The sequence below is a fragment of the Miniopterus natalensis genome, chromosome 1 (assembly GCF_054644295.1).
Source record: "Miniopterus natalensis isolate mMinNat1 chromosome 1, mMinNat1.hap1, whole genome shotgun sequence".
Classification (NCBI taxonomy): domain Eukaryota; kingdom Metazoa; phylum Chordata; class Mammalia; order Chiroptera; family Miniopteridae; genus Miniopterus; species Miniopterus natalensis.
In genome coordinates this window covers 59,963,514-60,078,578 of record NC_142081.1, presented here as the reverse complement: position 1 = coordinate 60,078,578, position 115,065 = coordinate 59,963,514, and the positions used below count along the sequence as shown (strand labels likewise).

The 115,065-nt window shown below is 52.3% G+C and overlaps 5 protein-coding genes and 1 long non-coding RNA gene across 9 annotated transcripts; 3 read left to right on the top strand and 3 right to left on the bottom strand.

The window, feature by feature from the left end:
- The first annotated feature begins 13,914 nt into the window (after positions 1 to 13,914).
- Positions 13,915 to 25,923, top strand: LOC148094156 (uncharacterized). The gene is made up of 3 exons (XR_015714081.1): positions 13,915 to 14,231; positions 14,569 to 14,650; positions 25,860 to 25,923. It is a non-coding gene; the product is annotated as an uncharacterized LOC148094156 (long non-coding RNA).
- Positions 25,924 to 39,387: 13,464 nt separating this feature from the next.
- PAK6 (p21 (RAC1) activated kinase 6) lies at positions 39,388 to 49,349 on the top strand. 2 transcript variants are annotated; one of them, XM_016220450.2, is made up of 8 exons: positions 39,388 to 39,591; positions 40,446 to 41,099; positions 45,675 to 46,172; positions 46,296 to 46,429; positions 46,764 to 46,890; positions 47,000 to 47,125; positions 47,556 to 47,690; positions 49,076 to 49,349. In XM_016220450.2, exons 1-8 carry the CDS (start codon positions 39,388 to 39,390, stop codon positions 49,241 to 49,243), a joined length of 2,046 nt encoding a protein of 681 aa, XP_016075936.2. In that variant the 3' UTR covers positions 49,244 to 49,349. The 2 variants fall into 2 exon arrangements, with proteins under 2 accessions (XP_016075936.2, XP_087670984.1); XM_087814858.1 differs by lacking the exon at positions 47,556 to 47,690.
- Positions 49,350 to 54,589: 5,240 nt separating this feature from the next.
- ANKRD63 (ankyrin repeat domain 63) lies at positions 54,590 to 55,738 on the bottom strand. Its single transcript, XM_087814850.1, has one exon. It carries the CDS (start codon positions 55,736 to 55,738, stop codon positions 54,590 to 54,592), a length of 1,149 nt encoding a protein of 382 aa, XP_087670976.1.
- Positions 55,739 to 60,781: 5,043 nt separating this feature from the next.
- Positions 60,782 to 84,434, bottom strand: PLCB2 (phospholipase C beta 2). 3 transcript variants are annotated; one of them, XM_087814837.1, is made up of 31 exons: positions 84,312 to 84,434; positions 77,069 to 77,146; positions 76,363 to 76,431; positions 75,641 to 75,781; positions 75,438 to 75,517; positions 75,297 to 75,350; positions 75,115 to 75,190; positions 72,164 to 72,264; positions 71,864 to 72,030; positions 71,627 to 71,773; positions 71,302 to 71,459; positions 70,951 to 71,033; positions 70,627 to 70,711; positions 70,045 to 70,207; positions 69,794 to 69,915; positions 69,583 to 69,679; positions 68,480 to 68,564; positions 68,225 to 68,349; positions 67,355 to 67,509; positions 66,654 to 66,818; positions 65,994 to 66,093; positions 65,352 to 65,456; positions 65,089 to 65,183; positions 64,881 to 64,947; positions 64,258 to 64,534; positions 64,006 to 64,171; positions 63,815 to 63,891; positions 63,629 to 63,724; positions 63,047 to 63,104; positions 62,240 to 62,326; positions 60,782 to 61,872 (listed from the first exon to the last, which is right to left on the bottom strand). In XM_087814837.1, the coding sequence occupies exons 1-31, from the start codon at positions 84,393 to 84,395 to the stop codon at positions 61,669 to 61,671; spliced, it is 3,567 nt and encodes a 1,188-aa protein (XP_087670963.1). In that variant the 5' UTR covers positions 84,396 to 84,434; the 3' UTR covers positions 60,782 to 61,668. The 3 variants fall into 3 exon arrangements, with proteins under 3 accessions (XP_087670963.1, XP_087670961.1, XP_087670965.1); XM_087814835.1 differs by having other exon boundaries at positions 64,258 to 64,528; positions 64,881 to 64,950; positions 69,794 to 69,900; XM_087814839.1 differs by having other exon boundaries at positions 64,258 to 64,483; positions 64,881 to 64,950; positions 69,794 to 69,900.
- Positions 84,435 to 93,881: 9,447 nt separating this feature from the next.
- Positions 93,882 to 94,343, top strand: INAFM2 (InaF motif containing 2). The gene has a single exon (XM_087814831.1). It carries the CDS (start codon positions 93,882 to 93,884, stop codon positions 94,341 to 94,343), a length of 462 nt encoding a protein of 153 aa, XP_087670957.1.
- Positions 94,344 to 104,904: 10,561 nt separating this feature from the next.
- On the bottom strand, positions 104,905 to 110,615 carry CCDC9B (coiled-coil domain containing 9B). Its single transcript, XM_016220392.2, has 11 exons — positions 110,406 to 110,615; positions 109,539 to 109,652; positions 109,145 to 109,255; positions 108,405 to 108,560; positions 108,190 to 108,315; positions 107,328 to 107,527; positions 106,970 to 107,028; positions 106,318 to 106,371; positions 106,117 to 106,216; positions 105,529 to 105,571; positions 104,905 to 105,447 (listed from the first exon to the last, which is right to left on the bottom strand). The coding sequence occupies exons 1-11, from the start codon at positions 110,613 to 110,615 to the stop codon at positions 104,905 to 104,907; spliced, it is 1,716 nt and encodes a 571-aa protein (XP_016075878.2).
- Positions 110,616 to 115,065: the final 4,450 nt, after the last annotated feature.

Sequence of the window (115,065 nt, the reverse complement as noted above, 5' to 3'; positions counted from 1 at the left end):
TCATCCCCCAACCCCCTTGGTCTATTTATATAATCTAGTAGTGGTGTTGCTACTGAGTCTCTTGATTGTGACAGTGGCTATTAGAAAGGAAAAGAAAAGGTTTTGAATGGAGTTTAACAACCCTTTAGAAATGGGAAAAATCATCATTCTGTTAAATACAGAATGACTTGGTGGAGGCTTGAAGGAAGATTATTTGGAAGATTTGAAGAGGCAGAAGGTCAGAATAAAAAAATAACTGAAGTATGTAATAATTTGGAAGAGAATAGGTCTAGATGAAGTATTGGGCCCCCAAACAAAAGCATGAACTACACGTAGCCTTGAGGATAGGGAAGAAAATTGGTATAAAAGGAAACTGAAAATTACCTATTTAATATCTAAATATCAAAATTATCAAATATGACTCCATGCTAGTGCCTGATTTTTTTTTTTAAGCTCTAATTATCACTGTTACTGCTCTAAGATTGCTGAAAGCAGAAAATTCTAAATATATCTCAACTAAAAATATTTAAGCATATATAGTTGAAGCACTGAAACATGACTTGGATCTGAAAGATCCAAGTTGGAAATTTTTGCTCTTAACCAAAAGACAACTCTAACATTTTCATGTTTGCTTCTCATACAACTGATGATGTGAAATCACATATCTGTATCTTTTATGTAATTGAGCCCTTCAGCTCTCTGCTCTCCTCATTTTTCAATCTACTGCTTTGACCAAAGTCATTACTCTGAGGCTGGACAATAAATTTAGATTCTTTCTTAACATAAGCTTAGCTACCACCTAGTGAATTCTTCAGCGACCTTGACAACAAGGCTGACAAACCACCGCTCTATGGAGAAAGCTTTATTTCTGAGGAAAGGGAGGAGAATCTGAGGAAGCTACTTATTAGAGAACTTGCAACTGTTTTGCCCCCTCTTCCTCCATTTCCCATCCCCTTCAAGTCCAGTCCTTCTTTGTAGAGGAGAGAAAACATTACCTGACCAGTTAGGACCTATGATGTCTTAGTTTACTCTTTGCCTAAACTTAAAACCACAAAGCAGACACATTTTCATTTCTCTTATATTCTATGCTTCTTTGTCTTGGGAGAAAGAAGCCTCTGATTTTTGGCAGAAGATTCAAATGATTCTTACTTCTTGTCTCACTAAGGCAAGAATAGCATAATGATGGACCTGGAAAGAAGAAAAAAAAAAGCACCTGAAAAGACAGGATTTTCACTTTTGTTTGAAAAGAGACCATGGAATATATAGTGCCTCACCATTCACAAAGTGTGCATCCATTAATCTACCACTATGAAAGCCTGCATCCTCCTGGACGGTTGTATAGGAAACCTTCCACCCAAGCCAAAGTGCTCTAACTGATGCCAAACCTGAGTTTGGAAATAAAAAGGTTTCCTGTAACAGTAGGACTCTAGACTGTTAGTTGAGCTATTTTCTCAAGGGAGATAAGAAAGCCTTTCAGAGGTTTAGCATGAGGCTCTTTGAAATGAATCCCCTTATTGTATTTAGGCTAAAGTTTTTAAGCAAAGAAGTGCTTCTTTTCTGTTGCATCGGAAAATGAGAAATTATCCATCCAATTGCACCAGTTCTTCCTAATATGTTAAAATTTGCTTCCAATATGACTCCTAAAATTAAGACTTGTGAGGAAGATACATTTTAAAAAAACCTTTTTTTAATGTGACAAACTTCAACCTTAATGAGGTTCATGGTTCCACCAAAGATGCAAGAATAGGATAAAGGTGGAATTTCAAATCAGTATGGGGAAAGATGGATTATTTAACATCTGCTGTTGAACCAATGGATTAGAGTTTGAACTCTATCACCAGTGCCACCACTAGTTCATACAGTACTGTCACACAAATCAGAGAAAGGCCCCTTCCTCTAGTGGACTCAGTACCTCTCAGTGCACCATTGCTCGACTGACTTCAGCTCCCACTCAGCCTGGTGCAGTGAGTGAGTTGCATACCATATGCGGTGGCCTTTACCTGTTTTACTGCTTATCCACAAAACAATTTTAGATAGATCAAAAATGTTAATATAGAGAATGAAAATAGAAAATACTAGATGACTTTGTAATCTTTTATCTGTGTGATGTAAAACCAAGACATAAACAAGATTGCTGTATTAGTAAAGTAGATAAACAAAATCTAACATGGCCACCTGTCTCCCCTCAAAAGCCCCAAAAATCATAAACTCAAAGCAAGAAAAATTACTTGCAAACACATACTTGCATCATCTTTCTCTTGGATTGTCTCAAGGTCTCATATCTGTCTCTATACTTCCCCCACCCGCCACCAGTCATATATGAACCCTCCAGTGGCTTCCCATCTCACACAGCACAGCATCTAAAGACCTTATCGCAACTGACAAGACCCTACCAGGCCTGACCTCCTTATTTCCTGAACTCTTTCCTGACTCCTCTTTTCCTTCTTCACTCTACTTCAGTCTGCCCACCTCCTACCTGCTCCTCAAAAATGCCAACTAGGTTCTCTATTTACGGCCTGTTTGTTTTGCCATTTCTCCTGCCTGGGTTTTCACATGGATTACTCCCTTCTCTTCAAATATCCATTGAAGATGTCATCTCAATATCCATTTTATCAGCGGCCTTCCCTTGCCGTTCTGTACAAAATAGCATCCTCCCCCACACACTGCTATTACATTCTATCCCTCTTTATCCTGATTTTTTTTTTTTTTTGAGCCAATGGTTAAAAGGTCCACGTGCTCAAGAGCCCACGTGCTTAAAGAGCCAATGGTTAAAGGGCCCACGTGCTTACAGGGCCCATGTGCTCAAAAGGCCCTGTGTTTAAAGGGCCCACGTGCACAAGGGCCCACGTGCTTAAAGAGCCAGTGGTTAAAGGGCCCACGTGCTCAAGGGCCCACGTGCTTAAAGAGCCAATGGTTAAGGGCCCCACGTGCTCAAGGGCCCACGTGCTTAAAGAGCCAATGGTTAAGGGCCCCACGTGCACAAGGGCTCACGTGCTCAAGAGCCAATGGTTAAAGGGCCCACGTGCTTAAAGAGCCCCGTGCTTAAAAGGCCCCGTGTTTAAAGGGCCCACGTGCTTAAAGGACCCCGTGTTCAGAGGGCTGGGTGTTCAAAGGGCCCCGTGTTTAATAAAACCCCGATTTATTTTTTCTATAATACCTATCACCACCTCACGTATGTGTGTGTATATGTGTGAATGTGTGTGTATATATATGTATTGTCCTGTTTACTCTTTTCAGAATTAAATGTTATTTTCACAGGTTTATTTATTCTATCAAAATGTGTACTTTCCAAACTTGTGTTTAATTCAGCCTTACATTCATTTGAATATATATATTATATATTCCTTTTCCTGTATCCCACTACTAGAATTTAAACTCGTAAGGGCAGGGATTTACTTTTGTGTCCTGTAAAAATGCAACATAGACCTGACATTTTTACGTGGTAAATAGTTGAAAACTGCATTTGAGGATGAGGAGAAGCAAGTACTCACATATTAGTTGGAATGGAAATTTAGTACATTATTAGGTGATTTGGCAATTTTTATTATATTTAAATATTTATTTCCTTCAGTTGATAAAGTTTCCTAATACTTATCTTAAAGAAACCTTGGCACAGGTGGTCACAGATAAAGGACTCTTTGTAATCGTTGTCCTCCCTGCTTCCAAGGCTCATTGTTCCCAAAAGGATAATCAATAGGACAGGCCCTGGGAAAACAGGAGTCCTGGAACTAATGCAGAGGTGATGTCAGACCATTTTTGTAGACCGAGGGTGCCTTGGCATTGCTACAGAAGGCCAGTCTTCCTATTTGGCATGGGCCCATAGACATGGCAGAACCTGAGTTAGGCTTTGAAAGATGAGTTCCAGACATTTTCAGCTATGTTTAAAAAAAAAAAAAAGAGGGGGAAAAAGTGATTGCCTTTGGGGAGAGTGTATAGTGGTAGAGAGAGGAAAGAGTGTAGGTTTTTACATTTCTGCACATGTACATGCATTAGTTCTGTCTATAGGATAATCCATGCTAAGAAATTATGGACCATCGTTTTGTCATCTTTTCCCTTACCTACATTTTAAAAAAGAAAAAGCCTAATAAATGTTAGTTGTTTTATTTTATGGGAAATGTGGGATTCTTTATTATCCAAATATAAAAGCAAGACTAATTTGGAATTAAAATGAGAGACTGAAAATAATTTTAAATCATTGAAGATAGTATATCTAAACTTCTCTTTTCAGTATGCTAAAAATTCATATGTGTTCAAATGTTTTGTAATGTTTCTATTCAAAGAATGCTTTCCAAAATTACTATCTTCCTACTATTACAACTTCCTATGTCTGTGAAGGGACTGAATTTTATAAAACTCAACCTTTTTCCAAAACAAATATATTTTTTGGCTTTCATATAAAAACTTGAGTTTCCACAAACTGACATTGTATGACTAAGGAACAAACAGCAATAACCTTAGGCTAAACTTCTATAAACATATTCTTTTTCCATCAGAGCACACTGCTTCCAATAATCCTGCTCTTCTAGAGGCTCCTGTGGCAAACTTTTGGCTGCAAACTTTTGGCTCCTGTGGCAAATTATTGTCCCATAAATTCAGATTTCTCTCCATGAGAAATAGTCGTTGCCCAATCAAACTGCTAGTTTTCAAACCCCATGTGAGCAAAGGAGTGTGTGTTAATTTTAACTTTATATACTCTCAGAAATTAGCATATAGTTCTCAAAAGTAAGTAATGGATTAAAGTGTTGAGCAAGTGCAGCCATGAGTTTAAAAAACTTATATTAGAGCCTTGGTGAGGGGTGAAGAATCTCCTAGGCTCTAGATGTGCCTGGTATCACAATCTCACTTTCATATCTTGTGTCACTGAAGTGTATGTTTCCTTAACCTTTTGTTGTCGTTGGCTGCTGACCTTATATCGTCCTACACTTCATTGTCCTGTTTACTCTTTTCAAAATTAAATGTTATTTTTACAGGTGTACTTATTCCATCAAAATGTGTACTTTAAATTTCCCATGTGGTTTAATTCAGCCTCACATTCATTTGAAACAGTTATGTGAATCAGCATATGCTGCAGTTTCAGAGTAGTTTAATCTTACTGGCCTGGTCATGTGATACATTTTATTTAATTGCTTCACTCCTGCAATTAGCAAAGTGAGGATGGCATTTCATAAAAACAGATACTCATTAAAATCTGTGAACAAAAGGATGTGTATACATTTACTTGTGTGTGTTTTTATTTTTTTTCATCACCATTTATCCCCCATACCCTCTTCCCATTTACTTGTTTGATTTTGCATTTTTTTAAACAAAATTGAAAAAGAAATTTGGTAACACTAGAATAAAGTAATAAAAATATTGAAAAGCGTGACACATGAAGCTTCAATGAGATAGTGAAGGATGAGTGTGTGTGTGGTACAGTGAGTCAAGGAGTCCCAGTGAATCCAGCCGATCAGGCGGGCAGAAATCTGAGCTAGGCAGAGTAGACAGAAGTTAACTGGCATTGCTAGGAGAGACTTTCCAGATCAACTTCCCAGACATTTTCAGCTTTATCTGTCACTGAACAGATAACGAAGCCATTTGCTTAGAACTCACCCAGTTGGGCACATCCAATGTCCAACCATGTGGACCAGTGGTCGATATCCCGTAGTGTATAGACCACTAGGGGCAGCCCATAGCTCCTACCTGTACCATTCCCCTGCTACATTATTAGTTGCCTAGGACAAGTACATGTACATGCCTTACCTCCAACTCAGATGAGCTCTTTGAGACAAGATCTGTGTCTTTTTATACTGTTATAACTTACGTGTAGTGCCCACATTATAGGATGTCAGCTTCACAGGCCTAGGACCTCCTAGGACCATCTAGTATTGAGGTGGCTCCCTGCCTATGGTACCAGACCAAACACTAGTATGGTGGTTAACAGTGCCCTCTCTAGAAACCATAATGCCTGGGCTTGAATCCTGGCTGTGTGGCATTGAACAAAGTTACTTCTTCTCTGAGCTAATGTCTTCCTCTATAAAAGGATCACCTGCATGCCTACTTTACGGAGTATTGAGAACTAAAGCTTTTGGTACAGATACTTATAGATACTTGTACTGATTTAGTTCTAATGTCGTTTAAATGGTCTAAAGTTCTCTGGAAACCTCTCAAGTACATTGGGATCCCAGCTAGTTGATTGGAGCCTCACTGTCTTGGATTAATTTACAGTAGTGACCTTCAGGGAACCAAATATTTGTACAGTCTCAAGATCAGCCAAGTACCAAGCTATCAAAAAGATCTATCTGGTCCCCAGTCCTTTTAGTCTCGAGGTCATTTCAACCCAAAGGGAAGGAGGATGCAAGTCCCTTTTCTAGCCACCTATAGCCACGTCTCCCTCCTCCTTTCTGTCCCTCTCCCGTACCAGAGAAATGAATTTCTGGCTTGCGAGGCAGGGCCTACTCAACCCATTTAAAGCCAAGATATTTAGTCTCTTCCTGAGAATTGTAGAGCTTAGGTTTTTGGAACTATTTCTACTCTCTGCTCTGCTACATCTCTGTCCTGAGCCAATGGATAAAAGATGACCACTGCTTAAAAGGAAAAAGGAAAGGGGGAGCATAGGAAGTCCTATAAACTTGATTCAGGAACTAGAAAACCTGGGTTCATACCCTACATCTGCTCTTTACCAGCTGCTTGATCCGGGCAGGTCAGTCTGCCATGTATAAACTAGTGGTGATGGTTCCTATCCCAAAGGGCTATGAGAATTAAAAACATGATACGGTTGCCAGGCATGAAAGTCTCTTGGCTCATAGCAAGCAGAAGATTCCTGTCTGTCTCCCCAGCAGCCAGCCCAGAGCTGGGCACACGGGAGGCAGGTGGGATTGGTGTAATCCATTGAGAGATCTAAACCACAATTGAAATGCCTAATATTGTCAGGCCTCCAGCTGCCATATGTTGACTCCTCTTTTACTTAATTTAAACGTGTCCATTTACCCGCTCCAGGGCAAGAAACAATCTCTTTAAATGTGTCAAAGAAGGTTAGCCAATAAATATTTATTAAGCTCTACTGGGGCTCCAGGAAGGATATAAAGAAACATAAGGCATGCTTACTCCCTTCAGGGAGTTTATAATTTAGAAAAACAGGATATTACAGGTTAAAAACCAAAACATAGAAGAAAGTTAAAAGACATCTCAAAGTAAGTCATGACTAGGAGCCAAAGGAGTGGAGCAAGTGTGTTAGGACACTCAGCGGAAGTGAGGGCCAACTTCAGTTGGGGTGTCCTGGAAGCCATCGTGTGACAGGGATTGGAGGCGGTTTCTATTAGGTAGTTTCCACCTGCAAAAAAAATCAGAAAAACGATTCAAGATACTGTAAGGATATCTGCTATCTCACATAACAACAAGCCTGGAGTTCAGCAGCTTGGAGAACCCAGTGGTTTCCACCTTTCTGTTCTGCCATCCCCAGCATATTGGCTTTGTCCTCAGGCAGGTCCCCTTAGTACACAGATGGCTACCACAGTTCCAATCTCAACCACTTGGAGTAGCACAAGAAAACTTTCCAAAGACCGTTACAGCAAACGTCCCCTCATTTCTTGGACATATTGCCGCATGCCCTGGGTCCTAAACCAATCCCTGGCAAAAGGAGGGGAATTACCAAAATTGTTCCAAACTAATTAAGATTCATCCCTGGGACTGGTGCTGGGGGGTCCTTCCCTGAGTACACAGGAAGAAGAATGTGCATCTAAATACATTGGGTTTCTTCCAGCAAGTAAGAAGGGGAATGAGATTGCTTTAGAGAGGCAACCATAGTGTCTGCCACATAGGTGGTGTTGGGAAGGAAAAAGGATTTGGTAGCAAAATAGCATCCTGGACTCTGAAACAGACTGCCTGGGTTCTAAGCCCTGTCCTGTTAGTGACCTGAGCTAGTGAGTTATCTTCAGGAGGCCTTAGTTTCCTCATTTCTGAAATTTCTACCTAGATTGTAAATTACGTGAGGACAGCAACTTGAGCTTTGCACCTAGCAAGTACTCAATAGATATTTATTGAATGGATTCATTAATTGGATTAGTTGAGGATTTAATGAGTTAATGTATGATAAGGGCTTAGCATAGTACATAGCCTATAATATGTGCTCAAGAAAGTTAGCTTTTAGCCACAGTCATTGTAGGGACATTGAGAACCCTCTACATGTGTCCATTTGCTGCTTTGTATCACCTGTGCTGCAAGATTTATCACTAGTCCCTGCTTATTTCGGAAGCTGAGATGTGTCAAGAAGACTGCTCCTGGTGGACTGGGGCTGGGATGGCACAGGCCCATCACATCCTCTGCTGTGAGTCCAGTACCTGGGACTTTGCAGTTTGTAACTGCTCTGACCAATTTCTGAGCCGGCCCTCACATTGCTGTTAACTCCTCGGGGTCAAAACCCTGAAGTGCCCCTGGGACTAGCCCATTTCACTCTGACAAAAGGCTTTTCTCTCTCACTCTGTCTTGAGTGAAGGCCCAGTCAGTTTTCTATGCTCTGACAGAGATGGGCCAACCCCTCCCATAGAGGCTGCTCCCAGGAAAGGCTGATGTCTAGGAAAGGCCACTGCTGGGCCTGCTGCCAGCCATTGAACTGGGGATTGAGTTCCTACTCTCTCCTAAAGTCTAAAGGCCTGTCCTGTCCCACAGAGATGAAAGACAGCCAGAGGCAGCACATCCCTTTCTGCAGCTCTCACAGCCCATCAAAGCAGGTTGTGGTCAGACCCCAGCTGAGTGGCTCCCTTCAGCCATCTGTGCAGTGTCATCCAGAAACAGTTAAGCCAGAACTTCCCCAGGGAGAGCCTGCCTCAGCCACGGGGGTTACAGTGAGAGCCAGGGCCACACTCTGAGCCTCAGATTCCTCATCTGTACAAATGCGGATAACAACACTGACCTTTTGGTGATTTGAGGATTCAGTGAACTAACAGGTGGAAAGATCCCAGCCGTACTACGCTGGCACATGCCAAATACTTCATAAAAATGTTTTTCAGCTACTGCCCCCCACCTCATGAAACCAAGTATTTTCACAATTCCACACACCACTGGAAAAACCATTCCATTCCCTGTTTGCTTGAAGTATACAGTTTCTCCTGAGAGGAAACTCCTGGAAGTCAACAACAGAGTCCCTAGCTGGGGTCACTCCTAATCCTGATGACAGTCTGGTCTGTGCTCCCCTCCCTCATGCCCCTATAGCATTGTGATGGATTGGGCAATACGGGAAGGCCAAACAAAAAGGTGCCTCTCTGTCCAGCTGCTGATACTGCCCTCTTCTCTGGGTGTCTCCCCAACTGACTATGCCTCTGTCATTCTCTTCTGGCTTTCCAGGTGCCCCAGAGGCATGGGGGATGCTAAACCAGCTTCTCAGAGTATAATCCCTGTTTTCAGACAGTACTATGGCCCCTTTGCCTCCACCCCACTTCCCTACTCCTTGGTCCAGGCAGGTTCTGCAGCCCAGACTGGGCTATTGGAAGGCCCCACGTTCCCTCTAAACTTTTAGGATGAGGGCCAGCCTTGGGCCTTCTGATCAAGGCCCGAGTGGCAGTGGCCAGGCAGCAGGGCTGTTGGTAGGAACTCTTCCTAGGCTTTTCCAATTTGCTTTAGTTGAAGAAAAGAGTTCCTGGAGAAATCCCCTAATCTGCAGTCACTGTTATTCCAGGGAGCATGATAGAGAGAAGCCCCCTGCACACTACCCACACAGCTTGCCCTCCCACCAGGGCACTTCATTACCCTGGAATCCTCCCCCCCAACTCCTCCCCCACTAGATGGAAGGAGGAATAGGGCCAGAGGAGAGGGCACAGAAGGTACTCAGGGTCTCCCTATGTGAGGCCTGTAAGCATCCTTCCTACTGAGGACCCCCAGGACTTGACCTGATCGTCCTACATTTTGCTACCAACACCTCAGAGGGTGGGCATCCCACCTGCCATGCAGGAAGCCATTTGGGAAAATCTCTTGGAGGTGAGGCCCCTGCCTCTGGTCTGGCTCTCCTGGAGGCCTAGAGCTGAGGGATATTTGAGGTAAGAGCAGCCGTGAGGCAGGACACAGGCCTCCAGTGACATCTGCTCATTACTCCAAGGCTTTTCCTCTCGAGCCTGCCCTGCCCTGGTAGGAGGCAAAGGTAAGCAGAATATGTTCCTCCCTTCCTGGCCCTGAGGTGTGAGGTGTTGACAAGTGTAGGCAGGTGGAGACAGGCCCACTCAGCTATCAGAAACCTGTATAAAAGCACCCTCTATTCATGCAGCACAAGAAGGTGGATAGTGTGGAAGAATCTAAAGATCTAGAAAAATGTGGCAGTGAAGGAATTTTTCCCACATGCTAGAACCCTAGACTTTGTTTCTGAAACTTCATTCTTTGGGAAAGCCTATGAAGCATCAGTTTAGGAAAATTTTAGGACTTCCTTGTTACATGGCCTTTCTAAACACATCTCCAAACGATTCTTTTAAGATTATGCAGTAGGACACGGTTGATGTATGCAATCATCCCAGCAGAACCTGACTCAACAAAACGGTGCAGATGAGGCAAGTACCTTTTGAGGCTGTACGTATATGTCCATTTTCAAAAACAAAAGAGCTTCAAGTGAAAGACTTTATTAAGAAATTGTAAGGACATCATCTTGGCTGAATTTGCATCGCTGCAACCCTCGGAGCCAAGATTCAAAGGCAGAAATGCCCGTGGTGACAGCACCACTGCTGCCTTTGACTAAATTACAGATACATCACACTTGGGGCTTGAGCTAGAATGGACCTGCATGGACAGCAAAGGGAACAACAAAGGCCTGTGAGGAGGGAAAGCCACATTCTAGTCCTGATTCTGCCTCCAATTTCCTCTGTGACTTTGCTGAGTCACCTAATCTCTGGGCTGCAGTTTTCTCACCTGTAGAAGAAGGGGTGGGGTTGATGATTCTAGAATTTCTCTCAGCTCTGTGATTCACCATATTCCAAGCACAGAACCTCCTCAGATGTTCATTCATTCAACAAAGTTTGCATGAGCATCTACTATATGCCAAGCATCATGCTGGGATTCCTGCCCTGGATAGCTCACAGCCTACTGGGATTAGCAGAGAGGTGATTCAATTGGGATAAAGAAGGACACAGGGCACACCACTGGCCTAGGAGCACAGGTATCTATCTATATGCCTGCCCCCCTGCAACAGGCTTTGCAGGGTTTCCTCCAAAGGCTGGCAGATCACCACGACCACCCTCCCTCTCTACAACCTGTGAAATAAATGGATCTAAGCTTGCAGATATTTTCACCAAATCAAGAAGTCATGCAACGTGATAGAGCAGAGGAATGAGTCTGTTTGTACAGGCCATCAGTTTTCAGAAGTCCATGAAGACAAGAAGAACAAAAGAATCAACACAGATTATCACACTCAGAAATTTAAAATGATTAGAAAAAGTGCCAAAGATGCCATGGTGACCGCTGGCTGGTTTGGGACTTCCAGCACCCATTCCTTTAGTAACAGCACTCTAATATTTACATCATGTCTGGTGACAGAAGCTCTGTGCCCAGGCTCCCCTCCCTCCACCAAAGCGAGAGGTGGATACATGGCTTGAGCCTGCCAACCAGATGCTCCCTGCTCTTGGACTAGGGGTGGAGGTGTACTAGGTGGAGTGCGTGGTGGCAGCATCTTCCGTACAGGTCAATCCTGACGCCTAGAGTCCTCGGGGCTGCCTGGCTTCTGTCCTGAACTTGATGCTCCAGACTTCTCATCAGTGCTAGCAATTAGTTACCTGATGGTTATCAAAAATTTTCTTTCTTGCTTGGAGCTAGGGTGGGTTCCATGGCTGGTAGTTGGAGGACTTGACTAAAGTTTTTATGATTAATGCCACATGGTCCGATACTGTGCAGTTCAATCAGAATGTCCATGTGTTCACCTGGAGACCTTTGCACAGGAGGTGACTGGGTTCATGTTTTGGAAGATTAACCTGCCACCAGTTGGTAGCTGGATAAGAATGAGCAATGAGCAACGCAGTCCTGACAGCTGAAAGCTGAGAAGAAAATTCATGTTTATTGAGCTCTCCTTAGTGGTCCCTGTGCCAGGAGCTTTGTTCATTTCATTCCTACAATCCCGGAAAGCAGGCAAAATCATCCCCATTTTATGGATGAGGAAATTGAGTGTAGGGGGTAAGTACATGCCAGAGGTGACTCGGCTGATGAACAGCAGAGCTGGGATTTGAAGTCAGGACTGTGAAAACTCAGAGCCTGGGCTTTTAATCAAACACCACGTTGCTTTACTATGGAAGAAAATTTCTGAGTTTTCAAAAATAATCTGAGCAGCCTAGTGCCACCTTGGATGTAAGGGGCTGGGGAGTGGGGAGAATCGGCCAGCAGGTTGCGGTCTGTCAGCAGCGGGGGGCACTGGGAGCAGGAGCTGGCGGGCCAGGGTGGCACAGGCGGTGGGGTGAGCATTTCCAGGTGGATGGTCAGAGCCCCCGAGAGGACAGTGTTTCAAGCGAGTGTGGGGAGAGAGGGATAGGCAGCCAAAACTGGGGCTTGGGCACCCCACAGCTGGACGCTGGGAGAAGTCCAGGAGCCAGGGAAGCGGGCGGGAGGCGCAGAGGGAGGGAGGGCACTTTGGGGAGCGCGGCTCCACCTGGCGCGCCCGGGGCAGCGAGCCAGCAGGCGCATGCGCACAGGAGCTCAGGCCCCCTACCTGCACACGCGGGCTTCGGCCTGGGGGCCATGATACGTAAAGGGCGGTTGAGTGGCGGGTTTCGCTGGCCCTGCAAACTCAGGACGCCAGCGTTCACGTTGCCCAGCACCCCTCGTGGGCCACTCCCAGCAAAACCAGCTGAGACCCGGAAAGGGGAGCTGAGCCCCGCTGTGGTCAGGGCCAGCCAGGTCTGAATCTCGCTGCTCTCCGGGGGTGGGAAGCCTGGGAGGTCTGGCTTCTGGGGGTCTGGGGGAGGCTCCCACTGATCCCGGCAGGCAGCCCTTCCTCTCCCGCCCCCTCAGTAAAGGAAGGCAAGGGAAAACGTGCTTTTATAAATAGCTCCAGCCCCAGCTGATTTGTAAATTCAGTGGGGGTTTTTTTGTGTGTCAATGACATCACCCTCCTCCCCATGGCAACCCTCGACGATATCAAAATTGCCAAGCAACGTTGGAGCAGGTCGCTGCCTGAGGATTTAATGGAGAAATCTCAAAGTGAGCCGGGGTGCGCGGTGGAGGAGGGGCGGCCGGAGCGGGGAAGGAGTCTGGAGCCCGCTGCCGGTGCCGCCTGCCGGGCAGCCCTGGGCCGGCGGGGGCTCCCCGGCCACACTCCCTTTGACAGCTCTGCTGTGGACAGCAGGTCGGGGAGAGCACTGCTCCCTGCCTGATGTGCCAGGAGCCGGCGGCAGCCATCCAGGAGGCTAAACTGGCCCACTGGCACTGAGTCACCTGCTGGCCTAGAGGTTTCTTTCTTCTCTTTTGCATCTGATTATTTTGGGAGCTGGAAACTTGGAGCTGCACCTGAGTCCCGCCCCTTCCAGCCGCCCCTCCCTACCTTGGGCTCCTAGGAAGATGGAACCTGCTGACAGTCTGCCGCCACTTCCTAAGGATATGGAAGACATTATGGGGGCCCGAAGTGCCATGGGAGAGACGCCAGCCAACAAAGTGCAATAGCAGATATGGTGATCAGGCTGCTGTGTCCTCTAGAGGTGTCGGGAGAAAAGGGGGGTTGGGTCCATGCCGACTGGAGTCCTCCAGGGCTGGCTTTGAACTCACCTCCCAGGAGATATTCCTGTAAATGAGTGGCTTCTAGGGTCAGAGTGGCATTTGGAGAGCAAGGCTCGATTGGCTTAGGCTGGCCTGGGCAGGTAGGTGGCTTTGTGCTGGGTGTGGCCCCACGTGTGTGAGAATGTGTGTCATCCCAGTGCTGAGGACAGCAGGGGGATCCAGAGAGCTGGGGATTCGGGATTTGGCGGCAGCTTGTCCTAACTGATGCTGGGCCAGCCCAGGTTCTGAGATGGGTACTGTGGAAAAGGGACACCAAGCACCTGGCCTGGTCAGGGCGAGGAGCAGCTCCAGCTGAGACAAGCCCAGGCCCTCCCTGAGTCCAGAGCACAGACACGAGGCAGAATGCCGAGGTAGGGAGTGGTCCAGAGGGGCAGGCCAAGGATAGCAGCCAGCCCACCAGCGCGCCGGACAGCACATCACGTCGGCTGCTCCCTCTTCCGACAGCCCTGGGCACTAAGGAGACGGCTTTCTACCAAGGAATTCTGACACTCACCCATGCAGTGCCAGTCAGCATCTCTGTGTGCTCTCTGCCAAGCTCACGGGTGCGTTTCCTGAGAGGAGCACTGGCCAGGACACAACTTCCCCATTCTCAGGACCCAGTCAGGGGCCACTGCTCAGCCTGGCGCTCAGGCCAGAGCCCCTGGACCCCACAGGGCATGCTCCGGTGCATGTCAGGCAGAGAGGCGTGGGCCCCCCACCTCCCCCACACAGCTGGCAGCCTCACAGGCACACCGGTGAGTAAGCTGCCGAGGGAGGAGGATTGGTGCCCACAGAGGCAGGATGACACTAACCAGGAGCCTTTGGGAGAAGCGGCTGGGTGAGGAAAGCACTGAGGTTTTCTTTTTCTTTCCTTTTTTTTTTCTGCCTTTTTGCCTGAAGGGAGTGGCGCTTCCTGGGCTAGAGACAAGCACCAGCCTGCAGTGGGGAGCTCAAGGCCCAGCTGCCTGGAGGAGCAGCCACGGTAAGGTCCCTGCTACGGACATAGGCTCTGGCTTCCCAGACAGGGGTGGGGGTGTGGAGGTGTCCAGGCCATGTGCCATCTAGGACAGGGGTGGCAGCTGTGGGTTCCTGTGGGCCCCATTCAACCTGCCACTTCCTTTCCAGATTGATTTTAAAACAGCCCAGTCCAAGCTGGCCTCTGGTTTCCTGGCTAGAGGGAGAAATGTTTATTTTTGCTGTTCCTGCCTGTACCTCCCCCTCCTGCTGGGCTGAGCCAGTGCCACCAGGACGCCCCTCCAGGATGTCCTCTTACCCTACCACCTCTGAGACACTCCCCTCTTGTATTCATACCACAGATATTTATGGAGCATCATTGGGACCCAGGCTCCAAGTCATGCCCCTATGCAGAGCTTAGCCTGGACAGATTCTGACTGAAATTCAGTGGAAGTCTGGGTCCAGGGGATGCCTGGCTGAGCACCATTCCTCCTCACAGGCCTTGGGCTCTTCACTTCTGCTACAGGGGTTAGCGACCTGGTTTGCTCCTGGGATGTCAGCCCAGTGAGCTTGGGGTATTAAAGCTCTGGGGCCCAACCAAGAAGCAAGGCTAATATAGCGTAGTTTGTTCTTTCCCTGGTGTCACACACCAAGGTCAGAGGTCCTGCTTGGGTTCTTTTCTAAGCTGGTTCTGGTGGGAACTGGATTCTAAGAGTTGAGGATAAGCTCTGGGCTTCCTGGCCCTTGGGCCCTACAGAAGCTCATCTAGCTGGGAATACGGCCTTTGGGCCAAGCAAGGGGTCCCCTCTGAAGATTAGGAGGGCAAACCTGGGAACCCTAAGTGCCTAGTCAGGAGTGGGTGGACACCAGGAGCAAGGCTTCTGGAAGCACTTGATTTGGGTGGAAAGCTGTGTGCCCCTGTGAGTAGCCACAAGGTGGGAGTGTGGGGGCTGCATGGACCTTCTAGTCCCCCAAGGACAGACTGATTCTTTGTGAGCTGAGCTCTCTAGGACATGCCAGGCACAGGAAAGGTGCAGGCAGGAGGAACACATGAGATCAGAGTCAGGATGAACCCCTACATGTCTCCCACTCAACTGATCCCTGCACCTGGCTCCAGGACAAGGAAATCCTGCCTCCCCACAAAAGGTGACTCTAAGCCTGGGAGTCCCCTGTGTGTGCAGAGCTAAGCAGCAGCTGGTGCCCAGCTGGGTTCAGAGTGGCAGAAGCTATTGAGTGCCAAACAGCAAGCTAGCAGGGTGGCAGCTGATGGAGCCACGAGGGAGCAGAGGGTAGAGGCCAGGGTATAGGGGCAGGAGAGGGAAAGCCTGTCTGGAGTTTTAAGATGGCTTAGGGAGGACTCTGGACATTGATTTTCTGATACCTCCTACCTCTGTGGGACGGCTGGCAGGGAGTAGGCAGACTGAGAGACTGCATTCCTTACCCACGTGGCCCCAGAGACACCTCTAGCACACACTGTCCTGGGTGTAGAAGGCCGGAAGGATTATGGGAAGCTGTCCTGTGGCCTGAAGCAGAGCCCTCTACATCATGAGTGAGAAGGCCCAGGTCTCAGGAGCAGTTTCTAAGAGCTGGGCAGTAGGAAGGGTGCGGCAAACCTCACCCACTGGCATTCTGCAGCCTGCCCCTGTGAGGGCTTTGAGAAGAGGTCATTTCTGTGAACCTGCCTTGGTTAAAGGAAGTGGGCTAGCTAACAGGCTGGAATAGAGCATGGAAATACGAAAACTTCAGAGGCAGAAAGAACTCAACCTCCTGGCCCCAGCCGGCCCTTCTGCCTGGGGTGAGTAAGCTGACTGGAAGCCTCCTCTTCTGAGCTCAGCCCTAGAGCCCATTAAGGGCTAAGGTGATATGTGTGGGGTGTGAGATAAAGGGGAATTTGTCTTTTCTTGGCAATATGTGTGCTCCAGGCAGCACCTGGAGATGGCAATTGGCATCTTGTCCTGGCTCACTTGCTTGCAGGCAGGGATCAGCGGTTCCCTCCTAAATATAAAACACTGGTGGCAGGAACAGGGGGTGGGGGGAGGTGCCAAGAAATGAATGGGACAGAGCCCTTGCCCCGAGGAACTTACAGTCCTTCAGTAGAGGAGGGAAAGGAAAGCTGAGCATGGGGCCAACACCACCAGAAACCAGCTGAGCTACAGAGCCATGATTAGCAGCATGGCAGTGTTGCCCTTTTGCTCACTCTGGGTCCCTGATTCATCACTGTAACTGTCAGCCATGACCATTCAGTCCAGATAATTTATAAATTTAGACCGATAGTGGGAGATGGTTCTTAACATAGAACTTTATAAAGATGAATAAAAAAAAAGATTAGCCGAGAATGAAAACACAAAGGAAGAAGCAGCTTCTACTGTTATGGGCAGAGGACAGATTCTCAGGGAGATATACAGGTACAGGAAAAGGCAGAATGGTGGGTGGTTAACAGCAGGTGAGTGTCAGGCCTGGGGCTGCCTCTTCCTGCCTGGGTGACCTCAGATAAGTTACCTCATCTCTCTAGGTCTCAATTTCCTTTTCTGTCCAATGGAGATAATTATAGTACCTATGAGACATGCATGTTGAAAAGATTAAATGAGGCCATATGCAAATACCCTTAGCAGCATGGCTGGCACATAAGTGCCCAGCAAAAGATAATGTTGTCATTGTGATGATTATTAGTGTTAGAGGAACAAAGTGCCAGGAGGGAGAGACCTCACTGGGGTCTTCAGGGAAATCATAAAAGACTTCATGGAAGAGGTGGCTTTGGAAGAACCCTTCCCTGAAGAAAAGCTAAACTCTCAGAATGCCGATAGATCCATGCCCGATCATGCTGGGAAGAAAAGCTATACCTGATCCACTTTTTCCCAAATAGCAAATTGTTTATCCACTGAAGTTCTCTAAGGAATGATTTGAGCCTATTAAGAGTTTTCTGCTTTTGGGAGGGGGGGGTATAGAGTTTGAGGTCTTGAGAACTTGCCGGGGACTGTATATGGTGAAGGAATCAAAAGTTGGACTCTGATCACACTCTTCTTTGGGCCTGGAATCTTGTCAAGGGTAGCCTCAATTCCTTGAAGAACTGTTCACTAATAAGCCCCATCTGAAACACACATTTGGAGGAGGTGCTTCATGCAGAAGGGCCAGACTGGAGACTCCAGCGATTTCCTTGACTATTGCGGCAGGTGACTTAGAAATGCCCAAGAATCATAAGGCTAAAACTCAGAGACGTTTTTCTTTGCCTACCAAACGGTTATGATTTTATGAATTTAGGAAAGGTAATCCCAGGTTCTGTTCATCTAGAAGAACAATGCTGGAGGGATTAGCATGCAAAAAATGGGTTCCCTCCTAACTACATGGGGCTACATCAGCCCCAGCAAAGGGACACCCACATTGGCCAGCATTTTCTATAAAACCTCATACGTCATATCAGTCAGTGTAAAGACCCAGGTCTTTACAGAGAGACGATGATGACTTTTTTTGTACATCTATAGATTCTCTGTGGCAAAACTGCCCCCTCAGAGTGCCGCATCGTCAGCAAATGCTGGCATCTTCCTGCTTGGCTCTGGTTTGCCCAAGCCTCAAAGCACTCAGGCCCCTGGGCCTCCAGCTAAGAGGATGGAGCAGGGCTGTGTTCATTCTGGCTGCCCAGGACCTGGAGTGGGGGGCCTCTGGGTGCTCAGAAAAGCAAGTCCAGAAAGCTCAGGTCAGCTGATGCATTGCTCTGGCCTCTGATCCCAGTGCAGCAGCTCACCCCCAGGCAAATAGCAATGAACCAGTCACCTTGCTCAAGGGCCCCTGCCGCCTGTCTGTCTGCCCTTGCTCCTGAAGGCTGCAGCGGCAGCAGGGTTAAAACTGGAAGGACTGGTTCTCTGGTTCAGCTTCCTGGCCTGGAGCCTCCAGCCTCCATTTTCTTTCTTTCAGCTTCAGATGAGGCTTCAGGTGGAATTATGCAAAAAGGCACAGGGTGGAGGGAGCCAAGGGACCCGTCATGCCACAGCCTCCCTGGACGTCCAGAGCACAGTCCTGGGTCAGCGGGGAGAAGCGCATAGGTAGAAAGGTCTGCCCCAGAAAGGAGCTGGCTGCCTTGGATTTCAAGCCAAAGGAAGTCCCTAAGAATGTCTAATGCAGCCCACATGTTAGAGAGAGAAGAGGAGTCCCAGGGAAGGAAAATGGGTCCTGGGACCACACAGCTAACTGCCACAGAGCCAGTTTCAGGTCTGGGGGTCCCCATCCCCCATTCCAGTACTCTCACCTCCCAGACTGCCTTTCCATCAGCAGCAGCATCAAAGGCACCCCGAGCAGGGGAAAATGCTAGCTGCCTGGTAAAACTCGATGGCTTCAGAGAGGTGGCCTGGCCTGACAAAGTGGGAATCTGGACAGGTCCCAGCACTCCTCTGTGCCTCCTGCCCTAACAGGGTCCTGGTCCTGCCCCCTGCCCCCCATCTTGCTCCATATGGAGCCCCAGCTCATCTCCTGCCCCTTCAGCAGAGCTCCCCAAGAGCAGACTCTGCCCATCCTACCCAGGCCACTCTCTGAGTGTAAATGGATTGACTCAAGTTCTACTTGTCCCAGGAAGCATATTTTTCCCCCATTAATTTTTAGAGTGGAAGGGGGGGGCAGGAAGGGAGGGAAGAGGGCAGAGAAAGGGGGAAGAGAGAAAGAAACATCGATATGAGAGAGACACATCAATTGGTTGCCTCCCACACACTCTCCAACCGGGGCTGGGGATCGAACCTGCAACCCAGATATGTGCCCTTGACCAGGAATCAAACCTGCAACCCTTCGGTACACAGACCAATGCTCTAACCACTGAGCAACACTGGCCAGGGCCCAGGAAGCACTTTACATTTTAACCAGAAGGCTGTCAATGTCTTAAGCCAAAGAAGGAAGTAATGATGAGAATATCTAGGAAAGAAAGGGAAATTTTTGGGCTTAGGTTAAGGGAGGCATACAGGAAACCTTTTATCTCAGGTGGATTTTTCAACAGTGTACACTCTGACCCCAGGCAGGAATATAAATGTCCAATGGCCACCATCAGAGATCAGATCTCAGAAGCAGGAGGCCTATGTCACCTGTCACCCTGTCACGAGGCCCAAGCTGTACAAGAAGAATTCTGTATTACACTACAGTGGGTCTTGCTGGAGATGGTGTGTCTGGGATCGGGAAAGGTGGAGAAAGGTGGAGGTCTCAGACCCTGAGGCGGGATAGAGCCGAGCTCAGGGACAAGAATTCAAGGCCAGGGGTGAGCAAGGGTGCAAGGCTCCTGTGGAGGAGGGGAGATCAGGATAGGAGGAAGAGCTGCCTCCGGAGAGTCCATCATGCCAGGCACTAGTGAGGGCATGGCAGTGCACACCAGGCCCTTGCCATGTCAGCTTTCACATGAAGGTCCTGAAGGCTGCCACCCCTGGGGCAGTCAAGGTATGGGCCAGAGACTAAGGAAGAAATGACCCTGAGAAGGGAAAGTAGCAGCTGCCCGGGCCCCTGCAGGACCCTCTAAGCATAGCACAGCACAGGGCAGACACAGAGGCAGAGTTCAGCGAACTCTACAGCCAGGTGGTCAGTGTTCCCAGGAGACCACATAGCCCAGAGCCTGTGAACTTTGTGCATTTAAAGCTAAGGTGCTCCAGCAGAGGGTTGTGGATGGGGCTTGGACAGACAACATTGTGCTTCCTCAGACTCTTTCCTTTCTCTGGTGTGAGCCCTCACCTGGCCACAAGCCTTCTACTCCCCCCACTCACCTGTCCCTCCTTAAAGTCAGGCCCTGGGTACCACGGCTTGGGTATCAGTCTCAGCCCAGACCTAGTCTCAGACTGAGGTGGCACCAGAGGCTCAGAAGAGAGAGGAAAGGACAGTGAAGGGCTTCCATTCAAGGAGGCTTCCAGCTGTTAGTTCTGCCAGCAAAAGTGCCAAGCAGAGAGCTAAAGTGCCAGCAACAGACATTTGGATGGAACTTTGGAGCCCATTAAGAGCAGGGCCTGCAAAGTGATCACAGTGAGAAGATATTAAATGAATTCATCATGTCTCTAAAATGAGTGTTCTCAGCATAGAGGTGAATCTTTCTTTTCCCAGCCCTCCCCAGGGTGGCTTATAGCCCCTTGTACCTGGGAAGGGTACCACAGCCTACATGGCTCCTGCTTCAGCCCCTTGAGGTGGGTGGACAGTGGCCCCTGCATCTGAGTGGCTCGTCCAGGTCGCCAGGCCCCTTTGGGACAGTCAAGCAAGTTTGGCCCCCAGTGTCAGTTTGCATTTGGGAGGACTGGCCTTGTATATTCCCCTTGGCATAGGGAGCCTAGTATAGATGCAGAACTTGAGAAAAAGGTGGAGAGAGACTAGAGGCTCTGGGTGTGGGAGTTCTCCTCTGCTGAGATTCAGGGCAGCAGAAGGATGTGTCTGTCCAGCAGCCAGGCAGGAGAGCCCCATGGACTTTCTCCAAATACCTAGCTGGGCCCAGACAGTGCTGCCCCTGGGCTGGGTTCTCTCTGTAGAATCTGGAGAGGATAGACCTGTAGGGTTGATTTCTTAGCAAGTTCTCCTGGAAGAACCTTGGCATTCAGCCCCTGCAGCTCACCAAATGGGGTTCAGTGGCTTCCTATGACACCTACATGCATGTGTGGCACAGCAGAGGAGAGTTTCCTCCTTGGTCCCTTTACCAACTGTGAGTACCAAGGGTCAAGAACCTTTCACCCTGTTTGGGGGTGCTGATCCTCAGGGCTCCTGGACTCCATTGTTCTAGATCTTATCATTTTACCACCTTCTGAAGGGAGGATGGCACTCCCTCCACCATTATACACATCAAGAAACTGAGGCTGAGCCATGCTGGAAATCTAGAGAGGCAGAGGTCTCCAATCCTTCAAGAACCCATGCTCTCTGCCGCTAGTCTCTCTCTCTCTTCCGCTAAAGGACCCCAAGGGCTTGTCAGTGTCAACTCCCTCAACTCATGCTCCCAGATACTCAGAAGTGGGCACTTACCTCTCAGCCCCATCAGCAGAGAGAGATGTGGTACCATCAGGGTGAGGGACACTGGCCCAGGCTACCCCAAGAACAGGAAGGGACAGGTGTTGGACAGCCTGGAAGAGAGGGAGAAGGGATCTACTCCAAGACTTCCCCTCTCCTAAGACTGGGGGCTGCCTCTCTTCCAGGCTCCAGGGGTTTCCCCAGCCAAGAACCAACAGGTGTGCCAGGCCCCACTTTCCCAGCAGTGCCTGCACATGGGCCTCATGGTGCTGGGCCCATGCCGAGTCTGTGAAGGGCAGATGACTTGATGCAAGGACTTCAGGCAGGGTGCCACCTCATGACTGGGGGGGGGGGGGAATCTAGCACCTGGTTCCTAGCAGAGGACTCAGTGACGGGGTAGGAGAAACTGAGGCCCCCTCTGACCCTCACAGCCAGTGCTGTTCCTCATGCCCTTATCAGAAATTGGGGAGGGATATCCCCCACCTCTCGGTGTCATATGATTTACCCATCCAGGGTGGCAGAATTGGCACAAGATGGCAAAAGACCAGTGCCTTCCCCAGCAACTGTTCCCAGGAACTTGACCCCATTTGGCCAAGTCATATCAGACAGTCCTTGGAACCAGAGACCTCTGAGCAGTACGGATTTAAGAGAACAGTCTGGGGAGATAGACTTGGGTTGAAATTCTGGCTCCACCACTCAGTAACTATAAGACCTTGAGCTGGTTCCTTAACCTCTCCTAGCCTCAGTTTCCTCATCTGTAAAATAAGAACAATAATAATATTCTTCTGTGCCAAGGTTGTGGTGAAGGCTTAAGTGAGATAATTTGTGTAAATAGCTTAGCATGGAGTTTGGCCCAATAGAAGCTATTATTACTATTATCAGAGGAGGGCAGAGTCATCCAGAGGAAGGAGCCCTAGGAGTGAGTGAGCTTGTCAGCAGTGTTCCTGATCCCCAGACAGCTTTTCAAGTCATGCAGCAGAAAGGTGCAGGGAAAGGATAATGTGTTTGTGTTTCTAAACCACAAGTCGATCCATATCTTTCCCCTCTGGTTCTAACCCAGGCTCCCAGCCCTAGCTGTAGGTTCTTGGATGTTACAGCAGGTCCCAACAGCCACAGGCTGAGAGAGAGCCAGGAAGTGCCTGCCCCACCCAGGGTGCCTTCCCAGACAGTTCTGGTTGGCCAATGCCCCAGTGCTGGTGGGGCTCCAAGAGCCATTGCCCATGGTGAAATGTCAGTTCTCAGTGTCCCTGCTCAATTTGAAGAATGGCAGCACATGGACCACTACCTCAACCTGAACACCTCTGCCAGCATCCCAGGCTCCTCAAAGGAGGGTATGCCTGATCCCTGTCCCTGTGCCTGGCACAGCTGTGGGAACAGGGCCAGAGGGAGGCACATGGATGCTGGGGGAGACGCTTCCCCCAGACTGTTCCTGCTACTTCCTGCACTGTTGTTCTGCATTCTCCTCCTGGACACAACTGAGTTGGGCGTGAATCAGAGTAGGACAGAGAAGAGGGGGAGAGTCGCACACAGGAATTAATCACTCAGGTCCTATTCTGCACATCCTAGCCATCCTTATTGGCAGAGGTCACCCATTCCAGTGCAGCTGACCCACATGTAGATGCAACCAGAAGTGCAGAAACTTGGGGTTGTGACGGGCCCGAGAGGTCCCCTGGTATAGCCTAGTATCTAGTATGAGAACCTTTTCTCTAGCATATCTGGCTGATAGTTATCTGGGGTCTAAAGTGATGGGGGATTCATTACCTCCATGGTCAGTCTTATTTGGGAGTCTCTGCCTCCCTCCAAGCCCCACTGATGGTCCCAAAGGTGGGAGGACCTCAGGGTTACCTAGACTCACTTCCTACAGGGTGAGGATGGACTTGGCTAGTAGCCTTTCTGGGATACCCAGGCCTGGATTCAACCCGAATTAAATACTAGTTCATTTCTGATAATATTCTAATGTTCACACTTTATCATAGTTCAACAGTTCAAAGGTACTGCTTGGAGCTGTTGTTTTGATATATAAGGTATTTGTATGAAAAGAAAAGAATTCATGTGTGCACCTGTGAGTCAGTAAAATATAATTTAGGGTGTTGATTTTAGGTTCAACGATGTTATACATTTCATCCTAGCTTTGGTTCATGGTTCATTGCAAATCCTCATCAACCAATTGCCCCTGCAAACTGCCCTTCCCACAGCCAGTATTTCTATGTCCCTGGGTAACTAATCTGTGGGGAAAGCCATATTTGCATCACATGGCCCCTTTGTCCTTAGCTCAGCAGGCAGCTTCCTTGGGGCCACGGGAGGTGAGAGGTCGGCTAACAGTGCTGCCTGAGGAAAGAGAAAGAATCCCGTTGGGAAAGATACAGAGAGGAGCAGAGACCTGCCTGCAACTGCCCCAGCTTCCACACCACTCTCCCAGCTCACAGGACCAGCATCTCCAGCCAGCACCACCAGGCTTTCCCCACAGAGGCTGAGGGCATTGGGGCTTGTGGTGCAGCCAGACAGGGTGCAGGCCGCCCATTTGACACTGGTGAATTCCCACCCACCACCTTAGCTATGTTTGGCAGGAGTCTAGAGTAAACTGTGCAAAAGCAAAAGAGCCCAGGTGCAAATGCTTTATCCATAAATTGCATTGATATATCTAAAGAATCAGTGAACAAAAATGATACATGACAGTAGTGACCTCAATAACTAAAGTTTGAGGTGCCCAACAATGACAAAAATCTCTGCAGTCCTAGATCCCTGTGCTGCGACACTAGCAGTCACCCAGCCACTGCTTGGGGGCAGCCATTTGGGGTGCAGATGTACTGAATTTCCAAGCCAGAATCCTTTCAACACTCAATTGGACACAGCCCTGTCTGGGGGCCCTTGTTTGGGGAAGAGAGAGACAGGTGGCCCCCGCCCTTCCCCCACAACATTAATACACAGGAGAAACTACCCTCCAATCCAGAAGAAGCAGGGCAAAGGGCAGTCAGGAGTGAGCCACTGGAACAGCCATCCTGCTCCTAGACCAGGGCACTCACCACCATGAGATGCTAGCTGTGGAACCGGGCCTATCCTGTTTGGGGGTGCAGGGTTCCTGAAAGCTTTCTTTTCCCCAGAGGTCGCTTACCTGAAGCCAGAGGGTTCCCAGAACTGAGCAAGGTCTGACAAGGAAATTGGAATCTCTTTAATTCCAGTTTTCCTTCCCAAGACAGTCTTAAGGCCTTGCCTAGATGGACAGACAGGCCAAGGTGGCAGGTGGCAGGACTCCAGCTGGGGCTGGCTCCCCAGGTGTGTGGGTGGGCTCGGGCCGCAGCCCCTCTAGGATCCCGGAAGAGGTAGCCCCGAGAATCTGCAATGCAAATTAATGAGTTAATTACACAGAGGAGCTCAGCGAATAATCCTGGTCAGGCCTCTGTGCCGTGGCCCAGGGACCACCGGGGACCGTGGAGCCGCTGGCAGGTCACGGCGGGCGTGGCTAGGATCAAGGTCCTGAGGCCAAGGGCCAGAGGAAGCTGGAACCCACGCGCTAGAGGGAAAGGGTTGAGCAGAGAGGCGCCCCTCGAGCAGAGAGGCTCCTGGCCACGGCCACGGGCCCCTGCTCCCCTTGGCGACTTTCCCAGGGCTCTGTGTTCGCCCGCCTCCGAGTCCTACCTGGAGCCACACCCTGAAATCAAACTCGCGGCCAGGTGAAGCCGGCGCTGTACCGACTTGTAAGCGCGGCCTCCCCTCGCTCCCGGCGCCCAGGTCCCTCCCGCGGAGGGCGGGCCCTGCTCCCGCGGCCTCTCCGAGCGCTCCCGGGGCTTCCTGCTCGCAGGTGGGTGCCCCCCACCCCTGGAAGCTGGCTGACCTCCCCGGGCTGGGACGGGACGAGGGGGCAGGCCTCCCTGTACGCGGCCCCCTTTCCCGGGTTCTCGTTCCCCACGTTCGGGCCCCGCGGCGCCTGGTGGAGGCGCCTGAGCGCAGGGAGGTGAGGCCGGGCGCTGCGAGCGGGACCTCCCTCCACGAGCGCGCCTGGCGCGCCCTGGCCGTCTGAGCGATTCCCGCCCCGCTCCGGTCTGCGGCGGGGCCCTGTGGCTGCTGTGAGTGGGAGCTTAGCTGCCGGGAGAAGGGCCAGAAGCGTTGCGCCCACCGCTCCCTCCTCCCCCTGAGCCCTGTGGAGATACCTCAGCCTCCCCTTGCGCTTGAGAAAGTGGCTTAGTGGGGAGGCTGATACGGAGAGGCTCGAATGCTCTGTATTCCAGCTATTCGCAAAATCCGCGGGGACACATATCACGTTTGTCACCATGACTTTCTGATCTGTTTCCACCCAGGCCTTGGAGGACTAGCGGGGAAGGTCCATAGTCTTCCCTCCCCTGGTGCCTGAGAGCTCTGCCCACTGACGGGTAAGGAGGCGAGACAGGCAGCCCGCCAGAGGTGAGTGAGGGACCTCCAGCCCTGCTAGGGTGTCCCGGAGCCTTTTGGAGACCATGATGGGAGATAGGTTGGAAGGGACAGTGGACAGGTAGCTGGCCTGTTCTTGGGACTTTTAGGCAGCAGCAGTGGTCCTTTTTTTTTTTTTTAATTGATTGGAGAGAGAAAGGAAGGGAAGGGAGAGGGAGAAAGAGAGAGAGAGGGGGAAGGAGATGTGAGAGGTTGCCTGACACAGGATCAAGCCTGCAACCTAGGCATGTGCCCTGACCGGAAATCAAACCAGTGATCCTTCAGTGCTTGGGAGGACGCCCAATGAACTGAGCCAGGGCAGCAGTGGTCCCTTTTAGGTGCCATTTTTCAGTCCTTAGTGGATGTGCATTGTTACTTCCACCGCCTCAGTCCACAGCAGGCTGCTGGGCTTCAAATGCCCTGCCCTGCCCCCTGGCCCAGCCTCTGCTTGTCATCAGGTCTGATGCCTGTCTGATGCCTGTCTGGGGCAAGGCAGTGTCACCAAACCTGTGCACTGAACTCTTGCTTGGGAAAGAGGCTCTGGAACAGGAAGGGCAACAGCAGGCCCAGCCCCTGTGCTGAGCAGGCCAGGAGGCAGCCTCTGGCAGAGGTGCTACTCTGCATATCCCAGTCTGACAACATATTCCCAGCATCTCTAACCTGCTAAAATCCCTCTGGATTTTCTCGCACCCAGTGCGCAGCATCCAACCTGGGATATGGATGCTGCTAGGAACACTAAGGACTAAGACATAAAGAATCCCCAGGGTACAGACTGTGCTTTCTGTATCTTGCCCCATTCTGGTGTTCTTTTAGGCTCTTCTGAATTGTTTCTCTAGGTAGGGGATTTGAGGAGGCTTGGGTATATCTGTGCTCAGGTCTTTTGTGGCTGGTGCGGCATATATTGCAATTCTCTGAATTTTCCTCATGCCATGTATATGTCGTGGCTGAGAACACATTTGGAACCAGAAAAGGCTAGGTTCAAATCCTGACTTTGCCTTTGATTCTTTAGGTGAGTTGCTTTACTTCTCTCTAAACTTTAGTGTCCTGGGCTATAAAATGGGGAGGATCGTGCCTTCCTTATAGGATAGTTGTGAGGAGTCACAGTGAGAAATGGGAACAGCCCAGCAAGGGACCACATCTTTCACCTCCACTTGATACTATTGGAAGAGCTGAAGCTACTAGGCTCTCCTCTCTTGGAGAACTTTGAGAATGGTCTGGCTCTGTGGCAGGAGATGATGAAGGTTGTTAGAGAAAAGCAATGGAAAGACAGTAAAGGCAGAGGGTCTATGGGGGGCAGGTAGTGAGGTGGCCCAGGGAAGGGGACATTTCTGGAAGGGAATCTGAATTTAGAGGCAGAAACAGCAACATGCTCTGTGCATGTCATACATGGTCACATGTTCATGGGTGACCCTGGTCACAAGTGTTGCCTCTGGTACAGGGAGCCTCTGGCTTGAATCTTTCAGTCCTATCTCTAAGTAGCTGTGTGATCTGAGACAGGTCATTTAACTTCTCTGGGCATGTTAGAGGAGCTTGGAGCTTGAAGTTGGAGAGACCTGAGTTTGAATCCCAACTCCACACTTACCAACTCAAACAATTACTTCTCTCCAAGCCTCGGTTTCTTCGCTTTGCAAAACAGAGATGGTAATATCTACCTCGTCGACTTGTGACCATTAAATGCACTAATAAAAGCGACCACCCGGCACAGTGCCTGGCATGTGCTGGGCGCTTTATGCATGTATATGTATATATTCCCTTTCTCATCTCCCTCCTCTTCCCAGCCTCCTCTCATCTTTAAAATGCACCCAGTAAAGTCTCCATTTGGGCGCTTGCGGGAGGCAACCAACCAGTGTGTCTCTCTCACATCGCTATTTCTCTCTCTCATTTCCACTCTCTCTGAAAAGCAATGGAAAAAATATCCTTGGGTGAGGAAATTAAATAAATAAATAAATAAATAAATAAATAACAAATAAATAAATAAATAAATAAATAAATAAATAAATAAATAAATAAATAAATAAAACGCACCCAGTAAAGCAAGTTTGGACCAAGTCACAGGATATTGTGAACATAGGGTGAAGAGGAAAACAAAATAGACATTGACTGTTAAGGGCTGTAAAAAAATAATCTTTCTGTGTGTGTGATTGAGGACCTAATCTTGTGAGTGGGGGACTCTAGAGGTTCTTTCTGGCATTGCGTTGAGAACTCTGTGATGCTGTGATAAGGACTCCGGCCTCCGCAGGCAGAAGCTGTTGAAAATCTGGGCTGGTGAGGAGGTACCTGGCCTGCAGCCCTCCCAGGAAGGCTATTCTTCTCTCCTTCCTTGGAGATAACCCTGTGCCCAGGAAAGCACAGTTCCGTGGACCCAGGAGGGGGTTAGGATTCTAAGTACAGTGAGCAGAGGTCGGAGGGCTGGGCTGGCTTGAGCTGCTGCTGAACCACATCACTGGCACTGCTGTGTGTGTAGGCTGGAGCTCGGCCTGAGAGCCTGAGTCAATATTGACCTTCTCTGGCTGGCCAGCCTGGCCCTTTGGCCTTTAATTCAACTGGAGTGTTGACACAAGTGATTGAATGAGCTTTATTATCATATTCTTTTCAGCAGCAGCCCCATTCTCTCTCCTCTGGGGATTCACCGAGACCTGCAGTGTGGGAATGATGACAGGGGCGGGAAGCCCAGACATGTGGGCTTGTTATGTGCGCAGTGCCCTCTGCCCTGCACACACAGCTTCTCTCTAGGCCTTTCTAGGAGGACAACAGAACCTTAGTACTAGTCATCCTGGGGACACTCCACACTACAGCACAATGGCCCTGGGCAGATCTTACAGAGCCCTCAGGCAATGGCGGTGAGGGCCAAGGCTTGGGTCTAGGACCCACCCACCCTGCAGGTGACAACTGAGCAGAAAAACAAAATTCTCTTAAGGCCCTTCCCCTAGTATATTTTGGGGGGCCAGGAAAGTGTGCTGGGGTGCATCTCCCAACTCTCATGTCATATAAAGAGGAGCAGATGGTTTTCCTGCACACCTGGTGGAGGCTGAGGGAGGACAGAGCTCAGCTCCACACAAAAGATGAGTAGCAAGGAGACAGAGAGACAGAGGGCAGGGGCCTCAGGAAGGGGGAGGTGCTCCCATCACCAAACTTATTTGAGCAGTGTGTGAACAGGGGACAGGCGTCTGTTGGGAATGCCACTGCAGTTTGGGCAGGGACAGAGGGGAGGCCAGACCCATGAGCGATCCCACAGGGTATTCATTGCCATCTCTTCTGGCAGGTGGTGAGCTCAGGCGGGTGTCTAGCAACATCTAGTTGGAAAAACAAGCTAAACTGCATGAGAGCAAGGATTTTGTTTTGTTTACTATGATGCCCGGAGCCCAGAGCAGAGTAGATGCACAATAAATACTTTTGAATAAATGAGTGAATAATATAATTTTATATTTAAACAAACTTCAGAAAGTAACGTTTGAGAAAAATCTTCTGGCTGATGAGAATACTCTGAAGGGGGGCAGGCTATTCTTGACTAGGGGCCGAGAGGCACCCAACTTTTCAGGAAGGGTGTGTGGGATGCCAGTTCCCAAAGAGGTATGAAGAAGTTGGCAGCCCGACTGCTGATGTCAGGGTGGGAGGGCCCAACTCTGGAGGTGACAGGGTCCTCTGTGGTCACTGTGTGACTGGATGGTGGCAGAAGTAGGAGTGCCTGTGTAATGGCTGTCGAACTCAGGGTCATACCTCTGCCTCAGTACCATGATTCTAGAATAGTTCCTTCCCCAAAGCAGCACCTTGGGTGGGTGGTGGGAGGAGACAGCCCACCGCAACCAGGTTCACATCAGGACCTGGGTCAGACAGATATGGCTGTGCCCCTTCTTTTCTGCTTGACTTGGGCAAATCATTAATCTCTCTGAACATCGGTTTCCTCATCTGCATGATGGAACTATAACAGTCTTATCTCACAGGCTTGTGGTGAGGAGATTTTGTATGTGAAATGCTCAGCCCACAACCTGGTGCTCGCACTAGGCATTCCCTGAGTGATGGTTACTAAAAACACCCAAAATGGACCCTCGAGCTAGAACAGATGCTGTGTCTCTTCTCACTGTACTTGGAAAAGCTGACAGAGGTGAAGGAGTCCATTTCCTGGTCACCACCTGAAATGCTGAGGCCTAGAAAGGAAAGTGGGCCAAGGCCACAAGCCGGAGCTTAGGAACCCCATTCCCGGGGCCACACTGAGCCAGAGCTCAGCTCTGGTTAGCAGACCCTGAGCCTCCTGAAGAGGAAGCTGGGTGTGTCCCCCGCTCTTGCTTACTGGCACTCGGAGCAGGGCCCAGGGTGCAGCTGCCTCCTCTCTTCCAGTCACCCGGTGCTTCATTCCTAACAGACAGTTAACCAACTTCCCAGAACTTAACCAACCAAGCCCCACCCCCTTCAGAGTAGCTGCAAACTCCTTTTGACTTACTCTCTGGAAGCCACCTTCCCAGCCTGCTGTGCATTCCTGTGAATCCCTTCCTTGGACTAAGAGTCCTTTCCTTGAAAGGGGTTTGATGTATGGGAAAAGCCAAAACCCACTCAAAGCCGGGCCTGGAGGGTGAGGTGGGCGACCGAGTCAGACAGTGCCACTTCTGATGAAAGCAGAGGCGACAGGTTAGGAGAACAGTTGATGTTGGCTCAAGATGGGCCCCAAAGGTGATTTCCAAAGGGGACGCCTGGAAGTACTAGAGCATGTTTAAAAAATAGTTAGAGTCTCTCCCAAGGGTCTGCCTCAAAGGGCAGCACTCATTTGAACTCTGGTCTGAGGTTTAAATGCAGACATTTCTCTATAGCCCTGTCTTGGGTTTGTAGGGTCCAACAGCTTGGTGGCCCTGGCAAATGGATGTCTCCTCCCACAGGAGAAGCAATTTGAAAGGGTGACCCACATACTGTAGCTGCTCTGCTTACTCCTGTTATGGACTCCAGACTAGCCACACCACAGTGTCCTGCTCTGAGGGCCACCACCCAAACCCCATGTGGCCATGGAACAGTAGCATCATCCACAAAGCTCTGCCTACCACTCCTCCAGCCAAGCCCATGGGTTGCCCAACTTCAGGCTGAGTGAGACCCTGTGGAGGGGACCTCACATTGCTGGAGAGAATACACTCCTGCTGCTTTTGTGGCTTTTTTCATATATGCCAGGCCTGGATAGCACAGCCACCCACATGAGGTTTTTGGAGTAGGTTACCCATCCCCATCTTTGCAAGGCAAAAAGAAACCTGGTTTCAAACAAAGTGAGGGTCAGCCTGCAAGTCAGGGCAGCCCCAGCTCCCTTGGCTTCTGACTCACACATCAGCCCAGGAAAGAACCTAGCAACCTTGGAAGAGGAAGCTGGCCCTGGCCCACCCCCTTCTGCATACTTGCATAAATTTTCTCAGGCTGCTCAGCCCCATTTTCATTCATAGAGACTGGGAAGGAGATTAACAGCAGCCCAGGGCCCTCAGAATGGGCATGGTGGATGGAGCAGGGACTTTGGAACTACATCTAGGGTCCAACTCCAACCCAGTCACTCCCTAGTTCTGTGACCTTGAGCAAGTTATTTAACCTCTCTGAGCCTCATCTGGATTTGTGAATAATAATAATTCCTACCTCCTAGAGCTGTTGTGAGGATTAAACGAGTTGATCCTTGGAAAGGGCCTAGCACATAGTAGGTGCTCAAGAACAGTAACTTCCCTTTCTGTCTTGAGCCTCCTCTAACATGACAGTCCCACCCTTCAGTGACCCCAGCCTGTGGTCCCTTAAACTCTCCCACCAGCTCTGCCCTTGGGTTTATTGGGTGTGGCAGGACTTCCTCCAGAAAATCTCTGCCAGAAACTGACTGGCTCCTCACCTGCCAGGCTCTGGCTGGAGGAAGCAGCCTCTGCAGGAGCTGTGGCCAGGGAGCTTCCTTCTCACACTGGTTTGGAATGGGCTCTTCCTTCCCAGCGCTGGCACTCCCCTCTGGTCCAGTCATGGGCCAGCCAGAAAGTACTATCTGTAGACATTCAGGAGAGGAATGTTCAAAGCATTTCTCAGTCACAACAATGCATCCCAGCCTGGGAAAGAATCCTTAGCACCTCCCTGCCCTGTGTTGGGGAGAGGTGTCAGACAGATAGGAGGTCACCCTGAGTCTGAGCTGGCCCCCTGCCTCTGTCTATTTCTACTGCAGAGCCTCAGGCCCACATCACTTCCTTCAGGCTCAGCAGAAGGAAAGGTAGGGACTGGCTGTCTAAAGAACGTCATCTTCCTTCCTCTTCCCTCCTCCCTCCTCCTTTCCCCTTTCTTCTTCCTCCTTCCTCCTTCCTCCTCAGGGGTATCTTCTTTGAGGAAAGCTTCTCCACTAGATAGATTGAGTGTGGATGTAAAGAGGTGAGATACTGGGGGTAGCAACTTTAAGGGCTGGCACAGCCTGATTTGCTTTAACACTATGCCCTCAGGGCTGATGCATCAACTGCCGCCCCAGCCCAGGGGCCTTGGGCTTGGGTCTGAGGTAGGAGCCTGGGGTGAAAGATGGAGAACTAGAAAGGGCAACTTGAGGGGCCCTGTCTGGGCAGGTGTGCCTGAGGGCACGGGTTCTGTTGCTGGAAGGATGCAGGATGTTTTTGTCTCAGGTGTTTCATACCCAATGGCTTGGCAATATTAGATATTTGAATGGGTGAATGTCTCTTAGGAGCTCAGTCATCATGGATCACCCTTTTCTTTCTTTAAAAATATTTTGGCCCGGCTGGGCGTGGCTCAGTGGGTGAGCATCGACCTAGGATCCAGGCGATCAGAGTTCGATTCCTGGTCAGGGCACATGCCCAGTTGTGGGCTTGATCAATGACTCTCTCATCATTGATGTTTCTATCTCTCTCTCTCCCCTCCTTTCCTCTCTCTGAAATCAGTAAAGATATGTTAAAATATATATATATATTGTTTTCTTTAGAAAAGCAGTCCATTTTCTTTAAGGAAATTTAGAAGAATAGAAAGATGAGATAGGAGGGATCACCTGTAGCTCACCAATCAAACACAACAATGAATATTTTGCTGTATTTCCTTCAGCTGCTCATTGCATTATACTACATTTATACATGAATATAGGTGAAATCTTTATTTTTATTTATTTATTTTTATTTTTATTTATTGATTTTAGAGGGAGAGAGGAAGGGAAGGAGAGAGAAATATTGATTGGTTGTGCCACTTATTGATGCATTTATTGGTTGATTCTTGTATTTGCCCTGAGCGGGGATCAAACCCGAAACCTTGACATACCAGGACCACACTCTAACCAACTGAACTACCCAGGCAGGACCTAGGTGAGATCTTTAGAAAGAAGCCCAACTCCTAACCTGTGACATCAGAATTCTGCTGTGTTGTGGAAGAAAAAGAGGTTCTGTGGAAAGTAACCTCACAGGATGATCTGATTAAAATTTCTAACTGGGCAGGTCATAGTGGGTAGTCACACCCCAGGCCTGTAACTTCTTTAGTAAAAGGCTTGTCTTGCCTTAAGCAAGCCATATCCATTGTTTCTGTGCATCTTGGTTAGCACACCTTTGAAACGCCCCCTTTCAGACCTTCCTTCTAAAGCCTGAGGGCACATAATCTTAACTACCCTGTAATCCAATCCCACCTGCATGTAATAGTCCTAATGTTCCCTCTTTAATTTCAGTGCATAAAAGAAACTGCAAAACTGTTATTCTTGGGAGCATGTGAGATCTTGCTCTCCAGCATATGTTGTCAGTTTGGCTCAAATAAACTCATAAACGTTTTTTTTTCAATTCTGCTTTTGCCCTGCCAGCATGGCTCAGTGGTTGAGCATCAACCTATGAGCCAGGAGGTCATGGTTCAATTCCCGGTCAGGGCACATGCAGGCTCGATCCCCAGTAGGGGACATGTAGGAGGTAGCCGATCAATGATTCTCTGTCATCATTGATGTTCCTATCTCTTTCTCCCCCTCCCTTCCTCTCTGAAATCAATAAAAACATTTTTTTTTAATAACTTTTTTTTTCAATTCTGCTTTGGACAAAGAAAACCTGGTAGTTTAATTTGTCTCCAGGACCCCTGGGTATGGACAGGTTTTGGCCCCAGCAGGTTAGGGGCTTCAGGAGAGCCTACCAAACTTGGGCCCCATGTAGTCACTCACAGGGGCCCTGGGGTAGGCGGTGGCCAGACATTGGGTTCCCCCCTCTGCTGTCCCCACCACCACTCCCACCAGCTTTATTATTTTACCTTTCATATTTAGATCCGATTAATTTTGAGGGATGATATGAATTCATTTTTCAGGATTCCTTTTTTTTCATATGGATATCTAATTGCTTCACTACATTTATGGAAAAGGTCATCTATTCCCACCATATTGCAGTGTCACCTTTGTCATAAATTAAGTGACCTTATATGACTGAGTCTATTTCTGGATTCTCTTTTCTATTCCATTGTTCTATTCATCAATCTTTGTGCCAATTCCACACTATAGTAATTAATGTAGCTCTATAATAAACCTTGATATCTAGTAGCATAATCCTCCAACTTTGTTCTTCAAGATTGTCTTGGCCCTGGCTAGTGTGGCTTGGTTGGAGCATCATCCCGTACACCAAAAAGTGGTGGTTTCAATTCCCAGTCAGGGCACATCCCTAGGTTGCAGGTTCGATCCCCACTGGGGGCTTGTGCATGAGGCATCTGATCAATGTTTCTCTCTCATATCAATGTTTCTCTCTCTCCCTCTCTCTAAAAACAATTTTTAAAAAATTAAAAAGATTATCTTGACTAGTCCTGGCTCTTTATGTTTCTCTGTACATTTTAGAATCAATTTGTCAATTTCCACCAAAAGAAATACACTGGGATTTTGATTGAGATTGAAATAAATGTGAAGCCCGGCCGGGCTCAGCGGTTGAGCATCGACCTAGAATGCAGGCAATCAGGGTTAAATTCCCGGTCAGGGCACATGCCCGGGTTGCAGGCTAGGCAGCTGATCGATGACTCTCTCATCATTGATGTTTCTATCTCTCTCTCTCCCCCTCCTTTCCTCTCTCTGAAATCAATAAAGATATGTTTTAAGAAAAAAAGAAATAAAAGAAATAAATCTGTAGGTTAATTGGGAATAATTGACATCCTTATAACATTAAGTCTTCCAATTTATGAACATTCTTTAATGTCTTTAATTATTTTATGCTTTTCAATGTAGAAAACTTGTACATCTTCGGTTAGATTTATTCCTAGGTATTTGATATTTTTAAGGGAAAATGGTAAATGGAACCTGAAGGGTTTTTACCCTGATAACACTTCTGACATCAAATGAGAGAGTTTTTGTCTTCCTGAGACCGGTTCTCCAGCTTGGACACCAGCTGGGTATTCAACAATTCAGTCCAGTTGAATTCTGACCCTAATTCCCTGGAGTTCGCACAGACCCCACAGGTTCAGTCTCCCAAACTGCCCCTACTTCAGATTCCAGTTGCAAGTCTCGAGCTGCCTGCACCTCTAACCAACTGGCTATAAACAGGGGTTCCCATGACCCCGTCCTCAGGTTCAATCATCTGTTAGAATGGCCCATGGAACTCAGGAAGGCACCTTACTTACTCTTGCCGGTTCATTATAAAACTCAGGAACAGCCAGACGGAAGAAGTGCATAGGGCAAGGCGTGTGTCGGGAGCATGGAACTTTCATACCCTTTCCCGACACCTCACTCTCCCCACACCTCAGTGTCCACAAACTCAGGAGCTCCCTGAATACTGTCATTTAGGGGTTTTTATGACATAGGCTTGATTGATTAAATCATTGACCATTGGTGATTAACTCAATCTCCAGCCCTTCTCCCCTCCCCAGAGGTGGGGGCAGGGAGGCTGAAAGTCCCAATGTTCTTGTCACTCTGGGGATTCCAAGGGTTTTAGCAACTGTGTGGCAGGAATAGGGGACAAAGACCAAATTTCTACCACAGAATCTTTTTTTTTTTTTTTTTAATATATCTTTATTGATTTCAGAGAGAGGAAAGGAAAGGGAGAGAGAGAGATAGAAACATCAGTGATGAGAGAGTCATTGATCGGCTGCAGCCCGCAACTCGGGCATGTGCCCTGACCGGTAATCGAACTCCGATCGCCTGGATCCTAGGTCTACGCTCAACCGCTGAGCCACGCCTGGCCGGGCTCTACCACAGAATCTTTTTTAAAATTTCATTTTCTATTTGTTGCTGGTGTGTAGAAATACAATTGATCTTTATACATTGACCTTGAATCAGGAACCTTCTAAATTCACTTATCTAATCCCAATAGTTTGCATGTAGATTTTTCTGGATAGTCTGTGCACATAATTATATCGTCCTAGGCAGTGCTGGCTTCACCACATTTTGCAAGAGTCCTGGCAGCCCCCCGTAGGTGTGGATTTCCCACCAGCTAAGTAACTGGCTCTGACTTCTAAATCTCTGCTCATCCCACCCCCAGAGCCTGAGCCCATTCATTGCTTCAGCCAGCTCCCACCCTCACCACAGTTCCAGACCCTAGCACTTTGCACCATCCATCTTTCTTTTCCTCAGGCCATCCTTTCTGCCTCTGTGAAAAATGTTCTGAAATTGCTGTTGGGGTAGCCTCAGAGTCATTTAGATGATTTGCTAAAGATGCTGTCCCCTGCAAAAACTGGGCCATCTGGCAGGGCAGGAGAGTTGAGGAGAAGGAGATTCTGGGGGCGGGGGAGGGAGGTATTAGCCAGCTCTTCTATTTTTTTATTTTTATGTCTAGAGATAGAGGAGGGGGGGAGGGAGAGAGAGAGATTCATTGTTCCACTTATTTGTACATTCTTTGGTTGATTCTTGTATGTGCCCTGACCAAAGACAGAACCCACACTTTGGCGTATGGGGAGAATGCTCCAACCAACTGAGCTACCTGGCCAGGGCCTTAGCCATCTCTTCTTTCACTCTATGGTGTGTCCCACCATCTCCAGAGGAGTTAACAAAGTGGGGGAACAGGGTGAAACCATCAGCTAAACTAACCCCAGGATAGAGGGTCTGTCTCAGATGCTGTGAGGACAGACTGAGAGGTGAAGACTCTTCTGTGGCCAAAGGCTTAGATTGAGGAGGTCAAGTTTTACCAAACCATCAAGAGTCGTCATGGTGGAGCCCTAGCCAGCTTGGCTCAGTAGTTAGATCATCAGTCTTCATACTGAAGGGTCTCTGGTTTGATTCCCTCAAGGGCATATACCTCGGTTGCTGGCTCGATCCCCAGCCCTGGTCAGGGTGTGTGTGGAAGGCAAGCAATCAATGTGTCTCTCTCACATTGATGTTTCTCTCTCTCTCTCTCTCCCCCTTCCACTCTCTCTCTAATAAATAAATCAATTAATTCTTTTTAAAAAGAGTCAACATAGTGGACAGTTGTCTAATGCCTGAGGTCCCAGAAGTCAGGCCTGGCCCCTTGTCAGGTGAATCTGAGGTCGGGGTTTGATATCACTCCCAGACTAGTATCTGCTCACATTCCCGAGTCTGTAGGGCCCTGAGTTTAGAGACAGGGATACAGAAAAGTAACACAACAAGAGGAACAGCCCCCATTTACTGGGAATCTGCTCACTTAATACCCCCCAATCCCTGTGAGATATCTTTTATTAACCCTATTTTATAGATGAAGACCACTGAGGCTCAAATCATTTATGTATCTTGCTCAAAGTCTCCCCAGATTAGTGGGAGACTCCCTACAGCTCACCTGCAACTCAGACAGGTGTATGTCACTCAAAAGTCCTTGGTCCTTGGGGGTCCTGCATAGGGGACTTTGCCTGTAGGGCGTGTTTGGTGGACTCCTGAACCTCAAGGTCCGGAAAAGTAGCTGACATTCCAAGGAGTATGACATGGATTCAGATAGATTCACACCTGGTAAAGTCTAGTTCGGAAGCTATGGCTGTTTGATCCCCCAGTCTTTCTGAGCGGGCACCATCTGCCTCACAGATCTGTGACCTACTCCAGAACCTGCTAAAGTGACCAGGAAAATGCTGTTTCCAGAGCAGGAGCCAAAAGAGAATGCCCTAGTATCCAAAGATACCCTAGTTCTATGATTAGATGAATGACCCCAAGCATTCAAGAAACAAACATGTGTCACAACCTAGAACCCACTGAGTATATTTTACCATGATAAAGAAAATTTTTAAATACCCAATGAGCTGCTTTGAGCCGTATCAGACACAAAAGCATTCAGTGGGCACCCGCTGACCCTGATTCCCATCACATGTGGCTCACAGTCAGGGACTTTCTGAAGGTGAGGCTAGAGCAGCCTTGGGAAGAGTCACTATCTCCTGGGCTTCCAGTCTCCCTCTCTCAGATCCTCGTGCCAGCAGCACTCTGAGCTGGTGAGGGAGCTCACCAGGGCCTTAGGCAAACCCCAGTCAGCAAGGAGAAGGAGGGAGGTTTGACTGCAAGGGATGTTTCGTATGGTCAGAGTTCTGGGACCCAGAGAGAGGCCCAAGGGGAAGTGGGCTTTCTCTTCCCTGGAGAGCTTTGCCCCTGAGCTAGCCAACCCTCGGGGCTTTCCAGAATTAGGGTCGAGCGCCTGGTAACACAACGGCCCCAGACTGAGCGACATGTCTGTGACTCAGTGGGTTGGCTTTTCATGAATGCTTGTGTCACATGAACCATCATCATCCTGGGACAAACCCGAGTTGAATGTGATAAAACAAAAAACAGAAAACTTTAATATACTATTGGATTCAACTTGCTAGTTTTGTTTAGGATTTTCATGTTAATGTTCATAAGTGAGATTAGTTCAATTTTTCCTTTTCTTGTACTATTTTTTAAAAATATATGTTTTTATTGATTTCAGAGAGAGGAAGGGAGAGGGAGAGAGAAATAGGAACATCAACGATGAGGGTCACTAATCAGCTGCCTCCTGCACGCTCCTGGGGGTGGAGCCCGAAACTCGGGCATGTGCCCTGACTGGGAATCGAACTCTGACCTTGGTTCATGGGTGGGTGCTCAGCCACTGAGCCTCGCTGGCTGGGCTTCTTGTACTATTCTTACCTCGTTGAAGAATCAGATAAGGTCATACTTACTTCTTAAAATGTGTTCACCAGCTTTCCTCCCTCAGCTTTCCTCCCTCTTTGACCCGTTTTTAATTCTTTGACAGTGGGTGATATTTGTAATGGGATTTGGATCTTATAAGAACACCCCCCCCCCCCCAGAGTCTGCCTGCTCAACAAGGGACTGTTGGTACAGATGGGAAAACAAATACCTGTTTTCTTCAGTCTGTGTTGGCTTAAATATGGTGCTTTTGTTGTTTCTGAGATCCCTCTGCTGGGAGCTAGCAATTTTGCGGGGGAAGTGGGGATGAGAGGTGGGGGGAAGCCCTGGGCCCAGACAGGGGAGATGTGCTGGGGGAGAGATCCCAGAGCCTGGTGCCCCAACACCCACTCAGCCACCCCTGCTCCATGGGCCCAGTCTCCCATGAAGCCCCACCCTGAAGCTCAGCCAACCCTCCCCACGCAGGCACCATGTTCCGCAAGAAAAAGAAGAAACGCCCTGAGATCTCAGCCCCACAGAACTTCCAGCACCGCGTCCACACCTCCTTTGACCCTAAAGAAGGCAAGTTCGTGGGCCTCCCCCCTCAATGGCAGAACATCCTGGACACACTTCGGCGTCCCAAGCCCGTGGTGGACCCTTCGCGCATTACTCGGGTGCAGCTCCAGCCCATGAAGGTAAGGGGGGCGGCAGGGATGGTGAGGCCAAGTTCAGCCTCTCCTGCTCCACAGACGCTCCTGCCTGTCCAAACCACAAGGCACCTGGAGGAACCACCTAATTGCCAGCTATCAATTAGCCACTGTTTTCATTCCCTGCTAATCAGCCTCTCATTCTCTCCTGGGGTGACCCAGGGAGGAGGAGCCTGGGGAGTCCTCTAAAGGATAGTAGGGTTGCCAAGTATAGCAAATAAAAATACAGGCTGCCCAATAACATATGAATTTCAGATAACAACAAATCATCTTTTAGTGTTAAGGGTGCCCACGTAATATTGACCTGCAGCCCTGTGGGACTAGGGGATTTAGTTGTGTGGGTCCAGAGGGGAAGATCCAGGAGCCTGGGAGGGGTTGGGGGTCAGGATTTAGAGGCCAAAAAGTCAGCATGTGCAGAGGAGAGCCCTGAACTGGGTGCTCTTCACAGCTCCCAGAAGGCCACAGGCAGAGCTACAGAATGGCAGGCCCCAGGTGGCATCTGGGGGGCACCTCTCCAGATTCTCCTCAGCTCCCCAAGCTCAGCTGCCTGCACCATTTGGCGTGATGGATTGTAACCCCCATGGTTACTTACCTGTGTGCCCTGCAGGATTGTGAGCCACATGAATATGGGCCTTTTCCCAGTATTTCTGCACCAGAACAGGCCTGACCTGCCATGGGCCCTGGCAAATGACTGAAAAATTAAGGCTTGGATGGATGACATAGCAGGCAAGGTCCTTAAGTGTTCCTCCTCCAGGCCCCCAGGAAGGCTCTCTGGCCTGGTCCCAGGTGGTGCCTCCCTGCCATGAACAAGCCATTCACACATTCTCTTCTCTCTCCTGCAGACCGTGGTGCGGGGCAGCTCTGTGCCCATGGATGGCTACATCTCAGGGCTGCTCAATGACATCCAGAAGTTGTCAGTCATCAGCTCCAACACCCTGCGTGGGCGCAGCCCCACCAACCGGCGGCGGGCACAGTCCCTGGGGCTGCTGGGGGAGGAGCACTGGGCTGCTGACCCGGACATGTACCTGCAGAGCCCCCAGTCTGAGCACACTGACCCCCACAGCCTCTACCTCAGCTGCAACGGGGGCACATCAGCAGGCCACCGGCAGATGCCATGGCCAGAACCACAGAGCCCACGGGTCCCACCCAATGGGCTGGCCACCAAGGCACAGTCCCTGGGCCCCACCGAGTTCCAGGGTGCCACACAGCGCTGCCTGCAGCTGGGTGCCTGCCTGCAGAGCTCCCCACCCAGCACCTCACCCCCTGCAGCCACAGGGAGGCGTGGGACCAAAGCTGCCAGGCATGGCTCTGAGGAGGCCCGGCCACAGTCCTGCCTTGTGGGCTCAGCTGTGGGCAGGCCGGGCGGGGAGGGCAGCCCCAGCCCTAAGACCCAGGAGAGCAGCCTTAAGCACAGGCTGTTCCGGAGCATGTTCCTGTCAACTCCTGCCACAGCCCCTCTGAGCTGCAGCAAGCCAGGCCCTCCGCCCCAGAGCAAGGTAGGTCAGTGGGGCTTCCTTCTGAGGCCACTCTCAGCAGAGCTGGGAGCTGGCCTGGTAGGTGTCCACTGGGGAATGCATGTCAGGGACACAGGCCCTGCCTGGCCTTCCCCATTTGCAGGGTTGGGTTGGGGACAGCATGAGGGAACAAAATAATCAAGAAACCAGCTCAGCCTCAACTGAAGAGTCTACCCTGAACCAACTGCTAAGCCCTCTAAAGTTGTAAGCCAGGTTGTTTTCCAGGGGTCTTTGGAAGGGCTTATGGTACACCCAGCTTATACTCCTGCCCTCTTGGGTGTGGTTGGCAGACACCCCTGGAAAAAGCATTTTTTAACCACAAAAGCCCAGATCTTCCCTGCCCCCAGTGCCCAGCAACCCCCACCCAGGCCCCAGCAGAGATGGGGGCTCTAGCACTTAGGCAGGCCAAGGGCTCTCCTGCCTCCCTCTTCTCAGACCTTCTTTCCGCCTCCATCCCTCACTTGCCCAGTGTTCCCCTGAGGTTGTGCAGATGCTCCTGCACTGCCTCTCCCTCAGGTGCTCAGCAATGTCCCTCCCTCCTCTAGTGAGGATACCCGCCCGCCTGCCTGCCCTCCCTTTTTCAGTGGTGGTGGTTTTGTGTAATTAACATTTCTGTAATGACTTATTCTCAAGTTTGTGTGCCATATGGAAAGATAGAGGGTTGAATTTGCCTGGGTCCAGAGGTAGCAGGAGAACGGACTATAGCCTATGTGACAGTCTCAAATGCACATATTTTTCTTATAAGAAAGGAGACAGTGAAGGGGGCCCTAACGGTGACATTTCTGGGCAGGCAGAGAACAGTTTTGCTTCTTAGGTGCCCTATGGCATCCTGTCTGTGGTGACAACAATATCCTTTCCCATTTGGTAGATGAGAAGACTGACTCAGAGAGGGTGAGTCAGGGAAGGAAGGCACAAGAGGGCCTCGGCTCAGGAAGGCTTGGCTGCCTTGGCAGCCACTTGATCGCTAGCTCCTTCCTGAAAGACAGGCAGCAGTGAGCTTGGCCGGCAGCACGAGGCCTCTAAGTCAGACCTAAGAAACAGGCGGCTCAGTGATGGAGGCTTCGCTCCCCGGAGGAGGACAAGCCTGGGTCCTCGCCTCTCAGTGGTGGCGCCAGCTGGTGCAGCCTGAACATGGGTGGGGAGTCTGGGGAGTGGCCTGGACCTTTCTAAGTCACTGCCAGCCCAAGATGCCCCGGGAAGTCTCTGGGCTTTGTGTACTCCAGCCCCCCACTGGGACAAAGGACAGTGGGCTGGTATCCCCTGTGGGGTGGGACTCTGGGGGACAAACAGATGAGGTGTGGTTTGATGTATCCGTTCATGTAAGGAACTTGAGTGTCTGAGCTGAGGAGCCTGGAAGGCTGTGCCCCTGGGGAGACATTCTCCAGAAAAACAAGGTGGGAGCAGCACAGTGCACACTGCCAGGGAGGTCAGAATGGGAACTTGACTGCTCCCTGGCCTCTTGGGAGTCCTTTGGGAAGGCTTTAGGGACTTGGAAAGAGGGGGTGTCAACACTGGGCTTGGCACAGACATGCATGTTTCTGGGCTTCTGGCAGCCCCCGCAGCAGGGCAAGGGCTGCCCATCCAGCCTCTGTCGGCCTCCCCATGCCTGCACACTTTACTGAGTACCTGCCACGGGCCACTGCTGCTGGGTGTGCAGGCCTGGGCCCTGCACCTGTGGAGGGAGGAGGTGCTTCTCTTGGGCTTGGAGACACCACAGTTCCAAATCCAGCAGAGTGCTCTCCTTCTCAGCACGTTGGATATATGTTTCTAGATAAACACTCTAAGCCAGGCCTCCAAAGGCAGCGCTGAGGCTTCCTCTGAGCCACTCTGAGCCAGGGTTTCTCAACCCTGCACTGTTGACATTTGGGTCAGATGATCCTTTGTTGTGGGGGCTGTCCTGTGTATTGTAGGATATTTAGTAGCATTCCCGCTCGCTACCCACTAGACCCTAGCAGCACCCTGTCAGTGGGATAACCACAAATCCTTCCAGATATTGCCAAATGTTCCTTGGGGGGCAAAGTCACCCTCAGTTGAGAACCACTGCTTTAGGCAAATTACTACACAGATGGGAAGCCCCAGGAACCCCCAGACAAAGCCAGCAGCCAGGCCTCTGCACCTCAGCATATGCCAAAATCTGGCTCTGGACACACTCAGCAGCTCCCATAGTGGCACTGGTACCCTGCCAGGTCAGGCTGCCAGTGGCCATAGTGTGCCAGGAGTGGCTGCAGGGCTTGTGGCCCTAGGGCTCTTGGGCTCAGCCCAGACAGCTTGGCCTCTGGTCACTCACTTTGGCTAAAGAGCAAAAGAAGACCTCGAGTGGGGGCAGGAAAGCCAAAGAGGTAAGACAGTTGTAAGTCTGGGGAATTTAGAGGCAGAAAGACCTCAATAATCCACAAACATTGTTTAAGCCCCTACTGTGTACCATGTACTCCATTATATGCCAGCTATATACATGATACCAATAGGACTATAGCATAGGGATCAGGGGGCAGGCTGAGCGGGCCTGAAGTCTGGCCTTGCCCCTTACTACTTAGTGACTCTGGGCAAGTTGCTTCTCTCTGATCCAGTTTCCTCATCTACAAATGCAATAATGATAGTACCCATAGGATAATGAAATAACCACAGGGCTATGAGAGTTAATGAGGCAATGCATTTAAGGGCCTTGTCAAAGTGTTAAATGCTCAATAAATGGTTTTATTATTTTTTAATATTACAACATGGCCTCTGCCAGTGGGGCACTTACAGTACAGCCCCTAGGCCCACAGCTGGAGAACCCAGTGTGACAACCATGGCTCAGGAAGGGAAACGGGGCATCATTGTAACGTCATAAATGACTCTGCTGGTAGCTTCCTGCGCAAGGTCTCAGTCACACAAGTAACTCCAGAATTAATCCAGATCTTGTAAAATTCATTAATTTCAGCTTTGTCTCCTTTCCCTTTCTTGGTGTGGTTTAGCAAGTTTCATCTGGTCCTTTCCTGTGGTTACATTAAGTAAAACTCTCTCCTTGTGGAGACAGGCAGCAGGGCCAATGGAGGGACACTTGGGACCCACCACTACTGCGGTGAAGACCAAGCCTGGCCCCAGGACACCCATGTCCTGTGTCCCAGGCCACGTCAGTGCTAGGCTCTCGGCTCTCTGCAGGCAGGGAGAACTGCTCGACCTAGACAAGGCCAGGGCCTGTGGTGGGGGTGGGACCCAAGAAGCCTGGGGAGCTTGCTCTGGCTGAGCCCAGTGGGTCCGAGGCCCAGACTTGGGGTTTCCAAGCTAGTAGCTCAGCCCAAGCTGGCTGCTTGAGAAGATTTCCTGAAAGTTGATTTAGCTCTAGGAGCCAGGACCAGGAGCCACTGAGCACCTAGACAACCACTATGTGATGGGTTCTGAGAAGTTCCAAGAAGGCCTCTCTGCAGTCCCTGGAGGTCCACTGTAGGTTATGTAGGGCCCTCTCCCCGTGCCCCCCCCTTTTTTTTTAATTTTTTTTTTTTTTTAATATATCTTTATTGATTTCAGAGAGAGGAAAGGAGAGGGAGAGAGAGAAAGAAACATCAATGATGAGAGTCATTGATCGAGCCCGCAACCTGGGCATGTGCCCTGACTGGGAATCAAAGCCTGATCACCTGGATCCCAGGTCGACGCTCAACCGCTGAGCCATGCCCGGTCGGGCTCCCCATGCCCCTTTTAAAAACACATAATCCATAGTCATGTTGCACACCACCAGCTGCCTGGGGAGAACCCCAAGGAGAGGGTCATTTCCTGGCAGGGCTAGCAGGAGAGTTTGGGCTGGGAAAGGCAAAGAGCTTTGAAGGCTTCCAGGGGTGGGCCCAGTCTGCCATTCCTCCATCTTCCCTCCCTCCCCGCAAGGATAGGCCCTACCTTTCCTTCCTTGTGGGGGGTTCTGAGGCAGGAGTTTCATGCTTAGGAGCAAGTGGAGGGGCTTCTCTGGGAAGCCCTTAGAAAAATTCCCCAGGATCTCTGGCCCAAAGGTTGGATTTGGCTAGACCTACCCTCCTGATCCCAAATCTCTCTGGTACCATATCCCCAGCCCAGGGGGTCCTAAAAGCCCCCAGATGAAAACATGGCTCTGTGGTCCTCTATGGGGAACAAAACAGGGCTTCTGCCTGCATGGGCCCTTGGGTGGGAGAACCATGGGAGCAACTGCCCTGACCCAGATTCCCCAGGTGGCCCCGCAGCAGAGGGGGAACTGCCTCCCGGTCGCCTCCCTGGGGTCTGGCTGTCAATTCCCTAGGAAGAAACACCCAGCACAAGGACACCCCAGGGACTCTGCTTTCTTTGTCTTCTCAGGAGCAGGCAAATTGGATGTAGAGAGCTCTTGTTTGGTCTGTTCAGCTGGGAACAGTGGGGGCTGGTTTCCTGAGCAGAACTGTGGTTTGACTTCAGCTCCGTTTAAAAATCTTTGCTTGTGGCACCTCCCCAATTTGGCCTGATGCCCTGCTTAACCCTGCTCATGTCCAGGAGTCCTAGCAGCCACCCCCTGCCTCTGAGAAGTTTGCTCCAAACATTCCCACAGCCAAACCTCTTTCTGTTTCTCTTTCCTTACAGCCCAACCCCTCATTCCGACCGCCACAGAAAGACTCCCCGACAAACCTGGTGGCCAAGGCCCAGTCCTTGCCCTCAGGCCAGTCCATGGGCACCTTCAGCCCTCTGACCACCTCAGATACCAGCAGCCCCCAGAAGTCCCTCCGCACAGCCCCAGCTGCCGGCCCTCCTCCAGGACGGTCTTCCCCTGCTGGCTCCCCCCGCACCCGGCACGCCCAGATCAGCACCAGCAACCTGTACCTGCCCCAGGACCCCACTGTAGCCAAGGGTGCCCTGGCTGGTGAGGACACAGGCATCGTGACACATGAGCAGTTCAAGGCTGCACTCAGGATGGTGGTGGACCAGGGTGACCCCCGGCTGCTGCTGGACAGCTACGTGAAGATTGGCGAGGGCTCCACAGGCATTGTCTGCCTGGCCCGAGAGAAGCACTCGGGCCGCCAGGTGGCCGTCAAGATGATGGACCTCAGGAAGCAGCAGCGCAGGGAGCTGCTCTTTAATGAGGTGGGAGGAGAGGGTGGGTGTGGGTGGGCATCAGGGATGGGGAAGTAGCACCGAGCCGGCTGGAGAGGTGCGAGTAGGGAAGTGAGGTCTGCCCGGCACTCAGGCGTCCCCACCTGCCCCCAGGTGGTGATCATGCGAGACTACCAGCACCTCAACGTGGTGGAGATGTACAAGAGCTACCTGGTGGGCGAGGAGCTGTGGGTGCTTATGGAGTTCCTGCAGGGCGGGGCCCTCACGGACATCATCTCCCAAGTCAGGTGGGCAGCTGGAGGGCTGGGGCCCCATGCTAGCTGCCTCCACCATTGCCCTGGCAGGGATATCAGGCAGCCTGGGGCCCAGGAAACTTGGGGGAACTATCAGATCATCCTGACTATCCCCTGTCTGTTTGGGTTAATAGACCCAAGGGCCTCAGGGGAGTGGGAGGATAGGTGGCGTCCAGCCTAGGCCCAGGCCCATTTCCACCAGGGCTCTGTTCTAACTGAGCTCCCACACACATTACCCAGGAACTGTGAGGCCTGGTACCAGGGGCACCTACTCTCCCAGCCAAAGCTAACATTCTCTTCCAACGGTGGCCCTGCCTTCCCTGTCCAGGCTGAACGAGGAGCAGATTGCCACTGTGTGTGAGGCCGTGCTGCAGGCCCTGGCGTATCTGCACGCCCAGGGTGTCATACACCGGGACATCAAGAGTGACTCAATCCTGCTGACCCTTGATGGCAGGGTAGGTCCCTCCCCACTCTGGCACACACGTGTCCCCCACTTCCTTGCTCCCAGCATGGCTGCTCCTCCTGGTTCACAACTCCACTTTTTCCCTCTTACCTCAACCCCAGGTGAAACTGTCAGACTTCGGATTCTGTGCTCAGATCAGTAAAGACGTCCCTAAGAGGAAGTCCCTGGTGGGAACTCCCTACTGGATGGCTCCTGAAGTGATCTCCAGGTCTCTGTATGCCACCGAGGTAACTGTTCTCTCTATCCCCCAGTCCTCCCAGAAGAGGCTTGGGAACACACAACTCTTCCACTTTTGGCCCCCTCCCACCAAAAATAGCCCTGATTCTCGGGCTCCCACTTAGTCAATACCCTACCCTACTGCCCATTTTCCCTTCTTGAATGGGGCCTGTGACTTTGCTGCCACAAACTGGTCCCAAAAATGCTCCTTCCCAGCTCAAGGACAAGGGGTATGGCCAGGCTTCCCCATGTGTGATGGCATTTCTCAGAGTGGCTGACAGCTGTGTCCCTAGTCAAGGTTACTCATGTAGGAAGTAACTGTCCACAGGGCAGTTGGCCAGGAAGGAGACCAACTCACTAAAGAGAAGTGGGACCAGCTGTCCCCTCCCCCGCAGCATGCTGCTACCAAGAGCCAGACTCTGAGACATTCTCCTCCTGCAGGTGGATATCTGGTCTCTGGGCATCATGGTGATTGAGATGGTGGACGGGGAGCCACCCTACTTCAGTGACTCGCCAGTGCAAGCCATGAAGAGGCTCCGGGACAGCTCCCCACCCAAGCTGAAAAATTCTCACAAGGTCAGTCTGTGCATAAGGTGTGACCCTATAGACCCCATTCTTCCTTAGGCTTTGAGGACCAGACCCTGGGCTCCCAGGCCCAGCGTCTCTGTTTCACAGAAGCCAGAGGGTCTGGGCTCCTGGAAAAGGCACCTCTTTCTCCACACAAAACCTGCACCTAGGCATGGAGCCACACCTATACATAAACTCCCAGTGTCACTCCAACAAGTTTCTCCCTCAAGCGATTGACAGGAGCCAGAAAGAAGGGAGAGCAAAGCTGCCAGGAATCCCTGATGTTCTGGGGAGGAATCTAGAGAAGCTAACTGAGCGGGAACTCCTCAACCCCATCTGTCAGCAGAGCCAGCACAGTGTTCCCCAGTCTATCACAGTGAATCAGCTTGTGCTCCCTTACTGCACATCCTCACTACATCTGAGCCACAGTGTTTCCCTTAAAACCTCTGTGTGTGTGTGTGTGTGTGACCAAATCCACCCAAACCAGCAGGCCTAACTTGTGGACACCCCTGTCTAGTGGCCAGGACAGCACAGGGCTGCAAAATGGCACTGCCATCTGGTGGCCAGAGTGAGAAGTGTTCCAGAGGGTTGAAGCCCAGTCCCTAAAAGGCAAAATAGTTCTGTGGCCCCAACACTGCTGGATGGGAGGACATTCAGTAAACCCCTCCGAATCAGCTGGTCCTTAGAGACCACTGCTGACCCCAAGATTAGCAGATTAGGGGAGAGTTCTAGTGGACTAATTCCTCAGAGGAGATAGCCTTCTGTGACAGCCCAAGACTTAGCCTCACCCTAAGATATTGGCTCAAAATGAACCAAGATAAGCCCTTGACTTAAACTCTAAGGCTTAGAGCAATAAAGAAATCTTTCTTTTCAGGGTTCACCTTGTTCTTTTTTATTTTTCAAAAACTTCTTCATCCCTGACTTGTTTTCTGTCCTCACTAAAGCCCTATGTGGCAGACAGAGCAAGCATATTTTATTATTAGCCCATTTTGCAGATGAGAAAACTGAGGTCTAGAGAAAATTGCAACTTGCTGGAGATCAGAGATAAACCCCGGACCATATCACTGATACCAATCCCATACCCCTTTCCATAGAGCCTGAACGCGAAGAGAGCCCAGAGAAGCAGGGTGTGGAATGGTCTGTGTTTAGAGCCCAGCTTCCCCAGCACTCCAGGCACCCTAATTCCATTGCTCAGCAGCACCCCCTGGAGGCAAACTGGCCGCTTTTCCTTGACTGATGCTGATTTTCTTTACCTCTTGATAATCACACCTGGGAGGTAGCAGGAAGAAAGAAGAGAGAGAATTTAAGACTTTCAAATGATGGTGGGGTCAGGCAGATGGGTCACCCCAAAAGGACTGCAAATTGTAGCTTCTTATCACTGCCCGTCTCCACAGGTTTCCCCAGTGCTGCGAGACTTCCTGGAACGGATGCTGGTGCGGGACCCCCAGGAGAGAGCCACTGCCCAGGAGCTCCTGGACCATCCCTTCCTGCTGCAGACTGGGCTCCCTGAGTGCCTGGTGCCCCTGATCCAGCTCTACCGCAAGCAGACCTCCACCTGCTGAGCCCACCCCAAGTGCACCTGCCACCTGTGCCCATAGGCAGGGGACACTAGGCAGCCAGCTTGCTGGCAGGGCCTGCTTGCTTCATTCTCAGTATTCTCTCCAAAGATTGAATGTGAAGCCCCACCCCCACCCTCCTGCCCCTCAGCCCACTGGGCCAGGCCGGACCTGCCCCTTAGTCTCTCTCCCCCTCAAGAGAGTCCCCAGTTGCCTTTGGGATGATAGAGACCCCTTTTTCAGGATGACCCTTTGTTATTTGCACAGGGATATTTCTAAGAAACACGGAGACCAGCACTTCTGGCCACTGCAGCCAACACAGCAGAAAAGGCTGCTGCGGTTTTTTAAAAGCAGTTGTACACTAGCATCCCAGGCCACCAGGAGGGCAGAGTGCCTGCCTTCACCAGGATACTTGCTGTTCTCAGTTCCAATTCCAAACCCTAGAGTCTCGAGAGGGCCATAGGGAAAGTTTTTATTACCTGAATCCATCTTCTTCCCTTGTGTCTGACTTCCTGAAGACACAGTCCCACCTGCACCTGCTTCCTGACCCACCTGCACTGACAACACACAACACTCATGCACAGCCTGTTCTGAACTGTGAACAGGCCGTGGGAGGCAAAGGGACATTTTCCCAGTGAGAGAGAAATAATGGGGGTTGGTGGTAAAGGTGGTGTCACTTTACAGGATGCACGTGCTCATGTGTGCTTGTGTGCCTGTGTGTGTGCCCGTGTGCCTGTGTGTGTGCCTGTGTGTGTGTGTATAAGTGGAGGAAGGTCACCCTGACAGCCTGGCCCCTTCAGTAAGGCTTCCTTATTCTCTTTCCCACTAAATTCTGCTCTGAAGGGACCTGCTTTCTTGGCCTGGCTTCCACCCCTTAAGTCCTGTGTCTCTCCTGGACCAATCAAGAGGTCTGTATTGAGGCTGATGCATCCTGCGGGCTGGGCAGCTCTCCGAGTTTCTTCTGTACTATGGAGTCTGCCAGCCCAAGTATGCAAGGATGAGGAAACTGTTTTACCTGTGAGCTTCATCTCAATAACCAGGACATCAGGGACCCTTTCTTTTAAAAATCCTGGTCTGGGGGAGGTGAACCAGCTCTGGGGATTCCATCATGTCAAGACAATGGGCAACCCATTTGTGCAAACCATCTGCCCCTCGCTGCCTCCTCAGGCACCTGTCTCCTTGTCCACCTTCAGGGCTGTTGTGAGACAGGAGAGCCCAGGGAAGAACTCCAGGTGTCTGGGCCCTATCTAGATCATATTTTTAGATTCCTGTTCCCTAGTGGCCTGATTTGGGGCAAAAAAAAAACTAAAAATAAAAAATAAAAAATTGCAAGGACTTTTTTTTAAGGGTCAAAGTTTTAAAAACAAAAGCATCTTCCCTCGAAACTTTTGTGAATTGTTTGCACTTGTGCCTGTTTTAAATTAAACTTGAGTGTTCAAAACCTCTGGACTTCCTATTGTCTCTGGGGGTGGAGCCAAGCTGCCTTTGAGCTGGACACTCTGTAGTGGGTGTCTAGTGTGGCCCTTGTCCTCCCCAACGCAAGCTTTCCAGTGGCCACTAGTCCACAGAATACCCAACTCCCTGGTGGTATGTGGGCAGGGAATGAGGGAAACAGGAAGTGAAACACCCTTGGGACTGAAAGAGCTGAGAAACAGCCTCCTTCCCAGGGGAGAAGAGCCCAGCCAGGAGAGCCAAGGCCATGCTGGCTTGCTGGCGCAACACAGGCTCTGGGAGCAGCCACCGGGGCTGATGACCACTTTCTGCAGCAGCTTCTCCCTTCTGTTTGCTTCTCACTCCTTGGAAAGTCAAAGGCTACTCTCCTCGAGCTGTCCATAGGAAGGGGCCTAGAACTGCTTCCAATGAGAAAGCTGTCTCCATTTCGGTTCTCAGAGCTGAGGGAGACAGTGAGTTTTGAAAGAGCAGTGCAGCGGCTGGAAATCAAGAAACCTGAGTTCTAGTCCTGGGAGTGGGATGGGTAGATGAAATTATCTTGAAACTTGTAGCTCTGACACTGATTCCAGTACTTCCTGAGAGCTCATCCTACCCCCTAGCCCCGGGCTCACTGAAACCTCCTAACCAGAAGCAAGAAGCCATGCAGACCATCTCCTGCTCCTCACAGCATTCACACCTAGATAGCTGCCATGGTCCAAGGGCCCCAGTCCCACCAGCTCAGCCAGAACAGCACCTGAGTCTTACCTTCTAGAGGCAGCCACAGTGGGACAGGCAGAGATGGAGGCAAGTGCACTCATCCACCTCTCCAAAACAAAGGGAGCCCACAGGCGGGAGTGGTTGGTAAGGCAAAGAGAGGCCAGTTCTCGCAACTGAACAATACTGGGTTTATTAACTATTCTTTTGAGTATTAATAGTCCTTCCACCACACAGTGTCATTCAAAAAGCATCTGTGTACGTCATTCAGCCTCACACAGACCAGTTCTGAGTTTGATCTTAGAGTACCAGACTCCAGCGGCATGGGTAACTTCACAATGACAAAAGCAAAGAGAGTTGGAAAAGCAAAATGTTTAGAAAGTCTCTTCCAAAGTGGAGAGAGCTACAGAGGACCCCAGCCTCAACGCCTTTGGGCTGACAATGAGGAAGTTCAGGAGAGCAAATGTGGTGAAACATTTAAGTTCTGCACAGGGCTGGGCCTGGTCAATCTGCAAGAACAGCAAGTCAGTCAGACACACAATTCAGTTCAGACAGGAAAGATCAGCTGTGGTTTTTTAGAAACATCACTTTCAGCCACCCAGCCCTTGGCAACTTCACGGAGAGCAACCCTCATGGTTGTTTACCCAATAAAGAGAGCCCAAGGTGACATTCAACCAGAAAGCCCCGTGTCAGTGACACTTGAAAAGATACAGCACCTTCAACACAATGTGCAACCCAGACCCCATGGTGTTTTGAAGAAGCCAAAATATTTGTATTCTTACACCATCAGAAACTTCATGAAAATTAAACACAATTGGAAAGGGAGTAAGTAAGCAAGCAAGGATCAGGAAAAAAGGAGTTTGCACTTGGGGTGTCCAGTTACCCCCATCCCACCCCAGATCCTCTCCTTCTGGCTTTTCAGGAGCTTCTGTATTGTTTACCCACCACCCAGACAGTGGAACTAAGGGGAGGCAGGTGTTTGAAGAGAAAGGGGCGGGGGAAGGGCAAAACACCCCCAAAACAAAAGGAAAGCTCATCAGAAGAAAACAGTGCATAATCAGTAGGTCCCAAGGTTCAGAAATCATAAGGGAGGTCTGGGAGCTGCAGTTTTTCGGAAGACAGCAGGATCTCTCAGGACACAGAGCCTTAACTTGGAAGATCTTGGGGTCTTTCGTGAAGGGTCTGGGCTCCTGCTACTCCAAATGCAAATGTTTTGTTCATTGTCCCTCACTTCAATGCTGTGAAATGATTTCAAGTATCAGGATTTAATATACTACAAGAGTGTGAGGATTCCTTGGGTAAATGCACGCGGAGGGAGAAGTAGACAGCAGCGATCCCAAATAAAACCAGAAGTCCGAACTCCAAGCCAGGGTGCAGCGAAGAGAGCGCAGTGATGCCACCAGGGGGCACCAGAGATCAGGCCCAGTGTAGGGGTCCTAGCGGCCTCTGGGGCCTGAAAGGTGTAAGCGTTGGGGAGACGTCTGACATCTACCTCCACAAGACCCGTGCCTGACCATCCACCCCTCACCCCCAGGCCCAATTTCTCAGCACAGGTCATTCTCTTTCCGGGCAGTTCCCTTTGAGTTACTGGTGAGAAACCTTCCGTTCTGCAAAAACGAACAGGTTGATGTCTTGAAAAGACCCCTTTGCAGATGAAAAAGGGGTTCACAGAAAGAGCCCCCACACGCCGCCCCCTGGCGGGCTGGGCGCACGGATCCAAGTGCTAGCGCTTCCGCAGGGTCCTAAGACGCGCGATGCGCCAGGCCCGCTTAGTCGCCCCCTCGCTGGGGCGGGAGGGAGAGAGCGCCACCAGCCCGGGAAAGGGCTTTCAACCACCTCTGCGGGTGCCTCTGACTCACTAATCTGCCCAGGAGGGAGCGGGGCTGGGCCTGCGGCCCACGCTCAGGGGCACAGGCAGGGGTCCTTGGTCTTGACCTCCAGCATCCATCATCCGCCCTGCCCTCCATTAACAGCCCAGCGAGAGGCAGGAGCGGGTGAACAGCCCCCTCCCAGCTCTCGCCGGAGTTTGATGTAATTTAAACCCAAGCCTGCGGCTCGTGTGGGCTTCCGACTCCCGCGCGCCGCCGTTTAACGTGGCAAACACTTCAGTCAATTATCCCCCTCGCGGAGCTTCTATTTAAAGAGACATTGTCAGGTTCTTAAGCCTCGGATCAGACCTGCTGCTTTCTGCTTCATGTACAAAGACTCAAAACACGAGCTCTTTGAGGATTGGAAGAAATGCAATTAAGCAAAACCTTCGCAACTGTTCCACCCTGCAGGAGCACCCACGTGTGGGACGGGGGAGCTGGGAGGCGGTGGGGCCGGGAGAAATGCTTAAGTCCTTTCCATTTCAGGCTTCTGAGAGTGAGAGGAAATGAGGCTGGGACAGGAGGAGTGAGACCTCAAAGATGGAACTCAAATCTAGAGGAGCCTGGGGATGGGCTGGGTGGGCGCTGCCTGGGGCAATGAACACAGATTGCCAGTGGAGTGAATTCTGCGTGGGCCTGGGAAGGGGTCGAGGGAACTGGAATTATCCAGAAGCTGGTTCAAGGGACAACAAGCGTTCAACACCCTGGGCTCTGCCACTTCCAAAATAGGCTTTCATTGTCTTGAGGCAGGAGTTTCTAACCCCCCAAAATTTAACCTCCAGATTCTTTCCTAATCAGCTAATCCAGAAAGTCTCTGAGGCCCATCTCCTTGCTCCCCTTCTCCAACACTCAAGGAGTTGGGGAGCTTAGGTCCTGTGGCATTATTGTCAGCATCACTGGGAGAGGGGGTGGCTAGGCCCTTTTCCTATAGGTCCAGTCTTCTCTGTGCCTGGCTGCCTGGGTGTGGGGAAACCTGACAATGGGAAGGAGATGGGGCAGGAGCCAGCCAGGCTCAGGACTGAGCCTTAGGATGGAGGAAAGGGGGTCCATCTTCCCGGAAGGCTGCAGCTCATGGAACCAGACTTCTACTCCTCCCCTTCCAGGACAGGAAAAGGCAGGCTGTAGGGAAGGTGAGACTTACGCAGGGGATACCAAAAATGCCAGCGAGCACAAAGAAGAAATAATAGGGGTTCCTTTCAGAGAGAAGGCCACTCATCTTGGCAGTAGGGACAGGTTCTGGGATCACAGGTGGGAGGGAAAGTGAGGACCTAGAAGAAAGAGAAATCCAGTGGAGCAGAGACAGGCAGGTGCAGGGAACAAGGCTCGTCCTCGACGCTGTTTACCGCAGATCGTGCAAAACCACGGCCTCCGTGCCTGCTTGCCAAGGCTGGGGCCCAGGCACGGAGTGCGGCACAGCGTTGGCCTCTAGCTCCGCGCCGCTCTCCGGCGCCGGTGCCTCCCCGACCAGGCTGGGGATGTCTGGAGCTGTGGAGCGTCGGCGCAAACCCAGGCGGCCGGAGCCGGGGCCGCCTTCGGGGTGAGGGCTGAGGCCGATGGGGGCTTGCGCCGAGGTCAGAGGCGCTCCCTCCAGCACCTCATGCGAACGCCACCGCCCGGTCCCCGAAGACTGGGGAGAGTGTGGTCGGGCCATCAGGGCTCCCGCCCGCAGTCGAGCTGCCTCCTCCTCGGTCACAGCACCCAGAGCCAGACTCATGCTCCGGCCCAGCTCGGGCCGCTCGCTCCCCTGCGCCCGGTGCCGACCCGCGCTCTTGCCCCCTGCGCCAGCCTCGCCGCCGTGACCGTGGCCGCCGGCCGCTCGCGCAAAGCGCGCCAAGAGAGGCCGCTGTAGGCGGCGGGGGCTCGGGCGGCGGCGCTCGGGGCTGGGCGCGGGAGCCGGACGACCAGGCGGGCTGTCGGAGTTGGAGCCCCGGGCCGCGGCGGCGGCGGCTGCACGGCCCCAGGGCCCGGTGAGGGCCTGCACGCAGGTTCCGTGGCCGCGGGCGGCGGCCAGCTGCAGCGCTGTGAGGCCCGCACGGTTAGTGCGGTCGAGGCGGAGGCCGAGGCGGCGGAAAGAGCGCACTAGGAACTCGAGCACCGCCCCATGGCCGCAGGCCGCCGCCCACATCACCGGGCTGTTGCCCGCGGAGTCGGCCGCCTCGGGGTCGCCGCTGAACTGCACCAGCAGCTGCACTGCGTCCAGGTGGCCACGCTCGCACGCCAGGCTCAGCGCCGTGCGGCCGCGCTCGTCCCGCAGGTTCACCGCCGCACCCTGCTCCAGCAGTAGTCGCACGAAGCGCGCGCGCAGCGCAGGGTCCGGCAGCCCCACGGCCACCATGAGCGGCGTGCGGCCCTGCTCCGCGCGACAGTCGATGATGCTTCGGTCCAGCGCATCCAGCACGAAGCGGGCCAGGTGCACTTTGCCCGCCTGCATGGCCTCCAGGAAGGTGCGGGTACCCGCTCGGGGGCACAGGTCCTTGGGTTTGAGCATGGCACCGGCCGCCGCGCCCAGACGGCCCGGCCGCTCCGCACGGGGGCGCCCCTGTTCCCGTGCCCCGCCGGGCTCTGGCCTCCGCCCGGGCTCTGGCGTGGCTCCCTCTCCGCGTGGGCGACTGCGGCCGAGGGTCCTGCGCTTCCCACTCCCGTGCCCCCACGGTTCCCGCTGCCCTGCCGCAACTGGGTCGCGCTCCTGGCGTCTCGCTGCTCTTTCCCTGGGCTTCCCGCCTGCCTGGAGGTGTAGGCTGCTTGCTCCTCCGCGCTCCCCGCCTGGCCCACCACAAGACGATTGACCCCAAGCTCTGCCCCCTCCTGACCCTTCCCGCTGTTTTCCCCGTGTCCGGCGACCCTCAGTCCCTCTGGCCTGGAGCCACGCCACTCACCCGCACCCCGGGCAGCCCCCGCTCCCTTGCTGAGACAGCGGCGCCTGCCTGGTGCGCCTGCCTCTAGCCCCGGCGGGGCGCGCCGCTCCTCGAGCTGCCAGCGCCGCTCCTCCGCCTCCTCCCCTCTCGCGGGGGCCGGGCCACGCCAGGGCGCTTGCTCCTTACTTGGGGGCTCAGCGGCACCGGAGCCACCGCCCACCTGGATACCTGGTTTTTAGCCGCCGGGGGTCTCCATGGCAATGGCTGCCCCGGGAGCGGGCTGAGCCGTCCAGGCAGAAAAGGGCTGAGCGGGGGACACCGCCCCCGACCCCACACCTTCGTGGGCCTCGATGTGGGGGAGCGTCTCCTCCTCCTTGATCCCCTGGGGCTAGAGCGGCGGTTGCGGGACAGTGGCGGGGGCTGCTCGCTGTGGGCCACATGCACCCGGTCGGGCCAATCCAAAAGTCACAGTCTTTATTCCCCGCCTCCTGCCCGGAGTCGGTGCCCTGGGCTCCTTAGAAACTAGCGGGACCTCGGGCCCGTCGGGGAAGACCAGAGGCTGACCCTAGCGGCCCGGGTGGAAGAAAATGGTACCCCATGAGAGCAGAACTGGACCCTACGCGAGCTAGGGTGGCTGCGAATGGCGGGCTGGGAGTAATTTGGAGGAAGGAGTAGCTGCGCTGCTCGCGGGCTGGGGGCGCTCAGTCTGGCTGGGAACTGCCACTCGAGGTGTAGCGAACCACGCACTCACAATTGTTCCTCCCGCACAGGCTCACTCGGAGTGGGGGTGGGAGGAGAGCGCGCTCGCCAATCTCAGACGTCTCCAACCCCTACAACGTGCCCGCCTGCCAGCTCTCGGCGGCTGAGACGCAGGCGGAGTGGGCGCCTTAGGATCCTGGAGCGCTGCAGCCGCGGCAGCAACTCCCCGACGCCGCCTCCTCGCTGCCTCGGGACCAGCAGCCATCCCGGAAGAGCAAAGATTGAGGGACACACGCAAGCTCCCCCACCCCCACTCGCCATCTCCCTCTTGAGCACAAAACCACCCCTAGACCACAAGGCTCTGACCTTGTCCACGCCCTGACCCCTCTGGATAGGGGGAGGAGAGCTGGAGTCAATGGGGTGTGGGAAAACCACTGCATTGAGTCTCTGGCGGGCTGCTCCAGGGGTGGCCCTGGGGGGCAGGGAGGCGCAGGCCTCGGGTGAGCAGAGTCAGGGCACCTCAGAGCCAAAGGGATGGGGGAGGGTTGGAATGGATCTTTGTAAAGTAAAATATGAATCAGGTGTCAACTACAGAATTTACTGAGACTTTTCGTGAGCCAAGCATTGTGTTTCCAGCTGTGGGAAATACAGAAGCAGAAGTTCAGTTCTGGATAGAAAAGACCTCCCCTCTCAAATGGGAAGACAGGACCAGCACATAAAAAGTGGAGGTTATCACCTGAGAGCTGAATACATCTGTTAAATACAAACCGAGACAGTCCTTAGAGGGAAAGTTGGAGCTATGGGGAGGAGAGGGCTCTGAAATCTTCTAAGGTTAGAGCTTCTGAGGTGGTCTTCAAGGAAGAGTGGGATGGGATCTGGCTGCTAAGAAACAAGGAGGACATTCCAGAGAGGGTCACTGAGGCAAGGGCAGGAAGGCAAGGAAAAACACCTTGAAGGGACAGTGTTGGGGACTGCTTTAAAGGGTCCCTTCCTATGAACAACTGGAAATCAAGGGGAGAGGAAAAGTGTCCTCAGCCTGGGCAGAGCAGTGACAAGAAGCTTTGTAGGAGGAGCTGACTGGGGAAAAGTATGGGGTGAGCAGAGGATTTGCCTCTAGGAAGAAGCTGGTGGGTGAGTGGCAAAGCGGACACATGGCCTTGCACCCTGAACTTCTTGCCTCTCTCTAGCTCCCAAACCCCAGGGATGCCCACCTGGCATGGGGCCCAGCCATGGAGCAGGTGCTCCCAGGCCGCTGTGTCCAGAGGGGGCATGTGAAGTATCTCTGCACACACTGTGAAGCCCCTTTTTCTTTTTGTATTTTTCCATCCCTCTGCTCAGGGTTCTGCCAGTTTTCTCTCATGGTGTCACAGAAAGGGCACAGTATTCGACATCAGAATTAAGTCCCAGCTTGAAGACATTAACTAGCAGTCTGCCTCCAGGCCTGCATATCACCACCTGCAAAATGAAGCCGATAATACTACCCTGCCTGCTTCACAATTATTGAAAAGAACTACACAATTATTCAGCATGCAAAAAGCCCAATCCCGCCCCCAGACCTGGGGGCCCCTCTTGGGTGTCACCCAGGGGTGGGTATAGACTCTCCAACCCCCATAAGGACTAGAAAGGGAATGCTACTCAGACAGCAGAAGACAGGCTTTTCTTCCCTTCGTGACTCAACATCCCTTTTCTCCACCATGAAGGATATTGTTTTCTTCCCATCTTTCTCTGTTTTCAGGGTCAGGGGAGAGGGTATCCCTGGAATCCGTGTGCAGCAGGCCATCCTACACCCAGGCAGTGACGCCCCCCCAGACGGAGGAGAGAAGCAGCAGAAACACCGACTGGGCACCTGGTTGGTCCTAAACAGCCATACACGCCCTGTCCTCTGAGCCTCCCTGAGACAACTCTGCCTCATTTATGTCCCTGTTGCCTGTGGAGTGCGGACGATGGAGACAGTTCTGTGGAAGAAGAGGAGCTGAGGTAGGTCCCCTTCAGGGCCTCTCCCTGGCCTGTGAGAGAGCCCCATGCTGGCTGCTCTTTGGAAGGAGTAGCCTGCTCCATTTCCCCCAGCTGGCCTTGCCAATCAGGCCAGATCTGTGTTGGGATGGGGGGGGGAGGGGTAGGGCTCAGACCCTGGAGCCTTTACTCTGACTTCCCTGTGGGCTCAATATGTTCTGAACAGAAAAGAAATAGCAAAGCTGGAAGAAAAAAAAGAAAAAAAAGCTGAGACTTTGCTGCAGAGGCACAGAGGCACCAATAGCTCGAATTAGAAGCTGTCGCTTAGGGAGCTGAAGGCTGACAGGAGGTAGAGCCGAGGCAGGCAGGGGGCAGGCAGGCACTCCACTCTCCCCTCCCCTCCCACCAGCTGAGCCTCCCCCCCCCCCCCCCCCAGAGGCCTCAGGCTGGCAAAAGGACTTCCTCCAAGAGGATGCTCAGGTCTGCAGTCTGTCACTCTGTCTGCAGTTGCCCACCCCCCCAGGCCCTCTTCTTTCCTCCTCAAGTGTCACCAACCCCCTCACCCTGTCACGTTGCACCAGCTCAGCAGAGTTGGGCCTGGTGGCACGTGGCTGGGAGATCTAGAGAGCTTGGAGGTTATAGGGGGGAAGTGGGGAGCTGCAGGGGACTGGTGAGTCAACAGAGGACTCTGGCAACTGAATCAGCAGTGGGATTGGGAAGGGGGTAGGGACCCTTCTCTTTATGCAAAAAGTGAAACCGAGGCGTGACAAGGGGACAGGGAACCTTGGCCCAGCCCCATAGATACACATTGGAATGGAACCCAGGTGGCCTTCACCTGCCCAGAAGGCAACTCTTACCCTGCACATCCCCTGACGCCAGAAATTAACTCATCTCCAGGGCCCAGAGACTATGGCATTTTCCCAGGGGCACCTTGCCCTTTTCTAGGAGAACAAAAAGCACGGAGGTGGGTACCTGGGCGTGGAAGCCTCCAGCTTGCTGTGCAGAGGCCTCTCTAGGAGGCAGGATTGCCTCTCCTTCCCCACTCCTGGACTTCCCAACTCCACACTAGGGGCCCAGATATTCTACCAGGCCTGGCTTAGAGGCAGGAGAAAGCAGCCCCTTCTTCCCCGAGGAGGGGAAGAGGAGGCTGCCCAGTGGGCTCTGTATGGTACTGGCTGGGGTTTATGCCCCCATGCCTGGGTCAGTGAGTTCCTCTAGGCCTGCGTTCTACCCTTGGACTGGGGGGCAGCTGGGGCAGCTGAGTGCCCAGCTGGAGGACTGAAGACAGGGCACTGCCCTCAGCTGTATCAATGACAGGCCTTATTCCTGTGAATGAGCAGGTCCTTAGCCTCACCCTGCAGCCAGGGACTCCTAGGATCCCAGAGGGATGGGGAAGGAGTGTGTGTGTGGGGGGAGGGAGTCCTGTTTATTTTCCAAAGGCACAGGTGCTCACAGCTAATGGTATTTGGTATAACTCTCTGAGAAGAAAACAACCTCTTCCCAGAATCGACCCCACCCCACCTCTCCCAAGCCTGTGCCTGTCCCCATTTGGGATTTGGGACCATGCTATAGATGCAGTGAATGACTGCCCACAAGCCTCTCTACAGCAAGTGCTGGGGTCAACCATATCCCACAGGGGCCTGAGAATGTGACCACTGTAAGTGTGCTTAAAGGGACTCAGGTGGCCTGAAGGTTTGCAACTCCCCCAAGAGAGTGGGGGGCACCTTTGCATAGGCTCTTCTGCTCCAGCCCTGAGGGTATAGACAAGGGCCACATCTGGGTGGGGGTCGGGGTGGAGAAGAGGGGTGACATCATTTTCCAGTGGTTGTGGCATCAGGGCTGGCAGAAAGGGAAGTGAATCCTCTTCATGGCTAGAGGCAGGGCCATTCTGCTGGACTCTGAAGGACACCTCAGCCGGGGTTTCAGCTCCCAAGGGTTTTTTTGCAGCCTGCTTCATTTCAGGGCATTCTCCTTCCCCCTCCCCATTTCTTAGCTATAGAACAAAAGCAGGCTTAGGCAGGAAATATTGGGGCAGAGTTCTTTAGTAGGAGTAAAAAGGGGAAAAATAAATAAATCTCATAAAGTCAGGAAAGAAAACCAATGACCTTGTCAGGCAGCCTGAGTTGTGGTACATGTTAGGAAATATCCCCCCCAAGACTAGGAAAAGAGGTTAGCCAGGCACTGGGTGGGAGAGTGCCCAAAAGACCACCCTTCTCCCCTCACCCCCAGCCACAGCCCCAGTTGTCTCAGGGGCCTGAGGGCCAGACAGCTGAGGCAGCTTTTTCATGTCAGCCTCCCATTCCCCATAGGCAGGAAGCCAAGCAAGGGGCCTCAGCCTGGGATGCTGGGGGCAGCAGTCCCCAGGGAGCTTGGAGGTGGTGCCAGGCTCTGTATCAGGGAGCTGACAATGAGGCCAATTCAGGGCAGGCCTAAAATGAGGCCTAGAAGCCTGGGCGAGCTGCTGGCCTTATGGCAGAATGGGTCCTGCTTGAATTGGGTGCTAAATGGAGGTTCCAGGTGCCAGGCCTAACCCTCCAGGCGAGGAGACTGATTCCAGAGTGGGCACCACTAGTTGCATACTAGGAAAGGCAGGGTGAGGCCAGGACCCCATTTCCTGCCTCCCAATCGACATTCTTTTGCCCTCAACAAATATGTGACACTAATTCGAGGAGCAGGACGTCAGCTTAGAGAGGACCTCTAGGCCTCAGACGGGCCCCTGCCCTGATGGTATCTGGTCCCTGCCTCCTCCTCTCGCCTGGCTGTTGAGGAGAGGGCTCCAAGGTCCAAGGGAACCCAGCTCCCCACAGCCTCAGAGAGCTGGGGCTGCTGGGGCCTTTCTTCCTGGCGGGATGGAGCCCCATCCAACAGGAGGGGGGATGTCCTTGCAGAATGTCCCAGTTGGATGAGGGTATCAGAGGCAGCTCTCCTGGGTGTCTGTGTTGACTGTAAGTGGTTCCTGCTCACACAGCTCCCTGGAGGCCCCACAGGGCCTCTCAAGCTTGTCCTCAGCCTCAGAGGGGAAGCAGGCCCTGAGGCAGGTCCTCACCGACTCCTTCACCTCAGCCTCCAGGCCCTTCATCTTGGCCTCATACTCTGCCAGCGCCTCCTGCTGGAACTGTGGGGACAGCAAGGACCACAGCCTGGCTCAGGAGGGGCTACCTTCCCACTCTCCTTCCCCTGAGCAATGGAACAAGGAGATGTCCTGTCTTTTCAGAGCTCCCAGGAGATGGGGTGGGAGGGAGATGGGGCACAGTGGAGCCCATCAGGAAGCCTCTCAGGAGAGGGGGTACCAACCAAGCAAAGAGATCTGCCTCATGTGAAAGAGTCCTAGGGTCCCACAGGAATCAGCGCCTGTGACCCACTGGTGAGGGGTCATTGCCCCCTCCCCCCATCTCCTGACTGGAAAGTCCCTGGAACAGGGCCCCTTTACACCCTGGAGCCATGCCAACTCTGCTGGGGGCCAGGGTGGTGGTTCCTGTCACCTGCTTCTCCATCTCCCGGATCTGTTCCAGGCAGGCTGCCTGCTTCTCCTCCAGCTTCTCCTGGTGCCTCTCCAGGCTCTCTGTCATCTGGGTGGGGGTGAGAGGCAGGGAGTCAGGACAGCACAGACAGGCAGTCTGGGTTGGCATCCAGCTACAATCCCAGCCAACCAGCTATAAGACTATAAGACTTAGGTAAATTCCTTAATCTTCTAACAGTTTTCATTGTTTCTGTTTTTGTTTGTTTGTTTAATTTGTAAAATCAGGATAATTAGTACCTGTCTCACCGTATCCTGAAGGTTTGTAAGAGATAGTTCATGTGAAGCACCTGACTTAGTGTCTGCAATAAGGTCACGACTCAGTAGCTGGGAGTTCTGTTACTGTTGTTAATACCAGGGGAGCTTTAGGTCCTTCCCAGCAGGGCTTTCCTTCCTCTTCAGACTCCTTGGAGCCTCAGGAAGCACTCCTGGCTCCCTCTCACCCACCCACCCCAATCCCATCATCACCTGGCTAGCTAGTTCATATCCTTTCCATTAAGGGCAGTTGGACAGAGACAGACCTCTTCAGGCTGGTACCCCAAACTCCACAGAAAGACAGAACCTCAGCCTGGCCTAGGGGCTCCCCATCCTCTGCACCATCTCCCACCTTCCTGAGCTTCATGGGCCACTCTGGACAGTATATCTCCTAAGGGCAAAGTAAAGGCCCAATGCCACCCTTCTCTCCTATGGAGTGTGAGTGTGTGTGTGTGTGTGTGTGTGTGTGTGTGTGTGTGTGTGTGTGTGTGTTTGGGAAGGATACAGTGTTACATACCCGGTTGATGACCTGAACCACCTCCTGGATGTGGGAGTTGTTAATCTCTTTCTTCAACCTGTTGGGGTGATTGGAGTTTCAGAGAGGGCAGGAGGCCCCCGGGAAGAACTGGGTGAGATGAAGACTCCTCAGGGTGTAGGCCAAATAAGGGCTATGCAATAGGGGCAGGAACAAGCCAAAGGGGTGAAACGGAAACCCAAGGAGGATTGAGTGGCCACTGGAAGTCCTGGGGGCCCTCTGAAAGGAAGGCTTCCTCACTAACTCGCACTGCCCTTCAGGGGGTGTGTGGGAAAGCCCAAGTGGGAAGCTGCTGTCCCAAGATTTCACCTCCCTCTTTGCCTGCTTGATTTTCCCTTAAATTCTCCTCTCTGGTCAAATGGTGTTGACATCTGTGTTTTGTGTAAGGAAGTCACTCTAATCAGAGGTGACAGAAGTAACATTAACTTTCAAGATCCAGGGGACAGGCACATCTCTGGGAAGCGAGTCAGGATCCTCTGTTGGGAGACCCCTTCCCACTTGGCGTGGCTCCTGCTCAGCAATGGGCCTGGAGTTTGAGTCCTGGGCCTCTCTTCCAGGACTCACCTCTCCTGGGCCATCTTGTCAGTGGTAGACTTCATCATGGCCTGGATCCGCTCCAGCCTCTTGGCCTCCAGCTTCTTCTTCATCTCTTTGGTGTCACTGTAGAGATACAGACATTAGGGAGATGTCCTGTGGGGTCCTGAGCCTCCTGGGAGGTGAGAGTAAGGCTTGGGAGGGAGGCAGTCATACTTCTCTGAGGTCTCCTTGAGGGTCTTAAGCTCTGCAGCCTGTTTCTCTCTGGCCAGCTCCATCATCTTGGCAATTTTCTGTAGGGAAAGGAAGGATGGGTTTAGCAAACCGGCTTATCCAGAAGCCCTTTGCTGTGCGGAGGGTGTGGATTTGGTCGGGTTGTAGCTCTCTGCCCTCCCCCACCCCGTCACCTCGGCCAGGTGCTGCTCCTTGAGCTTCAGGACACACTCGTAGTGCTCCTTGCCCTGCTGCTGCAGCTCCAGCTCCAGCCTGTCCCTCAGCTCATGCGCGCGCGGGTCCGCGCCCTCGGGGCCCTCGCCCAGCCTGGACCCGGCGACCTCCTCCCTGGGCTGGGTCCTGCGGAGGCCACGTGGGAACAGGTCCTGAGCTCTCCAACGCCCGCACCCTCGCCGCGGAGGGCAGGACGCCGCCACTGCCCTTACCTCTTCTTGCGGGAGCCCTTGCCCGGGCCGAGCCTGCAGCCCCCGAGGCCGCCCCCCGCGCCCGGCGGCCCGAGCTCGGCCAGCTGCGCCGCGCCCCGCTGCAGCAGCTCCTCCCAGCGCCGCGCGCCGCGCCGCTCCAGCTCCCGCAGCTCCTTCTCCTGCCGCCGCTGCAGCTTCACGACGCCCTTCAGCTCCCGCAGCTCCTCCAGGCTGGCGGTCCGCGGCTCTGCGGGGACCCGGGTGAGGTGTCCCGCCGCCCAGGAGCCCCCGCCTTTCCCTGGAGACCCGAACCTTCCCCAAGCTCGTCCTCAAGACCACTCGGACCCAGCAGGCCTTACCCACAGCTTCTTTCGCGGCCTCCCCGGCCCGGGCCCCGCCCCGGCGGCTGCAAGAGCCACAGGACGGGCTGCCAGGTGCCCTGGGGTCCGCTGGCTCAGCTCCGCCCCTCCCGGCCCGCTGGGGGTACCAGCATGGGCCCCCTGAGGTGCACTTTCTCGTTGCTAAGGCTTCAGACACAGTGTTCCCTTCCGCAGGTTAAAGTCTTAGTTTTTTCAAGATCTGCCGCCAGGCTGGGAAGTGCCTATGGATGCAGCCAGAGAGGGCAGGACCCCCACAGTGCGTACCTGCTGACCCATTGCTGGCCGGGGCCCCGTTGACCTGGCTGGCAACTGGACTCCCGGAGAAGAAGGGCTTCTGCGTAGGGAGAGCAGGTTAGGAAGATGGCTCCAACAGCCCTGGCTCCCTGAGCCCTGGACACTGGCCCGCCCTCATCTTCTCGCAGAGAGGGCAAAGCTCTTGGGGGGCCTGGGCAATGAACCCAGCGACACAGACCTCAGGCAGACCTCCCATGGCTTCCTTGAGCTTCACAGACTTCTTATCATGGGCGCTGAAGAACTTGATGGGATTGGCGAGGGCCACGGTGAGATCTGGGTGCACAGAGGCATAACAGGCCTGGTATGGAGAGCACCTGGCAGCCTCCCAAATCCTCACCTACCCCAAGATACCCTGGCGTGCCCCACTCTGGAGGCTGACTTGAGGCAGGGGGAGGGGAAATGCACAGCCCTGGGCTCCCAGCACTCTGTGGGCCTCCTAACCTGCCCAGGTGTCAGGTACATAGTCCTTCATCTCCAGGAGAACAAAGAGCGCAGGCATGGTGAGGGGCATGTTGCTCTCACTGCGCAGGCACAGATGGTGGTATCCTGTGGGGCAGGACAGGGCGGACAGTGAGTAGAGCCCATCGCTGCCCAGCACAGCATGCCAGCAGCCCAGCACTCAAGGCTTCTGGTTTGAGAGTCAGAGAGGCCAGAGTCCAAGTCTGGTTCTGCACTTTCCTGGCTGTGTGACCTTGGGCAGGTTACTTTAAATCTCTGAGACTTTCCTCATCTGTGAAATGGGGATAACAGTGTCTATCTCCTGTGGTTACCATTAGGATTAAGTGAGAATGTTATAAGGCCTTAAAGCATTTCAAGTTCCCAATAAGTGTCAGCTACTTGGAAAATTGCCCCAGTGGTTTCAGAAAATTACAGACATTCTGTTAGGTGGCCAGAGTCCCCACTTCTGTCAGTTTCCTGGAGAGGTATTATTCTTGCTTCACTCCGTAGGGCTGATAACATGAAAGGGTTAGGTAAAGTCTCAGGGCCACCTCCCTGAAGCTGCCCCACCCTCTGGACAGGCTCCTGATGATGACTTTGATCTCAGACCTGCTGGGGACAGCGAAGGAGGACCCCTATCCTTACCAGAATTCAGAATATTGATGGGGATGATGCGGTGTCCAAGAAACTTGTTGCCTTCCTCCATCACAGCCACCCTGAGGGAGGCCAGCTCAGGCATCAAGATCTGGGGAGAGTTTGGGACAGGACAAGCTGGGGAGGAGACTGTGGCCAAGTTGACTCCCTCTCTAGTTTCAGAAGTCTGGGGTCAGTGTGAGACCATAGTAGGTGTGACCAGATTTGGTGAGGACAGAGGGCACACACTAGGCCACACACAAACAGCCTCACAGCTCATGCCGTGGCTGGTCCGCACAGGGGAGTAGGGCTTTGGGGGTCCTGGTGCAGACAGCCTGTGACAGCTTTGTCAACAAGTATCTAGTGGGGACAAAAGACCCCCTGGGACCCCATGGGACCTTGCACCCTGGTCTGAGAGTTCACATTTCTGCCTCTGGTCCTAACATGAACACACACATGCACACACATCCAACCTGCCCACCAAGTACACTTCTGTAAACTTGCTTTTTGGGCTCTTGAAATTTAGGAGGGCACAAAGTGAGGGGTGGCGAGAGGAGGACGCCCAAGGGCCTCCCTTTATGTATTTCCTCTGTTCTACAAACAGAAGCCAAGACCTAGGGGCAGCCCTTACCCTGCCCAGGCCCCAGCCCCTGCCCTGCCCTAGCCTCCCACCTTCTCAAAGACAAAGGGCTCCTCATTCCAGACAGGATTGATGGAGTTGGCACTGGGTGACAGCTTGGTGCGATAGCGCCTCTTGGGGTCTCCAGGTAGGCCAAACAGCTCCACTTCCACATAGGTGCGCACGCTGCGTTCTGACAGGAACTGCCCAGAGATTACCTGGAGGTGGGAGCCCGTGGGAGGCCGGCATCAGCTGCCCTACCAGGCCATTCCCCAGCACCTGGGGCCTCTAGCTTCCCGAGCTGAAGCATCCGTTCTTGGGTACTGTGAAGAGCCCCACTCAACTCTGGCCACTGAATAGAAGCTGTGTGGCTCAAGGGTTACAACTAAGCTCTGCTGATGGGTGTTTCCAGCATTCAAGAAGGGGTGTGGGCCTCCCCACCTCCCTCCCCAGGCAAAGAAAGAATAGGGCTCTTTCCCAGGGCCTGGGGTTCCTAGAGCCTAACTTTGCTCATGCTTCTCCCCTCCCCCACCCCAGCCTCAGTCCTTCCCCTTGGTTTCCATGGGGACCAAGAGGCAGCCTCCAAGGCTGAGGAGGAGGCAGTTTCCAAGGCAACTTGCTACTGCAGGAACTGGCTGGGGCTGAAGTTTGCAGGGTATCAGGGGAGGGGGTTGGGAGTAGAAGAATGGAGCTCCTGTGTCTTTCTCCTCAAGACCCCAGCCCTCCCAGCCACCTGTCCACCTCAGCGCCTTGCCTTAATGGAAAGGGTGGTGGCTACCACCACGTCGATGCCATCCACCGAGAAGGGGTTGAACTGCTTGTCTGGCCGGCGCATGAACTCATGCTTGAGAAGGTAGCCACTCTGCCCATTGAACTCAAATAGCGCCATGTTCTGTTGCATGGGCAGGTCTGGGGGACAAGGGCACTTGGTGAGAAAGGCCCGACTCTGTGTCTGCACCCAATCTCTATTTCCACATTTCCCAGCCTTTCTCTTGTCTTGTGAACCCAGAGGTTGAACGGACCATGGGCATGAGGGTTTCTCATGTCTGGTTGGTTTCTTAGGGTGTCTCTTCTCTCAGAAAGGGCCCACAACCTGGCATCAGCAGGACCAAAGCCACAACCAGACCTCAGGCTCACAGTGGGAGTTGAGGCCAGTGGAGCCACAGACCCACTCAAGGAGCAGCCAGAACCCATGCCAGCACCCTGGCATCTTCACACACACACACTCATATATGTGCAGTCACACAGGCATGAGCTAATGCCTTTCTGCCCCAAAACACTCACACACCTGCACGGGCTCCCAGAGCCTAAACCAGGGGTGGAGAACCTTTTTTCTGCCAAGGGCCATTTGGATATTTACAACATCATTTGAGGGCCATACAAAATTATCAACTTAAAAATTAGCTATGAATAAAAGCTCCTAGATTTATTGAATTTTGAGCCCTGCCTGCGGTTGCCTTGGCAGGGCCAGACCAAATGATTCACCGACTGTATAAGGCCCATGGGCCGGATGTTCCCCACCCCTAGCCTAAACAAACATCTGAACACCAGGTCTGTTCTAAAGACCACCTTCCAGGAATGGGGTGAAGGTGGGAGGGGTAGGGTCTTAAGGGAGTGCTCTCACCCATTGTCTGGAAGTTGAGGGCGACCATCTGGCAACCAGCATTCCAGAACATCTGGGGCATGTAATTGGAGGAGTCCATGCGGGTGCCCTTTGGGTAAATGCGGCTCATCTGGCGCTTGTTGTAGCTGCTCCAGAGTATAGGAAGCCAGCCAGCCTGAGGCTGCACCAGGAGTACCCAACAGCCCCCCCTTTTGAACCCTGTCCCCATCCCTCTACCCCAACCAGGGACCTTGGCTACTGAGGCCTCAAGGATACTCAACAAACTGCACTGCAGCCTTGGAGAGCAGGTCATAAGCCTTGAGCTCCGTAAAGGAAGAGATGACATAACTTTGGTTCTTCTCTGTGTGGGGGAGAAATATGAGGGGGAGTCTCTATCAGGCTGAGGTAGTCCCGCAGACCTCCCCTTCCTTTGGTGCAGCTACCTCCAACACAGAGATGCCTCTAACCCAGCATTCCCACCGAGGCCTGAGGCTTCAGGGAGGGAGGTGAACCCAGGGTGGGGTGGGATGTGCAGATCTGTGTGGGTAACAGTGTATACAGGGGGAAAGGGCATGCATGGTGGGTGTGCACAGGGATGGGGGGGCCACGGTCCTGGAGGGTGAGGGGTTCCTGCCCTGGGTGGGGACAGAAAGTATGAGGAACATGTGAGGATGAGACCAGGAGTCAGGAACATGCTGCGACGCTCAGGGTGTAAACACAAAGGGTGGGTACCGGGGTGAGAGGTACACGCCAAGGGTGGTACATGCCACGGGTGAGCACAGGTAAGGGTGCAGGTTGTGGGTTCAGGGGTGAGGAAATAAGGTTACAGAGGTGCACAAGTATAGACAGAAGGAGGTGATCATGTTGGGGACAGGCACAGCGGGGGAGAGGAAGGCACTGTGTGTCTGTCCGGGGAAGAAAAATAATACGGTGTACACAGAAAGGGAAGGGTACAAGGAGTAGGTGTGCACTGGCTGGTTTCTCTGCCTTCCACCCCCTCCCAGCAGTTCTCATGCCCCGGGGCTGGGGTTTCTGGGCTTAGGAGCCACAGAACCTGCAGGAGGCTGCGGGAGTCCCAGGCCAGGCCCACTGAGGGGGCCTGTCATAAACAACCTGGACCTGCCTGTCACCGATAAACTCCAGAGCATTCTGCTTGGTGCCAAATTCCTCAGTACTGGGAAATGGGAGCCACTGCCACTTAAGCCTTTGGCCTGGCTCCTCTGATGCATATTTATAGACAGGGCCCCCAGTCCAAGGAAGGGGGACAACCCCCTTCCTCTTACCCCCACCCATGAAAGTGCCTGGTGTCGGGACACACTTCCCGAGGGCCTCCTGAGCCTCGCTGAACCTCCAGCTCACCGCCACCCGCATGAACTTACGGGCAGAGAACTCAAAGGAGATGAACTTGGTGGGCTGGATGTAGTTAACCAGGCTGGACATCTCCTCATAGGCCGTCACCTCCAGGCCCGCTGTGCCCTAGAGGAGAGAGGAGAGTGAAGAATAGGAGCCCAGAGCCCAGGGACATGGCCCCATGTCCTGCTGGAGGACTCGGTGGGATGGCAGAAGGGCCTCCGGGCTGTCTCCACGCACCTCATCTGACTGCATCTTCCTCATCTCTTCTTCATCCAGGTTTCCCAACTCCGACTCCTCCTCCTCCACCTGCTCCTCCAGCTCAGCCCCTTCCTCAGCAGCCAACACTGCCACACACCACTCTGTCAGCACTAGGGGCAGGGCCCCCCAGGCTGGCTCCCAGCAGGTCTCCTCCAGGCCCAGCCCCCTCTTCCCTCCAGGCCCAGTCCCTCACCCCCGCCCTGATCCCCACTCCTCCCAGGCTCACTCACCGGTGTCCTCCGCCACAGGGGCACTGGGTGGGCAGCTGCCCTCAGCCTCCCCGCCCAGCTCCTTGCTGGGGGCTGCTGGGCCCAAAAACTGGTTCTTCTTGTTTTTGATGAGGATCTTGCCACGGAGATCCTCAGGGCTGGGCAGGGGGCTGCCTGGTTTCAGCTGTGGGAGAGGAGAGGGTGTCAGCGTGCAGCCTAAGTTCCTTCACATCAAGCTCTCAGCATGGCCCCTGCCTGCTCCTCCAGCCTCTCCCCCTCCTGTGCTAAGCCGCTGCCTGGCCCAACGCTCCCAGTTCCTCGGTGATGTTCTCTCTCACCTCTTCTATCTGCCTAGAACTCCTTTCCCACTCTCACCGACACAAACCCAGTATCTCCCTTGGGCTTCAGCTTAGCCGTCACTTTCTCCAGGAAGCCTCCCCTGATCCCCAAGAACAGATCAGGACTCCCCCAGCACTCCCACAGCAGCCACTGGTTGCCTTGTCTTTCTCCCCTGAGGGCTGGGACTGCACCTTTGTCACTAACAGACCCCCAAAGCCCAGCACAGATGCCTAACACAGATGCCCCGTAGTGAAGGCCACTCACTGGAAACTTTTCCAGGGGCTCCGTGAGCAGCATATCACCAAACATGGTCCGGCAGTACTCAGCCATCTTGGCCTGTTGGCGGGGTCTGCAGGGAGGAGAAGTGGGGTGAGGTTCAGCAGCACCACCCCCCTCTTGGCCATCCTTCTGGACCCCTGATCTGGGTCATCAGGAGCACAGGAGGTCAGGGAGGCAGAGGCACAGGCAGGAGAGCCTGGGGTCTCGAGGAGACTGTGTGGAGGGCATGGGCAGGGGCCGGGGATAGTGGGGGGAGGACAGAGACGGGGACAGAGCAGAGAATGAGGCTGAACGGGCCTGGATACTCACGAGTCCACGTGGTTTTCAAACGACAGGATGACAGGATAGGGGGAGGTCTTAAAGGCACTTTCTGCAATCGCCTCAATTGCTTCCTAAAGGAGAGAGGACTTGGTGGAGGGGAGGTCGGTGCTCCAGCCCCCCCCCCCCAATGGCACCCTTCCACTCTCCCCAGGTTTAACACACACCTAGAGCTGGAGGGCCACTGTTGGTCCCCTGTCTCCTCTGGTCCCCTCTAATCCCCACTCTGTTCCGAGGCCCCCCAGCTGCTCCTCCTGCTTATGGCCTCCATACCCAGAAAACTTAGGGACCAGGGCCCTTCCCTAGTGCCTCCGCCACCAGCCTCCACACCCCGAGTCTTACCTTGAAGTAGATGTCTGTGGTCATGGTAAAGCCGTGGGTGATAATAGGCTCCTCTTCGGGGAGCTTCCCCTTCCAGCAGTCCAGCTCCACGCAGCGACAGCCAGCCAGCAGCACCTGGCGGTACATCTCAGCAGAGGAGAGGCCTGAGAACTGGCCGGCTGGGCCAGGGCAAGGGGGCGGGGCAGGGGCTTCACTCAAGGGCTCTCCCCCGCCCCACCCCAGCATGCTCTGTACTGATGGCAGCCCATGGGCAACCCCGGGAGGAATTCAGGGGACAGGAGCAGCCCCCATAAAAGGAGTCAGCAGTGAGGTGGCTGGGGCCCACCTGTCAGGTAGGTGTTGTGCGAGGAGTTGATGAAGTAATGATTGAGCGGCTGCGTCATGTCCTGGTGAACCAGCAGCTTGTCTTGGGCCAGCACGCTGTTCTCCGGCCCACAGAGAAACCACACCATGCCCTGGGGTGACAGCTGGCCTGGGGAGCAGGGGATAACTTTCAGGGCCACAGCCCAGTTGTCAGACCAGGACAAGCCCACAGGGGATTAGGGCTTCAACTGATCCTCACCCCTCTGCACGTTGATGCCACTGGGCTCATATTTGTCAATGAGGCCCTGCACCTGGTCAGGCCGCGCTGGTGGGAACAATAAGGAGTTGAGGCGAGGATCCCTCTGTTTCTGGTTGATAAATTTGGTCAAGTGCTCCTTGGTCATGTAGGGTTTGGCCTTGGCATGGCTGCAGACCAGAAAGAAGAGCACAGGTCTCCAGATAACCCCTTGGTCCAGTGAACCCTCCTAACTGTCAGCATAGCAGGTAGGAATTTAGCCACCACCCCTTCCCCATGCTGAGCCCAACCCAAGAAGCTCACTGGGAAGTGAAGATCTCATCTATTTCTGGCCGGGGGCAGAGGTTCAAGAGGAAACTCTTGTAGACAGATTGTGGGAAGTCCTCAGGATTGATGGCATCATTCTGGGGAGAGAGTCACCTGATCACTTCTGCTCCACCTTCTAAGCACTGAGATCCACAAACTAGGCCCAGTACACAGGGACCTGGTCCCAAGGACGGCTCAGGGCAGACAGAGGAGCATTAAGGACATGCTGAGTGCCCACTTTTCCAGGCCCTGGTTGCTGGGCAGAGAGCATGCTTAGCTGGTTTACTTTGCCCCTGAATTCAGACACTGGGCAGTCCCTTGGCTGGGGCAGGATTGGAACTAAGAGTGACCAGAATGAGGAGGAAAAGAGGTCAGAAGTAAGTGGTGCTCACACTTGCAGAGTACTGAGCTAGCTTTTTATTTTTTAAGTGGAGGGTAAATTTTCAAAAAGAAGCAGTTTGAATGTAAATAGTACAGCTAACAAGAGAGCCCCAAGATGCATAAAGTAAAAACTGACAGAATCGAGGGGGAAAATAGACAAGTCAACAATAATAGTTGGAGACACCAAAAAGCATAGGAACAGCAATAAGAAAATATGGCTTGGACTTCATGAAAATTAAAAACTTTTGTGCTTTGAAGAACACCATCGAAAAGGTGAACAGACAATCCACAGAATGGAAGAAAATGGGGGGGGGGGCAAAAGTAGGTTTATAGTTGTAAGAAAAACAATTTATTCTTGTACTATTATTAATAATTGTATTATTTTCCATAAAAGCAATTGTTAACCTACTTTCGCCCCACCCTATATTTGCAAATCAGATATCTACGAAGGAACAGCTCAGCAGTAAAAAAGCAAATAAGCTCATTGAAAGATGGGTAAAAGATTTGAATACATAATTCTCCAAAGAAGATATTCAAAAACTAATAAACAAATGGGAAGATGTTCAATACCATTAGTCATTAGGGAAATGCAAATCGAAACCATAGTGAGCCTGGCTGGGCGTGGCTCAGCGGTTGGGCATCAACCTAGAATCCAGGAGATTGCGGTTCAATTCCTGGTCAGGGCACGTGCCTGGGTTTGGGGCTCGATCCCCAGCAGGGGGCGTGCAAGAGGCAGCTGATCAATGACTCATCATTGATGTTTCTCTCTCTCCCTCTCTCTTCCTCTCTCTGAAACCAATAAAGATATATTAAAAACACACACACACAATGAGATATCATTTCATTTCTACTAGGATGACTAAAATTAAAGAAAAAAAAGACAATAACAAGTGTTGGTGAGGATATGGAGAAATTGGAACGCTCATACAATGCTGATGGGACTGTAAAATGGTGTGATCCCTTTGGAAAACACTTTGGCAGTTCCTCAAAATGTTAAATATAGAGTTACCATATGATCCAATAATTCCACAGCTAGGTTTATACCCAAGGGAACTGCGAATACATGTTCAGACAAAATTGTGTATGTGAATGTTCATAGCAACATTTTTCATAATAGCCAAAAAGTGGACACTGTCCTAAGGTTCATCAACTAGTGCAGAGCTAAGCAAAATGTGATATGTCCATACAATGGACTATTATTGAGCCATAAAAAGGAATGAAGTACTGATGCCTGTTACAACATGGATGAACCTTGAAACATGCTAAGTGAATAAAGCCTGACATTAAAGATCACATATTGTATGATTCCATTTACACAAAATGTCCAGAATAGTCAAATCCACAGAAATAGAAACAGAAAGTAGATTAGTGGCATCAAGGGATTCTGTGCCTTTGCATTCCATCCCAGAAATGCCCATCATATGTCCTCAGGATCATATTGGAAAGCCAACATTACTCTTACTTTGAAGAAGGAGAGCTAGAATGGATCTCCCTAAGATTGGATCTTGGACCTATCAGCTTTAAGCAAAGATGGGCCAGTGGCCCCTACTGGGACACAAGCAGAGCTGACAAATCAGGAGGACTTAGCCAAGGTGGGAGATCAGGAGGCATTAAGAAAGGAGGGTGGATGTGTATTGACTGAAGCTTGCTATGCTGGCTATGGGGTCCTCAGCAGGAGCCCATTCCCACCCTCTCTCCCACCCCATGCTTGTATCCCCTGTGGCTGATTTCACCCAGGGGTCATGAGCTCCATAAAGCTGTGACTCGGAGGGAAGTATTCCTCTTGGGATTCAGGGAGACAAGTGATCAGTGAGGTCTTAGTTTAATTACAATGTTCCAAATTCTTACCAGGAGAAAAGACTCCATGGGGTGCAGGTGGTACCCTGTACAAAGGCATGGCCAAGGGGGTCAGGGGGCTGAGGTCCACTTCCCCTGCCAGGCATGAACCCTGGCTCAGGCCTGCATCTGCCCAGAAGGGCTCCTTTTTGTAATTTACATAATATACCTTATGGGTGTATTACACAATACACCTGCATACAACCTGTAATTTAAAATTAGTGACTTAACTAAAAAGAAAGAGAAAAACATTTTTCTGTGTTGAGCTAAAGTCTGTCCTGGCAGCTTACATCCTTGATTCGGTGCCTCTCCCCACACCCTGCAGACTAGTCCCTTCCTGCAGCTTTCGGATCCCTGCAGACTGCCTCCTGTGCCCACTGACCTTACCTCGCTCCTCCAGGCTGAAAACATTCATCTCCACTTCCATTCCAAGGCTGGACTGGGAATGCACCCATCCCTGCTGCTTGTCCTAAACACCAACCCCTGCCCCACCGCCACCCAGGGGTGGGAGACCAACCTGCTCAGAACCCGGAGCAGCTCACCCCCTTTGCTTGGTTCTGTCTCTGTGTATCAGAAACCAGTGGTTCTAGGGTTAACTGGCTTTGGGGCTGTTTGCTGGGACTGTGTTATCATTCTTACCCTCTCCTTCCCCCACCAGCCTGGCCAAGTGGCCCTCTGGTCAGAGCAAGCTCAGATGACAAGGGTGGGCTGGGGAAGGGGGAACCACTCACTTTGCCTTTGGGGAGGTGGCAGGCACTGAGGGCAGCTTCTACACGCTTGCGGTCAGCAGGAAACATCTGGAATAAACTGAAGGAGCAGAGAAAGGCAGGAGGCAAAGAGAGGAGTCATGCCTGGAGAGGGAAGGCTTTGGGGAGCTGGACATAAGGGTGGGGAGGCGATAGGGAAAACTCACTTCTTCACAGGAATCTTCCCTTCAGGATTGAGCTGCATCTTGAGCTTCACCAGACTGGTGGGGCAGAAAGCAACCTGTCAGGCCCTGGGGCTGAACACTTAGTCCCACACTCTGTGGCCAGGCAGGCAGGCAGGTACTTACATCTTGTCCAGGAAGGTGGCGCGGGGGGCGTTGGCTGACAGCGGGTGTTTGACCAGAGCCAGTATATCTTCAGCCCAGTCCTGCAGGACACAGAGCACAGCAGTCAGGCCCCTGACCTTGAAGGTGTCCCCACTACCCCATGGCCAGGCCTGTATCTCAGGAAGTCCGGGTGCTGAGCCCCAGGCCAGGTGACCCCCGAGCACCTTGCCCACATTCTCTTTGCAGGAGACAAAGTTGTGGAAGGTGAGGTCCACCATGTCAGGGCCAGACACCACAGTGAATGCCTTCAGCAGGAAGGTGTTGTCAGGAAAATCCAGGTTGAAGACATCCCGGAGCTTCTGGCTCTGCAGCAATGGTGACAAGGTAAGGCTCATCCCTGCCTGCTGTGGCGCCCCCTGTCCCTCCCCCTCAGGCCCTTGAACTGTTGCCCACTGGGGTAGAATCCCATTCCCACCTCAGGAGCCACAGGCCCCAGCATCTTCCTATCCCTGACTTCAGGGGCTGGGCTGGGAGGGAGAAACCCATGGAAAGAGATTAACCAAGGCCATGGGGTCTGAGAGTCATATGTATCTTGTTTGCCATTTTTTCATTTGAAGATAGAGTCTTAGCTCCCTGTCTCAGGGAATCCGGCTCCTGCCAATCCCTTCTTCTAATCTTTCTACAAGCATTAAGCAAATTTAGGCAAATCAATCAGGGAATTGACCAGGAAGGGGGGGAGGGGGTGTAAGCAATACCTCCTAGACAGCCTGGGGTGATTTAGGGGCAAGAGCTGGCCCTGAGACAGGAGCAGCCACACCCCTTCCTTGGCTCAGGGGAGGCCCTGTTGCCCAGCCCAGGAATCTCTCTTCACTCACCAGGGACTGCTGCCCCAACCCCGTGGAGCTGGTGACCATGCTGAACCTGAGCTGCTACTGAGCCCACCTACCTTGGGAATCTTGGCAAACTTCCCAAAGCGGGTGTCCCGGATGCTGGTGATATCCAGAAACTCCTTTTCCTGGAAGGGGCCCGGTGGGAACAAAGAAAGGGTGTGGACATAGAGCAGCAAGGAGGGAGCTTCCACGCCCCTTCACATCTTGGCCAACTGCCTTCTCTAGATGCCAAAACTGTGTGGGGGCCGCCCGGACCCCAGCCTTCCCAGCCGTCAGACTCTCCCTACTCTTGGTGACCCTCCTCCTTTCCTCTCGGTCCATTTCTTCCCTGGCCACTTCAGTTACTCACTGTAGCCACCTGTAATTGTGGCCTCACCGCCACCATCCTGGACTCTCACCAGGTTCTCCCTCCCTTCCTCTGCCTGGGTGCTGAGGCCCTTCTCTGATCTCTCTGAGCCCTCAATTCACCTGCAGCCACTGGCAGAGAATCAGCCTTCAGTAGCAGCTCTTTTTTCTCCCTCTCTCTCTCTCCACAGGATGCTAGGGCTGGAGCATCTGGGCCCGAGGCAGGCATGGTTGTTGTGACTGCATCCTCCCTCCCAAAGCAAACAGCCCCTGCTCACAGGTGATCCCCAAGAGCCACCCTTCCAGGTCCTTCTACACTCCCCAGCATCCACACCTTCAGTTCCCCATTGCTAAGAGGCTGCTTGACTCCATGGATTAGCAGGAGCTCAGGGCCACTGTAGGTAGGAGCTGCCTCACCTTGCTCTGATATGTCCAGTATAAGTAATAGCCCTTGGGATCCACAGAGAGCATAACCGGGGAGGCTACTGTTGTTTCCTGCAGAGAGAAAGAGTCAACACCCTGCTCTGAGACTTTAGGCCAAGCTTCCCTGGCCCACACCAGGGGTTTCAGAGCTCACCATCTCCCTAGGAAGTGGCTGTCCCAAGAATCTGCAGGCATTTCACTTCGTTCTCCAGAGCTAAGGGCTGGGCATAAGCCTCAAAAGCTCTGGACCAGGGGAGGGGAGGGGAGGGGAGGGATAGAGGATTGGAAATGGCATTTCTGGAAGAGAAGAGAGTTTCCCCTCTAAACCTCAAAGAGAGCTTCTCTTTCTAGACCCCAAACAGGGTCTTGGCCCCCACCTTACCCTGCTTTTAATGGCCACAGCTCAGCCAAGGGGGTTAGAATATCTTTCCTAAGGGTCCATACTGCCTCCATAATTGCTCAACACAGTGAGAGCCAAGAACCCAACTCCTGTGCCTGCATCCAAGGCCTTACACAATCCAGCTGAAATCTAGCTTCCCACATGCCCAGTCCTCCCCTCCATGAACTGCTCCCTCCACCCCATCCATCCAACTGCTGCATAGACACAAAGTGCGTTCTCACCTCCAAGCCTAAGCATCCAATGCTACCATGCCTGAAACACCACTAAGGACCAGCAAAAGCCTCACCTCTTCTGAAAAGTCTTTTCTGCAGCAGGCTGGATGGGGGCTTGTTTTCAGACAAGAAGCCCATCCAGGAAATCCCCTGGGGCTTATGGACTCCCAGGAAACAAGCCTGGACTAGACCATGATCCTGGTGCCCCAGGTTTGCTAAAAGAGCGAGTGAATGAATGATGAATGAACTCACTTCTAAATTCCTGTTCCGATCACAGGGTACACAGGCTACCTTTGATTGTAATGATACTTGTATGCATATACAAGGCTGGGCAAAAGTAGGTCTATAGTTGTAAGTGCACGAAACAGTTTATTCTTATACTATTATTAATTATTGCTTTCTTTTCTTTTTTTAAATTTATCTTTATTGTTGAAAGTATTACAGGTGTCCCATTTTCCCCCCATTAACCCCCTCCACCTCGCTCCCACCCCCTCCCCAGGCCTTCACCCCATTATTGACTGTGTCCATGGGTTATGCATATATGCGTATAACTTCTTTGGTTAATTTCTTCCCACCCCCCACTCCCCTTCCCTCTTCCCTCTGAGATACAACTGTCTGTTGCATGCTTCAATGTCTCTGGGTCTATTTTGTTTGTCAGTTTCTTTTGTTCATTAGCTTCTTCTTAAAGATGATTCTTCAACATTTCATTTGGTTTGGTGATGATGAACTCCTTTAGCTTTTTCTTATCTTAGCCCTTTATCTGACCTTCAGCTCTAAATGATGGCTTTGCTGGGTAGAGTAATCTTGGTTGTAGGTTCTTGCTTTTCATCATTTTGAATTTTTATTTTTATTTTTTTTTTAAATATATCTTTATTGATTTCAGAGAAAGGAAAGGAGAGGGAGACAGAGATAGAAACATCAATGATGAGAGAGTCATTGATCAAGCCCACAACCCGGGCATGTGTCCTGACCAGGAATCAAACCCCTATAACCTGGATCCTAGGTCGACGCTCAACTGCTGAGCCACGCCTGGCCAGGCCATTTTGAATTTTTTTTAAAAATATATCTTTATTGTTGAAAGTATTACAAATGTCCCCTTTCCCTCCCATTGATCCCCTCCACCCTGAACCCATCCCCCAGGCCTTCACCCCACTATTGTCTGTATCCACTATTGTCTGTATTGTCTATATGCTAATATATCCCAACCCACCCACCCACCTCTGCCTTCCCTCAGATTCATCAGTCTGTTCCATGCTTCTATGTCTCTGGATCTATTTTGTTCATAGGCTTATTTTGTTCATTAGATCCCACATATGAGTAACATCATGTGACACTTGTCTTTCTCTAACTGGCTTATTTTGCTTAGCATAATACTTTCCAGTTCCCACCATGCCATCTCAAAGGGTAAGGGATCCTTTGTTTTTTACAGCTGCATAGTATGCCATTGTGTAAACGTCCCTACATTTACACAGAATAAGTCTCTACAAGTTCAAGAAGATTGAAATCATATCAAGCTTGATATGATTTCAATCTTCTTGAACTTGTAGAAACTTGTTTTGTGTCCTAACAAGTGGTCTGTTTTTGAGAATGTCCCATGTGCACTTGAGAAGAATGCCTATTCTGAAGCTGTGGAGTGGAATGTTCTGTAAAAGTCAATTAAATCCATCTGACCTAGTGTGTCATTTAGGTTCACTGTTTCCTTGTTGATTTTTTATCTGAAAGATCTATCCAGTAAAGTCATTGGGGTGTTAAAGTCCCCTACTCTGACTGTATTGCTGCCGATCTCTCCTTTAAAGTCCTCCAGAAGTTTGGTTTTTTGGGGGGTTTTCAGCCTGTGTGAGTCTTTTGTTCTGAGGTGGGTCTTTTGTAGTCAGCATATATTTGTTTTCTTATCCATTCAGCTACCCTATGTCTTTTGATTTGGACATTTAATCTATTCATATTTAAGGTAGTTATTGAAAGGTACTTATCTATTGCCATCTTATTTCTTTATGCCTATGTTTCTCATTCTCTCTATTTTAACTTTTTATTACAGAAATCCCTTTAACATTTTCTGCAATGCTGGTTTGGTGGTGATAAACTCCTTTAGCTTTTTTTGACTGGAAAGCTCTTTATGTTAGCATCTATTTTGAGTGATAACCTTGCTGGATAGAGTAGTCTTGGTTTCAGATCCTTGTTTTGCATTACCTTGAATACTTCATTCCATTCCCTTCTGGCCTGCAGAATTTCTGATGAGAAATCAACTGACAGCCTTATGGGAGCTCCTTTGTAGGTTACAGCTTGCTTTTCTCTTGCTGCCCTTAAGATTCTCTCTTTGTCTTGAATTTTTGGCATTTTAATTATGATATGTCTGGGAGTGAGCCTCTTTGGATTCTTCTTGCTTGGGATTCTCTGTGCCTCCAGAAGTTTTGTGACTTTTTCCTTGACCAGGTTAGGGAAGTTTTCTGCCATCATTTCTTCAAACAGGTTCTCTAACCCTTGCTTATTTTCAACCTCTTCTGGCACTCCTATGATGCAAATATTGTTACATTTCATGTTGTCCCACTGCTCCCTTAAACTATCCTCCTGTTTTTTAATTGCTTTTTGGTTTTAGTTTTCTGATTGAGTGATTTTTTTCCTACCCCATCTTCTAATTTGCTGATCCAATCCTCAGCTTCCCTTAATCTGCTGTTCATTCCTTCCAATGTTTTTTTTATTATTATTTCTACTATGTCATTCTTAATTTCCTTTATAGTTTCTATATCTTTTTTCATGCTGTTGAGCATCTTTATGATCAGTATTCTGAACTCTGTATCTGATAGGTTGCTTATCTCCATTTCATTTAGCTCTTCTTCTGGAGAATTCTTTTGTTCTTTCATTTGGGGCTTATTTTTTTGTCTCCCCATTTTGGCTGCCTATTTGGATTTGTTTCTATGTATTAGGTAGATCTGCTAGACTCCCAGTCTTTTGGATGGTCTCTGGAGCAGGTCAATGTCAGACGCTGTTTGTGACTGGCTTTGATTACCCTGTTTGAAGTTTTCCACACTCCACAGCTTCTCTTTTCCTCTGCTGGGGCTGGGTGTGTTTGGATAGGACCAAGATGTGCACTGAGGCCTGCTTTCCCAAGACCTGGGTCCAGAAGCAAATCAGGCAAAGACTCAAAGCACCCTCAGGCTATTATTCAGTCTCTTATGGAGCCTCAGGCTGTAGAAACTCCCTGGAATGGGGCCAGAGGTCTACCTGCAGGGTGGGGCAATTTATTCCCCCCCAAGCAAAAGCTTCTTGCAAGGTAAATGTTTGCCTGAGAAAGATGTCCTCTGCCATATGGGGGAATGACTCAGCACTGGGGTCCAGAAGGGTGCCCTCCAAGATCTATTCTTCCAGCCAGCCCCCTTAGCGTCTCCTCACACTGCTCTAGTCCACTCTGCCTCTGCCAGAGCCCAAGGTGAGTGGCTGCACACGAAACTTTGTGCATTGGCTCTTTAAAAGGGTGGCTGTATTTCCAGCTGTCTCTCCCTGGCAGACAGAAACCTTGCTGCTTTTCACAGCCAGATGTTATATGGGTATCTTTCTCAGTTGTTGTGCTCTGGGCTGAGGAGCCTAGCTTGGGGTTTAGGCCCCAGAGTTCTCAGTGGGAACCCCCCATAGCTGAGATATCCCTCTGGACCTTCAACTGCTGCCTGTGGGAGCCCAGCCAGCCTTCTCACACTTCCACACTTCCCACCAGTCTCTATGGGGTCTCCACTTTTCGTCCTTGGTTATGAGGGTACTCCCCAGCTAGTCTTCAGTTGCAGTTGATTATTCAGGGTGGTTTTTCTATATTTTAGTTATAATTCCAGTTTGGTCCTGGGAGAGTGTCAGTGTGGCTTCCACTCAACCTGCTGCCATCTTGGACCTCCTATTGCATTATTCTCCATATGAACAACTGTAAACCTACTTTTGCCCACCCCTGTGTAACAAGATATTAAAGTTCAAGTTTCCCACAACACATGGTAGTTCCTGCACACCAGAGCAAATCAAATGCAGCATTTACAAAGGAAGGGGTCAAAGAAAAGCTTCTCAGATCAGAGGTGCTTAAAGGACTAAGAAAGAGAACACTTTGTGAAGAGACTAATTCTGGAGAAAGCTGTGCTGTGAACTCCATTCCCTTCCCTCCCTAAGGGAGGACTGAGGTGCCCGACCCCTCACTTTAAACCTAATGAGGGGTTTAACTGCACTTGGAGAGCTTTTGTCATCCCTGCTGTTGTGGGACATAAGAGACTGGGTCTGACTCTTGCCCAGGAAACCGAGTTGGTGACAGATCAGCTAACTATTGGAGACAGAGAGACTCTTGTGTGCTGGATGAGCCTCACTCCTAGAGTCTGTTAGGACAATGCACACGTGGCATTTGCTGGGGTCCGGAGTGGGCCTGTGGGAGAGAGGGGCAAGGAGTCCAAAGCTACAGGAGGCTGAAGGTGGTAACTGGATTCAGAGGGGCTGAAGAAGCCATTGCAAGTGGCCTCCTGAAATACAGATAGCAGGAGGACCCTAAGCAAGAGATCCCCAGTTCAGCATGGGGAAGGTCTCCTGAGAATACCCAAACATGTGCACCAGAGAAAGAATAAGTCTGGACCTTCTGCTAGGCTCAGAGAACATGAGCCAGTTGATGATGATACTTTTCAATTAAGCACTTTGGTACTCCTTTCTCACCTCCCTCCTTGCACCCCATCCCTATTGGGGCTTGGAAGGGGAGCAGGGAATCCCACCAGAAGGCCTGCAGCCCACCTAAAACCATTCCTAGTGGGAGGAGGGCAGAAGATGTTATTCTATTGAAGGTTGAATTTTTTAATTCTAACTGTTTCTGAAATAAGACTGGGCTTTGTGCCTGGCCGGAGTGGCTCAGTGGTTGAGCATTGACCTATGATCCAGGAGATTACTGTTCTATTCCTGGTCAGGGCACAGGCCCAGGTTGTGAGCTTGATCACCAGTGGGGAGCATGCAGGAGGCAGCTGATCAATGACTCTCTTATCATTGATGTTTCTATCTCTCTCTCTTCCTCTCCATTCCTCTCTCTGAAATCAATAAAGATTAAAAAAAGAAAAGAAAAAAGACTGGGCTTTGTGAGGAAAAGTGAGCATAGGATTGTATTCCCCGAGAGCAAATGAATTGTCTATGGCTGCCTGATTTTCCTTCCATGGGCAGGAGGAGAGCTTCTCCCAGCAAATACATTGTAAAGGGGCCTGGAAGACAAAATTAAGTTGGGAGTTGATTCCATCCTGTGCATTGTGCTTATTCAACATGGCACCACATATCCAAGTCACCTGCTAACTGGGCTGAATCCAGTCCAAGAGCAGAACCCGGGCTCATAGGTCCATGTGCCCTGTGACTGGCTTGGGAGGTTCCTGCTTGTGGAAGTCAGGATCAAGGAAGGCTGCCCAGTGCCCTGCCTTGGGGAGGAGAGTGGGGCAGCCAGGTACCCAGGTGCTGGCTTGCAGAGAAGGCCACAAAGCATGTCCCCACCCCTAATGACCCTCTGCCCAGTCAGGTTACACACACTTCCCAGAGGAACTGAGAGAGGCCACTTCACTTTTCATCTGAGCCACTTCCCTCATTCCACAGGCTCCTGAGACATGCCACCACCATGCCACATCGACCACACAACCTTAGGGAAGCAGAAAGCATCTAGCCATGGCCTCCTCCCCATATCATGGCAGCTAGATTATGCAGCCTAGCCCAGCCCCAAAGGCAGAGAGCCCCAGGCTACCTTAACTCACAGACCCAGAGCCCCCTCACCCACCTGTAAGGAGGACTAGCCAGCCCTAAGGGCCCTCTCTTCCACCCCCTACATCGTTTCCCAAGCCTTCATTTTCCCTTCCTGGGACCAGCCCCTCTGACTCTCACTCAGGGCTAGCCCAGCAGCCTCCCCTCCCTGAAGAAGGGTCCCCATACTGTTCTCCTCACCTGCCCAAGAGAATCCTGGCCCCTGGGGTCTGGAAGGACCAGAGGCTGGAAAGCAGGCCCCAGTTTGGGAAGGAGCAGACACAGTGGAGACAGTACAAGACAAAGCAGTGCCTTCCCCTGCAGACAGGCAGGAGTCAGTCAGCCCAGCTGAGAGTAGCCCCCAGAAGCAGAAGTCAATCTGCTCCCTCCAGGGTCCCTGGGAACAGAAGCCTCCAGTTCTCACTTGGGATCCAGGGGCCTTTTGTGGCTACCCCACAGCAACTTAGGGGAGAGCAGGGCTTCCTTGGGACAGGGATAGGTGGGGAGGAGTGAACAATTTCAGTCTGGGTACCCTAATGGGGCAGGAGTGGGGCATCTTTGCTGGGAGCAGGGACCTGGTTCGCCTCTGCTTCTGGCCCTGCCTCAGCTCTGGGGCACTAAGGCTGGACTGGGAGCAACAAACCCAGAGAAACTTTTTCGTAGGCAGCCCACCAGCTTCTCACGCCCAGACACAGGGCCCTAGCCCCAGCAGCCCAGGGACGTATGTTGGGGCACACACCCTCACCCCCAAGTTTTTTTTTCCAGGCACTGTGCCAGCTGCCCGGCGGAGTCACACAGGCGCCTGAGTCCTGACAGACATAAACCTACCCACCCACCCTGGCAAAGCCCCTAGCAGCCAGCTGGCTGCCCCAGTGCCCCAGCAGCCCACAGCCCCTGCCCCACTCACATCGTCCCATTTGATGAAATGCTCCCCGGAGATCAGGTAGTCCTTCACTTTGGGGGGCAGCAGGACAGGGTTGAGCACAGACATGGTGCCAGTGTTCCTCTGGAGAAGCTGGACAGGCAGAGGCCGGCAGGAGGAGGGCAGGCAGGAGGGAAGCCGGGCTGGGCTCACATGGCACCCGCCCTGAGCTGGTGCGGAAGTCTGGGTGCTCCTGCAGCCCACCGGTGGTGGTGGCTGGGCCGGGAGCTGAGTGCTTCAGACAGAGGCCTGGCTGCCTTTTAAATCAGCCTCCTCAGGCCTGCAGCGGGGGCTGTGGCTGCTGCTCCTTCCCAGAGAGGCCAGCTCCCCTCCCTGAAGCCCCCGCCCCCGCTGTCGCCCTCGCCTCAGCACTTCCTGCTCAGGGCTTCCTTCTCTGTGCTGCTCAGGACAGCGGGTCAGGAGGCCCGGTCGGCTCGGAGCAGGGGCCTCCCAGTCACAGGAGTATCCCTGCTCCCCCGGTTGCAGTGGGGGACTAGACAGGGATCGATATGGGGCCAACTGGGGAGACTGTTGCCCAGGCAGGGACTGACAGGAGGAAGCAAGGAGGTGACCAGGGAAGGGGCTTCCACAGAAGGGGGTCCAGAGCACAGGGGTTCCTCCCAGAGCCTGAGGAGGCTGGGACCACCCTCGAAGTGGGAGTTGAGGGGGGGGCAGCGCCCAGCTGGGATTGAGCATTTTTGAATAAGCAAAGTTTGCTGAACACCCAGCTCCTCTTTCTCAACACTTCCTCCCCATGAAAATGAGGTGCAAGTGAGGCAATCACACCCCTCACCCACCACACATGACTCCCCCTCCCGGCCCTCTAGGCCTGGCTGAGACCTGGAACCTCCACTGACCAGCCACCCTCAACACACAGCTGGTTGAGCAACTCTTGGCCACCAGACTTCGCTGGGCTCTCCTGCCAGGCTCCCTCTTCTGCTATGTGCCCAAAGCCTGGGGAGAGAACACTTGAGGCAGGAGGCTACTTGGAGAGACCTCAGCTCTGGGCACTTGCTCAGGGTGCTTGCATGGTCTTAACACTGCCCCAGCCTAGGGAGCTCAGGCCTGGCCCAGCTCAGCCAGCCCACTTCCTCTTGCTTAACCTGATCTGCTTATCACCCTTGTTAATTCAACTGGGGGAGCAGGGAGCTCTGCCCAGGACTTCCTTCCCCTCTTAGGGCCTCGCTTTCTGCTCCCTTGACAACTGTGGGACCCTCACTCAGGCCTTAGAACTGTCTCTGCTGGCCAGCCTGGGCCAGGGCAGAAGGATGGGGGCCAGTGGCGCTGGAGCTAAGGGGACTCCCAGTGCAAAAATAGCCTCCAGGAAAGCAACTCTAAGACCACTGGGTAGAGCCTGGAGCAAGGCCTGACTGAGTCTGTGGAAGCAGCTTGGGAATCCTCCAGCTACTTTGCCCTTTCCCCTCAAGACTCATCCTTTCTCCCTTCTCTCCAAGTCCTGCTGTCCCTCATCTCTCTTCCCCCATGCCTCTAGCGATGGGCTTCTTTGGGGGCCCCTCTGGTGTCCCTGCAGTTCTGATTCCCTCCCTGAGATCAGGTTCCCTCTCTGTCTGTTTGAATAGATTTTGCAAGGGAAATCCCTGCCCCTTTCCAAAGCCCCTGCACCTGTAAACTGTCACCTGCCACCTGCAGCTACCTCTGGTACTGCACCCAAGTACCCCCCTCTTATCTGTCCTGCAGTCATCAGCCTTCTCTCCACTTTGGGCCTGGAAAGACAATCCCTTCCCTCTCCCTCAGCTTGGGGGTGGGGGACTGGGGAGACAAGTTCCTCTCATTTTACAAGGTTGGGGTTGCCACAGCAAGGCAGGGAGTTCAGGATTTTTTACTGTGATCCTTCCATTATCAGGCTCTGAAGGTTGAGGCTCTGAATCCACAGAATAAATCCTCACCCTCTTTATCAAGTGATGGCACTGCCTGGAACCAGTCACTGAGACCCCCAACTGTAGCTTCTGCGGGGGCCTGTCTTTTCCTGCCCATATCCTGCAAAGCAGCCCTCAGAATGCAGGAAATTCACACGGTGAGGGAGCTGGGAAAACCTTCATCAAAGAAGGCTTTTTTCTTTTAAAAATACATTGAGGTTTTAAAAAAATGTGTATTGACAAAGAAAAATACTGTATAAATAATGGTAGAATGGATATGAAGAAAATCAGGCGGTCACACAATACCCAGTTTGGGAAATGTGCTCCTGGACTGATCTGAGCAGAGGGCCCCAGGCAATCTGCCAATCTTGCGCCTCCCCACCCCTCCACTCTTTCCAGGGCAGAAGGTGGAAGGGTGAGGATGCCCCCTACTGGGTGCACTAGAAAACACATGCCTCCTGGGGAAAGGCTGGGAATCAAAGGAAAGTAGATCCTCAGTGACGTCGCTGGAGAGTCTGTGTCAACTGTGATCCGGGGAGACACATAAGCTGGAGAGTCTGTCATGTGTGAGCTTCTGTGGCTTTGGGTCATAGAAGTCACTAAGAACTTATATTCAGCACATTGCTGCCTCCCAGGGAGATGCTGGTAGCCTGAAGCTTCAGAGGCAGGTCCCTAATTCACTGGCTCACTTGGCAGCTTTGTGTGGGGACTTCATGCTTTGGTTTCCCAGTCTGTTCATCAGAGAAGTTTAGTGGTGGAAGTTGAACTCAGATTTTCTGGTGACCCAGTTACTAGCCAACAAGAAAGCCCCATTAGGTGTGTTTCTTACCTGATGAAGCAGCGAGGCTCAGGAGGCCGGAGGCCTGTTGTACGTCTTGGGCCAATGGCTAGCTTAGTTTTGGAATGAAGAAGGCTGCTGTTATATCCTCTGGGGTCTGTTTCCCAGTCTGACATATGGAGCCACATTCACTACTCTATGAGCCCAGTCACTTCCTAGCTGGCTTATCTTGTGATACTTAACCTTCCTGTGCCTCAACGTTCTCACCTGTAAAATGGAATTAATAATGCCTCAAGGGGTGTTGTAAGAACTAAATATTATAATGAATGTAAAGTACTTATTACAGGTATTTTTAGCAAACACCGACAGGAGCAATGCAGTTTCTTATTACCCTTCTCAGTATATATGCTATTCTTTCCATAACAAATATCTTCACGGACTTTGGTTCTAGTGTGGGTGTGGGTGTGTGTTCAGTAGTTTGTGTGGATCAGGGGCTGGACCCACCTTCCCAGGGCCGGCTGAGTTAGGGGTGTTCCTGGTTGTAGACTTGAAGTGGCCAGAGCTCATGAAGTTGAGTGCCAACCTCCCACCACCTTTGTACCACCACAGCCCCCACAGCCGATGAGGCAGGCGTGAGAGTGAGGAGCAGGAGCTGTCCACCAGTCTGTCTGTATGTCCAGCTGTGGCTCCAGATCCAGCCACCCTCTGCACACTGAGAGTTGAGTATGAATGGAGGAAGGGACAAGGCTGGTAGCAGGTGCTGAGGTTCTAATCCCTTAGGTAGGAGAGGAGAGGCAATCAGGAGCACAGGAGGAAGATGTTACCTGTCCTCCCAAACCAAGCTCTTCTAGAATCATAGAGGGAAACATCTGGGACTTAGAAGTGGAAAAGAATCGGTCCCATATGTGTTTCCCTTTGAAGTGCCATTTTTGATCAAACTTACCTGGAGATGTAACTGAGTGAACACTGTTCATCCTCAAGAAACCCAGATTTTAATCTCAAACAGAGAGATTTATGCTGTGTGATCTAAGCAAGTTACCCAAGCTCTCTAATCTGTTAGGCTTTTGATTGTTTCAAAGATCCCTTCCAGCTCTAAAAACCTCTCTCTTTCCAATCAGGAGGGCCAACCTTGTCACTTTTATCTCCCACCTTTCCCCTGGAATATGAGAAACCTAGAGATAAGAGCTGTAGACGGCAGGAAAGGATTGGCCTCCACCCCAGCAGGGTGTTCTTGGACACATTAAACATCTTCTCTGCCTCTGTTTATCTATCTGTGAAAGTGAATTATTTTCCTAAGTGTGATGAAAAGAAAGTGGGCGATGTCCCTCTCCAGGCGGGCATGGTGCATTGCACATGAGGAATGCCCTCAGAAACGCTAAAGGCTTTTGTTCCCTTTCCTGTCATCTACCTTTTTATCAGGACCTGGGCAAAGCCACAGAGAACAAGCCCCTCAATGCTGTGAATGCTGAAGTCAGTGAGAACAGGGGATACATTGGGAGACATACTCAGGATCCCAAAACCTCCTAACTTGCTGGAGTAACAGCTTGAACCTCAAAGGTGAAATGAACAGGGCTTAACTGAGAGATCTGGGCTTGGCTCCAAGGCACCGACTGTACACGGACAGGGTGGGGAAGTGGCAGCTTAGCAGAAGCATGTGTGAATAAAACTGAGGGGTTTTGCTGACAGCCAGCTCCATATGAGTCAAATGAAAAGGCTGCCAGAAAAGCAGACAGACTCTGAGGCTGCTGAATTGAAGTTGAATACTAAGCCCAGTGACTCTCCATCTTGATATCAATCAGAATTGCCTGGGAGCTCTGGTAAGACTGTATCCTTGCTGCGCCAGACCCTCTGAATCAGGACCTGGGATGGGTGGGTGGGGAGAGAGGAAGGAAGGTGGGGAGTTTGGATTTCTAAAGTTTTGCCCTTGGCTCCAATATGCAGCCAAGGTGCTAGAACCAAGGAAGACTCAGTCACATTCTCATTCCTGTCATGTCAGGCCACATCTGATGTACCCAGGGACTTCAGTTTAGTTGCTTTATCATGGGAAACACATAGCTGGAGGACACCTGGTGGAGGACAGCTGGGATATAGGATGACACAACACCCTGTGAGGACTGATGGAGGGAACCATGGCTTAAGAGACACAGGTGGCCAGAAAGCCTACCTTCAGATGGATGAGACTTGTTCTCCTGGGTCCCCAAGGTTAGAATCTTAGGTGACTGAGGTGACTATCTTAGGTCATGTTACTCATGAACCATTATGAGGAAGAGAATTGCTTGAAGAAAGTTTATTGGGAAGTACTCTCAGAAACAACATATCTGAAGGAGTGAAGGAGTCAGGACTGAACAGAGGAATAAATTGATCAGTGATGCAGTCACAACAAAGGACACCTCCAGAGGGAGCTCTGGGATGAGGATGATGCTTCGGACCTGGCCCCAACTGAGGACAAGAGGGCTGGACCTTTGCTTCCCCACAATGACCAAGCAGATTATCCCTAGGAAGGGCTCATGAAGTGGGAGGCAAAAGTTCCCCCTACTTATCTTCCTGTAAGTTTCCCAGAGAAAAGCAGAATTCTGGAGGAGCTATGTCCACCCAAAGTAAGCTTACCATATGAAGCATGTAGTCTAAGCCATGTCCAGGGGGCACTGTCATAGTTGCTGTGACTCGCTACCCAGATCCTGCATCTGGGACCAAGAAACTTAATCCCAAATTGCCGGAGTGTTGGCTGCTAATGGCTCATAGCTGAATCTCTCCCTGGGCATTTCCAAAGGGAGCTACCTTGCCTGACTTCATAAGCCCTTCCTATGGATAATCTGCATGGTCAATGTGGGATTTTAAAAGTCCAGCCCTCTTGCCTCAGTTAGGGCCAGGTGTGAAGGGTCATTTCAACTCCAGAGTGTCCTTTGTTGTGACTGCATCACTGATTAATTTATTTCTCTACTCATTCCTGACTCTCCACTACTGCAGCTTGTCTTGGTGTCACTGATATTCAGCATTCTCGCCACCCCATTACCCATTCTAATTCTCTCTACCTTCAGCTTGTACCTCTGCTGGTCTAGGTGGCTTACCTGGTGGCATTCCTGAGGGGTCTGAGCCCTTAATCACCATGCCCTTCTCAAACTAAGCTTTTGAATTTGTCTACTTACTGTCAAAATTGGGCAAGGGAGTACCAAGAGACACCCCAGTGTTCCACCTGGGTGCCAAACATATTCTTCCCTGACCCACTATGTAGCAGCAGCCCTATCTTTTATAAAGGACCAGGGTCACATATCTTTGCTAGGAAGTGATTCCTTTCTTTGCCTGCTGGCCTCTTGGCACAAGGACTCTGAAGGATGAACAGCAGCCACAGTAAGCATTTATGGGATTCTTGTTCTGCCTCTGCTGGAAGTGTTCCACCTCTGAGACTCAGATTCTCTAAACCCATGGAGCCTAGAACTGTCGGAATAGGAACCACAAATCCTACCCCCACCTCCAAGGGTCACTGGGAGTGATGATAAATGAAATTATTCCTCCTTCCATCCCTTGTTCCCTAGACTTTTATATTTTAGCTGTTGGGCCATAGCACCATATTATAGTTATTGGATAGGGTGCATGCTTTGTGCCAGAGCACGGTGTCCTAAAATGGTGCTTCACCTGCACCTTTGAAAGGCTGTTCTTTGATTCTATCAACTCTATTTACCGGTGGGCAGCAAAGTATGTGATGTGCCCAGAAGATTCACAACCACTCTTTTGTTATAAAGTAAGACTCTTGATCTGATGCAACATTATGTGAGATCCCAAGTCAGTCAGTGAATCAAACACCTTTAAGCCCTTAAAGAGTGGTGCTGGTTGACACCTTTAGCAAGAAAGAGAAATCCATATCTAGAATATATGCCCATTCAAGTCAAGGTGAATCACCAACCCTTCCAGAGTACCTACCTGATAGGTTGTTGTGAGACAAATGAGACAAGGAATGTAAGTGCTCAGTATGGTGCCTAGCACGTAATAAGGCCATGGATGTTGCTGCTGTCATCATTGGTCAGAACTTTCCAAAGCCTGACAAGGCTGCCTTAGGGAGCAGACAAGGTACACAGTCATGGAGGGTATTTTAGCTGATGCTGGAGTGCTCCATAGGGATGCCGTGTAGGAGGTTCTAGGGCCCATGGGGGTATTTACAAAAGATGACCTTTTGGGCCCTTACTGTCCCCACCATGTCTTCATTCTCTGATTTCTCTCTCTCTTCTACACTCAGACGGGGAGAGGCACTTAGAGAAGCATATTCACTTTCAGGCCACTAGGGGGCCATTTAGTTGCCTGCAGCAGGAATACACTAATGGTTTCTTAATGGCTCAGGCACCAGGGAGATCAGGCTCAATTATACCTGAAAGCAATTTGAGTTCCAGGGTAAAAGGCACTATGTAAATCCAGATAATAAATAGGGCTTATTGATGATAGGTTAAAGAATCTGGCACTGTTTAGTTTGAAAAAAAATAGGGTGAGAGGAATTGAATAAGTGCTTCAAGTATGTTTATTCTTTAGTATAGAAAAGAATGACATGCTGTTTTCCGCTCCACTGAGAACCAGGCAAGAAGAAAGAAGTTTAATCTGCAACAGAAGAAATATGGAGTGAATTCAAGAAAGAAGGTAGATGGAGGCTTTGGGTTGGCCTTAGCTGGAATCTTTCAGAATAATTTACCGTGGTATAGTTGGTATGATCAGTCCTGCCAGGAAAGCCAGAGAGCAGGGGAGAGGAGCGGACAACATCCAGAGACAATTCAGGATTTTAACTTAACAGGCCACCTGCTGGACAAGCTGTGGCTGACCTGAGAGCAGGATGGGGAAGGAGTGGTCTTTTCCCCATCAGCCTAACAGAAGACAATACACACTCCAAACTTCCAATGTTCTTGAAATTTCTCAGAAAGTAAAAAGGCAGGCTACTTCTGGAAATAGCATCCAGTTGGCCACTGTTAGTGGCAGACTCACAAATGGGCCTCAGGAATGAGAGTGAGGGGTCGGGTTATAGGCCTTTGGTTCCCTCAGTCATCAGCACACTCAGCTCTTACAACCACCTGACTTCTGTGTGTAATTGGTCAGAACTTTCCAAAGCCTGAGAAGGCTGCCTCGGGGAGCAGGCAAGGTCCACCATCACAGAGTCGTTATCTGACGCTGGAGTGCTCCATAGGGACGTTGTGCACGAGGTTCTAGGGTCCAGGGGGGTATTTACAAAAGATGATCTTTTGGGCCCTTTCTGTCCCCACCCTGCCTTGATTCTCTGATTCCTCTCACTAGGCCTGTCCTTAGTGGGGGCAGGGCAGCAGTGCTGGGAAGGGGACTCCTCATAAATGGGGCATCCTGTCTGCATACCATAGAATTCCTGTAGAGGATCAGGGGAAATGGGAAAGGCGAGAGGGTCCTGCCCCACAGAGTCAGAAGCGAAAAATCAGGCTCACATCTTCCGGGTCTGAACTTGGGGGGAAAGCTGTTCACCCACAGAAGCCCATCAGGACCACAGTCCTCTCCCCACACAGGCAGTCTCCCACACCCATTGAGATACCCAGGCAGTCCACACATCCAGTTCTGGGAACACAGGAAGCAGAATTCAAGGAGGAGGGAACCAGAAATTCTGGGAAGTCTTGTAGAAGGAGGGCGAGGGAACGAACGCCCAGGCTCTGAGACCTCGAGAGGATCAGGGAGGGGAAAAGCACCTGGAGCCGCTCCTCGGGTTCAGCCCAGGCCCTTGACCTGGGGGTCGGGACCCCCCAAAAGCGGGACCTGAGACCCGTTGCAAACTTTGGCACTAAGGTGGGAGACGAGTCTGGAAAGCCAGCTTAGCACGTAGTACCGTCCCGGAAGCTCTCGAAGGCCTGGGCATCCTGACTCGGGGTTGTAAGAGGACAAGGTATTGGGTACATTTCAGCAAAGCCACGAAGCCCCGGCGGGACGGGGAAGGGCGTGGGGCCGCAGGGGAAGGGGCGCGACAACTGTGACCGCCGTGCGCGCTGCCGGTCCCGTCTGCCTAAGCCCGACGTGGGCCAGAGTCCTTAGGCATCGAGGGGTCTGGGGGACCCGCCGGCAGCGTACGTGGAGCGGAGCGCGAGCAGACGGCACGAGTGCGCTGCCACCCCTACCCTGGGGGTAAACTGAGGCCCGGGGGCCCAAACTGGTGCTGCTATTCCACCTCTCACTAGGGACAGTCAGGACTAAGAGGAGAGTTGCCAGAGTTGACAGCTCCGCGCCCGGGCGCCCCTCCCCGCCCCCTTCGCTTTCGCGCTCCTCCCCAAATGACGCGGGTCCCCTTTAAAGAAGCGCTGAGCGCCCACCCTCCCCGCGCCGGCGGGCGCCGGGCTGCGGCGGCGTTGCCCTTTTAAGAACCAGCCTCCTTTAACTCTCTCTTCCCCCGGGCCCCTGCCCGGGAGCGGGGCACCGTGCGGCGCCCAACAGAAGCCCGCCTTCCCGCGCGGCACTTCCGGACCCCGGCGTCGCCCTTTTAAGAGGCAGCCCCCCGCAGCGCTCTCCCCGCCCCCGCCCCCCCGGAGCCCGCGCGCGAGGCGGGGGAGCCCGGCTGGAGCGGAGCTCGCTGTCGGCGCGGCCACTGGAGACCGAGCGGCCGGCGGCCGGGCAGACGGTGGCGGCGGCGGATGGGGACGCGGAGCCGAGCGGCTGTGGCGGCTGTGGCTGTGGCGGCGGCGGGGAAGCAGCTGACGGGCCGGCGGCGGCGGCGGCGCTGGCGGCGGTGACTGGCCCAGGCCCCGGCGGCGGCTGCAGCGACGCGGTGGCGGGCTGCGGGCGGGCGGCGTGAGGAGCGGCGGCGGAGCGGCCGGGAACCGAGGGCGCCGGGCGCCCCTTGCCCAGTCCTCGCAGGCCGCCAGGCCCCCTCCAGCCGGGGCCGTGGAGCACCGGGGCAAAGGTCGGGGCCCCCCCATGAAGGAGCGCGACGCCGCCCCGGCCGAGCGGGGCAAGCCGGCCACCTACACCGGGGACAAGAAGGCGAAGATGGCGGCCAAGACCAACAAGAAGTGGGTCCGGCTCGCCACCGTGTTCGCCTACGTGCTCTCCGTGTCGCTGGCCGCCATCGTGCTCGCCGTCTATTACAGCCTCATCTGGCAGCCGGTGGGCGCCGGGACCTCGGGAGGAGCCGCCGGCCCGCCCCCCGGCGGCTCCAACGCCACCGGCCCGTCCGGGACTTCGGGGGCGGCAGCCGCGGGGCCCAGTGCCACGGGGTCATCCCGCCGTGAGGCTCCGCGGGACGCGCCCCCGCTGCAGGCGGCAGGGCCCCTGCCTCCCGAGCCCTCTGCGGAAAGCCCCCTGGCCGGGCCGCCGGAGCGGCCGCGGGGGCCGGAGGAGGACGAGGAGGGAGCGGCGGCGGCGCCCGGGAGTCGTTGAAGCCCGCCCGCCACACCGCGGCGGGGAACCATCCTCCCCAAGCCTGGAGGCTGGACTTTGCAGCGGGACGGCGCGGAGATCCCGCTGAAGCGACACGCACGGGAGTGAACGCCCCCCTTCCCCGGACGATCGCCGACTCGTGGGGCGAGTGGCCTGCAGCTCGATCTTCGGCCAAGAGACCACTCTTCGTCCGGGACTCGGGGGTTTGGTCTTCCCAGGACCGTGATGCGGCGCCGGGGCTATGAGCCATAAGCGGGACGTGGGGAGGGCGGGGGGTGATCCTAGCACCGAACTCTTCTGCGCCGTTTGCACTCGTGTATCCTACGTGCAGGGGTGACTCGGGCTTTCCCCCAAGACTCAGGGGAAGGAGGGAGCTGTAGGGGCTCTTAAATAAGTTGAAGGAGGAGGGCACCAAAAGTAGTGGAGCTCAGGTACGTCAACCTAGTTGCAGTGACCACAAATGCATTTAATTTATAGATCCCTGTATATAGTTGTTGACATATGCACTAGAAGCTGTAATTACATAGAATTCTATATATTCTACCACACCCTGGGTAGCTACTGACTGATGGGGTCAGGCAAGGGCTATTTGCTGGGCCCCAAAGTGCAGCTAGCCAAAGGGCACAAACACTGTTTTTTCCATCATCCATTCTTTCCCCTACTCCCCCTCCTATTTCAGAAAGATAGGTTTATGACACAAAAGAGTATAATCGTTATTTTACTTGTTGAAAGAACAGTGAAACCCTTAGGAGAAATAGCAGTTTAGGGAAGCTGGGGAGTGTACTGATCTCTTCCCACTCTTGTGCCCCCACCCAAGAGGCTTCCTGTTGCACCCTAAGTATCTGGATGTGGGCCACGGAATAAAGAAGGGAAAGAGCAGTGCCTTTCTCTGTGCTTCAATCTTTGGCCTTCTCTTCACAGTGTTTTAGGAAGAGCAAGCTTTTGTAAGTAGAGTGACTCACAAGTGTTTGTTTTATCTTTTATTTATTTTTTTTTTCCCCTGCTCCTTAAGATCTTGTCTTCTTCCAGTAATCATCCTAGCCTTCCCTCTTCCCTGAGCTTGTAGTGGCAATGTAGCCCTGCGATTAGGATGAAATTTATTGTGAAACCAGAGCTTTTACACATCCTCTGGTTTAAAAAGTAGGCATCAAACTCAGGATTGTGCTTTGATAGCCAGTTAATAGACCAGCGGTAGGAAGGTTAAATTGGCTTGTCTTTACCTCTCCTGATAAACTTATATGCAGCCTTTTTTACTGAGATGAGAAACATCAAGGGAAATGACACTTCCATAGCTCTGGGGCAGTAAGAATTATACATCCTCAATTCGGATTCCATTTCCTTCTGCCACTTGCTTTTAGGTAATTGAGTGTGGGTAGTGACGATATCAAACCCCTTAGTGTTTCCGTTTTGGGAAATGAGACACTTTAAAAAAAAAAAAAAAGACAAAAACTTAGCCACCTGAGTCCTGAAACAATTTGTCTCTTCAGTTTTCTGGCCTACACTGTAGTTAGCTCTGATCCAAGTTTATAGGACAAACAGCCTTGCTTTAAGCCATCTCCTGTTGTGGGCAAGATAACTGCAGCTGAGCTGTCATAGCCTAGGGGTATGGCTGGTAGCACCCCCAAGGTGTCTGGCTGGAGGAGATTTGTGAGCAGCTGACTTGACTTTGGTCATTAGAAAGCCTCTGAGGCCTTTTAAAATTTTGGTGGGGACCTATGGGGGAGAAACATAAAATGCCACTTTATAACTTCAATAATAGCCTGTACTTTATATTTATTGTGTGAATTTTTAGTCCTATATTTTAATAATTTATAAATTGATCTCTTATTCCAAGAATTCTTTGAACTTGCAGAAGAACATTTGGGAGTCCAATCTCCTGTCCCCATCCTAACCCCTGCATTCTGGACTGTTGAATCCACTCTGGGATGGATCAAAGAGTCTAGAGAGACCACTTGTAGGTCCAGCTGCTGGCCTCCTGACTCTAAAGCCTTCACTGGAATTGGGACATTAGTTCCAGCTCTAGCTGTGAACATGACCAGAGACATTATTTATAATTCAGCCATTTAAGATATACCTGTACTCAAAAAGTCTTGTATATTTTTTAAAAGTTTTATTTTTCAGGTGAACAAAAATACATTCTAATAACTATGTAAGCGTGTGTAAATTGTTTCTGTTTTCAAATTTCTTTGGTAAGGAGTAGAGGTTGGAAGAGGAAATGGTCTGAGATGTGGATGGGCGGTGATAAATAGCTGTAAAAGGAAAAAACAATTGCCCTAATGTTCTCTGTGCCTGATAGCTTGACTGAATTGATTAGTGAAGGATGGCAGGATCCATCTTAGTCGGGAAGCAATGATGGGGTTGGAAGAACAGTGATATCTAGCTTTAAAAGGTTGAAAAAGTTCTGCTTTTAGACTGTGAGCAGATGCCTGGCTGAGGAACCTAAGGGACCAGTCACCATGCATATTAAGAATTATTGCAAATACTGAGCTGGCTGAGAACTGAGGTGAGGATAAGCTGCTTGATAGCATCACTGTTCTCACCTTTAAACAAAACCATTGGCCTCTAGATAGCTCAAGAAATGCTAACACTGGGAAAGGCACACTGAGGAGTCTGCAGTGGTTGTTCAGAGCTCTGTCTACAGTGGAGGAGGTGAGAGAGCCAAATGCTGAGAGAAGCTTTAGATTGCTTCAAAGGTGAGGCTTTTTCTCCCCCTAAAGCAAACAATAAAAGAACATGTGGGTGAAAAGCACAAAAATAAGGGATTAGTTATGCTGCAAAATACATGGCAAGCAATTGAGCTCAGCTCACTATTAGACAGTGCTGCCCAGTACACAACCAGAAGCCAGTGTTGGTGGGGCCCCCTGAGGCCTGCACTTCTCCAGAGCTGTTTGGGGGGTTGGCTGCTGCTCTTTTACATCACCTTGTAGTCTGCAGGGGAGCCTGGAAAAAGTCTGCCCTTCTTTTATTTCCCTCTTCAGCCTACACAATGGCTTTCTGTGAGAGGGCTTGGTAAGGGAGAGCAGAAGGGGAGGGAAAGAGTTTTGAGGTTCTAGTCAGCCCCTCCTTTCTGTAGATGGTAACATGTGGCTTTTGCAGCTGCACCCAGCTTCACGCGGTGGGCCCATACAGCAGTGTGTGTGGCAGGGGCCTGCTGGCTGATGAGAAGGACACCAGTCCACCAGAACAGGGCCCGGTTGGTGGGGGTCAGTGGTCTGAATAGTTTTATTTTCAAGGGTTAGAAATTAGCTGCAAAACTGTCCATCAGCTGTTGAGCCAGGAAGTAGAGATTTGTGCAAAGGGGTTACTTTCCTTCAACTGCCTTGTACCTGCACCACCAGGATAGTTTCTCGGTGTTCGTTTCTATTAGAAGTTTCTGCTATGAGCTTATTCCCTGACAGCCTGAGTTTGGAGGAAGAGAGAATTCTCTTTTGAAAGTGAAGTTTTGGAGGATGAGGGGCCAGGGTTTGCTAAGCTGGTTACATTGGTTTTGTGTGGGTATCTTGTCTCTCCCCCATGGGTGCTGAGATACAAAAAGTGTTTCCCTGAAGTCTTAAGAAATATTTTTCTTCCTAAGAGCTCTAGATTTCCACACAGTATGAGACCATTTTCTGTCTACCTTGTTTTTCAGTTTTCACTAGGGAATTCTAAGATACTGTGTTCTTTAGTTGAGTATTTATATCCTGTTTTGAAATGCTGAGTGAAGAGCATCTACTTGTTTCTACATGTTTCTTGAAGGGGAACTGAAAGGTCAGCTCCCAAGCTTTAGGGCTACCACAGCTATTTAAAAGGGGTAATAATTGTCCTCTCCTTCCTGTCTACAGAGAATGGAGGTATTTCTGGAATTGCAACTGCATTAACAAAAGGGTCACAGCTGTAGGTTTTGTTTGTTTGTTTGTTTTGGTCTCTCTGGGATGAGGGAGGGACCACATGGCTTTGCTCATTTCTCAGGACCAGCACTAATCTCAGTGCCTGGCACAGTAGTAGGTGCCCTGAGTTTGTTGCTCAACTGGTTGATCACTGTGTTGGATAGCAATAGCCTTGTTCCTTGTGTCATTGTGGTGTCATTGTCATAATTCACTTGTGGACCCACATCAGAGCCCATAATCTGGTTCAAGGGACTGATTTCTGAAGAGAACCCCTGCAAATCACAGCTGCACTGGCTGGGCTAGCCACAATTTTCTTCATTTCCAAATTGAGGGACTTGGGCTTAGCCTGCCTGTTCTCTCCAGGCTCCAGAAGTTCACAGCTGTATTCCATGTGGTGCTTAATGGAGGCAGCATAGAATGTGTGACCCATTCATTGTCTCCTCTGTTCTGGCCTTTTATGCCTAATGTTGAGCTATAAAAATACCTGCTCCATCGACAGTTTTTTGGTCACATCTGTTTTACTTGCTGACATAGCCTGTGGGTTTCTGCTGCCAGAAAACCTATGTTACACTCTTTGTTCCCTCCAGTAGCTAATTTTAAAAATACAAAAACAAAACCTTTTTTTTACCACACAGCCAGACTCTACCAGGCTCTCCATCCTAAGTGCAGAAACAGCTATGGCTCCCATGGTGCACATGAGCCACCTGGTCAGTAAGGAGCACTGGGCAAAACCAGTTTCCCTGTGCTACTTGAAACATTTGCTAAGCTACTACTAAGGGACCAGAAGATTACCACACAGTTCTCACCCTCAAGGAATTTTCAGTCATGCCAACAAGAATCTACCCTTGTTACTGCCCCATTTTCTTAACTTCAGTAATCTGTTTTTGCAACAGTTTTTCAGTTAAACAGCAATAAGATTCTAACTTAAATTACTTTCCATAAACCACTACCATTAATTCAAGAACTATTTATTTAGTGCCTACAGAGTGCCAAATGAACCTCAAAAGTCCCCAAACCAACTTGTCCAAAGAAGCAATTACATTCATTACCAAGGAATTTTTTTTTTTTTAATATACTTCTCTCTGCTTCCTCCATAGTATTCTGAGTATGAGTTGAGGTCTCCCCCCACTGTGTTCTGGAGGCCACCTACCCCCTCAGCTTCCTGCTGGTCAGTCTGGGCAGTGCTGTGTCACAGCAGTCAGTCTCTGGTCCATAGACAGCTCGCAGTATCATGAGGACATGAGTGGGAGGCAGCATGCTCTTGGGAAGGAGCCTTGAACTAGAAAATAGGAAACTTAAGAACTCAGTAATGGCATTGGCTATGGCCATTGACCCCTCTCTTTTCTCCTAACCAAATGGGAATTCATGAGAGCAAATGGAGGTCATAGATGTGACAGGGCTTGGAGATCTTGGGAATAAAAGTACAGTGTACACACATGAGGTAATATATTTTCAAGGGAACTGCTGTCCCTTTGAGGAAAATTGATGCAAGGAAAGAAATGTGAAGGGGCAGGTAGCAAACATCCACACCAGTACCCAGACCATCAGTATTAGCATCACTGGGAACTTGGTAGAAATGCTATGTCTTGGGCCCCATCTCAGACCAACTGAATGAGAAATTCAGGGATGGAGCCAAGCATTCTGTTTTAACTAGCTTTCCAGGTGATTCTGATACACACTAAAATTTGAGAACCACTGGCCCAGCCTTTCCCTCTGAACCTGTAACTTAGGTGAGGGTATTTCTGTTTGTTTGTTTGTTTGTTTGTTTAATTATATTTTTGATTTCAGAGAGAAGGAGGGAGAGAGAAACGTCGATCATCTGCCTCCTGCATGCACCCCATCCGGGGATCAAACCCACAACCCAGGCATGTGCCCTGACTGGGAATCGAACCTGCCACCTCTTGGTGTACAGGACAAAGCTGGTGTACAGGGCTCAGGGTATTTCTGTTCTGACAGACTGCTATCAAGGGGACTTCTGATCCTCTTTCTTGGTTGAAGCCAGCTGCCCTGCTCGGGAGAAAAGAAATGCTGTGTCCCCAGAGTTTGAGACAAGGGGAAAAGCCTACATTGCTGGTTATTTCTGACAGTGCAGCAGAACTTGCCCTGGAGAGCTTGTTAAGAAGGAGCAGGCCTGAAAGACTCCTCCCTCCCCTTCCAGCAAAGGTACTGGTGTGTTTGCCTCACCTCCTCCCTGAGGCCTGCTGTTCCTCGAGCCAGTCCTTAAAAGGAGTAGTGGGTGCCACATTTGTTCCTTCTGGTGCCAGGTCTGTGCAATTTCACTTCCCTAGTGTCAAGTGGATGCTTAATGAGAGGCTGTGACGTGGGCCAGCAGACTTGTTGAGAAAAAGCAGCCTCAGTCTGGGCCTTATGCTGGCTCCTCTCATTGCCTTTTCCAGCCTTGAATGCTCCCCCTCAGTGAGGTTGTGGTCACCCAGTGCCAACCCTTCCTCATTAGCCCCAATAACCCTCGCTCGGTGAGATGCTTGCTGGAGTCTGTAGACGCTGATAAATGACTCAAGAGGCAGAATTGAAATGGTCGGTGTCTTTAGTTTCTCCTATTCCCTTGACCCCCTCTGATTCAGTCCCCAAAATAAAAAGATAAGGAAATTTTTGCTGTTTCCTTTGTTCATTTGGGGGGCTAGTACAATCTTCACCTGTTACTCTTGTCGCTGAGGCCAGGGTTGGGACTGGAGTTAATTAGTGGTCAAACCTTCCCAACTTGAGCCTTGTTAGGTAGCCGGGGAGCCCCTGCTTCCCGGGATCCCCAATTTCCCATCCCCTGACCATAAGAAAATATAATCATGCTGCTCTATTGGGTGACAAAACTTAACACCAGCAGGCATGGAGCAAACTCCGCAAGTCGAGTTTGTTTTGGGGGGGAACATTAAAGAAGTAAATACTGGTGGAAGTTCATGAGATTCCTACTGTGGTGAACAGAGGACAAGAGGAACCATCTGAGCTGTGGGAGTCAATGTGCAAAGTTAGGCAGAAATGCTTAGGACATCCTTAGATCCCACTGCTGGGTGGGGACAAAGAACCCTCCCTGTAAGAAAAGGGTCACTTCCTGAGGCTTTTTCTCAACTAGACTTCCCCAGATGAAAGCAGCTCACTGACCTGGAAGGCTAGTAAACATTATAAACCACCTCTTGTGTCCCTGAGAGTGTATTAACCCAATGAAAATGAGACTAAAAAAGAAGGCAAAGGAAAAGATGGGAAACAAAGTAGACCGAGATCACAGCAAATAGCTACTTCATTTATTCAACAGATATTTACTAAGTGCCTTCTGGGTGCCGGGCTACTGTTAATAGAGTGCCTACTGTGTGCCAGGCATATTTTGCATACCCTTATCTTTAATTTTCTGAACAACCCTTCAAGGTAGGTAATACTAGCCCCATGTTGCAGATAAGAGAACTGAGGCTTTTAGAAGTTAAATTGACTGAGGTCGTCCAGCTAGCATATGGCAAACAGGATCCAGATTTAGTCTGTCAGATTCCAAGGCCCATGTATGACCCACTCTGCTATGCTTCCTATCATCAAAAAACATACCTCCCACCCTGGCCAGCCTGGTTCAGTCGGTTAGGTGTCATCCTGTGCACTGAAGTGTTGCCAGGTTCAGTTTCTGGAAGGTCAGGGCACATGCCTAGACTGCAGGCTCGATCCCCAGTGCAGGGGGTGCAGGAGGCAACCTATCGATGTCACATTGATGTTTCTCTCTCCCTCCCTTCTTTTCTCTAAAACTCAATAAAAAAATGTCAAACAAAAATAACACACGTAGCTCTCTCGCAATATGGTCTGCTGCTCCCCTCTGCGAAGTGAGATGGGCCCAGGACAAGGATGCCTCCCGCCTCTTCTGCTCTCCTTGTTATGAGACCTTAGGTAAAGCTGTCATCTCCCTGCTGGTTTCCCACTACCCTCTGCTCCCTCCCGTCTCAGTTCCTTCAGCTCTGTGCCTGAGTTCCTGATAGCCGTGTCTCATGAAGAACTTCCCACTTCTAAGAGCAATCTTGTTTGTTGGTTGGAGAGCAGAAGGGATTCTAAGAGGAAGGCTCCCAACCAGGCCTTAAGGATCCAGGAAGAGAAAAAAATCCAGTCTTCCACGACCCCAAGGTGGGTGGAGGGATATCTATCCACATTTCCCGCCTGCTTCATATCGGGTTCCACCCTAGAGCAGGAGGGTTGGCCCTCATAGCTGCTGGTTCCCCTTATTCTGAAGAAGGGCCCCCCTTTTTTATTAAAGCTCAGTGATAATTACCTTGCCCTACAGTCTTCCTCCAGTGAAGATGTCCTGTGCCAGTCTTCTCTCCAGCCCCTAGTGACTCCCATGACATCCTTTCTCCTAACCTCCTTCTGGATGTTACCCTCAGGGAGAGGAGCCCTATCTCTCCATAGCCCTTCAGCCCAGCTTTTTCTCTTGCTTATGTCCTGTTGTGAGAGCTGAACCAGAGCTCTTCCAAAATACTAAATCCCCACCCCACAGTCAAACATGCCTTGGCACACCCTCAAATGAAGGCACATCTGTACAGTTGGAAGCATTGGGGGTTGGGAGCAGTTTATGAATCTTATAATTTAAGTTCTTGATCACAATTATTTTTGGAGACAGCTGCATTCAAAGGCTCTGCCTACCCCAGCTCCATCCTTTGGGAGTCATGGGTTCCAGGGCCAGAGCAAAGCTCCAAAGGCAGATTTGTGTGACTGGAAGCCAAGAGGAAAACTTGAGCTGGGATTCTTTCATTCTTGCCTATTCATTTCACAGGGGTCTTCCTCCCATATGCATAGAATTGTTCCCAAGCCTTTTCCAAACCCCTTTGATCAACCCCACACCAACTTCTTCCACTCTCTTCACTTTGCCCCTTTCCCACCCAGCTTTCTCACTCTCTGCTACCGGACATTGGCACCACCACTCACTGGCCTCTCAAGCATCTTCCTAGCTGCCCCAGCTTCCCACCCAGCTCTATAGCCAAGAAGCTCCACCAACAGGAGCAATGCTTCCTCCTCCCTACATAGCCAGCAACAAGCCTAGTCTGTCTTTGAGCCCAGCTCTCCATAGTCCAAACCCTTACTGCTCTAAGTGCTGTCCAGGTATCAGCAGCATAGGCATCACCTGGAGATGCATTAGAAATGCAAATTCCCAGCCCTCCCCAGACCTACTGAATTACAATCTGCATCACTCTGCACCTTACATGAGAGAAACGCTGCTGTAAACAGTCTGATCCCCTCCTCAGGCTTCCTGAATAGTTGGGAAGGGTGGAGCGAGAGCCAGTGAGGAAGCCCAGGCTGAGACCTCATGGGAAAGGCCTCACTTTGACAATGGAGAAATCCTGGGGACAGTCCGGATACTCCCTAGAGAACCTGGGGGGGGGGGCCTGGCACTCTCAGCAGAAGGGAACAACCATGGCAGAACTACAGAGGAGGGGGGCAGAGGGGACCACATGGGGAGGCAAGGACTTGGGGGCAAAGGGTACATGTGATGAGAAAGGGAGGGGTACCTGCCCTTGCCAGCAGAGGTGGGATGGCTCCCTTTGGGCTTCTACCACCATCCCAGCCCCTGTACCCTGTCAGGCACCTACAGCCAAGAAGGGCTCCTGCTGTGCAGCCTGGATCTGCTGGATAACTAGGTTTCTTCCCTCCCTCTTGCTGGCAAAGTCACTATCGCCTACCAGCTGCGTTGCTGGTAGTGGGTGCTCAGGAAATGTTTGTTGAATTGAGAGGAAGCCACAGCTTGTGCGGAGTCTGGATAATTCACCAGACATGGGCCTCAGAGGAGGGGCAGGAATGGAGACTTAAGTAGGAAAAACAAGTCTTGATGTCATACTTAGCTGGAGTTGCTGTTTCTCTCTCTGAGATCCTGTCTGAGTCCTTACTTTTGCCTGACCGTGGTGCAGCAAGATGGTGCAGCGAGCCTGGGCTGCAGGGCTGCTCCCTGATCTCCATTTAGAGTGCACTCAATGTCTGATCTGGTGTGGGGGAGGGGATCCCTGCTGGTAAGCTCTCCCACCTTACTGTGGGGAGAGGAGGCTGTCCCCTCCCCACCCAACCTCACCCCATTCCTTCGAGGGGAGACCTGAGCTCTGTTCTTCTATTCCCAGCTCAGCCCCTGCCCGCAGTGGCCTCCCTTTCTCTGGGCCTCAGCCTCCTCTTCCAGAAAGGCAAAAGGCTTCTGGTTGATTGGTGAGATTTCCCTGGTTTGGCCACCCTGTGAGTCTAGGGCTGTGAGTCATCTGGATGCAGGGCAGAGGTGAGGGAAAGGGCCCAGGCCTGGACTGGTCATGCCAGCTGCTGAGGCTGCCTGCACCTGAGGAGCTGGAAGCTGGAGCTGGAGGCTGGAGAGGGAGGCCACACAAGCCAGTGCTAAGTGCTTCTCAGCCTTGCTCTCTCGCCATGGCGGGTAGGGAGGAGCTTGTGGCCTTGGCAGCAGTAGACCCAACACAGGGCTTACCAGTCAGACCAGATGTGGCACAGGAGTATATCAGGGGCTGCACCTGCAGGTGAAAACACACACGTGCACAGGAATGTGCACATGAGGTGCAGGAAAGGACAGCTCCTTGCCCTCACAATGTCACTGTGCCAGAGTTTGCCAAACTGTTCAGCCAGACTGCCACAAGCCACAGCAACCAGACACCCATCACAAAGAAGGCTCTTGTCTGTGTTCTTCCCTCCTCTCCCCAGCCTGGTGCCCCTGCTCCCAGGAGCTTTGCTCAGCATCTCCCTGCAGGGCCAGGGCCCCCTCTTCTGGTCCTCACACCTCCTGTGCCCCTCGCTCTTTGGCCAGTTCCTCTGGGGGGCCTGCTTCTCGGTGCCAGGCTTTGCTGGGCCCCAGCCTTGCCAGACCTGTCTTTTCTGGGTTCTAGGGGCCCTGCTCCTCTTTGTGGCTCGGAGCATGTCTGGACTTCCTGCTCAGCCTGGGGATCATTCCACCCCAGCGGCTGCTCGGAACCATCAGATGGGGACACAGGACTCTCCTGGGCCCCAGGCCTTGGACTGAGCACACACACACTCTTCCCAGGCCAGGGGCTACTGGTGCCTCCTAAAGAGAGGTCAAGGGGAACCAAGTCAGTGTTTTGTGGAGAGCCAGGGACCGGACTGGCTGTTGAAGTTCCTGATTCCCCTTTTGGCCCCTCTGGGGATGCTGGAGCTGGGCTGGTTGCCAGGACACTCAGGGGTCTGCCCTGCTGCTCCATCCTGCTCTGTGTCTGTGCGTTTTCCTTCTCATTCAGAGTCTGGTTGGTGCTTTGACTTCCCTGAAACAAGAGATTGGAGCTGCTGGCTGGCAAATCCAGGGCTCATCCCTAGCCCGCCACACCCTCTGGCCTGGTACCCACCTCCTGGCTCTGTGCCTCCTCCTTGTCTTCCTTTGTCTCCCACCTATAGAAACACAGCACATGGTGGGCGCTACTCTTATCCACCCCACTTCACGTCACCAGCACTGCAGTAGGTGGCCCATGTTCCCAGGGTCTCAGGAGCATCAGAGCCAGAACGAGGCTCCAGGATGCTTCCTTTCCAACCCGCCTCGCTCCCCAAATTCATCTGTTTCCTCTGAACACTGCCCTCCTTAGTGCAGCAGGTCCCCAGCTGCTGTTTATGGCCGAGCCTGTAGCACCTTGAGTTCTGTGGAGACTCCAGGCATGTCCCTGCCTGCACTGCCTGCGAAAGGCACCTGCCTTCCCGGGGGAAGGTAACTGCTGTAATTACCACTGGCCTCCCTGGGCACCAGGCTCTTGCTGCTGCTGCTGCCTTCACTGATGGCCTCTCCCTGCATCTCATTAACCTGCCACCAGGCAGCAGGCAGCAGTCAACCAGGAGACAAGCCCCAAGGGCCGGTGTGGGTCCTCAATTCCTGGGGCAAAGGAGAGCCAGGAAATCAGAGAGCCCAGATGCCTCCCTTGATTTTGCCCCCTGCCACCTGATACCTGCGGGCCCTGCCAGTCAGCCTCTCCGTCCCTTGGGCTTTGCTGCGTGTGACCGGTGCCACTGAGGGTCTGCTAGATGGCCCACCCCGAGTAGTGCCACCTGCAAGAAATGGTCCACAAATCAAGGCAAGAAGAGGGCCTTAGCAGCCCAGCTCCCTCACCAGCTCGTGGGACCCAGCTTCTCCTCCTCTCCCAACTCACCTTTGCCATCAGGGGGCAATGGTGGGGGCTGTAGCTTCAGGTGGCTCCTGTGACCTAAGTGGGGCAAAGGCAATGGAGAAAGGGTAGGGTGACAGAGGATCCAAACACCAGTTTGGAGCAGGAACGCCAGTTCTCCCAGGACCAAGAAGCTGTCAGTCCTTCTCTTGGCTCAGTTGCGGGTTTTCTGGCTCCCAAATAGAGTCCTGGTCTGGAGGTCAGGAGAGCTGGGTCCCTGTGCTCACTTTGCCACTCCTGGCTAAGTGACTGGCCAGCCTCTCCAGCACCAGCCTCCTCATGTATAAAATCAGAGGACCAGTGATTCGCAGAGCTCTGTTCCTACAACCAGCCACGGGAAGGAAACTAGGGCTTTCACACATGAGGAACCAACAGCTCAGCAGGCCCCAGCACAGACTTCCTCATGAGCCATCTCCCCAGACATTCTGGGGTCAGAACCCTGCGCAGGAGTTGTGGTTTTGAAGGATAGGCAGGGAGGTCATGGTGACCTGCTCTGACAGCAAAAGAGAGGAAGGAAGATGTTCCTCCACGCTTCCTTCCAGCTCTAAAACAAATAGTAAACCAAAAGACAGGGAAAAGAGAGGAAGGGATAAAAAGAGCCAAGGAGGGGAAGGGGATGTGTGGGGTCCTGGCTCACCCCTGGTGCTGCCTGCCCTGCCGGGGCCCTCTTCCAGAGGCTTGCTGGAGTTCTGTAGCCTGTGGAGACAGAGAGAGGTAGTCAGGCTGCTGGTGCAGGCAGGATAGAGGCTGCGGCAAGACCCACACCTACCCCACCTGCCCCAGCCCCAGCCCCAGAACTGAGGGCAGCAGGGAGATGATGGGCCCAAGAAAGATGGGGGACCCAGTGCCCACACAGAGCCCTGACCTGAAGGCGAAGGCAGACCCTCACCACCCTGGGGAAGGTCCCACCAGCCCTCCAAGAAGCACCCACAATTAGCCCTACCCCAAACCCCACAGCACATCAGCCCAACAAGCCTCCCTGCCCTGCCACCCACGTGGGCTTGGCTTTGTCCAGGTCCCATGGGCGGCGCCAGTCACCCTGTGCATCTCTGTGCCGGGCAAGACGGGCCAGGTCAATCTGCTCCCGCTCCTGCTTCCACTGGGCATAGTCCCAGCCCACCTCTAGAGGCCCCCACACTGGCCGGTGGGGAGCTGAGCCTGGGACCCTGCCTGGACTCCGGGGCTCCCGAGCACCCTGCCAGGAGAAGACACTCAGAACCATGCAGTAGAAGCAGAAAAAGCCTTGGGCTTGGAATGGAAACCCAGAGTCTACTAACTCCTTCCTCTCTCAAGGTTTTGCTGTCCCCATCTAAATATTAAATGTGTTCCATCTCTAATTGCTGTTTGCAGTAGGTTTCCATCCACTTGCTAGCTGTGTCTTTTGGGAAGATTACTTAACCTCTCTGTGTATCATTTCCTCACCTGTAAAATGGGGATAATAATAGCACCTATCCACAGGGTTGCTGCAGGGATGTGTGGCTAGGCCCAAGGTGAGGGGGCAGGGGGTGGAGCAGCTGTGAGCAACAGCCAGAACTAGGTGCTGCTGCCACCTAGAGGTCGTACCTGGCACATAGCCAGTCCCGGGCCCTTCCAGACCCCACCCAAGGCCCCACCCACTTGCCATCAGAGGTCCAGGTAGGGTAAGGGGCTGGATCACACCTCCGGCTTACCCCGTCTCTCACCGCAAGGCCCACCCAACATAGGGACTAGCCAGAGAAAGGAAGAAGGGATGGGAATTCTTGCTAGTGCTACCTAGCCATGTCCTCACAGATGGGGGACATATGTGACTCAGCTTCTTGGCCTTCCCCAAAATGGGCACCACCATGTTCATATCCCCATCCCCTCTTGAAGATACACCTTCCCTGCAGAATCCAAGCCGCCAGCCATCTGCATGAAGGAGCTCCGGCCCAAGCCCTCTCCAGGTGACCCTTCTGCCCCCTGGTTCCTTGCTCTGGTGGGCTTCTCACTTACGATCCGCTTGGCCTGGGGAGGTGAGTATGGACAGTGTGGCAGAGCTGGGGGAGAAGAGGCTACACGCCTGGGAGCTGGGCTTCCCCCGCCCACCTGCTCACCTCGGCTTTGTTTTCCATGGTCACGGCCAGCTCCACCCGCTCCCCCAGGCAGAAAGTATCAATGTGGTCCTCCGCCTCTTCACCCTCAAGCAGCTCATTTGCTGCTCCAGGTCCAAGGGTGCTCCTTGCCCAGTTCCGGCTGACCACTCGCTTCCCCTGCAGAATGAGGTGCTCTGTCCCCTGTGGGCAGTGCTGGGCAGGAGCTGGGGGTTGGGTCCTTTGGGTGGTTCCCCAGGCCGGGCTCCAGCCCTGGCCCTCCCTTGAATGCCCACAAAGAAGCTGACTCCACGGGGTGTTCGCATGCCATTGGCATTAGGTTATCGAGGCCTAGGGCCACCCTGGGGCCCAAGATGCCACAGTGACCCGTCATCTCTGAACTGGGAAATACAGAGCACTCAGACAATGGGGCTTTGTCCCTTGTCCACTGTTCCTACCATTTGGCACCAGTTCTCTGACCCCTGGGGTTTGGGGTTTAGGAATAGCCTGAGCTTTGAGACCTACGTACAGGGCTTTGGGGCTGGAAAGGGGTATGAGGAGGCTTCTATTTGTTGGCCGTTCATCTGTGGCCCTTCGGGGATGGGGGGACAGCAGTGGCCTGGGCTGCATGAGGTTGGGAGCTGGAGAGCACCCCAGAACTGTAAGTGGGAGAAGCAGAGGAGAAGGGGCGGTTGTCCTCCCCTGCCATGGGCTGGGGCCTCCACCTCCTAGCCACCCTGCCTTGTCTCACAGGTGGGGCTTACCCCGGGAACCTGGCTGATGGTGACGGTGAGGCTATCAGATGGGAGGAACTCTGGTGGCGTGGTCACAGCCATGCCCCCCTGCTCTGCCTGCCGACGGTCTTCCTGGATCTCCTGTGAGAGGGCCCAGGGTCAGCACAGGCCATGGCCCCCAGAAGCACAGAGACACACACACTGACAGGCCTACACAGAGAGACACTGGTGGGACACCAGGGGGCAGAGGCACCACATCACAGAGTCCCCAAGACCCTCAAAGAGCCTCTGAGATGGACCACACCCACCCTAACCCTATGTCCAGGCTGAGCCTTCAGGGGGAGACCACCACACAAGGGTCTGGCGGTCAGATGGGGTGTGCCAACCCAGTCGGTCCTCACAGCCCCTGGCACAGCCCACTCACCTGGTACCTGCGTAGTAAGGCCTGGTTCTTCTTGCGAAGAGCAACAATCCTCCGGTCCAGCTCGGCATCCTTCTCTTCCTGCCTACTCATCGGGGACTCGGCCCCATGTGACCCCTGCAGAGGGCAGGGGTCCACGCTGCTAACTGCTGGGCCCAACCCTTACTAGTGCCCCAACTTTCCCACCCAACCAGATTCTTACCACATAAGGAACAGGCCCCAGAGCTAGGGTCACAAGGGGAGATGGCACAGAGAAGGCCCAAGCCCCCACCCCACCTGGTCTGTCTGCCCATCACTCTGCATTCTTGGGCTCAGGTCAGGGCCTTGTACCCAGGCCTACAGCTCCCAGCAGTGGGCTGCCCCTCCCCCGGCTCTCCAGGGAGCTCCACTGCTGAGCACAGCCTGGAATGGGAGTTATAAATGGCTCTGGCAACGGAACCTGCCGTGACTGGGAAGTTGCCAGGGGATTCAGGAGGTCGAGGAGTGAGCTGTTTGGCTCCCAGGCCCAGAACCACAGTAAGAAGAGAGGCCCCTGATCCGTCCTGAACTCCCAGGCCCTGGACCCCACTTCTCAAGCCTATGCCCAGCCTGTGGGAAAGAGCCGCTCCCAGGGGCCAGCCTCTCCAGCCCGTGAGCTGCTGGCAGTGGACACAAGAGAAAGCCAGTTCCAGGGACGCCCAGGTCCCTCCCTGTTTGGCTGCAGGGTCTCCCTTGTCACCAGTGCCCCTCCCCAGCCCCCCACCTGCCTAGGCACAGCCCTTTTCCTCCCAGGCCCAGCTGTCCCCAGCTGCCATCAGAGTATGGCTTCCTGGTGTCTCAACCCTCTCCCAGCCCCAAGGAGCCCTCCACAAAGGGCCAGGTGCCACTCACAGCTGAGTGCATGGCAACAGCGGGTACGAAGAGAATTCCAGAGCAGCCCCGGGGGAGCCAAAGCAGGAGGGACGCTGGAGCCACTGGAGCCAGGCCTCTGCCGGCCTCTCCCTGCCGGCTTCGCTGCTCAGCACACGAGATCATGTTGTGATTACAAAAGACTCCTCTGGGCTCCCAGCCAGGAACGCCTGGGCCACTGCCCCCACCCATCCACTCTCAGAGGGCGAGCTGGTCCTGCCCAGCACCTCTCCCTGACCTGCCCCAGCGTTCCCAGACAGACCAACACGGACCTCCCCTGGCAGGTTGAGCCTACACAGGGGACATGGCTGCCCCAGGCCCTGCTTTCCCCAAGGCCCTGTGCCCCAGCAAGGCCCCAGCCTGGGCCTGCCTGCGGACAGATGGGCAGCCTTCGCCCCGACCATTAGTAGAGAAAGACCTGCAGGACCCAGCTCCCTGGTCTGAGGCCCCCACCTCACTCTCCTCACCAGCCCCAGTTAAAATAATTCAAAGGGATCAAGAAGCTCCCCTCCCCTACACTACCAAATACTACCTTATACCTAAAAGAACACCATTAGTCATTCATTCCTTTAGGCTGAACATTGTCTTTCCTGTATTTTAAAGTACAGCCCCTCCTAGGAGGCTCAGCTGTTTGTGTCTCTTTGGTATGGGGTGAAGGGCCCTTGCCACCACAGCTCACAGCTGGCCACAGGCCTTCCCTCCTCAGGCTCCAAACTCTGGGCCCTTCCTGGCCTTGCTCTCTAGAGCTGGCCCTTTCAGCCTCTCTCACCCAGAAAAAGAAAGCAGCCTTTCTTGGGAAAGTCTTTCCCTGAACTTTCCTTGTACAGCTAAGGCTGGTCCCTCTGCCCAGGGGAGCAGCTTGCCTGGCAGTCCCACCCTGAGAGCCTCCGGGCCCTGAGGGGGTCAGAGGTCTCTGCATTCCCTACATTCCTGATTGACAAGGCCTCAGTTTCCCTAATCCCATGCTGTGACTTGTCCCCTTCTGTCTCCAGAGCAGAAAGCCCCACTGCACTCTCTGTCTTCCCCAGATCAGCCAGAGGTCCAACCTCTGCTCCCCTTGAACCACCCTTCCTGTGTGCCCTCCTTTCCCCACCATGTTTAGCTTCTTTCCTGGCCAGGCCTTCACACAGCACCCCTAACCCCACACCCAATCTGCACAGCCCCAGAGCTCCCTTGGAAATGCCACTGCCTTCTCTCTTCCATTCCTGCCGGATGTTCCCACTGAGTCAGACTCATCTACTTTCCCAGCAACATGACGCACCCAGGCTCCTTGCCCTGGGCCTCTCTCTCACGCATGCTCGCTCCATCTCCCACCTTCTCCATGCGCCGCCCCCCACAGGCTGCTGAGCTCCAGCGGAGCCTCCGAAGGCCAGGGGCAGAGCCCTGGTGGCGTGGCAGTCAAGCTTCCCATCAGCTGCCCACACAGTGTCACGATATTGGAGCTGGGAGGCCCTCAGAGCATCAGGCTAGGAGGGGGAGATGCGGCTGAGACCTAACGTTCTCCATCATGTTTGGAAACCAGGCTTCCAGACCAGGTCTGAGGAGGAGGGGTATAGATAGAAGAGGCTGCAGGGGTGAGGCAAGAACTGCTGTCTCCCTCGGTCCCCTCCCCAGCCAAGGGAAAGGGAGGCACAGGTAGAAATCTAACCATTCCATGGGGAGGGTGACCCAACTCTTCTGGAAGGACCCACAAGGAGAGACTCCACTGACCCAGTAGCAAAGGCCTCTAAGCCCACCAGACTGGAGGCCCACGTGCCTGGGACAAACCAACAGTCAGGGCCCCACAGTTTCCACCGTGTGCTTCCCAAGTATTACAATGTCACACCTTGGAACAGCCCCACATTCTGCTATTTTCTCCAGAGTCTGCGACTTGCCGGTGTGCTCTCCCACTGAACAGAGGCTCTCTGAGGGCAGAAAAGGTTTGCCAAGGGCCCCTAGATCCCCAGGGCCTGGCACTGTGCCCTTGCAAACTATAGACCCTCCCACTTGCAGAATGAATATATGAGTTAATAACCCATGCAATCCTGGGCACAGCTGTGGGGATCTTATGTATAGGCTCTGGTTGCCTTTCTTTCATCCAGACCGCATGCAGCCCTGAGGGAGGAGGTGGCTGGTAAAGGCCACTAAGAGTGAACCCTCCTTCCCTGCCTGGGGGCAGGGAGATGGCCTGCCTGATGTTGGATTAGCCTGTCTCTGTTACTCCATGCCACCACTAGGGGGAAGCAGAGTTACAAAGCCCGGTTTGGGGAGGAGCGATTTCCCCTGGCTCCTGCTCTCCAGCTCCTCTACCTCAAGCCTCTGTAACACCCACCTCCCACCTCCACGAGAATGGAGATGGGAAGGCCCAGAAAGGTAGCCCCATCTGCCTAGGCTGCACAGCCTCTTTGAAACACAGATGCAACTGGAAACCAGCAGGGCACCTGCTTCCCTGCCCAGCATTCCTCCTCCCAACTCCAGCAGCTGCCCAGAGACTTCAAGGGTCCAGGTTACATCTCTTCCCTTTGGGAGGTATTACGGGTCTGTGGTACACAGACCCAGAGCCAACCCAAGGACAAGATGGCTGCAAGTCTGGGGATTCTTGTTGAGGAAGAAAAGAGGAGGGAAGCATGCAGGGGAGAAAAGACCCTCTGGACCACACGCTGAGGCCCCACCCATCGAGCCTGCACTACTCAGACCCTGTTCACGGTTTCCAGAATGGCTACCCCTGACCATGGCTGGTCATTAAATACAAGCACTCCTTGCCCTTCCTCAGCCTTGTCATCAAACGAGGCAGAGTGGAATCGTGGATTCCAAATTATCTTCACCCCTTACTAGCTATGTGGTTTTAGGTAAATTCCTTATGTCTCTGGTCCTCATCTATAAAATGAAGGGTACCTACTTCATTGAGTCATTGACAGGTTAAATGAAAAAACGCAGTAACATCTGTACTTATCTATAACAATGTGTGACCCAGAGTAAAGCTCAAAATAGTTTTCTTCTTGCCTCGGATAACCTTGACAGCTACCTTCTGGATGCTACCACCACAGCATCCTTTGAGGCACTCCAGCAGCTGCCTCCTGCCAGCCTGCTGGGGACTGAACACATTGAAGACCTCTAGAGAATGGAGACCTTTTGTGACCTGGTGGGGGAGATCCTGAGATACCTCCTCAGCATCCTCTCTGTGCTTCCCTTCATGTTGTTCCCTGCCAGCAAATCCTGCAAGACTGGGCTCCTGCCCACCTCCTCCAGGGAGTCCTCCCTGCCTGCTCTCCTCCCTATGCCCTGTTCCCTCTGAAATCCCTGCTCTGGCTGCCATCTCTCTGCAGCTAACATTGGTGCTCCTGGAAGCAGTCCCTGTGCTTCACCTGCCTCTGGATCCCACCAGGCTCAGTTCCACGCTCACATCCCAGTGCCTAGGAACCATTCTTTTGACTGGGGCTAAGCCCTTAGACATCACTGGTGCCACTAGCCAGCTCTGAGTGGGTGGGTGAGTATTGAGGAAGAGGGTGGGAGGAGCTAGATTGCATGAGAGCCCAACTTCCACGCAGCGGCCCTCCAAATGGGAAGGGGCGAGAAGACGGCTTAAAGCAGTGTTCCTTTCCTACAAAGCCCTCCCTCCACTGTCCCCCTTGGCCATTCCTGGCTCAAGAAACTGCTGTGCTAACTCCTACTGACAAGGGTATGTGCAGGCCTTTCAGGTCAGGCCAGGCCTGGCTCTGGGTGGAGAAGACTCAGAGTGCATGAGATTGAGCCAGAGGGACTAGCCCTGGGCAGGCTCCAGGTGCCAGGACAAAGTCTGGGCCCTGCCTCTCCCGAGAATACACATGCCAGAGAGGGGCAGGACCAAAGTCATTTGAGGTATCAGGAAGCAAAAGGGAAGATGGCCTGGGAACCCAGCCCACCACTCTGTTCTCCAAGGCACACCCAGGGCTGGGGTCTCTAGAGCCTTCCAGCTTTAGGCCCAGCAGTGGGAAGTGAACCTTTGTGTGGAACTGACCCCCTGGGGTCTCCCTCGTAGGGGACTTTCTTTTCCTTGGTGGCTGCAAAGATGACTCAGAGTGTTTTCCCCAGAGCTGCCCACACAAGAAGCCAAGTGCTGCCCCCATCAGGGCTTGCCCATGGCAGTAGCAGCACCTACTGTGTGCTTCGCCTGGTTGAGGGCACAGGGAGGTGAACACTCAAGCATACAAGTAGGAAGCTGTGTCCAGAGCCTGGAGGAAGGGGTCTGGGCCAGGCAGAGCAGTGGGGGTGCAGGGAGAGTGAGCAGGAGTCCTCAGAGTATTGGCATGACTTGGGGTGAGCACAGTGGAGAGGGGAAGGGCCAAGACAACATCAAGGACTCAGGCCTGCAGACCCTCATGGATGTGGGGTGCAGACCGGGCTTGCCTGTGTGTGCTCAGGTGCTCCTTCCTTTGGGAAGGCAGAGAGGGTTGGAGGGGACAGACAGGTACTCTTCCCCCTTGAAGCTCATCCCAGGGGCCTCTCATAGGGGTGTGGTGTGGGTGGGGTCACATCCTGTAGGGATAGGGAAAAGGTCTGGCACAGTTTTGAGGGGTAGAGAGGACAGAAGCCCAACAGAGGGCTAAGGGGTTGCTGAGAGCTGGCTGGCCCCCTGAGAAGGGGGAAGGGTCTTTGGAATGGCCAAGGGTGGCATGCCCCATCT

Excerpts from the sequence above, each read along its gene's own strand:
- PAK6 (XM_016220450.2), top strand. The coding sequence starts at position 39,388 with ATGTTCCGCAAGAAAAAGAAGAAACGCCCTGAGATCTCAGCCCCACAG. Across the intron at positions 39,592-40,445 it reads TGCAGCTCCAGCCCATGAAG|ACCGTGGTGCGGGGCAGCTC; the intron begins GTAAGGGGGGCG and ends TCTCTCCTGCAG. Across the intron at positions 47,126-47,555 it reads GGTCTCTGTATGCCACCGAG|GTGGATATCTGGTCTCTGGG; the intron begins GTAACTGTTCTC and ends CTCCTCCTGCAG.
- ANKRD63 (XM_087814850.1), bottom strand. The coding sequence starts at position 55,738 with ATGCTCAAACCCAAGGACCTGTGCCCCCGAGCGGGTACCCGCACCTTC.
- PLCB2 (XM_087814837.1), bottom strand. The coding sequence starts at position 84,395 with ATGTCTGTGCTCAACCCTGTCCTGCTGCCCCCCAAAGTGAAGGACTAC. Across the intron at positions 64,535-64,880 it reads GGCCAGCAATGGGTCAGCAG|GGAAAGGCGGGGGCTCCTGG; the intron begins GTACGCACTGTG and ends TCGGGTCTCCAG. Across the intron at positions 63,892-64,005 it reads AGGAGCAGCACCTGGCCGAG|AAAATTGCCAAGATGATGGA; the intron begins GTGACGGGGTGG and ends CTTTCCCTACAG.
- INAFM2 (XM_087814831.1), top strand. The coding sequence starts at position 93,882 with ATGAAGGAGCGCGACGCCGCCCCGGCCGAGCGGGGCAAGCCGGCCACC.
- CCDC9B (XM_016220392.2), bottom strand. The coding sequence starts at position 110,615 with ATGGGTGGGGGCAGTGGCCCAGGCGTTCCTGGCTGGGAGCCCAGAGGA. Across the intron at positions 107,528-108,189 it reads GCTTGGATTCTGCAGGGAAG|GGTGCTCGGGAGCCCCGGAG; the intron begins GTGTATCTTCAA and ends TTCTCCTGGCAG. Across the intron at positions 105,448-105,528 it reads AGGAGGCACAGAGCCAGGAG|GGAAGTCAAAGCACCAACCA; the intron begins GTGGGTACCAGG and ends CTCTTGTTTCAG.